This window comes from Natrix helvetica (genome assembly GCF_964273705.1).
Source record: "Natrix helvetica genome assembly, chromosome: 11".
In the NCBI taxonomy this organism is placed as follows: Eukaryota; Metazoa; Chordata; class Lepidosauria; order Squamata; family Natricidae; genus Natrix; species Natrix helvetica.
In genome coordinates this window covers 17,718,324-17,827,950 of record NC_138562.1, presented here as the reverse complement: position 1 = coordinate 17,827,950, position 109,627 = coordinate 17,718,324, and the positions used below count along the sequence as shown (strand labels likewise).

The following is a 109,627-nucleotide window of genomic DNA, read 5'->3' as shown; positions in this document are numbered from 1 at the left end:
GAAATTACCAATGGAGGGGGGGGAGGGAGGGGGGGAAACATCTGCTGTGAGTGTGTTGAGGACAAAGGCATGTTTGCAAGCTGCATTTATGACTTTCAGACTTTTGGGAGTGTTTGCTTTCCTGGGCTGAATGTATACCTTGGGGGGGGGGGATTTGTATCTTCCATTGGTGGAATAGAACCGAGAGTCGTAGGCGTAAAGGAAGGTGGTGGCTGCTTTGTATCCCTCCTTCAGGTTGACTTTGCCCGGGTTGGGTTGGGCCCCTTTTGGGCTGCCACAGCTTTTCCTGCCACTGCCCTTATTTCTTGATGCCAGAGATGGACTTGAAAACATCTCAGGTGGCAGTAAAGCTTAGATGGATCCTTTCTACAGTTCTTTTTATAATCTCTTTTGATGGGATGTAATGTAACCTAGGAGTAGAGTCCATGAAGTTATAATTAGTTGCAAATTCCAATGAGCAAAATTGCGGCCCATGATCTGTTGTTTATTTATTTTTATTTCATTACTTTATTGCTCTCCTATTTTATTTACAGAATAACAAGAGTTGGAAAGGACCTTTGAGGTCTTATAATCCAGCCTCCTGCTCAGACAGGAAACCCTATACCATTTCAGACAAATGCTTGTCCAATCTCTTCTTATACACTTTCAGTGATGGAGTACCTACAACTTCTGGAGCAAGTTGTACCACTGATTAATTGTTCTGTCGGGAAATTTCTCCTTAGTCCTAGACTGCTTCTCTCCTTGATTAGTTTCCATCTCTTGCTTCTTATCCTGTCTTCAGGGGCTTTGGAGAATAGCTTGACTCCCTCTTCTTTGGGGCAACCCTTGAGATATTGGAAGACTGCTACCATCTCACCCCTTCTTTTCCTTAGACTAGACATATTCAATTCCAATCGTTCTTTATATGTTTTAGCCTCCGGTCCCATAATCATCTTTGCTGCTCTTCTCTGCCCATCTTTTTAACACTGTGGCGACACGATGTAAAATTTATACAAAATGTATAATGTACAAAATTATACAATGTAATTATATAATGTAAAATTTATTTAATGTATAGGCTGCCCCATTCCAAACAAAACTGAGTGGCTGACAATGAAAAAAAAAAACAACTTATTAAAAGAAACACAATAGAAGAGCAAAATCCAAAAATATCACGATAAATAAAGCTAAGTAAAACAATATCTTCAGAGATTCCACAATTTATGAAAAGAGATAACGCAAAATTATTACTTGACTAAACAAAAATTATACGCAAACTTCACAAAATGTAGAAGAACCGCCAGTACAAAAAGTTTTTAAAATTCAAATATAGTCATTCCCAACTTCTGCTAGGATCTCATAAATTAATCCAATTTCTAATTTCTAAACTAATTTCTGTTGATGCTTTATATTTTTGAAAATCTGATATATCTTGTACATTATCTTTGGAGTATAGCCTCTGGAACATCTTTGCTTTTTGGGACGTGCTCATTTTGATTTTCATTTCATTTTCCTAAATAATTGTAACATTCTATCATTTAATGTAGCATCTTTAAATTCTTCCACTTTTCTATCTATAAAGAAGGCATCCTGTACATCTTTGTTTTGTAAAAGACCTCTGGATGGGCAAACCACATGCAATTATTGACTGTTTCCAGACTTAAAACATTGCTTGTGATCCCTACATTAATAGCCAACTTTGGATTCCTACCCATGAACAGTATAACAGTTCCTTAAAAATAGTTTGCAAAGATTTATGATCAGTCTCTATTGAAAGTTGTTTTCTGGAAATAGAGAGAATTCTTGCACATCCAAAAATGATAGCGAACATCTCTTTTTCGATCTGAGAATAATTTTGTTGTGCTTTACATATGGCTTTGGAGAGATGCCAGAGGAAATCCTCCTGGCAGCAATATTGCATCTAAATCAGATGCGCTGGCATCTTCTGATGACACCGTTTTTCACCTTATATAGTAATACAGGTGTCTTTGTTAGCAACTCTCTTAATTTATTAAATGTCTCTTCATCAATTGGCATCCATTGTAATTCTGAAAGATGTTTTGCGAAATAATTGGCCATACTTAAATATTGCTCGGTACATTAACAATAGTTTCAATCTTCATTTTGTCAGGTTTCACAGCACTGCAATTAACATATGCCCCAAATACTTTACCTCATTTTATCTAAGCATATATTTTCATTTTATTTTTTTTCTCCACCTTTTTGAAAGCTTGTTCATTCTTGTGTTCTTGTTTATCCTTAGCCTATGCCAGAATGTCATTATTAAATATCATAAAGAACAAGGCTGATTCTAAATCATCTAGAATCTGCTGCATTTTATAGACTTCGGGGGGGGGGGAGAAATACCAAATAAACTTTAAAATTTGTACTTATCAAATTTTAAAAATTCATATCTCCAAACTCCTGTAATCTAACTGCATTAAAAAAAACCTATTTGCATTGAAAACGATAAACAGTTGTGTTCTCACTAATTCTTTTTCTACAGTTAGTAATAATAGTGTTTTCTTAAAATAGCTTTATTTCAATTCCTAGAACCAAAACGTATCTTTGTTTCCATCCTGATTTCTCCATAATTAGTACTCAGTTTACTCATTCAATAGAATCATCCTCTTTTATTACAATTCCTCTGTTCCACTCTATTCCGTTCTTGTTCAATTTTTATGATTACAGGACTATTTCTTCCGCACAGGAAGTACTTGTTAATTCAATTTGATTCATTTCATTTAAATTCAATTCAATAATGTCCTGTTAGGCATCTTAATTTAAAAAAAATCATTTTTAAATGTGTATGCTGTATTTACACATGAATTTAAAATTCTACTTCTTGCAAAAACTCTCAGTAGAAGGTTTAAATGAATTACTGTGCTTAACCTAAAGTAGTCCTTCTTTTAAAATTCATAACTAGAACTTTAATATCAAACTCATAGACTTATACCTGCAATTTATTTCACTCTTCCCCCCCCCCCCCTGGAACTACTCAATAAGACCAAGCACTTACTTATGCTCCTGTAAATCTTAAAATTTCAGTTTTGTAACAATCTATAATTAAATAATGGGTTTATAATGAAACCTGTTCATCTTTCCCCCTCTATTTTAAAAACTCTGGTCAAAAGTTCTTCATTCAGAGGACATACAGTAGGATGTTTGCCATTAGTTCATTAGTTCTATACAGTTTTGCAAAATGAAGAAACTTTGCTGTCCATCATTCTGCCTTAACAGCCAGGGGGGTTGTTTCAGGAGGATAAACTCTAGGTAGGTGTTGTGTTTAACATTTTACTCCTCGGAATTTCAGTTTCCTTTTAACTGAGTTCCAGCCAGCTTCTCAGCACTACAGACATCAACAGCACCTTGCAACCTCTTGTTCCAACGGTTACATCTTCTGTAACTCTTTGAGCTTTCATTCCATACCTGATGCATCTTTAAACAGTTCCCCCAAAATGTGCTGCAAGATGTTAACTCCATTATAGAGGGGATAATATCTCCCCTTTGCTTCTTTGTAGACCTTTCATTATGTAACATTCTCGGTCAATACACAGTTATTTTCACATTTCTCAAACAATGTTTGCAGCTTTTATTTATCAGACTCCTGGTCAGACTCCAGTAAAGACTTTGGTTGCCTCATTTCCAGCAACATGCAGAAATCGACTGCCTGTAATTTCTTGTCCTTTGCATTAAGTCCACTAACCACACAATGCGGCTCAAGTCTTTGGGGCCATTTTCTCCGGTTTTCAGCACCTGTCCTGCAAGACCTAGCCTATCTGGGGTTGCAGCTGATCTGGCCTAGACATTCCAAATTTTCTCGGCCTTCTTTTGATATCCTGCTATATTTGTTCAACCCGTGGCAAACAGAAATAACCCAAATCCATAGCAAATACTCCTGTAAGTTTTACTGCTACTAGTTTACATTTGGTATAAAAAGTAATTATTTTGTTGTCATCTCCCCCAATTATAAGTTTCCTTCCAAGAGGTACAGCTTGTAACCACCCCGATTCCCGCAGTGGCCACCCTGATGCCCACATCTGAAAGGAGCCCAGGAGGCTCTCTGAAATTGGAAGGTCAGCTGCAGTTACAACCACCAGAAGTTAACATTGCTCCACTTTTCCCCTGGTTGTGGAGATCTGCACGGGAGATCACATAACTATGCCTGGAGGTCTCTATGAAGTAATTGTCAAAAATGATGACCCCCCCCCCCGCCCCCACAAGAATGTGTATGTCCACAGAATGTTAACTGATGAAGGAATTTTCTTATGTTCTCAATCTTGCAAATACACACATTTTCCTTCGCCAGTGCAGTTAAAATTGCTGAAAGTCTAGCTCTTTGACATAAATAATCTAGGAAAGTTTGTACTTCCAAACAAAAACAACAACAACCTGCCCTTGACCATGGAAAAGGGAGAGTAGTTGAGTTGCTGTGGCTTGTCACTATTTGGACAAAGATTTTGGCTACCCAAGGCCCTCATGTCTGTCCACCTCTACTGTCCCTACACCCAACCCAGCCTTTTAATAACTGCAGCCAGTTCTCATTTGATTCTTATCAAAATGGCTCAATTTCTGTTCACTAGTATGTCAGTCAAAAAAATGACTGACATCTACCTGACAGTTGTGGAGCAGCCAGGAGCTTCCTGGGCACATTCTTTCTATCTCGAGTCTCGTTGTGCTTGTTTTCTAGGTCACTCTTGATCAGCTTTTCAAAACATTTTTGTTCAATCTTCTTTGATGCATGCCAACAGTTGATATTTAATCTGCTTCTCTAGTACTGGAGACGTAACAACAGGAGGGAATAGGAGCAGAAAAGATCTTGATGAAAATGCTGGATCAGTCTGCTGATCATCCTGGACTAGTCAAAACTCAGGATGAAGTATTTCCATCACAATCCCTTTACGGGGAGAGAAGAGGAGAAAGAAAGAGAAAGAATAATAAATAACGTCAGAACTCTCAGGACAGCACAAAATATAGGCATGCTTTGTTTTCTTCTGCTGGCACAAAATAGGGCCGCCACCACTCAGGGACTTTTGTGAATTGTGGGTGCCATCCAATCAATCGCTCCATATTTCAATACCCCACTCCTTCCTCAGGAAGAAAACAAAACCATGTAGATGGATTAAACAGTAGACAAGAGGAAAGACCTGTGGACTGAAGTCAGAACAATGTTTTGGGGCCAGGCTTCATCTATCAATTTGCCTAATCAGATTGCTGAGCCACGGTTGGGGGTGATCCCAGCTCAGCAAATGTGATACAAGGACTTGCAGGAAGCTAAGCATCGTACAGGAATGGCTAATGGCCATCCAGAGTCCTGATAGATAACACATAGTTTTTGAGATTGGCGCTCGTTTACAAGAAAATGAATGGGGAAGGAAAACTTATAATTCAGTGATAAACAATTAAGGGCATGTCAGAGAGTCAAGGCTACAGAGAAATGCAGCTTAGCAGCCGTGGGTTAGTACCTTCAATGTCAGATGGGTCAGATGTACCATCCAGACCAACTGAGCCTTCTGATCGGGCTTGTGGGGCTGGTTCCAGAGGATGCCATCAGCATAGGAAGGGTGGGTGGGTTGGGAGGGGGGACCTGGAGGATCTCCGTTGTTGCTTTGCATGAAAAGGTCCCTGATTTGAATACTGCTGCTCAGTGCAGGCCAAACAGACCGACCTGGTTAGCCTTATGATTCAACGCAAGGGTGAATGCTGTGATCTTGTGTGACTCTCCTTGAGACAGTAAAGGGAGGAAAAGGTTTGTCAGAAAGGCAGCCTGCTCTGTGTGTGATTCTTGTTTTACAATTTTGTTGCTCGCAAGCAAATCAGATGCAGCAAGCCGGACGGCAGGAGAAGTGTAATTTTTCAGAAAGAGCCTTAATTTGGAAACATTAACAAGGAATGTTGTTCCTGCCGCTGGCATCCCTGTGTTTGGTTGCATTAAACAACAGGAAGTGGGGAAAGATGGAGTTTAGCACATGCCCCAATCTTGATTTAGCATCAGTTTCTCTTCTGTGTCCTCCCCACATGAAAAAAAAAGGTGTGGGAGGGGGAGTGTTGGGCCTGGAAAATTAAGGAAACACTGCAGTTATTTTTGCCCTTTGGCAAATAATAAGCAGCAGAAATCCAAGGGTTTCTGGAAAAACACTGTTTTCTGTTTCTCGTATTTCAGGAAAAAAAAGAATCGGAGCTCTAATCCCAATGCACAGTAATATCAGTGTGTGGGAATCCTCCACTAGAACCTATGACCAGAAATAAATTTCAGAGGGGATTGGAAAACAAAGTTTTTCGGCACGGCTGTGTCCCTGCCTAGTATTACCTAGGACAGTAGCTACGATCAATGTCTCAGCGTATGAAGCATCCAGTACAGTTGAAAAACAACCGTATTGTCTTCAACCTGAGAAAAACAATCCTACCTGTTGTCTGGTTGTTCTCTGCCTTGTGCGACGTGTGGATTGTTATCTCATGGATGTAGGACTATCCCAGGAGGAAGAGAAGTCTTCCCATGGATGTACAACAACTAGCGCCGTGACTCATCGCGTTCTCTCTTTTCCCTGACTAAAGTTTCATGCTGTCTGTCATTGGTCAATATTTGAACAATACTTCTGCCCCTCCCAAGAGGAACACATTAATTATACACCCCGACAGGCTGTATAAATCTCATTTTTTAATGCAGAAAATAAGGTGACAATGTTTTAAATGCAGAGGTAACCACGGGTAGAAAGGGTAAGGTAAACAAATTGTGCAGGTTGCAAGAGTACAAATTTAATGATAATAATAACAACGCCTGCCTATCTCAGATACCTTAGAAATGACTCAATAGGTGGATTGAAATGCCAAATTCAGTCTAAACATCTGATTGGCTGCGTCATGAATCATCATCATAATAACATAAGATGAGATGGTGGCACATAAATCTAATAAATAAAATAAACATGATGGCATTATAGGTTCTTGGGGGGGAAAATGGACACATATGAAGACCAACATCAGCTAAAGAATCAGCAGTTGTATTTTCATATGTTGTATATGCTGTGTAATAATACTAATTCCCGCTATAAATGATGGACAAGGGCTGGAAAAGAACAGTGCGGAGAACTAAAACGGGAACAGATGAGTTAACTAAATGATATTCATAAGATGACACGAACAAGCTTTTACGTCCCAGCATCAGGAAAAAATTTTAAATGAAATGCCAATTGTTAAATTAAGTAGGTAGCTGTCTAAAATACTAAGTAATTTAGGTCTGAAATGCTAATGTGCTACTGAATTTTTCTTGCTGTGGCCACATGTATGCAATCAACCACCTTTCAGGAGTGGGAGGACTCCCTGGCTCGATCCGGCCAAGGGGCTCCACAGCGGAAAGGGGTTCAACAGTGAAGTGGATGGTTCACTCACTCGCAGTGATGTTGAGACGTGGCACTCAATAAGTAGATTCAGTTCCCATGTAGCCATGGGGCAGGAAGTGTTCCTCTTCCTCTCATGGCTGGCGCTGGCTTATGCTGCTTCCTTGCCTACCTTTGAGGACAGAGAAAGGCGCTGCTTGGCCGGGCTGGGGATGATGGTGGGAAATTGCAGGAAGGAAGCCAAATGGACAGAGTCCTTGGCAAGATTGCCACCGAAGCCATTGAGAGACATCCAAGGTGGTATCTAATTCCCAAATTTGCCTACATGATGATCTTTTTTTTTTCTAATGAATTCTCCTATTTCTGTCCTGGGGCAAGCGACATATTACCGGTCGAATAGACTTCCTAAGTGCCATATAATTTATAATGACAGAATTAGTGTTTGTGCCAAGTGGGAATTCTAAGTTGCGCTGGATAGAGATGAAAGGAAGTAACTGCCGGGAGACTAGGCACCGTTTACACGGCGTTTCAGTGAAAAGATTCCAAAAGAGTTCCTGACAGGGAAAAGCCGACTTGGTCTTGCCTGCAACTGCCGGCAATTTATACTGTAGCGAACTTCTACCCAAACTGGAAAATGGTGCCAAGGAGAAAAGAGACCCTGCATTCCATCGGTACTTCCTACCTTCCCTATTTGGATGGAAAAAGGAAACTCAGTGAGTTTAGCAGGACTTGACTTCACTCTTCTTAGCATCCACTTTCTCTCAGGCTTTGTAAGGTTGCATTCCAAATTTTAGGCTTTCCAAACAAAGTCTCTTTAAAAGGAAGGAGTAGAAGCCTGTCAAATATCCCTCCCCCCTCTTTCTCTGCTGACTCAGGTCAGTCATCAGGCATATGAATCTGGACAGGAGACTGAAAATAGACAGCTCATCCGTCTATCACATAAACTTGTGGTACGTGAAGCCTTTTTAGAACTTGTTATCATCACTATGCTGCCGATGCTTAAGCTCTGGATCTGGCCGGGAACGCCAATTCCAGTCGAGAGTGCTGACAATCCTCTGTGGCCACGGAAGCCTTTCTCCGGCCAAAATCTGGCAGCGGAAGAGAGCCACAAGGGTCTTTGCACGGGCCACAGTCCAAATGAGGCAGTGACTAAAGAAAAAAGAGGACAGGGGCCCGGTCAACATTTGAATATTACCTGAGCGAATTCAGCTGAAAGTAGCCATTCATATAAAAACCCTGGTGCATTTCATCAAGTAATTCCCCTATCGTGTTAAAATTAAGTGGAACTGCCGTTCACTGGCAAGTTTTGAAATTGTTCTGGAGGTCAACAGAGTACTACCTGCTCAGGATATTTTCAGGGCTGTAATTACGCTAGGTGCTTTGGGTGTTGGTATTACTTTGTGTTTAGGAAACAGGAATTTCTGCTCAATTATTTAAATTTGAAACAAGCTTTAGACATGTACGATGGCCATTTATCCAAAACTGGCATAGTTTCGCACGGCAAACCAACACTGCAGTTGACCAGGAGGCGTAATTTAGCCCTGTGGTGCCAATGGCCATCTCTATAGAGATCAAGACAGAAGACTTTACCCCCATTGGAACATTCGCCAGAAGCCACGAGAGACGCCTCTTCTGTCTTGTAAGAGGCCATCTGACCGACTTTAAATAAAGCCAGAAGATTCCATGATCATGATCTGGGAGCAGATGTTGCAGTAGAAACTGTTCTGTCCAACCTATTCAATCTTAACAGGTTACTTTGCACCCCACACAGAGAAGAGAAAAGAAAAGAAAAGCAGCTTTTTAATTACATTTGATTTGCAATTTGTGCATGAAATATTGTTTTTTATATATATATATTTTCCTCATGAAAGCAAATTCTGCTTTACAAGTGTACAAAGCAGGAAAGGAAATAATCTTTCTAGCAAAGTGATTTAGCTGTAGATTTTTGTATAAAAAGGCAAGAAAACAAACAAAACAAAAAAGAAAGAAAATAAAAATAACTTAAAAGAGCCATCTTTGTCTACTCTAAGGTGTGAAAATGCGATTGGTGAGCAAATGCTTCCTTTTCACAAGCAGCCACTGCTTGTGAGTGGAGAGTTAGTTATCCAGAGCTTCTGCTCTGCGGAAGAGAGAAAGAGATTGGAAGTGCAAATTCACCAATTGCTTCATTAATAATGTGCTTTCAAAAACTGTCTCTTTTGTTACATAGGGCGGCTTTCCTGTTTGGTTCTGTTACTTTAACAGTGACAGTTTTTGAAAAAAAATGTCAAGGAACTAATGTTTAAAAAAGAAACTTGAACATAGTTTACAGTTTTGTATAAAATACGGTCAATGTTAACAGTGTTTTTTAACAATCATAAGAGTGCCAAACAATGTAAAGTGCATACGTTCATTGTTTTTTCTTTCCTTTTTTTGTTTTGTTTTGAAAAGTACTCAAACCCAGACACATACAGACCCCCCCCCATACATCCCTAACCTTAATCCTTTTTAAAGAAAAATCAAATGGCAATGTATATGGTCTAAAATGTATTTTAAAATTGTTAAATATTAATTGGTCAGGAATTTTTTTTTTTGGTTTTTTTTTAACCCAGAAAAGAAATAACACTTTCAAAATACAGCTTGATAGAAGATACGTTTATTTCTTTCCCTAGTTTGAATGTTGAAGTGTTTTGCTTCATTTTCGGTTTGGGGGAACACAACATGCCACAATAAAGGAACAGAAGGGGATGTCTCTCGGCAGTAACTGGGGGGGGGGGAACTAGGGGCCAGAATATAAGTTTTGGTCCTTGGAGTATTGGATGGGAATATATTCAGTAGAGAAACTTGCTCTGAATCATAAACCAGAACTAAACTTGAGGATTAGCCACAGGGCTGGAATTAAATATCTTCCTCTTGAGAAACAGAGCAGAAGTAGCTGTCTTGCCCTAGCAGTCCCTCTGCTGTGGAAAAGGTCTCCTCTTCTGATGGGATGCGACCCAGGATGTCTCCACCATCCTTTTCCAGAGCACCGGTGTGAAAGAAGCAAGTGTCAGAAACCCAGGGACACCTTCGTCCAGGGGTGTCCAAACTTTTTGCAAGGAGGGCCAGATTTGGTGAGGTGAAAACGTGTGGGGCCGACCATTCAGCTTGACATTCTTTGAACCATTAACAATTAATGTGCGGTGAAGGGAAAAAATGCCGGCCGGCGGGAATGAGTGACAGGCTGAGCCGGCGGGGAGAAGAGGCTGCGGGCTGCTCAAAATTTGAAAATGGGCCGCAATTGGGCTCCCGGGCCGGACTTTGGATATGCCTGCCTTAGTCGAAGAAAGAAAGCATCTCAGGGGCCCAGCCAAGAACAGTTTCAAGGGTTAGTTTCCAGAAATATGTCCTGCCAGGGATCAACAACAATGGGTGATCTGGTGGGCAACTGCCACGCCAAGCGCTCTCAGGACCTGCCCACTCAGTATCTTTGATGAGAAGAGGATAGCTCCTCCCCTGGCATTCTTTTTGGAGGAGCCAAGCAAATGAGAGGCATCAGTGGCCGGAGTGCGGGGGGCAGAAGTCATCATCCCAGGAATAAAGGGGTCTCCTAATATTGAATGATTATCGGCCCGCCTTGAACCTAGGCCAGGGGCAACATCTAGCCTGCCTAGGCCAATTTTGAAAGCGAACGTTCCTTTTTTGCTGTCTTGAGTGAGGTCCTTCTTCCTTGCTCAGTGCCCTTGTTCTCCTCAGGTGTCTAGGAAATTGATCTGAACTTAAAAGAGGTATTCCCCAAAGTCTACACCAGGACAACCTTTGACCTCCATGGGAGACAGAGTGCTGTAGATGACCAATCATCAAGAAAATGTAATTTCACTGACCATTCCAAGTCTTAAAAGGAAAAGGGTCCCCTAGGCATAAAGAGGCATTCATTATCCTTCATTTTAGGCATGCTTTATTTGTTTGTTTCTTCCAGATAATTTATGTTGTGTGATCTAAGACTTACTAAGCCATACCACATCACAGCAAAGTATTCTTGAAAGAGAAAGTTGTGGGATGAATGGTAACGTCTCAAATGCACCATTGTCGTAGCTTGATAGAAATGTGCCATTTCATTTTTTTGGTTTACTCATTTCACAAGGAAAAAAAAAAATTCAGCGACCGTTGTAGTTTATTCGGCTTGCGGTACAGCCCATTCTGGCCTTCCTTCCTTCCTTCCTTCAGCAAAAGCAGCAACAGAGAAGAGTTTGTGTCAGGCAAAATATCCAAGGCGATTTTGGTTCAGATTCTGCAGCCTTCTAGGCCACTCAATTGGGCTTGTAGGGAGCGCAGCAGAAACGCATGTTATATGAGGACTGGATGGAATTAGCTCTGGAAAGCCACCTTCTGAAGAAAAAAAAATGCTGGGGTAGCAATCACAGCCAACAATTGCTTCTTCTTTTGCCACCATATGTTAAGAACGAAAGATTTTCTTGTTTTCACCACTCAGGCATTTCTTTGCTCTTCTTCTAGCGTCCCATCTGAGACGGGAGGTTGGTTTTTGCAGGAGAGTGACAAATCAGATCCACATACAAGGATGTCAGCAAGAAGAAATAAAGGTTCAGCTTCTATAGCAATTGTAGTGTTGGATAAACGTCCTTCTGGGTTTGGCTCCAAGTGAGGAAAAAGACACTGGAGACATGGAGGCTGCTTGGAAAGATGGTTTAAGGGTGGACAGGATCACATGGCTTGAGTCCTGAACAGAAAAGGTGATCACATGCTTCAATGTTGGGTGAAGGAGAAAGAGGCAGAAGGGCTAAAAGTTCCTGGCTTTATACTCTCTGCTCCGCCCCACGTCTGTTTCCTGTTCCTGTGTAAGCAACATATTCTGATTGGTTGTCAGACTCCCATGGGGCCACGCAGGGGCAACTCTTTAGGTTGTGCTTTGAGTCCAAGTTTGAGTTTCCAGATGCCATGTGGTGAGTTTCAGTGGAAGGCTAATCCTTCCTTTATTATGTAAAGTAGAGTAGCTCAGGCTTTAATGGCTGGTTGACAAAGCGGAGGAGGCAGGAAGCTGCAGGGAGCTACTCTTGTCGTTAAAAACACGCTTCTCCCTTTTCACATCCAGGGAAATATAATATTCTGCCTTTTCAATATTTCCCAGGATATTTCATTTTCTAGACATTTTAGCCAATTGCCAAGCACCCAAATTTTTTAATCACGTGAACATGGGGATGCTGTAAGTCAATGTTTCTCAACCTTGGCAACTTGAAGATGTCTGGACTTCAACTCCCAGAATTCTGGCTGGGGAATTCTGGGAGTTGGCTGGGGAATTCTGGGAGTTGAAGTCCGGACATCTTCAAGTTGTCAAGGTTGAGAAACACTGCTGTAAGTCGTGCGAAAATCGGCTCTTTTTCCAGTGTGGTTATAACTTTGAATGATCACTGAAGAGGGAAGAAGTGTTGCGTAATAAGGCCAAGAAGCGAAGCCCCACAGTGCAAGAGCGGCAGCGAAAAACACCGCCACTCTATGCTCCTCTGAAAGGGAAGAGTTGCTTCCGTTGGCCTTCTTCGAACGGCTGACGGCTTCTTCCTCTCCGGCATGACGGACTTCCGACTTCCCCCCCCCTCCCCCAGTGCCTTCGGAAAGAATCTTCCTTCGGTGGCCGACTTCCGGTCCATTCTTCTTACTTTCTCCCTACTTCCTACTACCGCAGTAAAGTCCATCAATCTTAATCATCCCTCCAACTTCCTTGCGCAGCGACCTTCTCGGCACGGTGCACTTCCTGTCCGTTCAACGCGGCCGTCCCCCAGTGCCTTTGGGGGAAAAAAAATGACCTCTCCATGACGGCCGACTTTCCGTCCATCCTTCTTAGTCTTCCTCCCAACTTCCTTGCGCGGCGATTTTCTCGGGATTTTAATTATTAAGTATTATTAATAAGTATCGTTATTAAACGCCTCGCGATTGACATTAATACGGCAACAGGAGGCCCGGGGGCCACAACACGGAGAGAAGAAGGAATCCCACTTAAAAAGACTGAAACCGAGTTAAAAAGGCATACGATAACGCTAAGGGTACAGAAAACGGTGCCCTCTTGTGGTCCAGTACTGTATAGCAGGCACAAAAAAGACACCACCCACCCACCTGTTTAATGGCATTTAAATATGATCATTGTGTATCTTTATTATTGAACGCCTTAGTATTAATATTAATAGCGCAACGGGAGGCCCAGGAGCCAAACAACAGGGAGTGAAGAAAGAATCCTGGTTCAAAAACATTAAACTGAGTTTCTAAAAGTTCTACGATGGCTTCAACACTAACGCCAAGGGCGGGAAAACAGGGCGGCCCAAGCAGGTATAGCAGCCACCAAAAGAAACTTTATTCATGATATTTTAAGGTGGTTATTCATAATTATTAAAACTTTATTAATATTAATAGGCAGTCTTACGCCTTCGTAAGCTGGCTTGAAGCTTTTGAATTAGGATTTCTTTTCCCGTTCCTGTTACAGCAAATCGGCTTCCTGTCGCCCTATTAATATTTATAAAGAGTTAATAAATATACAGGATAATAACCTGAAAATATCATTGAAGACCTTTATTCCTTTTGACCATCGCAATACCTGCTTTGGCCAGAAGATGGCATTCCTCTTCAGGTTGCAAAAAAAAGCTTGGTTTTTTTAAAACAGCAAGAAATACCATTTTTAAGCATGCCTGCATGATTGGATAATTGGATCGATGGATGGATCGATGGCTGGCTGGCTGGCTGGCTGGTTGCCTAACTGCCAGCCTGCCATCCTACCTGCCTGCCTGATGTTTGGATGATTAGATGGATGTTTGGATGGGTGGTCGGGTAGGTGGCTTGCTGCCAGCCAAGATGCCTGGGCGATTGGATGAGTGGATGGATAATTGGATGGATGGATGGCTGCCTCTCTGCCTGCCAGCCAGCCTGCCTGCCTGATGTTTGGATGATTGGATGGATGTTTGCATGGGTGGGTTGGTGGGTGGTCGGGTGGTTGGCTGCCTGCCTGGCTGCCTGGATGATTGGATGGATGAATCTGTGACTGGATGCCTGCCTGCCTGCCTGCCTTCTTGCCTGCCTGCCTGGATGATTGGATGGATGATTGGATGCATTGATGGCTGGCTAGTTCGCTCCCACCCTATCTGCTGCCTCTCTGCCAGCAATCTCCCTGCCCAGATGTTTGGATAATTTTTGTTCTTTTCTGTCCAGAATCCCTGGTTGGGAAACTGCACTGTTTACTACTGAAATCCTTCCATGGGCCTCCACTCAGTGGTTAAGCTATTTTTTTTTAAGTATAAATAAGTATTTCTGTGGATCTCTCTCCCTCTCTCTCTCCCTTCCCCCTTCTTCTCCGACTGCAAAATACCACAAATAAAGCAAGGCAATTGCATTTTGCAATTTTTTTTACCCCATTGAATTAAAAAAAATCTCGAATCGTCCTTCATTAATTCCAGCACTCCCTCGTGTGGGGAAAGAACAGAACTAAAATTCCAGTTATAAAATCTGCGTAGCACAGAGTTTTACAGATTAACAGGGAAGGGACATTGTAGGTCACCTAGTCCAACCCCCCCCCCAACCCAAGCAGGAGACCCTACACCATTTCTGACCGATGGCAGTCCAGTCTCTTCTTGAAAGCCTCCAGTGATGAAGCTCCCACAACTTCCAAATGCAACTTCTGTTCCATGGGTTGATTGTTCTCACTGTCAGAAAGTCCCTCCTTATTTCTAGGTTGAATCTCTCCTTGTTCAGTTTCTATCCATTATCCCTTGTCCGGCCTTCGGGTTCTTTGGAGAATAGTTTGACCCCCTCCTTTCTGTGGCAGCCCCTAAAATATTGGAAGGCTGCTCTCATGTCTCCCCTGGTCCTTCTCTTCACTAGACTAGCCATGCCCGGTTCCTGCAACTGTTCATCGTATGTTTTCGTGTCCAATGAAGGCTGGATTATGTCAGGACCTTTACTCTACACTCATAGTTCAGTTTTGAGATGGTCAGTTGTAATGAAGTTAGGCAAGTGGCAAGAAAGTTTGTGCTCTTTTTCCCTTTGGGGGGGGGGGGCTTAAGTAAATAGATTCCTTGGATTGAGCAAGTACAGCAAGGACAAAGGTAAACAGGATGGCTAGATTGGCCATGCCCACCCAGTCACATGACCACCTAGCCACGCCCATCCAGCTGGTCTGCCCCCCCCCCCCAACAGTGTGAGAGACTGTGAATCAGCCCCCTGTTCAAAAAGTTTGAAGACTCCTGAGCTATATGCTAGTTTACTGTTCATTTTTTAAAAAATACGGTAAATGTTTCAAAACAGGACAAGGAATATGCGAACAGAGTCATTTGCTACGAGATACACTATATTGCCAAAAGTATTCGCTCACCCATCCACATAATCAGAAGCAGTTGTGAGCGAATACTTTTGGCAATATAGCATAGGTAGCAAATAAAGTCACACTGATTTGCATTGCATTTCTTTGAATTCATCTAAATAGATAAATACGGTGAGTGCCAAGGAACCTTTAAATATTTTATTGATTTATTAAACACATTTCTACGCTGCCACAATCACAGCAACTCACGTTTTGCAGCTTTCCCATGTCGTGAGGGGTCCAGAAAAGCCATATTTATATTTATAATGGTGGTTTTTTTTTTAACATCCATGATTGCAACTACTGGATAAACAGGTAACTGGGGAGGGGGGGATAATAAACTAGAAAAAGAAGATAGGTATGTGAAAATTGAGAAGTGCTGGAGAAGACTCCTGTGAGTCCCTTGGACTGCACGGCGATCCAACCATTCAGTCCTGGAGGAGATCAATCCTGACTGCTCTTTAGAAAGCCACATCCTGAAGAGGAAACTCAAGTACTTTGGCCACCTAATGAGAAGGAAGGACTCCCTGGAGAAGAGCCTCATGCTGGGAACGATGGAGGGTAGAAGAAGAAGGGGAAGACAGAGAAGGAGGTGGCTTGACAGAGTCCCTGAAGCAGTCCGCGTGAGCTTAAATGGACTCCGGGGGATGGTAGATGTCAGGAAGGCCTGGAGGAAGGTTGTCCGTGGGGTCGCGATGGGTCGGACATGACTTTGCAACTAAAATTGGAAGGGATCATTCAGGGCCCAGCATGAATGGAGCAGGTTAATAGGGTCACTCCCCTAAATTCTCATTGAAAGGCATTTTGCTTTTCCCCTTATTGAGGTCAACTTAGAAACAGCCTTGAGGTTACGGGATCGATATTGCAAAAGCCTTGAAGAGAATTGCATGTAGAGAGTATGCAGATGTTCACTCAGATAGTTCCAACGTTGCCAATCAGGTTTGATTGCAACAGGGCCGGCCACATCAAGCGGATGATGTGAGTTCGGAGTAAAAGAATTTATTCATTCATTTGCTTACAACACCGACTCAAAGAATAACTCTGAGCAGCGTCGTTGTGGATTAAACGTTTTACCCTGGTTTATTTAAAATTTTAATTCGAAGGAAGGGACTCGACTATCTTCAACGGCAATATGAAGATTTGGTGCCTTGCTAGCCCTGATGACGTTACCTAGTTGGGTCATGAGATGTCCGCAAGAAAACCACCAAGCTCAGAAAGCCCTCATCTCAGCCCTGAGCTAAGAATAGTCCCCATTATTGATAGTATTGCTTAACAAGGAAACATACTGTCCCCAACGTGTCTGAACAGAACCTGAGTATTAATCTTTTGAAAATATAAACCAGGTTTTTAAGAAGGGATTGGACAACCATTTGTCTGAAATGGTATAGGGTTTCCTGCCTGAGCAAGGGGTTGGACTAGAAGACCTCCAAGGTCCCTTCTAACTCTGATATTCTGTTTTGTTCTATTCTTATTGTTGTTAGTTGAGAAGTTGTGTCCAACCCATCACAACCCCATGGACAACGTTCCTCCAGGCCTTCCTGACATCTACCATCCTCTGGAATCCATTGAAGCTCACGCTGACTGCTTCGGTGACTCCATCCAGCCACCTCATTCTCTGCCATCCCCTCCTTCTTTTGCCCTCCATCTTTCCCAGCTCTTCTCCAGGGAGTCCTTCCTTCTCATTAGGTGGCCAAAGTCTTTGAGTTTCCTCTTCAGGATCTGGCCTTCTAAAGAGCAGTCAGGGTTGATCTCCTCTAGGAGTGACTGGTTGGATCGCCTCGCAGTCCAAGGGACTCAATGCAGGAGTCTTCTCCAGCACCAGAGTTCAAAGGCCTCCATTCTATTCTATTCTACTCTACTCTGTTCTTCTATTCTATTCTATTCTGTTCTGTTCTGTTCTTCTACTCTATTCTACTCTATTATTTCTATTTCATTCTATTTCTTTTCCTATCTATCTTTTCCTACCCCATCCCATCCTATCCCATCCCATCCCATCCTATCCTAAAGACCTCCGACTTCTGGTGGGGGCCCTAAAGAAACTCCAAGCAAGCTGCAAAACTGAATCCGAGGTTGCATCGCCCCTCCATCCGATCCCCTTTTCAATCTCGGCTGATAAACGGAGCCAAGGCCAGGCGGGTGGGTGGGTGGATCCTCTCCGGGCGATCTCCGGCCGCGCGCGCCGCCTCTCTCCACCTCTCCACCCAGCCGACCCGCCTCTCCTTGCGCACCGCCCCGGTTCCTCCTCCTCCGCCTCCTCCTCCGGGACTCCAGCTCGCTCAGCCTCCGTCCTCCATCCTGCAAGAGCAGCAGCAGCCGCAGCAGCAGCCTCCTCCTCCTCCTCCGCGATCCTAAGGAGCCGCATCGCGCGCAAAGCCCGGGCCATGGCGGTGGACGAGGCGGGCGCGGGCGGCGGGGCAGCGGCGGCGGAAGGCTCGGAGGCGCCCAGCCCCGGCTTGCTGATGGAGATCGTCAGCTCCCCGCTCAACCTGAGCCTGCTGGGCCTCTGCCTCTTCCTGCTCTACCAGATCGTGCGCGGGGACCGTCCGCGCGCCCAGCCCGAGGGCGAAGAGGAGCCGCCGCCGCCGCCCAAGCTCAAGCGCCGCGACTTCACCCTGGCCCAGCTGCGGCCCTTCGACGGCCTGGCCGACCCGCGCATCCTCATGGCCATCAACGGGAAGGTCTTCGACGTCAGCCGGGGCCGCAAGTTCTACGGGCCCGGTGAGCATCAGACCCCGCGGAGACCCACCCCACGCCCCCCTACCCCAGCCGCCTTCAGCCCCAAAGGGGAGCCGGGCGCGCACAGGAGCGCCGCCGAGAGCCCCGGGTGGGGGGAGAGGCTGACCTCCATGGGCCCCGGGAAGCCCCAGGGAGGATCCCCCAACTCGCAGTCAGCCAGAAAGGATCCCCCAACTTGCAATCAGCCAGAAAGGATCCCCCAACTTGCAATCAGCCAGAAAGGATCCCCCAACTTGCAATCAGCCAGGAAGGATCCCCCAACTTGCAATCAGCCAGGAAGGATCCCCCAACTTGCAATCAGCCAGAAAGGATCCCCCAACTTGCAATCAGCCAGAAAGGATCCCCCAACTTGCAATCAGCCAGAAAAGGCCCAGAGAGGATCTCCTAACTAGCAACCAGATTGCCAGGGGGGGGGGGATTTATGCTGAGGGAGAGTTTCAGAAGTAGATTCCTTTGGATTTGAGGATTTGCTGTGTTAAATTAGAAGTATTTAGTGGGGTGGATCTAGGATCCAATCTCTGGTTTCTTTTCATTATCAGATTTCTACACACCCTTCTTCCCAGCTAAGCAGCTCCGGGCATTTTAGCAATAAAAAAACCATGCTGCCAGAGAGAGAATTTTAAAATAGAATTTAAAAAACTGGAATTTAAGATGGTTGAAGGAGGCGGTGGGGGCTCCTTCAAGCCACCAATCCCCCCCCCCCCCATGTTTGCATAGCACTCTTTTACTTACACACACACACACACACCAGGTCAAAGGGCAGAGCCAGGCCTGGACACTGTTCTGGAAGGCCAGAATAGTGGGGGGGTCCAGCCTCCCTTTTGGGACAACAGCCGAGAATCCTCCTTTCCGAGATCCTGCCAGTCGAAATTCTTTTAGACGGGATCTGCAGCATACTTTCCCTGCCTAATCAGGTGGGAGAGGTCAATGGCACAAGCACGAGATGGTTGTCAGATTACACTTTAAGAACAAGATTAGACTTTCACCCACACAGACACACACTTGCACACACACACACATGCCTCTTTCTGCTCCCTGCTGTCTAAGGCCATTTTTTTTGTGTGTGTGAAATTTTCACGGGCCAGGTCACACACACACACACACGCACACACACACGCACATGCACGCACATTAGGCACATCCAGCCATGCAGAATGTACCTGCCTTTCCTGCAAAGGACGAGATAGCAAGATTGTCTGTTCTGGGAAGGTGCCCCTTGGAGGTTGAAACTCTTGTGTAAATGAATAGTCAATCATCATCACCATCATCATCCAGGCATAGTTTTTGCAGAGTCGCTTTGAAAATGTCACTTCCAAACACTGACCTGGTTGGAAAATGGACTCTGGCCCGACAAAGCATTTCCAAATTTGTTGTGCAAGAGGGGCAAAGATAATAACTCGGCCAGAGTCAGGCAAATTCTTTTGAGGTCTAAAATGTCCACAGAACTTAAAATTACCGTCAATAATCAGGAGCCCAATAGCATCTGCCTTTTAATAATGGGTGGGGGTTTATTATTTTATTTTTCTTCTTATTTCTTTTATATGGTGTTCTTACATCCTTGTAAGCCACCTTTGAAAGGGTGGCTCGGTGGCTAAGACGCTGAGCTTGCCAATCAGAAAGATCGGCAGTTTGGCGGTTCGAATCCCTAGCGCCGCGTAACGGAGTGAGCTCCCGTGACTTGTCCCAGCTTCTGCCAACCTAGCAGTTCGAAAGCACGTAAAACAAATGCAGGAGAGATAAGCGCGGATTGTTCCATGGGCAGCCATGGAAAGTGGAAATGGAGAGATAAGCGTGGATTGTTCCATGGGCAACCACGGAAAGTGGAAATGGAGAGATAAGCGTGGATTGTTCCATGGGCAACCACGGAAAGTGGAAATGGAGAGATAAGCGTGGATTGTTCCATGGGCAACCTCGGAAAGTGGAAATGGAGAGATAAGCGTGGATTGTTCCATGGGCAGCCATGGAAAGTGGAAATGGAGAGATAAGCGTGGATTGTTCCATGGGCAGCCATGGAAAGTGGAAATGGAGAGATAAGCGTGGATTGTTCCATGGGCAATCCAAGGAAGGCTCTTGGGGGGGGGGGGCGTGCATGTGATCCCAACCAGTGGCTCGTGTTTCCCCATAAAATATTTATGGCTGTGATCCGATCTGCCGTTGCTCGGGAACAAGCTGTAATATCGAAAAACCACGGGAGACAAAAGCTTCCCAGCCAGCTTGAAAACCATCAGGGAGCGTCTTCCTTCAGGTAGTGATCGCTGTTCTTGGCAAAACCACGTGGCGCCTTTGAGCCTTTGCGGTTGTGTGAATCAACCCAACGGGTTCCGGGTGGAGTAGCAGGGAGTGATCGCCTTTCCCTGGGAACGGGAAACCATGGAAGCGTGGATTGTTCCATGGGCAGCCACGGAAAGTGGAAATGGAGAGATAAGCGTGGATTGTTCCATGAAAAGTGGAAATGGAGAGATAAGGGTGGATTTTTCCATGAAAAGTGGAAATGGAGAGAGAAGCGTGGATTGTTCCATAGGCAACCACGGAAAGTGGAAATGGAGAGAAGCGTGGATTGTTCCATGGGCAACCACGGAAAGTGGAAATGGAGAGATAAGCGTGGATTGTTCCATGGGCAACCATGGAAAGTGGAAATTGGGGGAGATAAGCGTGGATTGTTCCATGGGCAACCACAGAAAGTGGAAATGGGCCTCCCCGTTGAAGAGTATTTCATACGGTTAAAATATATAATTTAGGACGGGTGCATGCAGGAAACATGCCGTTCTGGGCCAGGCGCTGTTGCCAAGCAAGCAAGCAAGCCCGCCTGCCTGCCTTCCCCCTCCAATTTCCATCTCAAATTCCACGTCGTCTAACCAGCAGGACTTGTTCTTGGAGGGGGATTATCCCCCAGGTTTTAAGAAGGCGATCGAAAGGCTGCAACGTTGTCCTTTGTGTGGTGCCAAAGAACTGCCTTTCGCCACTCCGCCTTCCCCGTGGGAGGAGGGAAGTTGTGCATTGCACAAGGCCAAACAGCTTTGCCTCGAAGGGCCCCCACCCCACCCTCCGCCCACCCCCTCCAGTTCTCCCTTTCAGAGATTAGGTAAGGAGCAAGAAAACCAGAACAGCTCCAGGCAAACCTCCTCACCTGGCATTGGCCAAACAGGTTTCTCCGTTCCTTCATCTTGAGATGTTTACCAAACCTTGCAAACTATTCGAAGTAAGCTTTTATCCCACCTGGGTTGCCTTGCTTCGCTATTACGAACCCTAATCACAAGGAAGGGCTCCAGAGCTGGATAAAAAAGGCCAGATGCAGTCTAAACATCTGGCTGATTGCACGGCCTTGTTGATAGACTAATCTTCACAAAGCTAAAGGTTTCCAACCCGAATTCTAGAAGTACGTCATTGGTGCTCTTTCTTGCAACCATGCCTTTTAAAGCTAAACTTTATAAATTTTACTATTGTTTGCAGTTGTTAGGGTTTAATAAACATCGCCTTGTCCGGATATTTAAGTTGCTTAACGCTGCATTTTGTAACGTTAAATGTTTAAATTTTGAGGATCCAAATGTAACAGGACTTTCAAAGTAGGGACAGGAAGGCCCCTGTTCTGGCGCAGTGGTTAGAGTGCAGGACTGCAGGCTACTTCTGCTGACTGCCGGCTGTCTGCAATTTGGCAGTTCGAATCTCACCAGGCTCAAGGTTGACTCAGCCTTCCATCCTTCCGAGAGGGATGTGAAGCATTGTGAAGTGGTATATAAGTCTAAGTGGTATTGCCCTTCCTTCCTCCCTCCATCCCTCCCTCCCTCCCAGTGATTAGAATGCAATATTGCAGACTAACTCGGCCCAGTGTCAGCAGTTCAATCCTGACTGGTTCAAGATTGACTCAGCCTTCCCTCCTTCCGAGGTGGATCAAATGAGGAGCCAGATTGTTGGGGGCGAGAGGCCGACTCTGTAAACCGCTTAGAGAGGGCTGGAAGTCCAAGTGCCATTGCTCTTGTTGTAACCCTGGGCTGTTCTCTGCAGAGGGACCTTACGGCATCTTTGCTGGAAGAGACGCTTCCCGTGGCCTCGCTACTTTCTGCCTCGATAAAGAAGCTCTGAAAGATGAGTACGACGATCTCTCGGATCTGGACGCTACGCAGAGAGAAACTCTGAGTGATTGGGAGCAGCAGTTTACGTGTGAGTATTTCGAACTTTGTCCAGCCTTAAGGGCCACTTCCCACCGGGCATTTGTTTTTTAAGAGGGAGCATAACTGTAAAGATGGATAGACAGAAGGAAAAGTTTCTAGGGATTTGGAAATGGGATGTGGAAAGTGGCCTTGGGAGAGGGAAGAAGAGATGCTCCCTAGGGCAATGTTGGCAAACCTTTTCGGCACAAAGTACCAAAACTGAAGCACACGCACATGTGGAGGGAGCACCAGAAACCAGACGAGCAGGTCCCCAGCACGCGCATGCGTCTTCCAGTTTCTGGCACGAATGCGCACACAAAGACTAGCTGGCCGTTGTGTATTCATGCTCCGGAAACCAGAAGCTCAACTTCCCAGCATGCGTGCCAGGGAGCTGCTCTTCCAGTTTCTGGAAGTGCGCAAACCCAGAACCCGGAATAGCAATGGGCGACGGCTGGTGTGCCTGGACAGATGGCTCCACGTGCCACTTCCGGCAAGCGTGCCATCAGAGTCTGGGCAACTGAGTGTTGACTGCCCGAATGCCCTTCCTGTCACCAGTGCGGAGTTTTCTTCAGCAGATATGTACTCATTGTGCCCAGAGAGAGAAATCTCTGCCTCTATCTAGGTAAATCTGTACATCTGTTTAGCATTGTAGCCAAAAGAGATTGACCAGTAGCACAAGAGTTCAATGGTCGTGGGAAATCAACAGGCAGTCCTTGACTTACAACCGTTTGTTCAATGACTGTTGGAAGTTACAACGGCACTGAAATTCGCTTAGCAACTGGCATGTACTTAAGACGGTTGCAGTGTCCCGGGGTCTTTTGAGACCCTCTGACAAAAAGTCAATGGGGAAGAAGCCAGATTCCGCTTTAACGACTGTGTGATCTATTTAAACAAATACAGTGATTCAGTTAACAACGGAGGCAAGGAAGGTCGCGAAACGGGGCAAAACTCACATAACAAAGGTCTCACTTAACAACAGAAATTTGAAGCGCAATTGTTCGTCGCAAGTCGAAGACTATTCTTTGTAGGCCATCCACCTTTTTGTGGAATCTAAACAAAACCGCTTCCTTTTGGCTTTGACGTTGGTAATACTGTGTTCCTTGGGGAGGGTGGAATTTGATACGAAGTACAAATATATTGACATAATAATTCTTTATTTTGTGTGGGGGGGGATTTGTCTTTATTCAGTTAAATATCACTACGTCGGCAAACTGCTGAAGGATGGGGAAGAACCGACCGTCTATTCCGACGAAGAAGAAACGAAAGATGCGAAACACCGCAAGGATGATTAGCGAACGGAGCAAGGAGCCTCCCAATGCTAGATGGTTTCTTTGCTTTTAATTTTTAAGGGACATTTTTATCTTATCAACCCCCCCCCCCCTCTTATTTTACTCCTTCTTATATCAGCCGTTTTTAGACATATTATTACTTGCAATGACATTGCTCTCAACGCTGCCCTTTTTAATCAACGTCCCTAAGTAACTTCAGTGCTAACTTTTTCCAGTCCGGGCCACGGGGCTCAGCGGGCAGTAGAACAATGGCCATAACTGGTTGGTGGTACGTAAAGGACCTCGCCAGCCAAGCAATGGCCGTAGGATTTCCCTTTCGCTTAATGGCACTTTGCAGGGTGTCACTCTTTGAGGACCTGTTGAACGGACGTTGCAATGTCTGAAGGTTGACCCTGGACCAGAAAATACCTCCTTGTAGGAGATACTGCCCTGTCCTTCAACCCCCTTTGGGTTGGTGGGCGTTCAGAAAGGGTCCCTGTATCTTCCCAGCCCTTTTCTCTATCTTTCTTCCTTTTATACAAACTTGTCTTCCTAAGATTGCCCATCGCTTGTGTATCCTTTGACTGAACTTCGTCCTTCACACGGATTCCTTTCCCGTGTGCATTTTCTGCCGGGAGGGAGAGGAGGGGGTTATCTCATATCCGATCCTTAGGAATGCAGAATGTAGTGGGTGGTTTTATTTTATCTTTTTTGTTTTAATTTTTAATCCTAGCTCATGTAGCTCATTGGAAGCGGTTGAAAAGTGGTTTTTATAGAGATACTTCACACCCAACTGACTAGCTTTGAAGCAAAACAACTTTCTATTTTTTTTTAAAAAAAGAAGGCAATACTTTTATTACAAAAGGGTAGAATAAAGATAAGAATTAGTATGGAATGTGACCTCACTGGGCGCAACGAGACGAGGCGCTGTTCTTGGGAAGGAGGCTCCTTGAGAATGTGGCCTTGGTTGTGTTTTGTTAACCTCCTGGGTCAGGCAGGCTTGATGGAAGGCATGCTGCTCAGCTTAATTCTCTGTAGAGAGAGGAGGCTCCATGTTTACTGCAAATATCAAAGTCTCCAGGCGCGGCTCCAAAAACAGGGAAATGCAGCTAAAATCGTTTTCTTTTGAGAAGGAAAGTTTTCATCTTTCGACTAGGCTCCTTGACTGCGGTGCATATCTAACGAGTTTGGTTTAGTTCAAGGGTCGGCAACCTGCAGCTCTGGAGCCGCAGTGTGGCTCTTTCATCCCTCTGCTGCAGTTCCCTTTCGCCGGCCGGCACCACAATGGATAGGGCTTTCGGTTAGGACAGGTAGAGGAAAAAGGACGCTGCACTAGGAGACTGGTGGGGGAACCGGATTTCCGGTTGGCTCCAGAATTGAACGGGGGAGAGGGGGGGCTTCTGGTTAGGACCTTTGTGGCTCTTTGAATGTTTAAAGTTGCCAACCCCCGGCTTAGCTGCAATGCGATCATCGTATAATTGGTTCATAATTAGTCAGCTTGAAGATCTTAGCAGGATCTTAATGACGTGCGCAAGCAGTCCCACTTTCTTGATTTCAGATATTAACTCCCAAGTTTCACTCTAGGATGATGGATCCACTGCCCAGATATTCTACTAACTCTTGGGTACATTTTGGGGTGCAGTTGAGGCTCGGTCATTTTGTGCAGTCGTTCGCAGCGGTGGAATGGGCGGGATTTAAGGAAGTAGGAAAGGACTATGGAACCCAGAAACATGTTTCAAGGAAGTTATTCCCAAGTTTGTTTCTTTTTCCACCCTCTTTATATACTCCCCATTTTGCTCTAAAACAAGAGAGACCTCTTCTCCTTTGCTTCTAAAAAAACACTACTTTTCACAACAAGCAATAAATACTGTGACTTCAGACTTCTTACCTTTGTAAATCGAAAGTACAGGATTTAGATTTTTGTTGCCTTTTCCCACTCCCCCCCCCCCCCCCCCAAATGTACAACCTTCTTCGAAGATCTTTGCCTGTTTTGCTTGTTGCCCTAAAGACAATTAACTGGCTGAAATGTTGTGACCTACCTCTGGGCTTTGTTAGGATAATTAACAAAAAGCTAATTTTTAAAAAAACGCTTCTTTCTAAAGTCACCATTCTTGCAGAGTTGATGCTGAACGATGCTTCGAATCCAAAGGCGGGATGGTCGTACTTGCTTTGTTTTTAAAGGCGAGGAAATAAAATTCTTCCTACCAATGTGGTTTTCTTGGATTTAATAAGAGGAGGTACGGAAGTCTGCGCTCCAAAATCACATGGGAAAGAAAGGTGCTTAGAATGGAATCTCTTTTTCAGGGATTTGAACTGCTGGGGATGTAAAGCTAATTGGTGCCCTTTTCAAATTCTTGGAAGACACAGCACGTTGCTCGGTGCCAAATGCAGCCTTAAAACCAGGAGTGAAATTCTACCGGTGCATCAGAACCAGTAGTAAAAAAATGCTTTTAAAAAGTAAAAAAAAAGTCCCGACGATCGCGCGGCGTAGCTGATTGTTGCACTTTTTAAAAACTTTTTTTTAAGCATTTGTTTTTACTACCGGTTCTCCCTCTTCTCTACGCTGCTTCAGTTTTCAATATTCCGAATGGCTTACACTCTTAACACAACCGCAAGTCGGCTCTTAAATGTGATGCCATGGAGACAGCAAGGTCTTCAAGCTTCTTCAAAGCCCTTTTAGATCATAAAGCGCTCTGTTTGGGGGAGGAGGGGGTGTCAAGTCTAAGTAATGGAGTAGGTGCCCCGTAGATTAGTCGCTTATTACACCCATGAGACGTGTGGCTCACCCCAACCCACCTTCGACTTGCAGACAGTTGGACCCCCTTCTAAATATAAACCTGGACGCCAGCTACTGGCTGTTTTCTCCTAGGCTGAGAGACGTTCTTGAAAAAATAAATAAAAGGTGCTACAATATTGGCCGGGGGGGGGGGGGTATCTCGAACCTTGGTGATTTGAAGACCTACGGACTTCAACTCCCAGAATTCCCCAGCCAGCAGAGGTGGCCGTTCGTCAACGCATAAAGCTCTTTCCCAACCTAGTAGCCCCCTCGAAATGGGTAGACCTCAACTCCCAGAATCCTCCACAATGATCGCCTTGGCCGGGGAGTTCTGAGAACTGAAGTCTGCATGCAGAGGAGATGGCTAGGTTGAAGAAAACTGAACTATCAGAAACGTCTCTGGATTCTAACTTTTAAAGGAACCACTTATCTAAGGAATTGGGGTGGGTGGGTGGGGGGGAAATCCACATTTTATTCCACCACTAGCTGATAACCCGGCGTTGCCCGGGTACTTATTAGACAGGAATGGTGATGTCAAGTGGCAAGGTAAGTGTGGAATGAGCTGTCCTCCCTCCCTCCATGAACATCGCCACAATTCCTAAAGGGCAAGAGCCCTGATTTCGGCAACAAATTAGTTTAAAGTGTTTTCCCTGTGCCCCCAGAAACGTAGTTGCTAATGTTGGATCTTCCCCCTTAACAGAGGGAGCCCCCTTGTGAAGTGCTATGAAGCCGTTACCATGGCAACTTCGCCACTGTACAGTAGAAGCCATTTGAAGGCAGTACAGTAGAAGCCATTTGAAGGCACAGCAGGCTGTATCTTAACACAGCACACACCCCGAGGGGCCTTAGGGGTATTTTTCCAATGTTTCAGTATTTGTCTCCAGAGAGTAAGGTATCTGTGTACCATGTTTGGTTGAAATTACTCGAGGTGTTCTAGAGTTATGCTGGAATACACACACAGGGCCATTAGATTGATAGATGATAGATAGATAGATAGATAGATAATAGATAGACAGATAGATGAGAGATAGATAGATGAGAGATAGATAGATGAGAGAGAGAGAGAGAGAGAGAGAGAGAGAAAGAGAGAGAGAGAGAGAGAGCGAGCTTGGACTGCCTATACTTTTGATTATGATGCTAACCCCAGTAAGTCCTTTCCCAGAAGCTGGAGAATACAGGCGTGTTGGGAAGCTGCATTCTTCCTTGGTCTTTTAGGCTTATAAAACAGGTTCGGTGATTTTCCAGTGAAGGAACCAAGCACTTTTGAAAAGTGAGCGCAAATGTTTTATTCAAAAGGAGTATGCACATCTGCAAATCAGTTCCAAACAAAGACGAAAGAGAGAAAGACTCAAAATGGGGGGCGGGGGGAAACCCGGAAATCGCGTCTGCAACGAAAACAAACATCACCGTAGTTCCCGGAAGGATGTTCCTAGAAAACAAATTTTATTCACAGCTAACTTTCCATTGGATCCAGAGGGCTAAGAAACAATGCAAGTACAAAAAAGTTCTTTTTATAGAGAAAAATACTTTTCACTCACCCGCTCGGGAAACGCATTTCTTTTCCCCTCACCAGAGCAAAGCAGAAAAGATTTAGCTTTAAGAGTTTTAAAGTTGGGACTTTCAAAAGCCGAAAGAAACCACCACCGATGACCAGCAGCAGGACACACACAAAAAAAACAGCCTTAAAGCACAGAAAAATCCCTGCGTACTTTTGGGGTTCTTTTACTACTTTTATCGGAGCCCAAGTTCAACAAACGTATGCTAGCTAAGTCATATCACTAAAAAGTACTATGACGTGGAATAAATAAATCACGTTAAAAGTGAAGCGAAAACTGGAACCAAAACGTCCTTGTCTCCCCGCCCCCTTTGCATGGAATTGTTCTCTAGGAAATTACGGTCCTGCGATCCAGAGCGAGACCATTTGGTAGGCACTCTCAAAGAAGGGCCAAATCATCAAATGTGGTGACAGCCATTTAAGAGGGGTGGGGGGGTCCTTTCAGTTTTCACCAGCCCTGTGTTTGTTTCAAGCAATTTAACACCGCCCCAGAGGTTTTGTCTTGCTAACGGGCATCCCAAACATCAACCAAGAAGTTTCCGTAACTCCGTTTTTACCGTTCAAACTAACTTTTGTGCCACGGATGCCAAGAAGGTCTCCGTTGAAAAAACCTACGCTGAGAGTCTCGGGGGGGGGGGGGGGTCTTCCTACAAAGAAACCTGCCCGAAACCCACTGTGTGGCTCTTGCAAAGTCACTAAATCGGCAACAGACCGACAAAGGAAGGGAAAGCCCCCACTGGAGGAGGCCCTCTGGAGAGCTTCCCTGGAGGGGAAAGCGATGTCCAAAGCTCTACCTATCTCAGATGGAGACTCTAGTTTCTGGGCACAGGACGTTAAATCGGGATCAAAGTGGATGCAATGAAGATTTGCAAGATGAGCTCAAAGGAAGCACGAAGGTGCTCATACGGGGAGCTGAAGGGGATTCAATGGACGGAAGCTGCAAGATGGAAACGTTAGGTCAGCGATGGCGAACCTTTTTGGCACTGTGCCCAAACCAGAACACGCGTGCATGCTTGCGTCCGCCGGAGTGCCGGAAATCCAAAGACCAACTGGCGGGAGCAAGCATGCCTGTTTTTGGCTGTTTTCAGGCCGTTTTCAGACCACTTTTCGTGTGGTTTTTAGGCCATGTTTTGGGGCTGTTTCCGGCCCCCCAAAATGGCCTGAAAACGGTCCAAAATACAGCCTGAAAACGGCCCGGTTTGGGGGCATTTTTCGGGCTGTTTTTGTGCCATTTTCTGATGCTCTAGCGCCCGTGAAGACCAGCATGCGCACCTGAAACGAGAAGAGCAGCTGATGACATTGCAGGAGCCCCCAGAGAGGGCTCACCGTGCCACCTCTGGCACGCGTGACCTCATCGGTTTGCCATCACGGCACTCGGTAGATTTCATGCTTTCCCAGTTTCTGCCCATTTAAGCCCCAGCATCCTCCAAAGATGCTGTCAGTCCAGTACATGGGAATGGCCGGTACCTTCATCCTATCAGCGTTTCTTCTGCCATCCGGGATCTGGTGGCCGTTTCAAGGGGATTTATTTAGATCAGCAATGCAGGGAGACTAGGGGGAGCCCTGCAATTCTGGAGATCATCTTCACTCCATGAAGATGAAAGAGTTTTTGTCTCAGATCAGGGGGGGGGGTTTAAGTGGACGGGTCAACGCAAAGCTTTGTTTGAGGGCAGAATAACAGTGAGGCAGCAACAGGTTGAAAAACTGAGTATCTTGGTTACCTGGTTTTCCAAAGGGGGGATCCCGTAAATGGCAGAGATTGGACAAAATTTCGCCCCGCGCTATCCTGGATAAAGCTTTTTCTAATCTCGGGGTGGGTTTTTTTGTCGTTAAAATTATAAAAAACATCTTCCTTCTCTGCCTGCTACAAATATGGTACTTTTTTCTCTCTCCTGCCCCGTTTTCTCTTTCTGGCCATATTGGGGAGACGCTCGGTCTTTGAATTGGGGGGGACAGGGACTTTTTTGAGCTGTTGGGGGACCATGCACGACTTCCCGAATTGTACGGTCGTTCAAAAGAAAAAAAAGGGGGTTCGTACAGACCTCAAGTCTGGTAAATCGACTCTCTGCCACCTGTTTTTAGGAAGCGAAGAGTGTCTCACCCGTGCTGCTCTTCCTTTTCCAGCATGCAGGAGATCCAGTACACCCAAAGCTAAACACAAACACACACACTCCAACCAGCCCCAAGGCAATATATTATCAAAGTTCAGGCTCTGCAGAGAAGCCCTTTTAGAGGGTTGGTATAAAATGACCTAATATGAACTCCTACTCGAATTGTTTCCAAGGTTCCCACCGTCCGTCGGAATCAACCAAACTAACCTCCTCCCCACTCCACCCCTCCTCCCCACAAGCCGCCCCCCCCCCCCCCGGTAGATGGAGTCCAGGCATGAGCTGAGCTGGATTATTTCAATGGGAAACCAGAGGACACCATTTCCAGCTTCTTCTCAATAGGAAAGGACCCTGCAAAGCAGGGGGAGAAAGGCAAGGAACCCCGAAGAGTTGAGGGGGACGTCTTGTTGGCCGTTCAACGTTGACTTGCTTTATCCGCCAAGTTCTTTGGGGGCCACCTTCCTCCGTCTACGCGTCCCGCCGTTTCTTACTCCACCCCTGAGCTGCCCTCTTTTATCACCTTTCCACCAGGCGCCTGGAAAGTCTCTGCCGCTCTTCGGCTCTGCGCCTTCTCTCGCCGACGTCCGCGTTCCCCTTGTCCGTCGTCACCTGGCGAGCTTCCTCCTGCAGTTGAGAGGCACCAAAACGGAAAAGGTCTTTTATGTTGACTGTCCCATCCAAGGCCCGGAGAGTCTTACATTTCACTTTGTGATGGATGAGCTTGCTGCATTTCCTCTGGATCTCGCTGAAGGACTCCAGCTCTCCGCGGTGGTTGGTTTCGGGGAACGGAGCCTCCTCATCCTGGAAGGAGCTGTCGGAGAACCGTTTCCTCTTCTTCTTCTTCTTCCAGCTGAGGTCTCGCTCCTCTTCGCTCGACAGCCACTGGAATTTCGGCTCTTCGTAGCAGAGTTGGCCGACGGGTCTCTCGAACCTTGCCTTGGGCTTCATTCCGGGGGAATCGCAGCATTCTGCACTGGAGCAGAAGCTGCGGGAGCTATGTCTCCCGCCGTGGCCCTCGCGGCCCACGTTCTGGACGCGTATCAAGAGCTCTTTGGCCTTCTGCTGGCGGCGGAGTGGCCACGTCTTGCCGCTGCCTTGGTAGCCGCCGTTTCTTTGCTCCGGCGTGTTCCGGGGTTCGTTAAACGCCTCGCTGAAATATTCCGAATCGCTGCTGATCTCTTCCAGCAGATCTTTCAGTTTGTACATCGTGGGAGATGACAAGGCCGTCATTGCAGTCGTTTGTTCTTGGGACGTCTTTGGGTGAGCCATGTTGTTGCTTCCTGCTGGGATGGGGCTACGCAAGATGTCCGGCGGGGAGCCGACACTGTCCTCCTCCAGGGAATCGTCCCATTCTCCCTGGTAACTTTCGCTAAACTCCTGAGGGCATGCCGGGTCTTCTACAGGCTCGGATCGTCCGTCGGTCATTTCCCAGGGGTCGCCCTCGTCATCCTCCCGAGGCTCGTTTTCAGGAAGATCCGATCCTAAACTCTCTTCTCTCCAACAGTCCTCGTCTCTATTCTTCAGTTTGACCCGGAAGCCATCTCCGGAACAGGACACCACCCTGTTCCACCAAGAGGTATCCGACGGGCTTTGCGCGCTGGGACAGATCCGTGCGTATCGGGGCGTTTGGTAGTAGTTGAGTAAATAATGTATGAATTCATCTGTTTCATAAACCTTTTGCTTCTTCTCCCGGGCTGCGTCGGGAGCATCCTTGAAGGAACCCAAGTGGGGTCTCAGGTAATCCCACCTTTCGGGAGACGAGTCTATCGCTTGGCAGTCCTGAGTGACCGTGACTTGCAGCAAACCCCCGGCATGAAAGGGGTGTATAACGTTCTCCGTGAAGTGGCTGGTGACGGCCCTGGCAGCGGGTTCGTTCGAAAGAGCTCTCCCGAAGGAAGGAGGGGAGGCAGGCAGGTCTTCAGCCAGGAATCGCTCTTCTTTCTCTTCTTCGATCGCCACGATTTCCAGCAGGGCATCGGGGCAGACAGGCTGAGTCTCATCCTCCACTTCTGGATGTTGAAGGGGAGGCACATCCGTCTCCTCCTCCTCGTGTGCCTCCTCTACGGGAGGGGTGGAAGAAATCTTCTCCTCTTCGGGTTGGGGCTCCGGAAGATGGGCCTCCGTTTGTCCAGAGGACAGCACAAAATTCTTGAGGAGAAACGGAAAGACAATCGGAATTACTGCACAACGAAGCCAAGGAAATTCTCACGCAGTCTTAACAATGAAAGCTCTTACATGCCATTTGACTTTCATCCACTCTATCTGCCTCTGCCTAGGAGTGAACTCACAGCCTCAGGATTGTGAGGCGAGAGCGCCAACCTCTTCTTAGACTGATCAGTTTAATTTGATTTAATTTGATCTGAGGCGATGCGATCTGATTTGTTTTATATAGCCTCCCAATTCAACCTTGTGATCCTGAGTGGTTTACAATTCTAAGATTATAAAACAATTAAAGCATTTTAAGAAACATATATGGGGCATATTGTTGAGGACCCAGATTGTTGGGGGCAAGGGGCTGACTCTGTAAACCGCTTAGAGAGGGCTGGAAAGCACTGTGAAGCGGTATATAAGTCTAAGTGCTATTGCTGAGAACCATGGTGGTGCAGTAGGTAAGAATGCAGTATTGCAGGTGAATTCTGCCCACTGCCAGCAGTTTGATCCTGACCGGCTCAAGGTTAACTCAGCCTTCCGCCCTTCTGAGGTCGGTAAAATGAGGATTCAGATTGTTGGAGGGTCAATAGGCTGACTATGTAAACCACTTAGGACTGCAAAGCACTATGAAGCCGTATATAAGTGCTATTGCTATTGCCCTTCCTTCCTTCCTCCTCCCCTCCCCTCCCAGTGGTTAGAATGTAGTATTGCAGGCAAACTCTGCCCACTGCCAGGAGTTCCAATCTCATCAGGCTCAAGCTTGACTCAGACTTCCATCCTTCTAAGGTCAGTAAAATGAGGACCCAGATTATTGGGGGCAATAGGCTGACTCTGTATACAGCTTAGAGGTGACTGGAAAGCACTGAAAAGCGGTATATAAGTCTAAGTGCAATACCTAATGGCTACGTACACCAAGCAACATTTTATGGCTCAATTGCTTGAACTTAAATCGGTTGATCGGAAAAGAACGGAAAAAATGAGTTCTTTAGAATATACGCTTGCAAATTCTCTTACTTGTATTTGGCTTAGCAGTACAGTGAGGAGTCGGATGGACTCCACCCTTCTCTGAGCCAAGAGGTATTTTCTTTCCTCCCACTCAGGCAGGTCCGGGGAGTTGAGTCCTTCTGGAGCTGTTGCTTTCAGATGCTTCCTGGGGCGTTTCTCCTCTCGGTCAATCCGCCTTTTTTCTCGCCTCTTGATCTTAGACCTCCTCCTTCCTTCGCCGCCTTTCTTGTCCTCCTCCTCCCGTCTTTTTCTAGGCGATAACGGAACCGTTTAGACTCTAAACTTTAGAGGAACATGCCTATCTGCGCACAGGTGTTGCAGGTTGTTAAAAAGAGTAAAACGAGCCTCCACGGGTGAAATCTAATTGCTACCGACTGTACAAAACCGCCAAGGAGATGTAAAATAAGCTGGAGAGAAATCTGAGCTGCTGGTGGAGAGATCTGACACTCCTACAATATTCAGATATTAGCAGCTGTACATCAAGGCCGTTCTGACACTCCCAATTAAAGCTTTAATCCTCTCCAAGGGCATTTGAAATTTGCCTCCTGTGTGGGTTTTTGTTTTTGTTTTCAAATCAGCATACATATAGTCCTATCTCTCCCGCTCAGAGGTCACGCTATTCCTTTCTCTGTTATCTTAACTGTCTCTAATCTAACTTCTTGTCCCCAAGACGACTGCCTCTCCGGCAACTGGCCTTGTAAGCAGCTGAACTTTTTAGAGCAGAAATTGGGAATGCAATGCACTCTGCTGGTGACACAGCTCCCATAAGCCTTGGCTGGCGTGAAGAGCCGCCGAAGAATCTGAGGGATGCCCTTGGAAGCTATCTACAGTAGAGGCCCGGAGGTTGCTTATTGTATGTTTTAGGGGGACAGCAGGGTGAAAACAAAGCTCCCAAGGCAATCGGCTTGCAGGGGAATAAGTCATGGGTCATCACAAATGTGGCAGCAAATTTTTACAAAAGAAATAAATCGGTGTGTTCGAAAGAAATTACTGGCTGCCTCTGGGTGTGATTCCTAGATCGATTTTTCTCTTTTAAGCAGTGGTTGCAGATATTCCTTCTACATCGACTGCATGGAGGAGGATCAGATTATTCTGCCCCCCCCCCGCCTCCAGCATCTCCTCTCAAAGGAGACCACCCGTGGTTTCCCACTGCTGTTCTGAGCCTTCTGCGATCAAGTGATACAGCAGACTAAAGAGATAGTCCTTGACTTATGTCCACAGTTGTAACTCAGGATGGTCCCTAATTGGCTCATCCGTTATGCTTGAGAAAAGAAGCATGTCCATGGCTAACTAAAGCAGTCTTTAAATGAGTCACGCCACAGTGGTGAAGCAAATACGTCCTATTGATATATTCATTTTTTAATTTATTCTCACATTTCTTAACCGACCATCTCCCTATAGTCATGATGGAGAACCTATGGCACGGATGCCCGAAGTGGCATGCGGAGCCATGTCAGCTGGCACCCGTTTCTCTTCCAGGTTTCTGGTGTGCGTGCGACGATCAGCTGACCTTCACGCGATCGTTGCACGCGCAGGTGTGACAGTAACCGGAAGACTAGCTGATTGGTGCGTATGCGTGCACCGGAAATCCGGAGTTCATTTTTCTGCGTGTGCATGCCCCTTGGGGCGCTCCTCTTCCGAGTTGCACCCCCAATGAGCGTGCTTGTGTGCACTAAGCGTGCCTACGCACGCACTCCCTTTTTTGCACTTGAAAAGCCGAAAAGCTTCGCCATCACTGCCCTGGAGTCTCATTGTGTTGCTTTTTTCCTATTTATTATTTTCCTTCTGTTCTGTTTTACACTCCTTTCGTTCTCTTCCTTTATAAATATTTTTAAGCCGCTTAGAGTGGCCCCAGGGGAGACAAGCGGCAGATAAATTTAACAAAGAATAATTTCCCCACACACACACACAGCTTCGGAGACGCTACCTAAATCTGTTGTAATTTTGTACAAAGGGGTAAACGCTAAGCAATTGCACCATATCATTCAGCCCCTAGAAACAAAAAGCCTGCGTTTGATATACAATTGCTGAGTGGTTTGAAGGATGGGAACGGAGAACCCTGCAAGCACTGCATTTGTTGAGAGAGTTGCAAAGCTATTTTGGTCTGTAGCATAACAACTTTTGTTCCAAACCCAACGGACTGCCTGGAACCCTCCCTGCAGAATTAAAAAAGAAAAGCTAACAGAGCTCAGGTGTACTTTTATGTCTGCAGAACCCACTGGGAGAAGCAAAGCAGACTGAGAAAACAACAGTACTATAAAGTTACAAGCAGATGTAACAGTCCACTCTGGATTTTAACAGATTAGCAGAGTTGGAAGAGACCTTGTAGGTCATCTAGTCCAAACCACCCACTCAAGCAGAAGACCCTACATCATTTCTGACCGAGGGCAGTCCAGTCTCTTCTTGAAAGCTTCCAGTGATGAAGCTCCCACAACTTCCGAAGGCAACTTCTGTTCCATGGGTTGATTGTTCTCCCTGTCAGAAAGTTCCTCCTTATTTCCAGGTTGAATCTCTCCTTGGTCAGTTTCCATCCATTATTCCTTGTCTGGCCTTCGGGGGCTTTGGAAAAAAGCTTGATCCCCTTCCTCTCTGTGGCAGCCCCTTAAATATTGGAAGGATGCTATCCTGTCTCCCCTGGTCCTTCTCTTCACTAGACTAGCCATGCCCCGTTCCTGCAACCGTTCATCGTAGGTTTTAGCCTCCAGTCCCCTAACCCTCTTGGTTGCTCTTCTCTACACTCTTTCTAGAGTCTTGATTAAATTATCTTTCCATTGATCTATAATTTTATGGTATTACTCAAAAAAAAAAAAAAGTGGTGTTATTAGCCGTCAAACCTCAAAAACACGGTATACTTTTCCCAAAAGGTTTCCACAATTTTGGCCACTACTAGTATTCAGCAGTGAGAGTACAAACTCACACGATAAATAATATATGTGGGATGTCGGGGAAAACATTCGCTGAAATCTCAGGAGGCGAGACAGTGTCCTGAGTAAGATTTCCAGGAATTAGCAGCCTGTTTTGAAGGAACGTGGTGGTGGAATTGATCCGCTTGTCTCTTTGCTAGCCAACCCAAAACAAATTATGGAAAAATAGGACATGTACCCTTGACTTAGAATCGTAATTGGGAGGGGGGGGCAGAATTTCTGTCGCTAAAGCAAGGAGGTTGCTGAATGAGCTCCATCTTATATTAACGATCCGTTGTTAAGTGAATCACAAGGTCGTTAAGCAAAGCTGGCTTCCCCCTGTTGACTTTGCTGGAGAGAAGCCAGCTGGGGAGGTGACAAACGGGTCAAAAGCTGCAACCCCTCATTGTAAACGCGCGTGAGGATTGGGGAAGACTCACGTTTTTCGTGGTCGTCGCAACTTGGTCACTAAACGAATCGTTATAAGTCAAGGACTACCCGCTTGTCCTCGGTCGAAAAAGACCATGACGAACTTCCTACCCACCCACCCAGAAAATGTCAATGCTCTTGGTCCACAGTTTGAAAGGCAGGGAGGTCCAACGTGATTTGGTCCTTTCAAGTCAAATTCCGCCCCACGCACTGACGTGCGTTTTCCCTCCCAATAAAAGAACGATTAACGCGAATGATTTGATCACGAAAGGCAATGATTTAAGGTCCTCACCTTTCCGTCCCTTTTCTCCCTCTGTTCTCCTCTCTCTTTCTCTCTCGCTCTAGGCCTTGGAGGGTTAATCTCTCTAGGGTTCTCTGTTTTATGGCATTCTCACTGAAATGATTAGTGGTGTCGGATGTCACCTGTTTCAAAACAGCAACAACAAAGCGCATGGCTAGTTCGGACCCACACATACACACACACACACACGTACACACACTTTCCCCCAAAATAAAACCTCCCCGGATAATAAGCCCCATTGAGCTTTTGAGCGCATGTGCTCAAATAAGCCCTCCCGCGAAAAAAAGCCCTCCCTGAAAACATTGCAACACAGCAGCAGCCTTGAGGTGACCACGGACTTCCTGCACCTCAAAAATAATAAGACCTCCCCCCAAAATAAGCCCAAGCGCTTATTTCAGGGGTCAAAAGAAAATAAGACCCTGTCTTATTTTTGAGGAAACACAGTATATACACGTACAGTTGCTTATTATTTGTAGGCCAAAGAGTTGTACTCTAGAACAGGGGTATCCAACTCAAGGACCGTGGGGTGCTTAGATCGGGCCTGCAGGGCTGAAAACGGAGCTGGGGAAAGGGGAAGGGAGGGGGGGCTAGCAAAACAAACTAAACACAAAAGAAAAAGCAGAAATGTTTCCCCTTTGGCATTTGAACATGCAAGAAGGGAACAGGAAAGGAGGGAGGGAAAGATAAAGAAGAAGAAGGGAAGATGGGAAGAGAGCAAGGAAGGAAAAAAGAAGGAAAGTGGGGAAGAAGAAAGGAGAATGAAGAGGGAGGGAAAAGGAAGAAAAAGAAAAGGAAGGAAGGAAGGAAGGAAGGAAGGAAGGAAGGAAAGTTCTACCTTAGCACTTGGCCACCAAACGTGTCCCCAACATGAGTGACGTCGACCTGGCTACGCCCCCACGGCCACGCCCCTCTGAGGTGAAATACAGCCCTGATGCGGCCCTCAATGAAATCGAGTTTGACACCCCTGCTCTCAGAACGAAATACAGAAGACATAGGGCGATATTGGCCCCTTATAAAAGTACCGTTAGTCATGCTCGAGTTATGACGGTTGTGGGACCTACCCGTCAATCAAAATCATTAACGGGACGGTCTTAAAATAGATCTTCCGTGCGACCAACCCAATGACCATTTTTGCAGTAGCCATGAAGCAGATGCCAAAGACTTAACGAAGCGAAGCCCCGCCTTTGCTTTGGCCGCTGTTTTGGCAAAAAATTGGAAGTCAATCCTAGTTTTTGCCAAAACAGTCATCAAAAGCACGACGTCGGAGAGGAAGCAGAGCCGATGAGCACTCTCCGATCGACCCATTCCAGACTCGATTGATCACTATTTCTGGCTAAGTTCGGGTTTCTTTCTTTTTTGCGATCCTGGCTTACCGAATGTCCCCACGGGCGCACGGCGCCTTACCTTAATGTTACAGGCGAGAGCTTTGCCGTCGTCGGCCTTGAACATCAGTTTCATGCCCTTCAGGGTCTCCATGGCCCTGGCGAACGATTCGGACTCTTGATACTGGACAAAGGCCTCGAAGGACCTCATCCCGCGGAAAACGAAGTGGTTCCTGCTCCTCCCCACCGTTTCGTCCCTGTAGGGGTCCAGCATGGGGATGTCCACGTTCCTGATTGTCCCGAAAGCGCCAAAGACCGTCCTCAAGACCTCCTCGCTGGGGGTCTCGCTCTCTGAACCTTTGGGGGCGAACCACTTGCAGGGCAGGCCTTCCAGATGGACGCAGTCGGGAACCGCCTGGCTTAGCGGCTCCTCCTCCGGCTGTTTTGGGGCCTTGTCCTGGGACTCGGATTCCTGAGTAGGCGGGACATCGGGAGGGGTTTCCGTAGCCACCACCTGCAGGTCTACCTTAAATCCGTTCAGCGTGATCCGCTGGCCGTGGAGCTTCTCCTTCAGGCTGGAGACCAAGCGCCTGGTTTCGGCCTCTCCTTCAAACCGGATGAAGGCCTTGGTGCTCTTGGACACCTTCACACTGGTGAACTGGTCCGGGGAGATCATGTTCTTCAGCTTGTCCATCACTTCCCACTTGGAGAAAGCCCGGGTCGATCCGGTGTGTTCCGGAGGAAGCACCACGCTGATGCTCAGTTTCGCAACCGGCTTCAGATAGAGCTGCTGGGAGGCGCACAGCTCCGTGGCTTCGGAGGGGTCGCAGACAAGGGTGACCGTCATGGCGTCCGGATGTCCTTCGGGAAAAACAATTCAAAGGCAACTTACGTGGGCCAAAAACGACACTCATTGACTTCTGGTTAAAGTGGCTTTGGGCCCGTCTACCCTTCAAACCCAAAGGTGCTTTTTCAAGAGGCGATTGGACTTTTTGGTGGGTTGGTTTTTCCTTTGAAGACATGTCACTTCTCATGCAAGACGCTTTTTCAGCTTCTCTCAGAGCTGGATGAGAAGCAAAACATCTTCAAAGAAAAATCAGAAAGTCCAGTTGCCTCTTGGGGGAAAAAAAGCACCTTTGGGACAACCATGGTCTGAATGACTGAGAATCTCCATAGACATCTGCCCTTCAAACCTTCAATCTCCTGTCAGTCCAAATGGGCCGCAGCCGGTAGTGAGCTGAGGCCCAGAGGTTGGGGACCCTTGATTTAAGAAATTGTAAACATACTTATATCTGATGGAGGAGAACATTGGTAGTTCAGAGTTTGAAAAGGGAGGTCCTTGGGGGCTCCCTGAGCTTGGTTGTTTTCTTTCAGATGCTTCATCACCAAGTTAGGTCACATCATTAGTGCTAGTACTTTAGTCTAGCACTGATGACGTTACCTAGTTTGGGAATGAAACGTCTGCAAGATATAACCAAGCTCAGAGAACACCAAGCACCTCACCGAGTTTGTTGTGGTAGCCTCATTGGTTTTTAGAAAGGGTTATTCAGGTGACCTCATTACAGTGGGATTTAATCCAATTTAAACTTGCATCTTTGTTCATTGCAATATCATAGCATCTACTTGTTTAAAACTCAGTGCAGTCGCATTGTTTTTACTGTGTTATAACAAGCATAACTAATATGATCTTTAACTGAATTGCATGAGGGCTTAAAATTATCAAACTAAACCTTCAGCAAAAAGCTGTTGATGGAAATTAAAAAAACGAAGATTCATTTGAATTGTTCTTCAGGAAGAGACGGGCCTTTAAAAACATCAAGGAAAAAAAATGCCAATCAGGAATTGATCTGACAGACTCTAAGCTGGAGAACATCTTTAGACAGAATTCTGTTTACTTAGAAATTTCATCCACTTCCAATTATTTCACTACTAATAAGGGACAATTAGGATTGTTAATATTAAGAACTTTAAAAAAAATATGCACCATTTAATAATTCTAGCAAGAGCATATGGGGAGGGGGGAAACCTTCTGCATATTGCACACTAGATCAAAGGGTCAAGTAAATTGCACACGTCAAACGTTGAAATTTTTAACAAACAAGATTGCCACTGATTAAAAGTGCTTATTATTCATATTAAAAAAAAACTACTTTAACTAATTTGCAAATAGCCCCCAAACCCACTTTTTCTGGGTAAGCTCAATTTTATCAATACTATCGGGTAGAGCCCTGAAATGCTTTTTGCCATTTTTCCACTGTTGTCTTACAGTTCTGAGACATGCAAATATATTTTTCAGTTTTTAACCAGTTCAAGTGCTAAATATATCTGCTCTATCTGTCTTTCTTTTAACTAGCCTAGAACCATCTATTCTGCCAAGCCCATGCAAGAATTAAACCAGTACAAACCTCGATTGCGCCCTTTGAGAAGTGATTAATAGGTGGTGGAGATTCCAGTTACTTTTTTGATCTTGGCGACAATGTTTGGCTCTTTGGAACGCATGTCCCTGTTCTCTGCCAGTCTTGTCTTCAGGCTCTGCATGGCAAATGGGAGTATTTTGGTTCGTATACTCGGAACCGTCTACCGAATGTTAAAAAGTTATTGAGAGACGTTCCTTTGTTCTCAAAAGCGTTCTCCACGCAACCTTGCCAGGGCGCAAATGTGCAGAGGAAGGTTGCTAGCGGATTCTACTCTCTTCGGAGATTTTTTTCAGACCCCAATTGCAGAACTCAAGGGAGGCTGAACAATCAAATGCACCCAGAGGCAAAGGCATCACCTGTGCCCTTCCTTTACAAAACATCTCCATCACAGCTGTACGTCCACAAAACGTGCTGCCGATGGAGAACAACAGAACTGGCTCTCTTTCCGATAAACAACCTCTTGAAATAAACACACCCGCCAACTCAGAGTCGGGGATACAAGAGTTCCCTGCAACACGAAGGGTGGCATTTCAAGGGGTCTTAAAATGAGTCAAACCAGCCCATTTTCAACATGGCAGCCAAACAGGTCTGCAACTTGTACACAGCCAACCTCTGGGACAAACAGGTCTCTCGTTCAGGAATCGGCAACCTTAAAACACTCCAAGAGCCATTTGGACCCATTTTCCCACAGAAAAGAAAATATCAGAGGCCACAAAACTCCTTCCAGTGCCTGACTTATTTTCTGAGTGGCCACAAAACTAGCATATGTCGTTGAATTAAATGCTCTTTTTTTCTTCTGAAACTTTTCTTTTCTTATATTTATCCAGGGTTGGCCTACCGGGGGTCAAAAAGCTCAATCCATCGCATGCTGATGGGTGTCGCGCATTGGCGGTTGTGACGCATATTTTAAGTGACAGGGAGACGCAGCAGAGGGATGGAAGAGCCACATACGGCTGCAAAGTTGCTGGCCCTGCTCTAGAGAACATTGGAAAACACCTAACTTAATCTGAATTTATTTCTGGGTTAATTGCAGGGGGTAAACAGGTCTCCTGGTTTTGAAAGCAATTTCTTCATGTGTTCTGAAACTCTGTATATTCTTCGTAACCACAGAAATCTTAGCGAGCAAACCAAACGGAAAATTTCCTTCGACTTAAAGGGCCTTTGCTACTCCTAGCTAAATTCAGTTTTTATAATGGTCTGACGCCGTGTTTGCCTTATTATATCTATATATTTTTATATATCGTATTTAGAAACCACCCACCTCCCTCAGCTCTGGTGTAATTGCTCTTTTCTTCTTTTTTTCCAGGCAAACGATGGGGTGGATTTTCTGCAAAATGGCTAAAATTACACTTTGCCTTGTTTTTCCTTACTTGGTAAAGTTATTTCTAGATGGTAGTTCCTTGTCTGTGTGAACTCTGCATGGTGCTGAGGCTCAAAAGTAAACTCACATAATGACCTCGTGCTCATCTAGGCCTCCGTTCCTTATTTGCGTATTTTTATTCTTAATTTTAAAGACAGCATTACGTGAGTCTCTATTTTCTAACGTCCGAAATCTTTTTCAAAGCTGTGTTGCTGTTCTAGGGATCAGTCGATTAATCAAGAGGCCCGGCTCCACGTAAGAGCCTGAACTCCAAATTCACCCAGCAGATAAAAACCCATCTGAACGCAGATAAAGGTTTAAGTGGGGAGGGGGGAGGGAGGAACAGGGGAAACAAACTAACCTCAACATCGTTTTATCTGCTTCAATTTCTGATCATATCCACCACGGGTCATGTGAAATGGGAGTCCATAACCTTGTCATTGCTGAATTTTTGATCTTGACTGGCTAGAAATGCAGAAAACTCATTAAATTAGAACGATTTTAAGAGCCTTCAATTGCTCATCCTCAACTGTCCAAACCCTGGAATACCCAACTCCAACTCTAAAAGATACAGGTAACCCTATACAACCCTAGCAGGGGAAAGAATTTCTGTGGTTAAGCAAAGCACTTGAGTGGCACCCAATTCCATAGCCTTCAAAATGCCAATGGTTGTTATGGGAATCAGTCGTTAAGTGAACCGGGCTGCTGGTAAATGAATCCTGCTTCCTCCAGTGATTTTACTTGTCGGAAGTTGAGGCAGATATTTTGTCTCTCTCTGGGCACAAGGAGCATGTATCTGCTGAACAAAACTCCGCATTGGTGACAGGAAGGGCATCCGGCCATTAAACACTCCGATTGCTCCATTCAGTTGCCCAGATGCCACCCCGAGAGGGATTATGGGATCGTTAAAAGAGGATGAGGATGGCTGTGAAGGTCACGGATGGTGGTCCAATGACTCAGGGACCGTTACGCAACCATCATAAATACACACGGATTGCCAAACCCCTGAATTTTGATCACGTGACTGCGGGGGATACTGTAATAGTCATAAGTGCGACGATTGGTCCAAAGTCATTATTTTTTCAGCGTTGTAACTTTGAATGGTCGCTAAGTGACTACCTAGAAAGGGACTCCTCGACTCACAACAGTGGATTTAGTGATTTAGTGACAACAGTGGATTTAGTTATGACATCACTGAAAAAAAAGGAACTTATGACCCAGAGGTGGATTACTCCAGGTTCGGTCCGGATCGGGCAAACCTGTAGTAGTGGTGGTGGGAGGCTCCGCCCACCCGCATGGACGCTTTTGCGCATGCGCAGAAATGTTGCGCGCACGCTAGCACGCACAGGAGCATACCTAAACCGGTAGTAAAAAAATTGGCAACCCGTCACTGATAGGACCATATTTCATAGTTACAACCTTTGTACCTTCCCCATCATCCTGTGATGAAAATTCAGTGCTTGGCACCTGGTTCATTCTTATGACGGTTGTTGTGTTCCCATGAGTCACGCGATCCCCTTTTGCGACCTTCTGACGAGCCAAGTCAATGGGGAAGCCAGATTCACTTAACAACCAGGTTGCTAGCTTAAGAACCGCAGTGATTTGCTTAACAACTGTGGCGAGAAAGGTCGTAAATCTTCACAAATGTCTCCCTTAACCTTAAAACGTTTGGGCTCAGTTGTCGTCGTAAGTCGAGGACTAGCTGTATAACACTAACCCCCCCACTACAGCCCAATCCATGGCACAGGGGATTTATCCCCCCCGTTCCCCTCCACAAAGCAATGCTCAAATCCAATCAAATCTTTATTACGGTCACAGAGCAGCATGGCAGTACAAAGCTACAAATGCCCCCATATCCCATCATCCCCTTCCATAGGGCAGGCTCCTTCTCCCACAAGTCTGCTTTTTGCAAAGAACTCCCAGCTTCCTTCTATTAGCACTCACTCCAGGTATGTGGGACTACCACATCCATCCTCATGTGGGCTAGAGAGGATGAGGGATTATCTTGACTTCCTATCTTTGACTCCTGTCCCATCCAGGCACTTGAGACCCAGGCGAATGGGAGTTGTAGTTCCAGGCACTTCTAGAGGCACTGGGCCCATGAACGATAGGAAGGTGGGAATTGGCATGGCGCTCGTTCTCCAAATGTTATCCCACCACTCCCAGTGCTCAGGACGATGGGAACTGGAGTCCCAGACAATCCCAGATGTGCTGCACTCACCCCAGTACCTGCAGGAGACAGGCAGATGGGAACCACCTAGTGAGACAGGCGGATGGGAACTGGAGTCCCAAACACATCCCTACGTACTGCACTCACCACAATGCCTGCAGGTGACAGACAGATGGGAACTGGAGTACTTTCAGATATTCAGCACCTACAAGAGCTAGGCAGATGGGAGCTGGAGTCCCAGGTGTATGGGGGCAGGAAGCCAAACAGAAAGGGTGGGAGCTGGAGTCCCAGGCAGGCCAGGCAGATGGGAGCTGGGATCACAGGCAAGCTGGGGGGGATGGGAGCTGGAGTCCCAGGCAAGCCTGGAAACTGGGCATCCCAGGTGAGGTGGATGGGAGCTGAAGTCCCAAGCAAGCTGGGTAGATGGGAGCTGGAGTCCCAAGTAAACCTAGCAACGGGGACCTAGAGTCCCAGGCTGGCCAGCCTGATGGGAGCTGGAGTCCCAGGTGTATGGGGCAGGAAGCCAAACAGAAAGGATGGGAGCTGGAATCCCAGGCAGGCCAGGCAGGCCAGGCAGATGGGAGCTGGAGTCCCAGGCAAACCTAGCAGCTGGGAGCCGTAGTCTGAGGGGGACGAGGCGTGTGGGAGCTGGAGTCCCAGGCGAGCCAAGGCTGATAGGACCTGCAGTCCCTCCCCTTAGAGCCCTCCGCGCGGTGAGGCCTAGAGGCCCTTCCGGAGCCCCCCAACCTCCCGCCGCCGCCGCCCCTCGGCCTCTCCTCCCGCGCCGCGGCCTACCGGGCCTGCCTCTCCCGTCGCTGCCGCCACCGCCGCTTCCTGGCCCGGCCTCCCCGGGGCGGAGCCGCCGCGCCCCCTCGCCCCCCGTCGCAGATGGCGGCCCTGCCCGGCCCCCTCGCCCGGACGGGCTTCGGCCTGTCTTGAGGGCCGCGGGTCGCCGGTGTCCTCCCCCCACGACCGGGGGGTCTCCGCTCCCCCCACCGGCCCAGGGTTCCCCCCACTCCTTTGGGTTCCCCCCACTCCGGAGGACTAAGTCGATCCACTCCCTTCCCTTCTCTCCCCTCCTCCGGGGGGGGGGGTATGGGGGAGACCCTTCCCCCGCCCTTGCTGGAGGGAAGCCCCCCCTCCCCTCGCTGGCTGGATTTGAACCCGGGGCCGAGGCAGGAGGGGCAGGACTCATCTCTTCTTGTGACCCCTAGAAAAGGGGTTCAGGGCAGCCACCCCCCACAACAAGACCCTCCAGGGGGCCAGTGACACCCCCCACCCCCGAATCAAAGCACTCCCCTTACTGGAGAGAAGATACCTCCGCCCCCATCCATCCCCTGGGCTGGATTTGAACCCGGGGCCGAGGCAGGAGAGGTAGGACTCATCCCTTCTTTTGCCCCATGGCAAAGGCGTCCAGCGCAGCACACACACACACACACACACACACACACTCAAGGAGCCTCCAAGACTGTCCTGGGGGGACCAAGACCCCCCCAGGGGATCAATGACAACCCCCCCAAACAAAAACTGATGATGATGTCTAGTTAGGCCATGAAACGTCTGCAAGAAAACCACCAAGCTCAGAGACCCCCAAGACCACCTTCCGGCACAGATGTGGGGTGATTTGGCAACCCCAATGATTCCCCCACCCCCAAAAAACACACCTTCTTTCCATCACCCCCTTATAGGATGAGGATGACTTCTGAATCCGATCTGCCACCTATCCTAATCTTTGCAAAAGGCCACTTCCCATCCAGATGTTGGAGTTCGGTTCTCCCCTGCAGACACGGAGCTGGAAGGAGCCTTGAATCCCCGCACATCTGGAGCAGGAAGGGGTCAGGGGAGACAGTCTTCCAAAACTGCCCCTCCCACACCAAGGGAAGAGGAGCCAAATCCCCGGGGTTCCTAAGCAATCCCTTTTTGGAAACAGCTGCCTCTCTGCATGCTAACTTTTAAAAAGTAATTCCATTTTCTCTGCATTTTCGGCGGGGCAGAAAGTTATAGGAAAGATTTTGGGGAAGGAAGGTGATATTTAGCAAACTGCCTTATTTTTCTCTGAATAAGAGGAAGGCAGGGTGGAGGACAATCCAGTGATACACCCTGTCTTCCAGAACGGGGGTTCAAGGAGAGGGAACCCTAATCCATCAGATCCATCAACAACATAACTTTGGGACCCCTCACCCCATTTCGGCCACTGTAAATGTGCTGCCTGCCAGGCTGGGCCCACTTGGAAGGGTTAGTAACAAGTGAGCCTTGGGACGACTAGCTTTTGAGTGCCCCTTCCCTCTTCCAGCAAAACCACCCCGAATTCTCTCCCTGGAACAATGACCTTGGCAGGTAGGCCGGGCCGAGAAGAAAAGGACGGACAGTCCCGTCCCACCCCCCCAAACCCGGGCAGGCTGGCATCATTGCCCCACTGCATCTCCACCAGCCAGCCTGGCGTTCTCCCCATTGAGGGGTTTCTTGGTGGTCTCTGAGCTTGGTGTTTTCTTGCAGACGTTTCATGGCCGAACTAGGTAACATCATCAGTATGATGAGCTAATTGGTTTGGCCATGAAACGTCTGCAAGAAAGCCACCCAGCTCAGAGAGCACAAAGGATCCCGTTATCTTCCTCCTCCTCCTCTCCACATCCGCAGTAATGATGTCACCTAGTTGGGTCATGAAATGTCTGCAAGAAAACCACCAAGCTGAGCTCCACAATTCTCCTCCTCCTCCACCCCGCTCCCTTCTGGCACTGATGGTGTTACCTAGTTGGGTCCTGAAATGTCTGCAAAGAAACCACCAAGCTCAGAAAGCATCAAGCACCCCACAGTGCTAATCCTCCTCCTCTTCCCTCTCCTTCCTCCCACACCCTCCTTTCTTTCCCCACTGATGATGTTACCTAGATGGGTCATGAAACGTCTGCAAAAAAGCAACCCAGCTCAGCGAGCACCAAAGACCCCACAGTCGTCATCATCATCATCTTCTTCCTCCTCCTCCCACCCCACTTTCTTCTAACCCTGATGTTGTTACTTAGCTGGGTCCCGAGACGTCCGCAAAAAAACCCCACCCAGCTCCGACAGCATCCTCTCAACCCCGAAAATACAAATCTTCTCCTCTGCTGACTCTCCCCCTTACCCGCACGGCGCATCTCCGCCTCTCCGCAGCCGGCGACGCCCCCGGGAACCGAAAGGCGGCCGGCCTAGAGACCCGCCGCCTTCCCGGGACGCCGGTTGCCCAGCCGGGCGAGCATTCCACACCGCGATCCGCTACCGCTGCGCCCCGATCCGGGTCCCCGGCGCGGCGGCAAGCTTCCCTGCGCTCCGCTGGCGCGCTCTTGCGCACCGGTGGCAGCTGGAGAGGGCGGCCCGCTTCCCGCGCCCTTCCCCTTCCTGTCTCCGGCCCGCCTGCCTGCTCGCCTGCTCGGTCGGCTGGCTGGCTGACGCCGCCCCCCGGACCGCCTGCCCTGCCCTGCCCGGCGGATCGCAGGAGCCCGGCGGCATCGCCTCCTCCTCCGTCCCGGGCGGCGGCTGGCATGGTGCGCCATGGCCACTTGGAAGCGCGACGGGCGGCTGACGGCGCTGCAGCGGCTGGGTTGCGCCGGGCTGGCCGGGGCGGCGAGCCACAGCGTGACGGCCCCGCTGGAAGTGCTCACCGTGCTGGGCCAGGTCGGGGCGCTGCCCGGGCGGAGAAGCGGCCTCTGGCGAGCCGGCCGCAGCCTGTGGCGGGCCGAGGGGCCGGGCGCGCTCTGGAAAGGCAACCTGACCGCCTGCTTGCGCCTCCTGCCTTACAGCGCCGTGCAGCTCGCCTCCTACCGCCGGTAAGCGGAGAGGGAGGGAAGGGGGACCAAGCGGCGATCTGGGCGCGTCTCCGGTACCCCACCGGGTCGTGATGGATGGATGGATGGATGGATGGATGGATGGATGGACACAGAGAGAGAGAGTTTCCCATACAACACCGTCCAACCGCCAGTAAGCCAGGATGGAGAGGGAGGGAAGGGGGACCAAGTGGTGATCTGGGCATGTCTCCGGAACCCCACCGGGTCAAGAAAGAAAGGAAGGAAGGAAGGAGGGGGAGAGGGAGAGAGAGGTTCACCTGGCACCTATGTGCTAGTCGTTCCTGACTCTAGGGGGCGGTGCTCATCTCCGTTTCAAAGCCAAAGAGCCAGCACTGTCCGAAGACATCTCCCTGGTCATGTGGCCGGCATGGCTCAACACCGAAGGTGCACGGAACCCTGTTTCCTTCCCATTAAAGGTGGTTCCTACACCCACACGGATGTTATGCAGGCACTTACACGGCAAGAAAAAAACCCCATTGAACCCTGTTCTACAGGTCGATCAGCAAAACAGTGTTGTCAGAGTGTCCTTTCCCCCACCCACAGGCCTCTTAAATCAAAGAAAGCTAAGGCAGACTATACTTAGGTATGCTAAAATATCCTACAGGTAGTCCTCGGCTTACAACAGCTCATTTGAGGACCCTTGGAAGTGACCACGGCACTGGGGAAAAAAAGTGACATGACCTTTTCCCATACTCCAGACCTTTGCTCCATCCCCATGGTCACGTGACCAAAATGCAACTGATTTGGCAACTGACTCATATTTACGACGGTTGCAGTGTCCCACGCGTGATTCCCCTTTTTTGCGACCTTCTGGCAAGCAATGGGGGAAAACAGATTCACTTAACGACCAGGTGACTAACTTAACTGTCCACTGATGCAATCCTAAATTGCATTAGCAGAGGGATGCAATCAAGATCAAGGGAGGTACTAATACCACTCTATGAAGCCTTAGTAAGACCACGCCTAGAGTCCTACGTCCAGTTTTGGTCACCACACTATAAAAAAGATGTTGAGATCTAGAAAGAGTGCAGAGAAGAGCAACCAAGAGGATGAGGGGGCTCAAATATACGATGAACAGTTGCAGGAACTGGGCATGGCTGGTCTAGTGAAGAGAAGGATCAGGGGAGACATGAGAGCAGTCTTCCAATATTTGAGGGGCTGCTGCCCCAGAGAGGAGGGGGTCAAGCTATTCTCCTAAACACCCGAAAGCCAGACAAGGAATAATGGATGGAAACTGACCAAGGAGAGATTCAACCTAGAAATTAGGAGGAATTTTCTGGCAGTGAGAACAATCAACCCATGGAACAGAAGTTGCATTTGGAAGTTGTGGGAGCTTCATCGCTGGAGGCTTTCAAGAAGAGACTGGACTGCCATTAGTCAGAAATGGTGATCGGTCTCCTGCTTGGGGGGGTGGGGTTGGACTAAATGACCTACAAGGTCCCTTCCAACTCTGTTAAATCTGTAAAGTGCTAGAGAAATAATTCTGAATCTCTGTCTTTGGCCTCCTTCCCAAATAAATGTGTTTTGATGTTTTTGAGGCCAAAACTTGCAAGTTAAGCTGTGAAGGGCTGACCTCATTTCCCCAAGGCCAGACAAGGAACAATGGATTCCCCTTTTACGACCTACTGACACCGAAAGTCAACGAGGAAGTTGGATTCGCTTAACAACCGCGTGACTCATTTAACAACTGCAGCGATTCGCTTAGCAACTATAACGGAAGGTCCTAAAATGAGGCAACACTCACTTAACAAATGCCGTATTTAGCATGGAAACTTTGGGCTCCCTTCTAGTTGTAAGTCTACCCTTCTCCAAGATCTTATCGATGGCTCTCTGCACCCCAAAATGAGACAGGGTGACTTCTATCTTGAGCTGGATCGGAGCTGATGAACAAAAAACTCCACCCCAAAAAATATTTGACTTTTTCCCCTCTGTTAATCTCGCCTTAGATGCGTGATGTTGCTGATGGATGATTTGGGTCACATTTCCCAGTGGAACGCCATCGTGGCTGGGAGTCTGGCGGGCATGATGGCGGCCATCGCAACCTACCCAACCGAGGTGGTCAAAACTCGCTTGATTGTGCAAAACCGACTGGACCCGCCCTACAAAGGGATTCTTCATGCTTTGTATATGATTTACCACCAGGAAGGAGCTTCTGCACTTTATCGGGGGGTCTCGTTGTCAGTATTAGGTATTTTAAAGATTCCTCTCTCCCATCGATTGATATTCCGTTACTGTCTTTCAAACGTCGCACTTTTTAAGGGGTCTGGACGTCAACTGTTCTGGCCCAGCCTCAGCAGAAACAAGAAACAGATTCCCTTGTTACGAAAAAAAAAAAAACCTCTTTATTTATCTCCTGTGAATTAATGGCCTTCACGCACCGAAAAGTCCAGGCAATAGTCCTTCAGAGAGTTAACTGCAGTAACAAACCTTATCAGTTCCTTGCGATAATTGCAGGCTGTGAGGTCCCAACCGCAAAGCTGCAAATTAAGTTCTGGCAAGCAGTCTCCGAGGCACGAAACACGATGAGTGTCAGACGTGCCTCCTTCAAAATTCAAGAAAGGAAACCCCCAACTCCATTGTTTTAGAGAAAAGGTACTTTTACTGAAATAAGAGACAATGAGCAAAATCTTCAGAAATACGAACTGTTGTCTCCTACGATAACCATTTCCCTTCCCTTCTATTTATTCCCCAGCCAGGGAGGGGCCATTCAGCGTCCACATGTGCCTTGCTTCCCAACTCGACTCCTTGTCCTCCGTTGTTCTCCTCTCCTAACAGTTCTGCATATAGGCGTATCTGGAACAGGCCCCAGCTGTTCTTCCTCCCCACTTATCTCAGCCTCCCAAGGCAGATGCTATCTCTTTCAAGGACATTCCAGTAGCCAATCAAGGGGGAATGTTTGTAGCTCAAAGCTGAACGGTGGCTGATGAGGAAGAGGAGGAACCGCTGGGTCCAGTGCCCGACATGCGGATGCATAGAAGGCAGAGGAGAGGAGAGCAGTGGAAATCTATGGTCCAGTCCTTGGGACAAAAGAGTCCTCCCCTTAGCTCTGGGGATAAAAGCCAGAGGCCACAGATGAATTATCGTGTTTGGGGAGCTGGGTCAGAAAAGCTAGGCCTTCAAAGATAGTTTCCTAGGAGATCAATATTGATATCTATGCCCCTGCCACCGGATCTTCCTTACCAAGTCTACCTCGTCTGTCTTCCCAAACAGGTGCAATCCCGTTTTCCGTTGGTTCCTTCCTTGTTTACACTCACCTGGATGAACTCTGGGGTCAACCCAACCTCCCTTTCACACCAATGCAAAACTTCTTCAACGGCTGCCTGGCTGCTGCGGTGGCCCAAACTTTCTCTTTCCCCTTTGAAACTGTCAAGAGGAAAATACAGGTGAGTCTTACCTTTTCACACCTGCCAAGATGTGCGGCTTGAGAGCTGGCTGAAAACGGCGAGATCTTTGCCTCTCAATTGATACTGTTTTTATTTAGTTAAGTGAATCACTGCTGTTGTTAAATTAGTCACATGGTTGTTAAGTGAATCTTGCTCCCCCATGGGACTTGGCTTGTCAAAAGGACACAGAAGGGGAATCACACAAGCCCGTGAACACTGCAGCCGTCATAAATATGAGTCAGTTGCCAAGCCTCCGAATGTAAATCACGCGGCCATGGAAATGCCCCAACGGTCATAAGGCTGAAAAATGGCCCTAAGTCGCTTTTTTTCAGTGCCGTTGTAACTTCGGTCACTAAGTGAACCGTTTTAAGTCGAGGACTCCCTGTATAGGGTTGAAGGAGAAGTCTTGTTTCTTTTGAGCCACTAGGGGGCACCCTGCTGCTACTTAAATCGATCCCTGACTTAGAACTTCCTTTCTTCCCCAGAATTTCCTTAACGGATGTCTCACTTAACAACAGAAACTTTGGTTCCGTTGTGGCCGTAAATTGAGGACTTGCATTTCAAGCCCTTCAAGGGCAGCGAATTCTCAGTAGGTGACCATAATGGAGCCTGCCCATTACAGTCATATATCATGATGATAATAAAATCACATGAGTGACCTCATTTTATGACCTTGCTGTGACAGTCATTAAACAAAACCCAGTTTTCAGCAAAACCATCATAAAACCCTGGACTGCAGAGAGAAAGTTGCATTGCCAATCTCCCATATTGCAATTGTGTAACTGCAATGGGGCGGAGCAGGCCCCCAACCACCACAATTTCGGAATCCAGTTGTAACTCCCTTTTTTCAAGTAGCTTATATCTTTGGACGGTCGCTAAACAAGGAGCAATGGTCGTAAGTCAAGGACCACTTGTAATACAGATATTTCTGGACTCACGACCTCAACGGAGCCCAAAATTCCTGTTGCTGAGTGAGACGCTTGTGAAGTGAGTTTCTTCCCCTTGTACCAGCTTTCGCGCCACGGTTGCTAAGTGAGTTGCGGCAGTTCGTATTTTCGTGACACCGTTAAGCGAATCGGACTTCGCGGTCATAAATATGAAACGGCTGCCAAGCATCTTGAGTTTCGATTTTATTTGTTTCCTCTTTACGTGCAATATGTGCTTAGTGAACAGAGTACTGTCTGGGTCAATACGTTTACATAATAATACTTATTAAGTTCCTAATTTCTGTCCCTTTTATCCAACTGATAAAACCCTAACCCTAAGGTCCTTGTATTCTTTTTTTAAAATGTTTTTATTTATAAATGTTTTCTTCTTCTTTAAAATACATCAGTGCTTATTAAACAGCGTATTGTCTGGATCAATTTGCTTATACAAAGTAGTAATGATATACTAGTAAATAATAACAACAACAACCATAATAGTAATAATAATGTTTGCTTATGTATAATAAATATAATATAATAAATATAATAAAAGGGACACGGTGGTTCAGTGGCAAAGATGCTGAGCTTGTCGATCAGAAAGGTCGACAGTTCAGCAGTTTGAATCCCTAGTGCCGCGTAACGGAGTGAGCTCCCGTGACTTGTCCCAGCTTCTGCCAACCTAGCAGTTCGAAAGCATGTAAAAAATGCAAGTAGAAAAATAGGAACCACCTTTGGTGGGAAGATAACAGCGTTCCGTGTGCCTTTGGCATTTAATCATGCCGGCCACATGACCACGGAGACGTCTTTGGACAGCGCTGGCTCTTCGGCTTTGAAACGGAGATGAGCACCGCCCCATAGAGTTGGGAACGACTAGCACATATGTGCGAGGGGAACCTTTACCTTTCCCTTATTATATATAATAAAACTCTTACGTCATTTATTTATACATTATCGGAAGTCTTTCATCCTCTAATTTCTCAGGTCCTTTTTCCCAATGTCGTCGTAGCTTGGAACAGTCACTAAATGAAATGTTTGGAAGTCCAACCTGTGGTTGAAAGGTCAGGTTGCATATCCTATAAACAGGGAATTTGTCTGCTTGGCTGGCACCATCCGTTGAAGCTCTGCCCAGCAGATCATCTTTCGGTGAACGAAACATGAACTGCCAAGTTTGCAAATCAGAGTTGATCCTCCATGACCAGAGAGGGGATCATTTAGGCTTATCACCTCTGGAATCTGTCTCTGAAGATTGATTTATCTAAGGTCAGAGTCACAAAGAGGAAGAAGGTTTTTTTTTTAAGTCTGCCACAAGGGCATGCTTAAATCTTCTTTCTCTGGGTCTTGGTCTGTTGGGGTGCCAGCCTACCACAGCAAGCACCAAAAGGGTTAGCATTGTGCTAGGAGGACTTCTAAATCATACATGCCTAAGAATGACAGAGTACATCCGAATGAATAAAGGAGAATATTTGTAGCTCAGGGTTGATAGGCGAAGAGGGTTATGGTGCTTTCTGAGCTTGGTGGTTTTCTTGCAGACGTTTCATGGCCCAAACTAGGTAACATCATCCAGACTGGAAGGGAATGAGGTTTGCGGAGAGGAGGAGGAGGAAGAGAAGGATTATGCTGGCCCGCCAGAGGCCAGCAGAACTGGCAGCAGATTCAGACAGTGAAGAGGTTGGGGAGGAACATGGCCAGTCCTGGAGTCTGGGGAAGGCTCTGATGAGGGCTCTGTGTTGGAGGCAGAGAGGGGGCCAGAGCCGTATGTCAGTTATCAGCTGCCTTCAGAGTCAGACATCAGTGAGGCAGATGAACAGCTGGAGCCTGTTCCCAGTGTGTGCATGCACAGAGTTGCTAGACGAAGGGAACAGCTAAAGGACAGGAGTCGACTTGGGACTAAGGCTACAGGTGGATGATGAACCCAGAGGAAATAAAAGAGGAGCCAAAGGGGAGTGGAGTTTGCAAGAGACCATTAGTTCGCTTAATTGGTTCGTGACTCTCTGAGACTCCTTGCCAAGTTTGCAGCTATCGGCCTGGCAGCTCTCCAAATCAGAGAAGGTCCGTGACTGTAAATCCTCCCTTGAAAGACTTTGCTGGATGTGAATGAGCAGAATTCACAGTCAATTAATAATAACGTGTGACCAAAAACTTTCAAGGAGTTTTTAAACACGAGGTGTTTTTTTTAAAAAAAATACGATCCTTTACATGTGGAGTGGATCAAGGTAGCAATTAATTTTTCCTTCCACATTGTTTCCTGAGCGTCTGGTTTGACTCTTCAGCTTCAGAAGGTATTGTTGGTATCTTCAAAGCTTCATGAATTGAAAAAAATATGGAAAGGAAATGAGGTCAGCCCTTCACAGCTTAACTTGCAAGTTTTGGCGTTCCACAGGGTGCCTCAAAAACATCAAAACACATTTATTTGGGAAGGAGGCCAAAGACAGAGATTCAGAATTATTTCTCTAGTACTATACACATTTAACAGAGTTGGAAGGGACCTTGTAGGTCATCTAGTCCAACCCCACCCCCCTAATGGTGAGCCTGCATCATTTCTGACAGATGGCAGTCCAATCTCTTCTTGAAAGCTTCCAGTGATGAAGCTCCCACAACTTCTGAAGGCAACTTCTGTTCCATTGGTTGATTGTTCTCACTGTCAGAAAATTCCTCCTTATTTCTAGGTTGAATCTCTCCTTGGTCAGTTTCCATTCATTATTCCTTGTCTGGCCTTCAGGTGTTTTGGAGAATAGCTTGATCCCCTCCTCTCTGTGGCAGCCCCTCAAATATTGGAAGGCTGCTCTCATGTCTCCCCTGGTCCTTCTCTTCACTAGACTAGCCATGCCCGGTTCCTGCAACCGTTCATTGTATGTTTTCATGTCCAATGAAGGCTGGATTATGTCAGGACCTTCACTCCACCCCCATAGTTCAGTTTTGAGATGGTCAGTTGTAATGAAGTTAGGCAAGTGGCAAGAAAGTTTGTGCTCTTTTTCCCTTTGGGGAGTGGGGGGGTCTTAAGTAAGTAGATTCCTTTGGATTGCCAAGCATCCAAATGTAATTCACGTGGTCATGGGACACTGCAACCATCATAAGTATGAGTCACTTGCCAAGCATCCCAAATATAAATCATGTGCTCATGGGGATGAAGTGTGAAAAACGGTCCTAGGTCACTTTTTTCAGTGTTGTTGTAACTTCGGTCATTAAATGAGGACTGTCTGTCAAGGACTCCCTGTACAAGTGACATTTGCAGTCCCAGCTGTGATGAAAAAGGCATTTTGCAACCAATCCTCACATTTATGACCTTCACCGGTCCGTAAAGCCAAGGATAGCTGAAGCAAGATGAGAAGCCCCATTGCAGTTCCACTTAGCGACCGAGTTACGTCATTAAACAAGGACTAGCAAAGTATGCGGGTTGTTTTTTTAAAAAAAAAATTCAGATGCCAGCTGCTCTTCTGAAAGCATCTCCAAAGCCCATCTATCCTTCGGTGGCATTTTGATGGCATAAGGGAGCCCGTGAACAATTAGGAATTGCAGAAAATGGATTTCTTGAGATTTGAAACGCGTCGGTTTCACCGTTTTAAACGCCTTTTCTGTTCTCTTCCCTCGCAGGCTCAGAGCTCTCACCTCCCTTGTTCTGGAGGGGTTGATGTCCGTTTTACCGGCGTGATAGATTGTTTTAAGCAGACGGTAAAGACTAAAGGAGTTCTGGCACTCTGGAACGGACTAACTGCCAATTTACTCAGGGTAAGTTCCCAAGTCTTTCCTGGTCGATTCCAACGGACGTCAATCTTGCAGTTCCTTCCCTCTTCATTTGCAGGTAGTCCTTGGCTTAGAACCATTCATTTAGTGACCGTTTGACTCATATTTATGACAGTTATCAGTGTCCTATGGGTGTTCTGACTTTGCAGAGGCCATGAAGCAAACTCCTCGTCCCGACAAAACCCCCTTTTATTAATTTATTGTGAATTCTGCTCATTCGCATCCAGCAAAGTCTTTCAAGGGAGGATTTACAGTCACAGACCTTATCTCAGCTTGGAGAGCTGCCAGGCCGATATCTGCAAAATTTGGCAAGGAGTCTTGGAGAGTCAGGAACCAATGAAGCGAACTAATTGCCTCCTGCAAACTCCACTCCCCTTTCGCTCCTCTTTTATTTCCTCTGGGAGGGGCCATTCATCGTCCACCTGTGGCCTTACTCCCAAGTCAACTCCTGTTCCTTAGCTGTTCCCTTCGTTTGGCAACTCTGCGCATGCGCACACTGGGAACAGGCTCCAGCTGTTTGTCTGCCTCACTGATGTCTGACTCTGAAGGTAGCTGATAACTGGCATACGGCTCTGGCCTCCTCTCTGCCTCCGACACAGAGCCCTCATCAGAGCCTTCCCCAGACTCCAGGACTGGCCCATCTTCCTCCCCAACCTTCTTGCTGACCGAATCTGCTGCCAGTTCTGCTGGCCCCTGTCGGGCCACAACACTGGGCTCACATGAGCTCCTTTTGACAGCTTTTGATAAGCGCTGGGGGGAAAAAAAGACTTATGACCAATTTTCACACTCAGAATAGTTGCAACATCCCTATGATCATGCAATCAGAATTCAGATGCTTGACAACTGACTCATATTTATGACGGTTGCTGGTGCTTCTGGGTCCCGTGATCCCCTTTTCTGACAAGCCAAGTCAAGGGAGAAGCCAGATTCGTTTAACGACGGGGTTACTAACTGATCAATTGCAGTGATTCACTTAACACCTCTGGCTGGAAAGGTCGTAAAACAAGACAGGACTCACTTAACTGTCTTGCTTAGCCAAGGGCTCTGTCATGATTTTAAGTCTAGGACTACCCATGCCGACTTATCAGTTGCTGTTTTTTTTTTAATGGAAATGCAAGATTGTGATACAGCTTAACCAAAGAGACTATTTTTGCAACAGTATCTATCTATCTATATATATACTTTTCTTTTTTTAATGTTTAAAGAGACACAGCCGAAACAAAATATATATATATTTTTAAAGTGTATAAAGTTCCACCAGTGAAAAATGTGTTGCGGCTAGTTAAAATTTGGTTACATCTGAGTAGGCACCTTTGTGTTTAATGCCACAAAAAAAGCTCTCCTCCAATTAACGAAAGTAAAAGTAAAGATTCCCCTTGCACATATGTACTAGTCGTTCCCGAGACTCTAGGGGGCAGTGTTCATCTCTGTTTCAAAGCCAAAGAGCCAGCGCTGTCCGAAGATGTCTCCGTGGTCATGTGGCCGGCATGACTCAATGCCGAAGGCGCAGAGAACGCTGTTACCTTCCCACCAAAGGTGGTTCCTATTTTTCCTACTTGCCTTTTTTACATGCTTTCGAACTGCTAGGTTGGCAGAAGCTGGGACAAGTCACGGGAGCTCACTCCGTTACGCGGCGCTAGGGATTCGAACTGCCGACCTTTCTGATCGACAAGCTCAGCGTCCTAGCCACCCTCCCCGGACTGCCCCCACTGAGCGTCCCTGAAATAAAATATTAACGGAGTAAAATATTAATTGCGGGATCTAAAAATCAAAGGCTGCAGTATTTTCCCACAGACTGGCTTCCTAGGGGTAAAACGGTCTCTTAAGTCAGAGAAACAGGAAGATTTGAGCTCGATTTTGACCCTTTTGTGTTTGTTTCTGCAGATCGTCCCTTATTTTGGGATCATGTTCAGCACTTTTGAATTTTGTAAACGGGTCTGCCTGTACTGGAATGGCTACACCGATTCCCCTTTACGCTACGCACTTACTCCTGGCGTCGACCAGAGTTTACGACCTCAGGAACTGCAAGACGTAAGGCTTGGACGAAGAAACGTCTAAGCTTCTGGATGCGTTTCTGAACGCAGCTTCCAAAAAAAGAGGCACTGAGATTCCCAGCCAGCTATCTTGTCTTCCGTTGAATTGCTGCCAAAGGGTCCTCAAACTCAAGGAACCGGGACTCATAATTTCCTCATTCAAGTCGGTCTGCGCAACCGGACAACCTCCAAGCTTACAAACATACATCCACTCTCATTGATTGCCAACTGTTGAACTGTGAGGCTCTCTAAGCTTGGTTGTTTTGTTGCAGACGTTTCATTACCAGACTAGGTAACATCATCAATGCTGCAGGGGAAGCAAGGTTTGCTTTCATATAGATGAGAACAAGCCTTACTCTTTTCTAGCACTGATGTTACCTGGGTCAGGGGTCACCAACCCTTTGGACCTCAGGGACCACTAAATTCATAATTTTAAATCCCCTGGATATTAATTAGTGACGGGATGGGGTCCTTCAGTTACTTAACTTGGCTGCCTGTTAGCGGAGAGAAACGCTCGGGGTCAACCCTGGGGTTGCTGTCCTTTGCAGCTAGGAATCTCAAAATACGGCCAAGAATGAATGAATGTCTTGTAGCCAGCCTGGGCGCTAGATCGGCCCCTCTGTCTCTTGAGGAGCCTGGCTGAAGTTTCACGCACCGCTCACTGAAGCGCTGGACTCCCAGGGAGGAAGGGGCTGGAGCTGATAAACAGGCAGCCAAGCTAAGTGCCTGAAGGACCCCATCCCATCAGCAAGCGGTATTAATTGCTTCGGCGGGCCGTATCCGGCCCAGGGGCCGTAGCTTGAGGATCCCTGATTTAGTGCAATACAACAATTGCAAAGATTTTTCTGCGAACCACCAAAGTTTTCTCGCTACAACCATCAATTGGTGACTTAGTTGGGTCATGAAATGTCTGCAAGAAAACCACCAAGGTCAGAGAGCAGCAAGGGCCTCGCACTTCAACTCTGAGTTACAAACGTTCTCTTCCAACGATTGAACTCTTCACTGAAATGCCATGGCCAGTTTTGCTTCCTGACCTGTCAATCTGGAGAACTCCCTTCCTTTTCCAGCACGGCCTGATCCGTTGCAGTATAATAACGAAGCTCAGATCAGCAATGTGAGAATCCGTCCTTGATCACACGATCATCGGAAAGGAGAAGAACAAGGGGCCAACGAGAGACAATCTCGTATCGGGAAAACGGGAATCTCAGGTTGATGTTTTGGGAGTATAGCTGGAGTGGAATTGTGTATGTGAGGAGGAGGAGGAAGAGGCTAAAGAGATATCCTTCTCAAAATCCCACCCACCCACTCACAGAAAGCTAGCTGATGGAGACCAGATTAGAAATGTCCCTGACAGGCTGAGCTTCCACAGGTAGGAATTTGAACAGGGTGGTTGAACTTTTAATTTATGCAGAACAGCAGCCACTCACCTACCTGTTCGTCCCCGCCTTAAGGTTCCCAAATGGGAAAGTCCGAGAAGGACTGTTATTACGTGCTGCTTGGATTCTGCTGGAATTTTCCAGTGAACTGTAGTCTTATCTCCTTGATTTTTAGATCTCTAAAAAAGCTTGCAAATGAGCATCCGTGACCAAATGTACAGCAAAGTTCCCTTTCTCCAAATCTTGAAATATAATACACCAGCATGGTTCTTTCTCTTCCTTGTCATTTTACGGTGGATATCAGCCAAAAGTTGTGATTCTGGTGTCATAGAGTCCCTAAAATGCTTGCAAAAGAAGAATAGTGACCAAATGTACCGCAAAATTCCCTCTCTCCAAATCTTGAAATAGAATACACCAGCATGGTTCTTTCCCTTCCTTGTCATTTTAAATATCTGCCTAAAATCGTGATTCTGTCGACAGTTGTTCTAAAATTCCTAGCAATAACAGGTTTGAATGTGTTTTCTTGACATGATCCTGAGCTTATTAAACAGGAGCACAAATGACTCTGGCTTAAAAGGTTTGACTTGTGGTTGGGTGGTATGTGCCTATTAAAAATTGTGCGATTGTCCCTCTGTCTCAATCTAGTGAAGTCAGAATGACAGAGTTGGAAGGGACCTCGGAGGTCTTCTAGTTCAACCCCCAGCCCAAGCAGGAGACCTTATACCATTTCAGGCAAATGGACGTCCAGTTTCTTTTTAAAAGCATCCAGTGATGGAGCACCTCAAAACGGATTGCGGATAGCTCCTGGATATTAAATGCATTATGGAAATGACCAGCCGGAAACAAATAGAAGGAATGAATATATGCAGGTAAATTATGCGGTTGCTTTGGGCTTAGTTTTTCAAAGTGGATGGATGAAGATCCTTGGGATCTGTAAGGAGATCCAGTAAGGGAAAAAGCGAAGAAAGTAATCACCCCAATTCAGAAAGGGGCATCCATGGCAATTTTTAAAAGGTACCAGAAACCTGAAGACCAGCTGACTGGCACACAGATGGCTGTTTTTGCCCATTTTCAGGGCAGTTTTCCGGCACCCCGGTGCCCACAAAGACCATCTGACAATGTCGCATGTGTCCACAGAGAGGGGTCTGCATGCCACCTCTGGTACATGTGCCACAGGTTTGCCATCATGGCTTTAGGAGATCCATTGTACCAGTGACAGTGCCATCAATCATAATAAAAACCAGAGGTTGGGCAAGATTTCTCCATTTTCCTCACCTTTTAGTTTAGTTTACTTTATTGTCACTGCACATCGTACAACGACATTTAGTGTACATTAAGTGTACCTTCAGTGTACATTATAACTATATAAGTAAAAACACAAACACACATCTCCTTAGAATTCAGTATAGTGATTGATCTGGGATAGAAGCTGTTTTTCAGCCTATTTGTCCTTGTTTTTGTTATCCTGTACCATCTGCCAGATGGTAATAGTTTTAAAAAAAGTGCCCAGGATGAGATGGATCTTTAAGGATGCTTTGAACTTTCTTAAGGCAGCGGGAGCTATAAAGCTCTTCCAAAGAAGGGAGAGGGCAACCTATGATCCTCTGGGCAATGACGTTGACCCTCTGGAGCGCTCTCCTATCTGCCATGATGCAATTGGCAAACCAGGTGCAGTAAGTTAAAAGTTTTCCAGGTCAGGATTTGGGGCACGAGGATAGACCTTGTCCCAGAGCATCCACATCCAGGGAAGCCTTCCAGCCTGCCCACCAGGAGAGAGACACAAATGAGATGTTGCTGAGCTCAACAGTGGCTTGTTTACGGATCACTAAAGATAAACAGTTGCAACCCAGAAAGAAAATGTTGAGATAGGTATAGGCGGAGCAATGCTAAAATCCTTTCCCCTGCTTTCCCCCCCACCCCACCCGTGCTTTTAAAGTCTAAACTCAGGGTTGCATTTGGAGCAGGGGGTACAAAGGGCAACCCCTGAGAAGCCAGGCTGGTCTACAACCTGGGATTAAGCCAACCCCACGAACCAGGATTAAGCCAATCGCCTTTTAGCAAAAAGAGGGAAATCACATCCTGGTTTTATTTTTATTTTTTTTTAAAAAAAAATTAAGATGGGGGAGTTGGTTCCCTCTGCAGGTTGAGATCAGCCCCCCCCCAAGTAGGACAGATCCCTTGGGGGGGGGGAGCAGGCAGTCCCAGGGCAGAAAAGCCAGGAGTGGCGGTCACGATCGGGTGGGTGGGTGAGATGCCCGTCCCCTCCTTGCGGCGGTCAGGCGGAGCGGGGCCATTTCAGGACACGCGAGGTTGTCGTGGGAACGCCCTGCCCGTGGGTCGCCGGACGTCACGCAGGTGGCAAGACGGCATCCTTTGCGGGGGCCCCGTCCGACTCCAAGGTTAAAGCCGGCCCTTCCTTCCTTCCTTCCTTCCTTCCTTCCTTCTTTCTTTTTTTCTTTCTTTCTCTCTTGCCCGGGTTTAATCCGGGCTCAGCACCCCAGGCCAGAAGAGATCCCCTCCCTCCCCCTCCCTCCTTCCACAGATCGCGGGGGGGGAGGAAGGAAAAGGAGGGGGGATCCCTCCCTCTCCCCCCCCCACCTTGGCACCTCTCCGCAGTCCTCCACGCGGTCCCTCCCTCCGGCCGGCAGCCAATCAGGGCGACGGGAAGCGGCCCTGCGTGGCTGCCCGCGTCCCGTCCTCCTCTCCCCCCCGTTCCCACGTTCAAGTCTGCGGGGCCGTATAAAAGCCGGCCATTTCAAGGACTCGCTCTCACTCCGCCGGCAGCCCTTTTGGCCTTGTTCTGCCCGCCTGCCCGCCTGCCATCCTTCCGCCTGCCGGCTCGCAGCCTCTCCCGCAGCATCATGACCGACGCGGCCATCTCCTTCCTCAAGGACTTCTTGGCGGGCGGCGTGGCGGCCGCGATCTCCAAGACCGCCGTGGCCCCCATCGAGAGGGTCAAGCTCCTGCTCCAGGTAAGGGGGGGGCTCTCTCTGAAAGGTCGAGGGGTGGGAGAGGGAGGGAGGGGTTTCTCTCCGGGGGGGGGCATCAGTCAAGCCAGCTGGAAGAGGAGGGGGCAGTCCGGGGAGGGGGGGTCAGAATGGAAGGGCATCCGAGGGGAGGGGGCGTCCTGCCGCGTGGGCAGAGGCTGCCTCGTGCGGGTGGGGGGGAGAGACGCGCCTTTCCCCCAAGGTCGCCCCAAGGAGATGTGTGGGGGGGGAGGATGAGCCCCTCCTCTTTGCTGCCCACCGCTTCTTCCCCCCCCTCCCTGAAGCTGGGTGCCCCCTCTCATTTATGAACCCATCCCTTTTCTGCCCCCCCCCACTGCAGAAACCAATGGCTGCTTCCTCTCCCCCCTCCCCTCTGAATCTGGGCTCCTCCATCTCGTTTATGAACCCTTCCCTTTGCTGCCTCCCCCCCCCACTGCAGAGACCCCACGGATGCTTTCTGAACCCCCCCCCATCCCACACCTGGGCTCCCCCCCCCGTTTATGAAATCTTCCCCTTTGCTTCCCCCCTGTCCAGAAACCTCACTGCCGCTTTCTGGGCTCTCCATGTCATTTATGAAGCCCTTCCCTTTGCTGTCCCCCTCCCACTGCAGAAACCCCACTGTCACTTCCTGAGCCCCCCACCCTCCTTTCTCCCTCCCTGGACTTGGCCATCCCAACTCATTTATGAATGGGAAGGGGGGGCTCAGGACCCTCGACAGTGTGCTTCCAGAATACCGACGAAGCCTCCTTCCAAAAAACCCCTGCATCTCCCACCCACAGGAAACCCCCCTCCCTTTCTTCCCTCCTCCCCCCCCCACCCCGGCTTGTGCCCCGCCACTCCCCGGCTGGTTGCCAAGAGAACCGGTTTGGTTGATGCCGATCCCGGCTGTTGGGAGAGATTGAATTGGAAGCAGCAGGAGAGCAGGGACGACGCAAGTCCTGTGGAAATTCCCTCCTCTGGCAGGGTCTCTTGCCAGCTGCAGACGTGCCCCGCCAGCTGCTTTTCCTTCTCCTCCTCCGGCCCGCTGAGCGGCTTTCCTGCCCTTTGCAAAGAAATTAATCCCGTCCTTCTGTCTGGGACTCCACCGTTTGTGCCATCCTGTGACCTTGAAGGGTGGGAGAAGGGCAGCTAGGTCAAAATCAGGGATGGATGAAACCTGTCTTGCCCTGCTCGTTCTTTGGGGGGGGGGGGGTTTCCCGGTCAACAGCCAGACTCACAAGGAGCTGCTTTTCTTGAAATAATTCCAAATACCCTTCCAGTCCCCCTTTTTTCCCCATCTGCTTTCCAGGCCGTGAGTAAAAGGCCTAGCAAGGTCACCGTAGATTTAAACCGGCATCCTAACGTCTGGCAAAGTTAACAACAGGAAGCCTCGCAGGCCACATGTTTGAGCCTGTGGCAAGAAAGAAGCCGTTGCCAATTTAGGGTGAATGGGGAGAGGAGAAAAACAAAAAAAAATGCAGCAGTTTGGAGACCTAGTTGCTTAGCAGGCAGCTAAGGATGTCTTAAAGGGACGCCGTGGCTCAGTGCCTAAGGTGCTCAGCTTGTGGATCAGAAAGGTCGGCCATTCGCTGGTTCGAATCCCTAGCACTGCATAACGGAGTGAGCTCCCGTGACTTGTCCCAGCTTCTGCCAACTTAGCAGTTCGAAAGTATGTAAAAATGTAGAAAAATAGGGACCACCTTTGGTAGGAAGGTAACAGCGTTCTGTGCGCCTTCGGCGTTTAGTCCTCCTGGCCACATGACCACGGAGAAAGTCTTCGGACAGCGGTGGCTCTTCGCTTTGAAATGGAGATGAGCACCGCCCCTTAGAGTCGGGAACGACTAGTAACATATGTGCCAGGGGAACCTTTACCTTAAGGACGTCTTGATCCCAGGATGGCGCCAAGCCACAATCTCTCTCAGGAAAGAGGTCACCTTGCAAAGAAGCTCTTATCACTGGGTGGATTACAACCATTGTCTAACTAAGCTTTAACCAGAGGCAAATTGATTCAAATCAGCATGTGCCTTCTGGCTGGCCTTGTTAAATTTCTACCTGAAGGAATTCTGACCTCTTTCTCGGCCTGAGAACTCCGCTTTCCCGACCATGCTCTACATTTTCATGCTTTCAAAACGGACGGGATTTAAAATGGGGACCCAAATGCCGGTTGTTTTGTAGGCCTAGGACCAACCACCAATTACTAAGAGACTTCGGGTTTTTTTTTAAAAAAGAGTGTTTCAACTGCAGTTTCCTCCTTCCGTCTCAGGGTGGAGAATGAAAAACGTACTTCCGGGAACTTCCCACATAGTATTTGACAAGATACAGCATGATTTTTTTTTTACTGTGCAGGACTTGTCATGATTTTGATGTTTCAAAACCGATTTGCCAAGGCCCTTCCATGCTTGCCTTCCTTTTGTGATTTGGGGCCACCTCTTGTGCCCTTGGACTGTGAACCCCGCACTGAGTTGTGTAACTCTAAAGTTTCACTTTCTGTTTTGAATCATTTGAGCCATTTAACTTTGAAGGTTGCAAGGGTGGGGCATGGGCCCAGATTGCCCCCAAATGCTTTAACAATGTGGATGTTTACTCAGGCCTGGGGCTCAGAATGTGGCAAAGGCCCTGTTATTTGGTGTGATGATTAGTTCATTAACCATCTGCTGTTTATGCTGATTGATTGGTTGAATGTTTTTATTGTTTTAATGCCTTTTAAAGAGTTTTCCCTGTTTTAGAATGTTAGAATTGTAAGCCACCCAGAGTCATTTGTCTGCGTTGGGATGGTATAGATATTGAGTGCGTGAAGGAGAAAGAAAGAGAGGGGGAAGGGGGAAGAGAAAGAAAAAAGAGAAAGAGAGAGAAAGAGAGGGAGAGAGAAAAAGAAAGAAAAAGAAAAGGAGAGAGAAAGAAAGAAAAAAGAAAGGGGGAGAAAGAAAAGAGGATGTGAAGGAAAGAGAGAGAAAGAAAAAGAGGGATAAAGGGAAAAGGAGAGAGAGAAAGAAAAAGAGGGAGAAAGGGAAAAGGAGAGAGAGAAAGAAAAAGAGGGAGAAAGAGAAAAAAGAAAGAAAGGGAGAAAGAAAGAAAGGAAAAGAAAAAGGAAGAGAGAGAGAAAGGGAAAGAAAAAAGAGGGAGAGGGAAAGGAAAAGAGAGGAAGAATTAGAAAGAGGGGGAGAAGGAGAGAGAGAAAGAAAAAGAGGAAGAAAAAAAGAAAAAAGGAGAAGAAGAGAGTAAGAAAAAGAGAGAAAGAAAGAAAGGGAGAGAGGAAGAAAGTAGAAGAAAAGAAAGAGGAAGAGAGGGAGGGAAAGAAAAGAGAAAGAGGAGAAGGAGAGAGAGAACAAAAGAAAGAAAAAGAGAGATTGAGAGAGAAATAAAGTCAGAACGTAGCCGGTGCTGCTCTTTTTAACTTCCCTCTCCTTCCCTCTTGCCAGGTCCAACATGCCAGCATGCAGATCACAGCCGAGAAGCAGTACAAGGGCATCATCGATTGCGTGGTGCGAATCCCCAAAGAGCAAGGGTTCCTCTCCTTCTGGCGGGGCAACCTCGCCAACGTCATCCGCTACTTCCCCACGCAAGCCCTAAACTTCGCCTTCAAAGACAAGTACAAGCAAGTCTTCTTGGGCGGCGTTGACAAAAGAACCCAGTTCTGGCGTTACTTTGCGGGCAACCTGGCGTCAGGGGGCGCTGCTGGAGCCACATCGCTCTGCTTTGTCTACCCTCTCGATTTCGCCCGAACCCGTCTGGCGGCAGACGTGGGCAAAGCCGGGGCTGGACGAGAGTTCAACGGTCTCGGTGACTGCTTGGTGAAGATCTTCAAGTCCGACGGCCTTCGGGGCCTTTACCAAGGCTTCAACGTCTCTGTCCAAGGAATCATCATCTACAGAGCAGCGTATTTTGGCGTTTATGACACCGCCAAAGGTAATGGGAGTGGGGGGGGATGGGGTTTGTAGTCCTTTGCCCTGCCCCTCCCCATTGGATCTCTTAAGGCAGGGATCTCAAACCTTGGCGACTTTAAGATAGGTGGACTTCCATTCCCAGAACTTCTCAACCAACTTTGCTGTCTGGGGAATTCTGGGAATGGAAGTCCACCAGTCTTAAAAGTCGCCAAGGTTGAAGGCTCCTGCTCTTAAGGCAATTTCCCCCACCCACCCACTTTAGCAACTTTAAGGTAGGTGGACTTCAACTCCCACAATTCCCCAGGCCAAAAGAAGTTGGCTGAGAAGTTTATTTATTTATTTATTTATTATTCGAGAAAATGTATATTGCCGCCAACCCGCGCATGGCGACTCAAGGCGGCTTACGCGGCTATAAAAACCACATTTAAAAAATTTAAAAAGAAACGTAAAATTCTGGGAATTTGAAGTCCACAAGTGTTAAAAGTTGCCAAGGTGGAAGAGACCCGCTCTAAAGCATTTTTAGCAACTTTAATAGGTGGACTTCAACTCCCAGAATTCCCCAGACAGGAAAATTGGCTGAGAAGTTTATTTAATTTAATTTTTTTATTTTAGAAAATTTATCTTGCCGCCGACTCACGGATCTAAAAACCGTATAAAAGAAATAAACAGAATAAAAAGAAATATAAAGCTCTGGGAATGGAAGTCCTCAAGTCTTAAAAGATGCCAAGGTGGGAGATCCCTGCTCTTAAGGCATTTCCCCCCCCTCCAATTTTAACAAGATTGAAGGTAGGTAGACTTCAACTCCCAGAATTCCATAGCCAGCCACACCGACTAAGGAATTCTGGGAATTGAAGCCCACCTGTCTTAAAAGTTGGCATGGTTAGGAAATGCCACTCATGGACCGTAATTAAGCAGAGGTTTTTGGTTTCTTTTTCCAGGAATGCTTCCTGACCCAAAGAACGCTCACATCTTAATCAGCTGGATGATCGCACAGTCGGTAACGGCGGTGGCAGGCCTGACTTCATATCCCTTCGACACCGTCCGGCGGAGAATGATGATGCAATCTGGTCGGAAAGGAGGTGTGTATCACATTGGGGTTGCATGTGGAATCCTTGATGCTCTCTGAGCTTGATGGTTTGCTGATTTGGACTTTTTATAACCCAACTAGCTGGTAAGACTGATGACGTTACCTAGTTGGGTCATGAAACGTCTGTAAACCAGCAAGCAAAGAGCGCACCAAAGACTCCATCTAGCTTTTCTTCCGAATATCCCTTTGTAGCTGTGCTTAGCAGCTTGCTTCTCCCTTAGGCACAGATAGTCGAGGGGAAAAATGTAACTAAGAGATAAAATTGTGTTTTCTGAACAACATGATTGTCTTCAGCAGGTCAGTTTTAACTCGGATAAATGGGGCTGTTGATTTAGCTTTTGGAGGTGATCTCAGATCTGGTTGCTTTCTAACCAGAGATCTGGAGTGATCTTGGCAAAAGCCAAGGGGCTTGGATGTCCAATTCTATAGATGTTAAAGTACTACAATTCTCATACTCTTTTTTGCCTTGTCTGGCATTTCAAAAGTTTTAGAGGGCCACTGGTAGGTTATCTCCACAGGAAAAATAATCTTCTATGGGACACTGATATTTGCTTTATTTGCACCACTCCATCAATAACACCGATTGTAACCATGGTTCAAGGATAAGCCACCTGTGTTTAAGCAGATAAAAACATTGTAATCCTTTAGCTTCATAAAAAAAATTTAAATGCATATGAAAACTCCTGTTGAAGAACTGTAGAGCTGAAATGTTCTTGAAAATCCTCCACATTGCCCACATCAAGAACTGGTCCATTATTCTGAATTACTTTTTGGCAGAAAAGCTATATTTGAAACAAACTTCTTCCATTAAAATGGAAGACTAAATAAGCTAAATATTCCCCTTTTGGAATATCTTCTCTCCTCTATTAATTATGACTTATATTGAGCTGAATTGCTGCCTGGAGAAGCCCCAAGTCAAAAGGGGGAAAATACATTTTCAGCTGAAGCATTTTTTCCTGAATTTGTTGTTAAAGGATAAAAAAGATCCTAATACTTTATCATTAGGAGTAAAGCACACTCTCATGGAATTTATGAATGGCCCTTTCTCTATAAAGGGTGACCCATGCCTTCGGATTCTTACTTCCGATTGGTTGTATTTGGCAGGCGCATGCTGTGAATGGCTGCGACATTAGCCAATCAGAAGCAGCCTCTTCATCTGGTTATCCTCTTTAGATTCAAGTAGCCGATAACCCGGTGTTGCCCGGGTATTTATTTATAGAGGGAAAATGTCTGGACCAAACATAATTGCTAATGTTGGATTTTCCCCCTTACCAGAGGGAGCCCCCTTGTGGAGGACTGTGAAGCCATTACCATGGCAACTCCACTCCACTGCATTGTACGCTAGAAAACAGTTTAAGGCACAACAAGCTGTATCTTAACAGAATACACACCCCAAGGGGTTTTAGGGGTGCCTTACCCCCACAGTATTTGTTTCCAGAGAGTAAGTCATCTGTGTACCAAGTTTGGTTGAAATTGCTGAAGGCGTTCCAGAGTTATGCTGGGACATACAACACATATACACATAGAGAGAGATATTCCCAGAACTGCGTTGGTGATGCTTAAAATATTACAACAATGCATCCCATTTTCCATTCATCTCAAATAATCATTTAGTCCAATGTTTCTTGACCTAAGCAAATTTGAGGTGCATGGACTTCAACTCCCAGAACTCTCCTGCCAGCAGGCTCTTCTGGGAGTTAAAAGTCCACGCATCTTCAAACGATGAAGTTTGAGAGAGGAAAAAACCCCAACTTAAGCCTTATTTCTTTCCCTTTCCACTGTTTCTCCCTTGCTCCGTTTCAAATTGTGTTTCAGGACAGAAACCCCTCTGGTCTAAAAGCAATTTATTAGGACCCCTCTCCCCCCAAGGTGCTTTTTTCTGTAGGCAACTGGACTTTCTTGTTGTTTTTTTCTTTTGAAGACGTTTCGCTTCTCCTCCAAGAAGCTCCTTCAGCTCTGGGGAATGGAAGCTTCTTCCAGAGCTGAAGAAGCTCCTTGGTGGAGAAGCAAAATGTCTTCAAAAGAAAACAAACAAACAAGGAAGTCTAGTTGCCTCCTGAAAAAAAAGCACCTTGGGGACAAACATGACCAAGAATCTCTACAGACAATTTATTAGGATTTCTCCAGCACTAGCAACTAGGGACACGGTGGCTCAGTGGCTAAGACGGTGAGCTTGTCGATCAGAAAGGTTGGCAGTTTAGCAGTTCGAAACCCTAGTGCCGCATAACGGAGTGAGCTCCCGTTACTTGCCCAGCTTCGGCCAACCTAGCAGTTCAAAAGCATGGTAAAAATGCAAGTAGAAAAATAGGAACCACCTTTAATGGGAAGGAAACAGCTCTCCGTGTGCCTTCGACATTTAGTCATGCCGGCCACATGACCACGGAGACGTCTTTGGACAGCGCTGGCTCTTTGGCTTTGAAACGGAGATGAGCACCGCCCCCTAGAGTCAGGAACACATATGTGCCAGGGGAACCATTACCTTTACCTTAGCACTAGCAAAGTAGAGGAACGGCACCTGTATTATGACCAACATCGGATGAATATAGTTGCTAATTTGGTTTTTTGTTTTTTGTTTTTCTCCTTTTATTTTCCAGCTGACATCATGTACTCTGGAACCATTGATTGCTGGCGGAAGATTGCCCGGGATGAAGGCGGGAAAGCGTTTTTCAAGGGCGCGTGGTCCAACGTCCTCAGAGGAATGGGAGGTGCTTTCGTCTTAGTCTTGTACGACGAAATCAAGAAATTCACATAAGCTGAAACATCCCCTCCACTCCTTAGACCACCCTTCCCACGTAATATTCCATGGACTTGCATCAAAACTATTTATCGTTTCCCGTCCCCGTCCCCATCCCCCCCCCCCGGGTGGGTATCTCGTAGTTGACGGAGAGGCCATGATTTTGCTTGCCTGATCCCCGTTCTCAAGTCATTCCTTTGACGATGGGACTCAAACTTTATTTTTACTCAGTCACTCCTGTTAAAATAAGTTTGAGAAATAAAACGGAAACAAAAAACAGCAACTGGTACCAACGCTTTGTTGTGTCGATTTTTCCTTCTCTCGGCTAAAACACGGGTTTGCCTGGAACTGCGCAATAGGTAATACGGTCGATCCGTGATGGCGAACCAATGGCATGCGTGCCCAAAGTGGGACACAAGAGCCATGTTGCCTAGCATGTGCGGCGTGCCAGGATTCTGGCACGCATGTGCAGGACGATCAGCTGGCTTTTGTGCGTGTGGCAGTGCCAGATAGTGGAAGATCTGGGCTTCCATTTTTCAGCGTGAACATATGCGCCAGCCAGCTGATCGTCGCATACGCATGCGTCCCGGTAACCGGAAGACTAGCTGGCCAGAAACCAGAAGTCTGTTTTCCAGCACACGCATGCCACCTGCGGCCTCAACGAGCGTGCACAAGCTCCCTTTTTGGCACTCAGTGCCAAAAAGATTCGCCATCATTGCAGTAGATAATAAAACATCTCCAGCTGTTATTAAAACGGCAATTCCCAGATGTTCAGTTCATCCTGAATAATACAGGTAATCCTCTATTTAGGACCATTCACTTAGTGACTGTTCAGAGTTAGAACGGCGCTGAAGAAAGTGACTTATGACTGGTCCTCGCATTTACAACTCACAGCGACGCCTGCGGTTACACAACCATTGGTAAAGAGCCAGTTGGGCTAATGGTTAAGGTACAAGGCTAGAAACCAAGAGGTTGTGAATTCTAGTTCTGCCTTAGCCAGCTGGGTGACTTTGAACCAATCGCTGGGAGATGGTGATTTCTAGTCCCGCCTCAGGCATGAAAGCCAGCTGGGTGACTTTGGATCAATTATAGGGAGACGGTGAGTTCTAGTCCTGCCTTAGGTAGGAAAGTTACTTGGGCAATTGGGCCAATCACCAGGAGACAGTAAGTTCCAGTCCCGCCTTAGGTGTGACAAACCATCTTTGGGCCAGTCTGTCTTTCTGAGCCCAACCCACCTCACAAGGTTGTTGTCGGGAAAATAGGAGGAAGAAGTATTAGGCATGTTCGTTCAAGAATTCTACGGAATAATAATGTCTGGAGATTATCATCCAGGTCACTTGTCCCAAAGATGGCTTTTTTCCCCCAAGAGGTATCTGGACTTTCTTGTTTTTTTCTACTGAAGACGTTTCGCTTCTCCTCCAAGACGCTTCTTCAGTTCTGACTGGATGGTGGGGAAAGGAAAGGACTTGCAGGCAACCTTGGTCTGCAAGGATGCAAATGACCAGCTGTCTGCAAGGAGTATCAATCCTTCCATTCCCCACTATCCTGTCAGAGCTGAAGAAACGTCTTGGATGAGAAGTGAAATGTCTTCAAAAGAAAAACCAGAAAGTCCAGTTGCCTCTGGAAAAATATCACCTTTGGGATTGTTTTTGTTAGTTGCAAAGTCGTGTCTGACCCATCGCAACCCCACGGACAACCTTCCTCCAGGCCTTTCTGTCTTCTACCATCCTCTGGAGTCCATTGAAGCTTATGCCGACTGCTTCGGTGACTCCATCCAGCCACCTCATTCTCTGTTGTCCCCTTCTTCTTTTGCCCTCAATCGTTCCCAGCATGAGGCTCTTCTCCAGGGAGTCCTTCCTTCTCATTAGGTGGCCAAAGTGTTTGAGTTTCCTCTTCAGGATCTGGCCTTCTAAAGAGCAGTCAGGGTTGATCTCCTCTAGGACTGACCAGTTGGATCACCTTATAGTCCAAGGGACTCGCAGAAGTCTTCTCCAGCACCAAAGGCGTCAATTCTTTGACACTCAGCCTTCCTTCTGTTCCAACTTTCACAGCCATACATTGCAACTGGGAAAACCACAGCCTTGGCTATGCGTGCTTTTGTTGGCAGGGTTTGGGATACTTGAGAATAAAGGACTCTTCCATATTCCAGAGGGCAGGAGATTGCTCTCTGCAAAAGCCAGCTTCCTTTCATCTTCCATGCATCCTGTCTGAAATGTCAGGATTAGCTCCAAGCCCATCAACCTATGGCAGTCATTTCAATTTCGTCAACACTCCTAATTTTCCTGGGAGTTGAAATCCACGCATCTTAAAAGTTGCTGACACTAACAAACACTGCGCGGTGCAACTCAGCTACAAACGGATTTCGTGGAATTTAAAGAAAAACCACTAATTGGGACAGTACAGTTTCAGCAAGGTGCACAGAGTAATATCCAATTTCTAGCTGTTGTGGTTGTCTGCTCCCCCTGCCCAACTATTACAAGCATACCTGTATGTCTACATTTTTTAAAAAAAGAAATTGATGGTTGGTAGGAGCACGGAACAAGTCCGTCTGCGTCATTTTTGCAACAGCGTTTGCTCGCTAGCCATAAAGTATTTTTAATTAAATAGGCTTGTTTGTTTATTTTTTTTAGACAGAATGCTATTGCATGTTCAGTAGGTTACAGCATAGTGTACATATAACTTCTAGACTAGTGTTTCTCAACCTTGGCAACTTTAAGTCCTGTGGACTTCAACTCCCAGAATTCCCTAGCCAGCTGGGGGATTCTGGGAGTTGAAGTCAAGTCACCAAGGTTGAGAAACACTGTTCTAGACACTGGGAATGCAAACAGTTGGTGCAACTCACTTTCATTTATTTTTTAAAATTTTATTTTTCACATTTTTGAAATGTTCCTCTCCCTCAAAAAGGGACTTTATTGTGACACCTTGTTTTTTTCTTTTTAAATTTTTTAAAAATTTAAAAATTCCATTTTTACATAAACGGTGTCGTCTTGAGTACAATTAATTTTGAGAAATAGTCATCATAATCATAATAATATTCATAGCATTAATGTTGGTCACATAATAGTAATATTTGTTGATCCATTTTAATAAACCTTCCATATAAAATTAATGCTTCTCTTGTATTTCCATTTTTCTATGTTTTTATTGGCTAGCCATTGATAAAAAGTATCCCATGTTAAAAAGTATTCCGTTTCTTCCTTCTCCTTAATTTTAAGCCTTAATCTATCCATTTCTGCACATTCTAATATTTTTTGATTATATTTTCCTCTCTAGGGAATCTTTTCACTTTTCCATTGTTGTGCAAATACAATTCTAGCTGCAGTTAGCATGTGTAAAATTACCTTACTGTGGTCTGGAAACCAACCCACAAATTTCCGAGATATATGCATGTTTATGCTTCACATAACTTGCCTCAGAGTTTTGCAAGTCTCGGGGTGCCTTCCCCCACAAACCTCCCTTCAAACGACCTTCGTATTCTGCCATGTGTTATCGTGGCCATTTGGAAAGGAAGTTGTTCAGGTTGGAAATTCCGGTTAGACAAGTTCCTTTCCTCATAGTTCCAACTTTGTGATAGTGAGTGTCATTCATTAAAGAGGGCGGCAAATGGAAAGCCATTAATATGAATCTGAATGCAATGCTGAGAATTGTTTTTGGAGTTGAAGCTCCACTCAAATCTGAGCAAAAGCAGCAGAGCATCTTAGGGCCCCTCGAAAACAAGCAATTAATTGATTCTTGCACAATGTTTTGATCCATTAAAAGAGCTGTGCTCAACATTAAGAAATCCCTGGTGGATTTCAAGAGGGGGCTAGGTGAAAAACGTAATCAAGGGCCCTGGGTCATGCTGAGGGGGCCATAGCAAAGCAGAATAGCAGTTGGAAGGGACCTTGGAGGTCCTCTAGTCCAACCCCTTGCTCAAGCAGGAGACCCTATTTCAGACAAGTGGCTGTGCAGTCTTTTCTTAAAAACTTCCAGCGTTGGAGCACCCACAATTTCTGGTGGCAAGTTGTTCCACTGGTTAATTGTTCTCACCATCAGGAAATTTCTCCTTAGTTCTAGGTTGCTTGTCTCCTTGATGAGTTTCCATGCGTTGCTTTATACGGCAAATACAGGCAGTCTTTGACAAACAACAAGTTACAATATCACTGAAAAAAGTGATTTACCCCAGTCCTCGCACTTACAACCATTGCAAAGTCACATGATCAAAATTAAGGAGCGTGGCAACTGGGCTTGTATTTATGACGGTTGTAGCATCCTGGTGCCATGTGATTTTCCATTTGCAACCTTCCCAACTACAGTAGCTTTAACAAGCAAAGCCAAGGGTTTACCAGTTCTGGTTTTTTTATTATTATTATTATATACTTTATTCATTAAACATGAAACTCAGCCAACTGAACATTCAAAAATGCATTACAAATACCAGTGACGGGTGCCAATGGTTGATACAGTTTGCTGCCAGCATCCTAGGTATCAACCAAGTACCTTCTTAAAATATAAGATGTTCCGAGTAGCACAGTTTTTTTGCAGTTCCACTGGTGTTATTGCAGGAAGCTGCAATTTGTGGATGTATCTTGTAAAATTCTTGGACATGTGCCCCGATGACAATGGGTATCACTGTTACATGCTTCATCCATAGCCGTGTAGTTTTGATGGCCAGGTCGCGATATTTCATTATTTTTTTCTAGTTCTTTTTCTTCAACTCTGGCATATCCAGGAACAGCGATTATTATTATGTGGTTAATCTTTGGTGAGAATCACAGCCTTTGGGGCTGGTTGGTAGCTCAACAGCTCGGGTCCTAACCAAGGACCTAGGAACTGTTAAGGTAACGTCGGAGGATATAAGCTGTTCCAAGTAGGGTGGTTTTTTGTAGAGTCAGAATGTTCAAGTCAGGTAAATTTAGAATTTCCAAATAGCAAGGTAGCCCGTTAGGTATTGCTCCAAGAGCTCCAATTACAATTGGGACAACACATGATTTCTTTTTCCACAGTCGCTCAACCTCAATTTGCAAGTCCCGATATTTTGTGATTTTTTTCCTGCTGTTTATCTTCAATTCGTGCATCACCAGGTATTGCAATGTCAATGAACCATACTTTTTTCTTTTCAATTATTGTTATGTCAGGTGTGTTGTAGGCCAAGTGCCTGTCAGTCTGGATTCTGAAGTCCCACAAGATCTTGACTTTCCCATTCTCTAAAACCTTCTCAACCTGATGGTCCCAGTGGTTTTTGCTGTACTCAAATCCAAACTTTTGGCTCCTCTTCTTCTTCTTCTTCTTCTTCTTCTTCTTCTTCTTCTTCTTCTTCTTCTTCTTCTTCTTCTTCTTCTTCTTCTTCTTCTTCTTCTTCTTCTTCTTCTTCTTCTTCAAATATTTATTTACAAGCGAAGCGTGACAGGGGCAAACTTCTTCATGGTTCATGGAGACGGGCAATTGGAGCACAGAATGGTACCAAGGTTGGAAGGAGCCCACAGGTGAATAAAACATTAAGAAGCATGACATCATAGCCCAGGGATGGCAAACCTTTTCAGCACCGAGTGCCCAAACTGGAACATGTGTGCATGCCGGAGTGCTGAAAACCTAAAGACCAGCTGGCCGGTGTGCGGGTATGCCCGGTTTGGGGGCATTTTCGGCCTTTTTCAGAGTGTTTTTGGGCTGATTACAGGCTGTTTTTCATGCTGTTTTCAGGCCATTTTGGGGCTGTTTTCAGGCCATTTTTTGGGCCATTTGGGGGGCATTTTCAGGCAGCCCGAAAAACAGCTCCCCAAAAGCCCCAAAACAGCCCGAAAAAGGTCTGTTTTTTTAAACCAGAAGAGCAGCTGGCAACAGCATGCAGTTATCGCCAGTTATATTTGATATTTTTATGTCTGTGTTAAACTCTGTGAGTGACTGGAATCTATTCATAAGGACGTAACGCCATGTTTCTCGATCTCTGCTACTTTAAGACGTGGGGGATCCGAGTCCCAGAATTCCCCAGCCAGCAGTTGAAATCCAGACGTTTTTAAAAGGATTGAGACCGCCTGGGGCCGTGACGGCAAACCTATGGCGTGCGTGCCAGAGGTGGCACGCAATGCCCTCTTTGTGGGCATGTGAATTGTCTCCCCAGTTCAGTTCCACTTCCCGCTGTCCAGCTGGTCTTTGGGTCTCTTCTGCGCATACACAGGGGGTGGGGCGCACGCACAGGGACCCCGCATGCGTTGCATTTGGGGGGCTCAGGCGCGTGCACACGATTTGGGCACCCGGCCTGGAAAAGGTTAGTCATCACTGGCCTAGGATATCCTCAAAACTGTCAGCAGCTTACAAAATAGACGATTGTGAAACCGATTGTGAGTCTTCGGAGAAACTAGTAGCAGTTCATCGGAAGCACAACGTCACAGCCAAGTGGAAATCTTAGCTGGAGAACATTTTGCTCTCTGCATTTTCTGCTGATTGCCACAAAGCCTGTGTGTTGCGACATCTTTCCAAGGGGCCACTCTTAAGGCTGCCAGGTTTAATCAGTAAAAAAGCTGGAATTTGAAGCATGCCGTTGATTTAAAAAAGTACTCGGACTAATTAAGCAGCAGGAGCCGTATCTAATCAATCAAGGAACTGACTTAGCATCCATGCTAAGGACTGTTAGACAGATTAAACAGAGAGATTAACACAGTTGGAAGGGACATCTAGTCCAACCCCGCCACCCAAACAGGAGAACCCTATCCCATTTCAGACAAGTGTTTGTCCAGCCTCTTCTTTAAAACCTCCAGTGATGGAGCAATCACAACTTCTGGTGGCAAGCTGTTCCACGGGTTAATTGTCCTCACTATCAGGAAGTTCTAGATTGCTTCTCTCCTTGATTAGTTTCCATCCGTCGTTTCTTATCTTGCCTTCTGGTGTTTTGGAAAATAAATGGACTCATTCTTCTTTGTGGCAGCCACTAAACTGGGAACAAGTCCCCATGAGAACTGCCTAGCTTAGCAAGGAAAATTATAATTTCAGTTCAGGTTGTAAATCGAGGATTACAATAGCTGTATTCCTGGGCTCTCGGGGGTTAAAATTAAAACACTCCACTTTAATCAATGGTCAAAGTTCATTAACCAAATTAAGGCTGTTCGCAAACTTGAGGGCAGGGTCCAACATGACCCTTCCAATCTGAGTGCAGATCGAGCAGTTGTAAACTTAGGACATGGGAAGCACTTTGACCAAAGAGTCACCAAAGGCTGCTGAATGCGCGCGCACATGTTTCAATCACCGTCACACCTGTGACAAAACCACTAGCACTACTTGGGCGGTTTCTACAGGTTCAATAGCGGAGAAAGTCACATTACTTAGGGCTGATGTCACCGCGATCTAGTGATTGATAACGCGGCAGGGAGGGGGAGAAAAAGGCAGGCTGTTTTCGAAACGGCTGCTGTAGGACGTTCTGTGTTAAAATCCCTCTCCCAATCTAGTTTTTCTCGAACTCTGGCTGGGCTGGACATTTTGGTGTAAACCCGATCAAACGAGACGGAGAATTCCTTTTCTGGGGCAGAAGTGATATAGCAGTTGAACAATGAGCCAAGCCTTTTCCAGATCCTTCCGAAACCTCTCTCTCTTTTTTTTGTCCAAATATTAGAATAGAATAGAACAACATTGGAAGGGACCTTGGAGGTCTTCTAGTCCAACCCCCTGCCTAAGCAGGAAACCCTATACCATTTCAGACAAATGGTTATCCAACATCTTCAAAACTTCTAATGTTGGAACATTTACAACTTCTGGAGGCAAGTTGTTCCACTAATTAATTGTTCTCACTGTCAGGAAATTTCTCCTTAGTTCTAGGTTGTTTCTCCTTGATTAGTTTCCACCCATTGCTTCTTGTGCTTTGGATAATAGTTTGATTCCCTCTTCGTTGGGGCAACCCCTGAGATATTGGAACACTGCTATCATGTCTCCCCTAGTCCTTCTTTTCATTAAACTGGACATACCCAGTTCCTGCAACCGTTTTTCACATGTTTTAGCCTCCAGTCCCCTAATCATCTTTGTTGCTCTTCTCTGCACTCTTTCCAGAGTCTCCACATCTTTTTTACATCATGGCGACCAAAACTGCATGCAGGATTCCAAGTGTGGCCTTACTAAGGCATTATAAAGTGGTAGTAACACTTCACGTGATCTTGATTCTATCCCTCTTAGTTGTTCAAATATTTCTAGCTTGGATGGCTTTTGAAATATGAAGTTGTCCCAGCTCCTGCCAACCTAGCAGTTCAAAAGCATGTAAAAAATGCAAGTAGGAAAAATAGGAACCACCTTTGGTGGGAAAGTAACAGCATTCCGTGTGCCTTCGGTGTTTAGTCATGCCGGCCACATGACCACGGAGACGTCTTCGGACAGCGCTGGCTCTTTGGCTTTGAAACGGAGATGAGCACTGCCCCCTAGAGTTGGGAACGACTAGCACATATGTGCAAGGGGAATCTTTACCTTTACCTTAGTTCAGTGCGTTTTTGTCCCATTTTACGAACTTTCTTGCCACAGTTGTTAAGTGAATCACAGCCCTCGTTAAGTTTGTCACACAGTCAGTAAATGAATCTGGCTTCCCCCGTTGACTTTGCTGGTCGGGAAGCTCGCAAAAGGGGATCACGTGACCCCAGGGACACCGCGACCGTCATAAATACGAGCCAGTTGCCCAGCGTCTGAATTTGGATCACGTCACCGTACGGAATGCTGCAACGGTCGTAACTGTGAGAAATGGTCATGTCACTTGTTTTCAGTACCGTTGTAACTTTGAACGGTCACTAAAACGAACTATGGTAAGTCAAGGAATCTCTGTACCTAATCTCAGAGGCATGCTTTAATCCAAATCAGCCCTACTGACTTTGGAATATAATTAGGAAATATAATTGAATTATTCAATGACGATTGTTATTTAAAAGAAAATAGATGCAGAATAATCCCTGGTCAGATATGGGGCAAAGCATCCCACTCCTTGCTGTAAGTGGGAAGGACAAAGCAGCCCATTCTCTTTCCAGTTTCTTTTTTTAAAAAACCATTTTATAATACAAAATGCAAAAATGCAAAAATGCAAAAGAAAACAGAAAGAAAACAGGGGAGGAAGAAGGGAATGGAAAAGTATTAGAAAAAAGAAAAAGGACTTTCGGCTCTCTTTGGTGCAATAGAATAAGATAACAGCACCAAACCTCAACTTTTTACTTGTACATAATAGTATAAATTAGCCATTTTTCTATAACAACAGTTCTATCTCTAACGGGTAAAAAACCAAAATGAAAGTTTCGATTTTCTCCCACCTCAAGCACAAAGTCCAGGAATGGTTTCCGAGTAGAAATAAAAAAATATTTATATTCGTTTCCCCCTTTGAGCAAAACAGTCCATTTAACCATCTCTGCTAACTCCATCCACGTCTGCAGCCCTTCGCTTCTTGTTGGGGGATCAAAGCGTCCTTCCATTTTTGTGCATAATGTAACCTTGCTGCGCACCACATATATAGTTCCTTCCCTTCTTCTAATAACAAGGACCTTGAAACCAAAAAAGGTGTTTCTCTTATTTATTTTTTCCTTCCTTTTCACCGTCACCTGATTGAAGGTCACTTGCTGGTGGCAAAGGCAGCTTCTCTCTGGCTCCTGGATTTCCTTTTAAGGAGATTTGTGAAGGCAGGAAGTATCCCCCCCCTCCCCACCTCAAAGCTTGCTTGTGTCATCCACGCCCAGGAAAGCTCTGCTTGAACAAGCCGAGTCTTGCAATGACTTGTGAAGCCGAGCAAAAGAGGAGATAAGTCCAGCTTTTTAGTCTATGGAGATTCTCCGTCATCCATACTCAGGGTTGTCCCAAAGGTGCTTTTTTTTTCCCCCCAAGAGGCAACTGGTCTTTCTGGTTTTTTTCTTTGAAGACACTTCGCTTCTCATCCAAGAAGATGAGTCCTCCACTCCTCTGCTCACAATAGAATCCCTTATGCCACCAGGCTTGAAATTTTGGGCTTGGACGATTAAGGTCTGACTTAAGCGTAGTATTGTCTGCTACAACGTCTTACCTGTCAATAACTATTTCAGCTTCAACGGCAAAAATACACGGGCAAACAATAGATACAACAGACTCACTTTATGACTGTATTACTAAACAACTGCAGGGATTCACTTAACAAGTTGCTTTATTGAGATATTCAAAATATCTCATCCTTGATATTCTAAGGCAGGGGTGTCCAAACTTGGGAACTTTTAAGACTTGTGGACTTCAACTCCCAGAATTCCCCAGCCAACTGGGGAATTCTGGGAGTTGAAGTCCACAAGTCTTAAAGTTCCCAAGTTTGGACACCCCTGTTCTAAGGGTATAATTGATTATGATTTTTAAAGGGTATCAAGCGTGATTGATTTATAATTGCTTTAAGTATTAGACAACCCCCCCCCCACTTAGTTTATGTCATGAATACCCTTAGAATAACAAGGAGGAGATTTTTTGGGGGTGGGGGGGGAAGGTGTTTAAACATGCATCCTGTTTCTTGTTATGATCTGCTGTAGGGAGCAACTGAGGTCTTCTTTTTCAGCAGAACTAGAGACTTGACTGGTTGGGTTTGATTGAGCCACGTGTCACTTGTAGACCTCTGCTGGCCAAACTCTGCTATTGCAAGACATCTGGATGAAAATGGCGTATTTTTAAAAAAAATCGATACCAAATAGGGGGCCACTTCCGCAGCTAACCATTTGAAAAAGAGAGAAAGAGAGGGAGGGAGGGAGAGAGAAGGATGGAGGGAGGGAGGGGGGAGAGAAACAAGGAGGGAGAGGGAGAAGGGGGGAGGGAGGGAGAAAAGGGGAGAGAGAGGAGGGAGAGAGAGAAAGAAGGAGGGAGAGAGAGGGAGAAGGGGGGACGGAGAGAGAAAAGGGGGGAGAGAGGAGGGAGAGAGAAAGAAGGAGGGAGGGAGAGAGAAAAGGGGGGAGAGAGGAGGGAGAGAGAGATGGAGGGAAAGAGAGAAGGAGAGAGGGAGAGAGAGAAGGAGGGAGAGAGGGAGAGAGAAAGATGGAGAGAGAGGAGGAGAGAGAGAGAGAGAGAGAGAGAGAGAAGGAGGGAGGGAGAGAGGAGTCGGCTTTGTGCTTTTAGGAAGCCTAGGTCACAACAACTGTTTTGCTACTCCAAGAGACCACCCATTCAGATTGTATCCAGGCCTGACCCTGCTTAGCTTTCAGGTTAGAGTTAGACAATCATACGATAGATCTGAGCCTATATAACGAATTCCAGTGGACAAAGAAATGACAGTCACATGAAACTAATTGTTTTCCAAATGTTTATTAGTTTTACTGGTTTCTGCCTCACCAGAATTCTATGTACATCTGAAAATATACAAATAACTAAAAACAATAAAAACTCTGCAGTTCTCCTAGCAGGCTTCACAACATTTTGCAAAAGGGAATATACAGCAGATTACAGAAAGAGACTTCACAGAACCTCTGTGAAGAAAGAAAGCCTCAAATGAAATTAAAATTGCCCAGGCAACACATTAGACATAAACCAGAATAGAAACAGACTGTTTGCCAGATTGCCAGGTTGCAGCCATTCACTGCCATTTTCATGAATGTGGCCAAATTACTTGGGACAAACCAGAAAGGAAACCAAAAAAATGTGTCGGGTTGCTTCTCTTCTTTTGGAGAAAGGTCTTACTTGAACTGATTGTCGATGAGTGTCCCTTTCATTTTGGCCTTCTTGGCTTCCAGCTCCGCCTGGTCAAATTAAAAAACAAAACGGAAAAGGAAGCATTAAAGAAATAGTCCTATTAACACTTCTCTCTCGACAGAGGGTGAGGGATACGACATCATCTATCTCCAGTCTATAACACAATTCTTTCAACTGTTCCAAGAAGGTTCCACACCCTTTTGCACTACTCAGGTGACCCTGAGGACACAGACAAACCTTCAAGTGGCCCCAACGACCCTCTAAAAGGACGCAAAAGACCAGATGTCTGCAAGGAGGATCAATCCTTCCATTCCTCACCCTCCATTCAGAGCTGAAGAAGTGAAATGTCTTCAAAGGAAAAAAACCAAGAAAATCCAGTTGCCTCTTGAAAAAAAAAGCACCTTTGGGACAACCAAGACCTGGATGGTTGAGAATTTCCATAAACTCTTTTATTAACTACTAGCTCATAACCCGGTGTTGCCCGGGTATTTATTTATAGGGAGAAAATGTATGGACCAAACGTAATTTCTAATGTTGGATTTTCCCCCTTACCAGAGGGAGCCCCCTTGTGGAGTACTGAGAAAGCCGTGACCATGGCAACTCCACTGCGCTGTACAGTAGAAGCCATTTTACGGTAGCACAGTAGAAGCCATTTTAAGGCACAACAGGCTGTACCTTAGCAGAATACACACCCGGGGGGGGGGGTGTCTTAGCCCCACAGTGTTTTTTTTTTCAGGGAGTAAGTCATCTGTGTACCAAGTTTGGTTGAAATTGCTCGAGGCGCTCCAGAGTTATGCTGAAACATACACACACATACACAGCCATTTTTATACAAACAGAAGAACAAGCCAGGTCACCCAGCTGCAACACGTTGGTTCTTTCTGATCAATGGCTACTGCTTTGCTACACACAAACTTTTCATAGCATACGGCAAGACCAATGTCCTCAGATCTACAAGTATTTTAAGGCATGTTATTTAGAGAGAACGTCTGTCTGTTCCCACCAGAATCTCTGTTTGCCTCAAACCTGTACAGGAAGTGCAGAAACGAGAAGGATGAAAATTAGACACTCACCAGTTCTTGCAATCTTCTCTTGCTCATGCCTTTCCTTTCCAGCTGCTTCTCGATCACTTTGGCGTTTTGGGCATATGAATCAGCAATCTCTCGCTGAAAAATATTCCATATTAAGAAGGGATTAAGACTACATGATGGTAGGGCCAGCAGAAAAGAAACACGTCAAAACCAGGCTAGAATGAAAAATAAATAGCTCGATTTTATACGCCACATGGGAGTAAGTCTCTTACAGCCAATGTCTGTTAAATCCAACGGTCCCTAAAATCCAACGGTCCCTAAAATCCAACGGTCCATTAAATCCAAATGATGCAATTAAATGTCATTTGTGTCAATTGACACCAGTTGGCATAATTGGTGTAATCATGTAACTGGTGTCATCATCGTAAATCTAACCACCGTGATGTGTGAACTAGGGTTTATGGCTTAGGTTTTCATATGAACTCAGACGGTTGTTGGTTGTTGAATGGCCCCTCCCAGAAGAAATAAAAGAGGAGCGAAAGGGGAGTGGAGTTTGCAGGAGGCAATTAGTTCATTCCTGCATTCTTGCCAAGTATTGTAGCGTCTGAAAGATATCGGCCTGGCCACTCTCTGAGTCTGATAAAGGTCGGTAATTGAGAACTATCTTAAAAGACTGTGGGAGAGGAAAGGCTTTGCTGGAGAGGAATTCACTGTAAATTAAATAAAAGGAGTTTATCGGGACGAGGACTTGGGCTTCGTGCTGCTGGGGAAGCCTAGGTCAGAACATATATGGAAGACCTTACCGCTTCAATCTCTTCTTCTTCTTCATCAATAGTGGAGACGGTCACTGAGCTGAACTTGCCCATGTCCTTGGTCCGTTTGGTCATCATCACCTTGGAAGGAGAGAAGGATTTTTTTTTTGTTTTTAAAAAAAGAATGTTAGGTGTGGTTGACGCTTGGGGATTAGCAAATGTAAAAGATGACTAAGGTATCCTTCACACATCTGGAAAAAAGGCTGTTCTGAAATTTAATACTAAGAAAATGAAAAGCAGATTTGCCCTAGACCTCAAGTTTTGGGAGTCTAAGAACAGGGACCATGACTTGCAGATCAACAGCTGTGTAGAGATGTCCAAACCCCCCCCCCTTTTTTTTTTTACAACTTGTAGACTTCCTTAAGAGTTGCGTCACTAAACAAGCTGGGCAGCTGTGTCCCAGATTCCTTTAGGAAGCTAAAGATATTTAGCAGATTTAAAATGGATTCCAGCCATGCAAAACCCAGAAAGCAGAGTGGGTGGGGGTAGGGGGGGAGAAATACCCATTTACTTCCAAGACCTCAAGATTTATCATTCTGCTAATTTGTGGCCTTCAACCCCCAAAACTAGTGTTTTGTGTTTTTTTTAAGTTTGGCTGATGACTAAGATGAATTAAGTCAGGGGGCAGCAACCTTAAACACTGAAAGACTCACAAAGGTCATAACCGGAAGCCTCCCTCCGCCCCCCGCCCCCCCAGTTCAACTGGAATAACAAATTTACAAATGAAGAGATTCCACCCCACCTCTTGCTCTCCCAATCAAAGACTTCCTGGAATAAGAATAGCCTTGTGAGTTCCGGTTAAGCAGATGCCACCAGGGAGCTGAGAAGTCCAGTCAGAAGACCTGTTGGAACTCCACAGCGGTTGGCAGCTCAAGGCATCCTGCCTACCTGATCTCCTCTCACACTACACACCACAAGAGAAGCCTCTGTCTTTCTCTACCTTCTTAGGAGGTTCTTGCTTCTGTGTGTAGATGTTGGTCTTCCCAAAGCCTTGTCCAAATTTGACCACAGCACCATCCACAATGAAAGTCACTGGAGCATTCTTCTGCTGGTGTTGGTAGAAAAGAAGTAGGCCGCATCTGGAAAGGAAGTGACCGCTTGTTTTATTCCCTACCTCTAATAAACAAACAAACAGTCTCCCTGAATTTGATATAGCAATAGCACTTAGACTTATATACCACTTTGCAGTGCTTTACAGCCCTCTCTAAGCGGTTTACAGAGTCAGAATCTTACCCCCAACAATCTGGGTCCTCATTTTACCCACCTCGGAAGGATGGGAGGCTGAATCAACCTTGAGCCTGGTGGGCTCTGAACTGCCAAATGGCAGGCAGATGGCAGTCAGCAGAAGTAGCCTGCAGTATTGCATTCTAACCACTGCGCCACCAAAGCTCATATCTTAGCTCACTTCACCTGCTAGGTTAAGCCTCAGGAGTTCATCTATAAGTTTATAGATAAATTGCAATCATTTCACCCTTCACTAATCTGGGCCTACGCTGGAGCCCAAGTTCCCCCCGCAGTCAGGAGTTCAGTTAGTAGAGAAGACACTCATCTGGGGATGCAGAGAGGTTTGCATTAGGGTGTTCTGGATGCCAGCTTAACCACTACATCACACTAGATTTAGATCCCCTTATTTACTTATTTTTTTACTTTGGAGAAATAGTTGGCTGCATTAATGGACCACATCACAATCTGGTGCATTAATCCCCACGGGCTATATATTCTTTTATCACTGGAAATAAGATTTGTGGGCTGTTTGGTCTTCTGAACACTTCTTCTCAAATCACTTACTTTCCACATTTTTTCCTGTATTGCCGTTCAATGCCTTCAGGCCTAGGTAGGGAAGAAAAATAGGTAAGTTAGCGTTACTTTGCTTAATCTTAGTTTGTTGCAAAAAAGTGCTTGGGATTTCATAGTCTAAGAAGCCATAAACCCTGGATGATAAACATATCGTTTAAACTAAAATATTTTCCCATGCTAACTTATTTTTTCACGAGTGGCTCCTTTTAAAATGCAATTTAAATTATATTTTAACAAAGAAAGTAACCAGCAGTTAATATCTAACGAATAACAACAAATGCTTCAGCCATTTTAATATTACATCTTTCTCTACAATAACAGACAATGAAGATGGGGACACCCTCTTCCAATATTTCAGATAAAAGATGAGAGTAGAATAGAATAGAATAGAATAGAATAGAATAGAATAGAATAGAATAGAATTCTTTATTGGCCAAGTGTGATTGGACACACAAGGAATCTGTTTTGGTGCATATGCTCTCAGTGTACATAAGGAGAATAAAATACATTCATCAAGAATAAAAAGATACAACACTTAGTGATAGTCAAGGTTACTAATAAGCTATCAAATCGTACTAGTAAAGAAATAAAACAATATAAATTGAAAGATACAAACAACATGGTTATAGTCATTAGTGGGAAGAGATAGATACTAGGAAGGAAGGGAAGAATAATAGTAATACAGTCTTAGTAAATTATTTGACAGTGTTGTGGGAATTAGTTGTTAATTAAGTGAAGTTGAAGAACTCCATCAAAAGCCAATAGTTGTTTCTGAAATTATACAACTATGATTTTGGCCATGGCTGTCTGGCTTCAGGCTGACTACCCCTGGCAATGGGGCTTTGTGAGGTCTTCCTACCTGCGCAGGTAAACATTTTCCTCTTCTTCCGTGTTACAGAATTTGTGGGCATGTTTGACCGCATCGATAACTCTGGCCCGATCCCGGGGTCTCATGGGCAGCTTCTCAAGTTGGCAATCTAGGAAAAAAACATAATAAGGCTCATTTCCAAATCAGCTCAAGGAGGCTGGTTGTTATTTGCCGGTCTTGGGGGAAAAACAGGACACCCACCCACCCTATCCAGGGGACTGCAATTCCCATCATCCCCCATCAGACACCTGGCAGGTAAGCTTCAGAACCAACCTGAAGCGTTTGGATTTCAACTCCCATCAGCCTCACCCTCGCGCCCCAACGGCGCGGAACTCGGGAACCGGCTCGGTTCTAACATCTGGTGCGTAATGTCCAAAGTTTGGAGAGGGGCGAGGGGGGAAACCCCTTTGCGCCCTGGCCGAGGGGAAGGGAGGAGAGGCGGGGGTGGGGATGGGGCCGCCGGGGGGGGTGTCCCTTGCTTGGCTCACCCAAGACCAGCACCATCTGCCCGCAGAGGCAGTAATAGACGTGCAGGGGCTTCTCGCCATCGTCGTATTCCTCCCGGTCGCGCGTGTCGGAGCAGACCACGGAACGGGAGACCACTTTGGGCATGGCGGCGCCGGGCGATCGGGAGCGCTCCGCCTCTCCAACCGGCTTCCTCGCCTGCTTGCAGCGTAGTCGGCTTCGCCTTGGATCCGCCCCGGGGCTGGAACAGCAAGAGAGCCAACCCCTCGCCCTCCTTTCCCCGGCTCCGCCCGCTCGCCTCGGCCGGCTGGTCCTTGCGCGCAAAGGGGAGGGAGGGGGGGCGCAGGAGGGGCATGAGAACCGAGGTTTCTGGACCCCCAAATGTCCCATTCCCACGACCGGGATGCGCCCTTCCCCAACCTTGATTGATGTCGTGATTTCCCACTATTGTTGACTAATCTCGTTACTTGCTTCAAGAAGATTAAAAGGGTTCTGGCTGGGAACCATGGGGGTGGATGTCCCAAAGGTGGTTCCCCCACCACCACCAAAAGGCAACTTCAAAAAAAAATCCAGTCGCCTTTTGGAAAAAGCACCTTTGGGATAACCGTGACCTGGAATCTTCTGTAGACCTGGGAGTTAAGGTCATGAGCATCTGAGCAGCCTGTAGTCCTTCTGAAGGGAGAATGCTCACCGGAGATGGAAACCAACGTGAGCATCCCCTTGGAGGGGCTTGTGTGTTTTAAGACAGCAAGGGATTTTGACTCCCCTGGTATTGAATAAAGCTACCCACGGTTTTACAAATGAAAATGTTTGATGGTAATTCAGGAGTCCTGTTGATTTTTCTTTTTTAAGTCTACAGGAAAAATCGGCTTGGTTTTTTGGATGATAGGTTTCCACTCCTTGTGGTGGCCAGGCTGCAGCACTGAACATACCTTGAATCGTTAACACGGCCTGACATGCATGTCTCATCTATGCTCAAAATAATCATTAAGAGCGACAGTGTGAATTGTTTCTTATAGCCCAGCAACATCTTGACTGTTTTTAGATACTGTATTGCTTTAATCCAGTGTTTTTCAACTATGTGTGGACTTCAACTCCCATAATTCTGCAGTCAGATTGCTTATTTAGTATCCCATGACTATCACTAAGTGTTGTATCTTATAATTCTTGATGAATGTATTTTTTATGTACACTGAGAGCATCTGCACCAAACACAAATTCCTTGTATGTCCAATCACACTTGGCCAATAAAGAATTCTATTCTATTCTATTCTATTCTATTCTATTCTATTCTATTCTATTCTATTCTATGGAATTCTGGGATTGGAAGCCCACAGTTGCCAAGGTTGACTTAACCCTGCTTTCATCAAGGGATGGCAAACTGCATTGACTGAAACCAGTGGTGTGACGTGTGAGCCCAATTTCAATCATTGTTTCGAGTCACTGAGCCCGGGGGGGGGGGGGGGGGGCTTATTTTGGTGTAACACCAACAGGCTGACCGCATAGCTTTCAAATTAACGCTCCGCCCACAAGCGGGGGCAGCTGATTCTACCAACCAATAGAAAAGACGAGGGGAATGTAACCGAACGGGAGAAAAATGGTTTCTCCCAGTAATCTCCCCCTCGCATTTTTTTTCCTCCCCGCATTAGTCTCGCCCAGAAATGCTCCGACTCAAGCGTCATCCTGAATGGTATCGCCCTGCCTTTTTGAAGCGCCGCCCCTTTCTTTCCCCCTCCTCGCGCGGGCGCGAGTGGTACGTCCCCGGCGTGACTCGGCGGCTGCGCGCGTAGCGCCGCCCCTTTCTGTTTTCTCAATTCACCCCCCCCTCCGCAAGGACAGTGGTGCGGTCCGGCATTGCCCAGCAGCCTCGGCCGGGCGCGTCGTCAAGGGCCTCCTTCCTCGCACCCCCCCCATTGTTGAGGCACAAGTGGAAGAGGCCGCCTCCGCTCGGAACCCAGCCGCCGCCTCTGCTGCCGCCGCCGCCGCGAGTGCCCCCCGCCCCTCTTCCCGCTGGTGTATGAGGGATTCATAACCGTGAGCCGTCCCCCACGCCATGTCCACGCCGGCCCGGAGGCGCCTCATGCGGGACTTCAAGAGGTAAAGACCGCCCGGGAAGAGCCGCTGAGCCGGAGGGGAAGGGAGTGGGGGGAGCAGCGCAGCGGAGGGAAAGAGGTGAGGCGATTCAACATGGCGGCGGAGGATGGGAGCGCTACGCTACTGGCGTAGCGGCCGTGGAGATTAGGGCGAGGTACGCCGTTGGCGCAAGCGGAGCGAAATTGCCCCCCCTCGCCCGTTCCTGCCTCCCATCTGGGCTTTTTTTAACCCTTTCCTTGCCTGGTTCCCCCCCACCCCAAAACAGGCTTCAGGAGGATCCCCCGGCCGGAGTGAGCGGAGCCCCCTCGGAGAACAACATCATGGTGTGGAATGCCGTCATCTTTGGGTGAGTCTCCCCCCCCCCCCCCATCCTCCTCCTCTTCCTCATCCCCCACCCGGGAAGGTTTTTTGCACCCTGCATCTCTGCTCCCCATCTCCAGGAGGAACGGAAGCGTTTCCTGGATGATTCCCCCCTCCTGCGCAAACACACACACACACACACACACCTTGGTTTTCCAAAATTGCAAATGGGCTGTTTAAACGGGGGGGGGGGCATTGGCAGATTTGCTGGGAATGGCTGGCCCTAGGTTTAATTCTGCTTTCCTCCCCCCCCCCAAAAAAGGTTGCAAGACCTCCTCCCCCCCTTTTTTTTTGCACCCAGCATCTCTGCTCCCCATTTCCAGGAAGAACGAAGAAGCGTTTCCTGGAAGATCCCCCCCCCCCTGCACACATGCACAAACACACACCTACCTTGCGTTTTCAAGATTGCAAATGGGCTGTTTTTTTTAAAGGAACAAAGAAAGCATTGGCTGGGAATGGCTGACCAGTTTAATTCTGCTCCACCCAGCCCAGTTCTGCAGTGGAAGTGGAAATTGTGGGGGTTTAGCCTTGCAGAAGGCATTTCTGCTGCCCCCCCCAAAAGGATGGATAGGCTGAAGGAGGCTAGAAAACCCACCCACCCCCACTTCTGTTCTGCCAGGGGAAAAGGAAGGAGGAGGACTGGTTTTAATTTACAGGAAAGGTGGCTTTTCCATGGTTTTTTAAAAAGGGGTGCTTGGTGCTCTGTGAGCTTGCTGGTTTTCTTGCAGATGTTTCATGACCCAGCTAGGCAATGTCATTGGTGCTTAGAAAGGAAGGGGTGTGGAGAGAGGAGGAGAAAAAGGACTAAGAGGCCCTTGCTGGTCTTTGAGCTTGACTGTTTTCTTGCAGACGTTTCATGATCCAAACTATGTAACATCATCAGTGCTACATCATCAGTTATCTAGTTTAATGAACCGTCTGCTTGAAAACAAGCAAGCTCAGAGAGCACCAAGGACCTCACAGTCCTTCTCCCCTCTGCACACTCCTCTCCCTTCTAGCACTGATGATGTTGCCCAGTTGGGTCATGAGACACCTGCAAGAAAAGAAGCAAGCTCAGAGAGCACCAAGGGCCCTTCCTTTCAACCCTGAGCTACAAATATTCCCCTTCATTGGCTTTTGTTAAGCTAAAACACCACTCCCCTCAAACTAAGTGCAGTTGATCTGCAGAAATTTCTTAGGTAAAGAATGCCCCCCCCCCTTTTCAAGTGGGAAGCCAGGCAGCCATTTGTGAGGGTTGCTGCAGGATTCTACAATCATCCGTCTCTCCCCCTATGTTAGCAGGAGAAAATCGAGTGGCCTGTTATTCCAAGGGCTGTGGTGGGTGAAAAATAGTTCAGAGGGTCCTAGATTCCTTTTCACAAAGGAGGGGGGGTCCTATTGTATTGCTATTCTAGCCAGTATGCCATGGCTGTTTGGTCTTGCATGAAGGGAGGGCAAGGGCTTCAGTTCATTACCATGTTGGGGAAGGTTAAGAACATAAGATGATTAGGATCTACACGGCTAAGCATGTTGGTTCTCTTTCCTAGCTTCTTGCTGATAGACTTGGAGAATCTAGGACATTCAGAGGAACCCAGTTTTCCTTCCCTACATTCAGATCATCAACATTCTAATTACTGTCCTCATCACTTACCAGACGTTTTAACTCTCTGCTTTCATCAATGGGAACATCGTTCTCGTGGCCCAGTTTTTACTTCTCTGTGATGATGATAGTCTAGTCATTCCACTGGCTGTTGTTTTTTTCCCTTTCTTCCCCCCAGAAATCTCAAATTATATTTTCCTTCATTCAAATTGTTTGATAGACGCCCACTTTGGGTCCATAATGTATTGCTCACTTCCAGGAGAGAGATTTGCAAAGGCAGAAATAATTGTAATTGATGATAACATAATAGGACACATCCAGATAGTGGCTGGCAGTTGCTCTGTTTTTTTTTTGTTTTTTTTTTGTTTAAAAGAAATAATAGCATATTCTGGTCAGGTAGAATAGCAGGGTGTGTGTGTGTTCAGAAACTGTCATTAGTGGTGGCTGGAGTTATTTTAATTAAAAATAATCATTATTATTGTTATTCTGACAACCAGTTCCTTGGTCCCTTGAAAGAATATCAGGCCATTGGAATGAATAAAGACTGTCTTGGAAAGCTTTCCTGCATATTTATAAATACTTTGTAAAATAGGCCAAAAAAAAAAAAAAGATAGCCATGGCATCTCAGTGGCTTTCTGAAAAAAATCCTCCAAATTCATTTGCTTGCTTATCTAATCCAAGACTGATGGGCAGGGAAGAGCGATCCCTGCCTCAAATCTTCAGCATGGATTCCTTTTCTCTCCAGCCCCAAATGGTCCCACGAGTGTAATTTCCTTGTGTGCATTTATCACACCTGCTCCAAAAAATTTCCAAAGCGGATATTGCACACCGCATCCCCGCCTCTTGAAACTGCAAATGGCCATGAGGAAACCAAGATTGATAGGCAGGGAAGAGTGATTCTTGCCTCAAATCTTCAGCCTAACCCTAACCAAGCTTCATGGTTGGGATCCTTGCCCTAACTGGAATTCCAAGCGGAAAAAATCTTAATCAATAAATGGATTTTAGTTCATCCTTTTACAGTAATTGTTACCCTGGCTGGTGTGACCTGTTTTGGATACAGTGTGGGTGACGTTTCCTTTTTCAAATTGTCTCGGGATCGGAGCCGGTTCGCTTTCCTCCTTGGCTATGTTGTGTTTGACTTCAAGCGAGCTCCAAGAAATCTGGGACGGAAAGGGCAGTTTTTTTGCCTTTCTCCTTCTTTGACCTCTTGCCTCAAGGTTGGTATTCCAAGGCTCTCTGTTCAATGCAGTTGAAGATTTCTCAGGATTGATGATTGGCAGCCTGTCCAGAGAAGTCCCAGTGTTTGAACGGGCAAATGCTGTTTTAGGATGGTCCGTTGCAGTTCGTGCTTTTCTAGGGTACCTGAGAATGGAGCAATTGCTTTTGTGTACGTTCTTCCTTTCTTCCCTCTGCGTCTGCCTCCTCTTCTACCAGCATTATAGGACGAGCCTCCTCCGGACATGGGTCACTGCACCGTAGCTCTGACATACTTTATGCTCGGTATCGACACAGCTTTGAGGTTGGCTCACATCTTGCAAAGACTCGGGATTCTCACAAGCATTTGTGTGGGCTTCTTTGGAGGAAGTTGTTCAAATCCCATTGGGGGGGGGGGGATGTCAATTGCTCCAGCTGAGTGGTGAACAGTATGATCTCTTCATCTCTTTCCATGACTCCTAGCAGCCTGCTGGCATATGGAAGGGAAGACAGGCAAGCTGTGATGGTTGCTACTCGGTTATGAATTTCTAAAAATTTCTAAGAGCTCGTGCCATGGAAGCCACATGCTTGGGGCTTCATCTCCAGCATCAAGATCAGGGGTGACTGGGGTGAGAGATAGCAGGAAATAAAGAGAAAGAAAGAGTTGGCTCTCTACTGGTTGCAACTCAACAATATCGCTTAGGTATCGCTGAAGCCTTTTGAGTTGAGCTCAGTTGGAATCCTGTTTTTGGGAAAGGAGGGGATGCAACGTGTCCTTTTTTTAAAAGCTGACTCCTCTAAGCGTAATCTATGACCTGCAAGATCTTGACAATCCTTTTCTTTTCCAGGCCAGAGGGAACCCCATTTGAGGATGGTAAGTTTTCTTGAAACTACCTTAAAAGACTCTTTATGTAATCGTTGATGTGGATGTCACACCCATCTTGATCAGTCCTAGAATCCCACATCGGAATTTTGGGGGGCAGGAAAGCATTCCGGTGCTTACTAGATATGGAGATACCTCAATCAGAGTTCTCTCTCTCAGAAGCTTTGCCTCGTGAGACACTGTTCTCCATCTATGGGTTGATCCCATGAGTGTGAACTCCCTCTTTGCTCTTTCCCTTTTGACCCTGTGTATTTGAAATTATTCTCCATTCTGATAAGATTCCATTCAGTCCTTAATAGCTTTGGCCTTCCCTCCCAAGACTTGGCTACTGAGGTTGCTTTGGTTCTTTCATTATCAGCGTGATAATGGTTCGAAGGCTGTCTGCGTCCTTTTGGTTATTTTATTTAATTGCATTTATTTAATTGTATTCCACCGTTATTATTTTTACAAGTAAGGCCAGGGGGTGAACCTATGCACCACACCTTTCTCCTATTTTCCTCGCCATAACCCTGTGAGTTAGGCTAGGAGAGAGAGAGAGTGACTGACCCCCAAGGTCACCCAGTTGGCTTTCATGATTAGGCGAGACTCAAACTCAACGGTCTCTTGGTGATTGGCCCAAAATGATACAGCCAGCTTTCATGGCTAAGGCGGGACTTGAACTCACCGCCTCCTGGTTTCTAGCCTGGTAGCCTTACCTGATAACCAAACTCGACTCTCTACTGAAAATGATTCTACTGTGGTGGTTGCTTATGCTTACAGTGGCTTTTTAGAACTTACTTGAAGGCATTCATAATTGTGTTGTTTAATTTTATGGCTCTTTTTCTCAGGTCTTTCAAAAACCACCTTTACTGCACCACCTATAACCTTGCCTTGCTGTATTTAGAGTCATGTGCATGTTTTGAAAAAAAAAATCATGCTTGTTTTCCCTTTTGGCCTTATCCCTACTTCCTTTGCCACCTCCCGGGTTCAGTTATAAAAGCTGCAGTTTGTTCCATTCTTTGTGTAAAAGAGTTGTGCAACAATTTCACAGCCAGTTTCAACAGCTTGTGTCTCTATCGGTCCGGTTTGAGATTCTCTTCCTTGCAAGGGAACGGTTGGAGTTTTCTGATTTATTATGGACCGATAAGAAAGGCAGGGGCAATTTAAACCCACCTGTGAATATGATGTCATTAAACTGTCCCCCCCTCCCCTTTCTCAATTATAGGAACATTCAAGCTTACCATAGAATTCACGGAAGAATATCCAAACAAGCCACCCACTGTCAGATTTGTGTCTAAGATGTTTCATCCGAATGGTACGTAGCTTTCTTTAACAGACAACAGTTTGTATAAAAGAGCTGGGACTGTGGAAGAAATGGGAGCCTAGATTTGCAGTTTGAGAGAAGGTAGCTTATAAAATCTAGCATTCCTGCAGGGGTGAAGAAAGGCTGCAACGCCTTTAGAGGTATCTGTAATGCTGCAGCATAGTGACCTGAAGGTGTTAATATAGAGATTCATCTCAATCATATTATTAAGTAGATAAGAGATTCTGGTTAAACAACATCCAGTACAGAAGAGAGTATTGTTTCTTCATGGAGCACATGAAGTCAACAATGACTGACTTTGCTGGAAAATGTTTTTGAGGCCCTAAGTTAATCCACTTTCGTAAAAGGGAAGTTGAATAAGGTGTTCCTCTCGGTGATAGAACAAGCGTGAATTTGAGGGATCCTCCCACATTTTAAAAAACCAAACACGTTTATTGTTTACATTTTGAAGTCTGACCTTTTCACAAAATAGATTTGTGGACAAGGAATCTAGGAGTTCTCTCTGGATCTCCGTTGTCCGTGTCGACGAGGTTGGTATGGGCTATAGAATCATTGCCTCAAATCTTGGCCCCCCATCGTTTTAGGGACAGGTAGATCGTCAACTCCTTGTAATTATATGATTTCAGCGGTGGGATTCCCGGGTGTTTGATACACCGCTGAAAATCAAAAAGAGCCAAAAGAATCCTATAATAAAGAGATAAGTGAATATTTACAAGAGGTAGCCTGATGGCTATAATTATGTGCTATTAGATTTCCATAGATCTTTGAAAGGATACGCGGGCCTTAATACTCTCTTCCCATTGTAAAAACCCACGCATTCTCCTTTTAGTCTATGCAGATGGTAGTATATGTCTGGATATCCTTCAAAACCGTTGGAGCCCTACTTACGATGTGTCATCCATCTTAACATCCATACAGGTAACGTGGGTTGTTTGCTCGTACTTCTCGAAGCTCCGTAGACTGGTACTCGCAGGCGCCGTGCAATTCAGTTAATTGGGTGCAACCTTCCAGTGACATTTGGAATTCAAAGTAATTGGCTGAGATAACTGGCCCCCCATTGTGCTGGTTTCTAAGCCAATTTAAATTGGGAAAAAAAAATGATAGTCAAAAAGTTTGGTTGGGAGGAGGCTAAAATTTGGTAGCTTTGGAATCAATAGGCCTATGGGTGTATGGCAGGGGTGTCCAAACTTGGCAACTTTAAGACTTGTGGACTTCAACTCCCAGAATTCCCCAGCCAGCTCTGCTGGCTGGGGAATTCTGGGAGTTGAAGTCTACAAGTCTTAAAGTTGCCAAGTTTGGACACCCCTGGTGTATGGCGATATGCGTTCAGTGCTTCAAGGAGCTTAGTGCATTGTTTTGACTCTCCGAAAAGGAGCTATTGTATAAAACGTCCCAGAGGTGCTTTTTTTGAGAGGCAACCGGACTTTGTTTTTTCTTTGAAGACATTTCGCTTCTTGCCCAAGAAGCTTCTTCAGCTCTGACTGGATGGTGGGGAAGGGAAGGGTTTAATACTCCTTGCAGACAACTGGTCATTTGTGAAGGTCCCTGACCCCGAAGACACAGAAAAACCTCCAAGTGCTTCACCGACCCTTCTCAAAAAGCATGCAAATGACCAGCTGCCTGCAAAGGAGTATCAATCCTTCCATCCAGTCCGAGCTGAAGAAGCTTCTTGGATGAGAAGTTAAAACGTCTTCAAAGCAAAAAGCAAGAAAGTCCCGTTTCCTCTTGGGGAAAAAAAAAGCACCTTTGGGACAACCATGTCTTGGAGGACTGAGAATTGCTACAGACCTATTGCATAAAATCTTACTTCAAATCAATAGGTGAGCTGGTGAAATGTGGCTTTGCAAATTCTATTTAGCCTGGTTTTTGTTTCCTGCAAATTTCTGCCGTGAACATAACGCGAGCACAGCTAGTCCTCAAGTTTAGTGACCGTTCAGTTACACTGGCGCTGAAAAAAGTGACTTATGACCGTTTTTCACACTTGCCACCGTTGTAGCCTCCCCATAGTCATGCGATCAAAATTTAGATGTTTGGCAACTGGTTCATATTTATGCCCTGCGTATTTATGCGATCCACTTCTGCTACCTTCTGAACAAGCAGAGTCAGTGGAGAATTCAGATTCACTTAACAACCATGTGACTAACTCAAGCAGTGCCATGATTCCCTTAACAACTGTGCCAAGAATGGGGCAAAACTCCCTTCACAAATGTTTCACTTTAGCGGCCTACATTTGGGGGTTCCATGTATGGCCGTAACTCGAAGAACTGCCTGCACTTGATCGCAATAGCAAATCTTTTGGTGCCCAGAGAGAGGGAGAGCTTAGCCTTAAAACATTTGTTTTATGCCAATCTGGCTGCGTTAAAAGTGGTGGCATAGGTGCAAGATTTAAAAAGAGGGTATTAAAAGCATCCCGGGGGTATTCTTAACACACCTCCAGCACTCAAAAACATTTTGGATTTTTAACCATGGCCGCACTCGGTATTGCCGTGAATCGTGATGAAGTCTGACCATCTTTTTCCCTTTTTTTCTCCTCCTCCCCCCTTTTCTTCCAAAAACAGTCTTTACTGGATGAGCCTAACCCAAACAGCCCGGCAAACAGCCAAGCGGCTCAGCTATACCAGGAGAATAAGCGGGAATACGAAAAGCGAGTTTCTGCCATAGTAGAACAGAGCTGGCGTGACTGTTGACCTTGGCTGATGCAAATGAACTCTCTGATGAGGAAAATATATGTATGAAGTGTCTGAGTCCACCTCCTCCTCCACCACCACCACCACCACCACCTCCTCCTCCTCCTTGCATCACTGCATTTACTCGGAAAGCAAAACTTAGCTGCCTGTGCCGTTGCCAACTTCCCTCGCTGGATCTTTCTTTTTTTCTCTTTGGACATCAGAAAAAAAAAAACAACCACCACCCACCCCATCCTTTCCCCCCCCCTCCGTCTTCCCCCTTGAGGTCAAATGTACTGTACTTGGGTTACTTGTTAAAAGAATGACTGGGGCTGAATTTCCACTTCCTGGGGTTGGGGATGGGTGTCTACCATTGCCAGCCTTAGGGACAGTATTGTGCTTTTTTCTTTCCCCCTCCCCCTGTAGTGTACACTTAAGCTTTTAATTGTACTTGTGTTATACACAGTGACGCTTACGTGTAGCTTGATTCAAAAGAGAAAGAGTGAGCAAAAAGAAAAAAAAAAGGATGTTTATATACAATATACATTTTTAACTATGACTTGAGTTGCTAATCTGTCCGAAGCTGATCATTTAACCGGTGGTTTCAACGTCACTACATCTGTGAGTATTTTATGGAAGAAATGGGGGGGACGGGACACTTATTTTTTTTTCCCCCTTCCACGGTGTGCTGCTTTTCCATTTTGCCCTCCCGGGCTTCCTTTTCAGCTGCGTGGGGTTTGCAAAAACCGATTTCCAAGTCAAGCTAAGGGGGTGGGGGTGGGGGCGGAGGACCGATCCCTGCTTTTATGGGTCCGGGTGCAAGGCGATTGATCAGCGTTACACGTGGACGTAAACATGGTAACAGGCTTTCCGTAGCACTTTCAAAAGGTGCTCAAAACGGCTTTTTAAGTCACGCTTTGAGTAGCGTGGGCGAGTACAGGAGTCGAGAGTTGATGGTTAAACGGGTGTGTAAGGGCAAACTTCAAATGCTTCAAAGAAAAACACCCCATTCCCCCCCCTTCTATGATTTTTAATTTCTACCTCTTAACCTAGGGAAGGGGAGGGAAGGAAATGAGATTGTTAGGGCTTTGCTTACTGTTTGGGAGAAAAGGAAGTGGGGGGGGGGGGAAGATTGCAAATGCTACTGCAGCTGGTGTCCATTCTCTGTTGCCTTCTTCCTTGCCTTCCCTCTGCCTGATTTACAGGGTTGTTTCACATTTGGGGTTTTGTGCGTGCGCGTGTGTGTGTGTGAAGCCGAATTTGTACTTTAATCAGCCGTGTGGGAGGAGACCAGTCGGTGGGATTTTGTCCGCTCTACCAGTGTCTTCTATGTATACATGAACTCTGGAGTACAACTTTGAACAAGTAACCCGTGTAAGAAAACTGTACATTTTTCAATTACTTGTAAATAAATGTGTAACCGAAAATGCTCAATGGTTGAAAGAAGACAACGTGCATCCCTTTTCCGTTACATTTCGATCTTGCAAATCGAGGGACCGTTTCGTAAGGCCGATGGCCTCATTAGACCAAATGTTTCCCTCTCTCTAGATTCTGCTTATAGATGAAAAGAACACACACTACACTTCCAGACAGCTAATTACATCAAGAAGGGTGGTTTATAGTTAATTTCTGGAGCATCCCACAAACTCTTAGCTGAGCTAAAGCAGGAGAAATAGTCAATGGTCTTAAGCACATTTTGCTTTTGTTATGTCCCTTACTGCAACAGGTAAATCCGGGTCAGCAAACTGCGGCTCTGGATGTGGCTCTTTCATCCTTCCGCTGTGGCTGTCGGCACCACAATTGATAGGGCAGGTAGAGGAAAAAGGATGCCGCGCTAGGAGGAGACTACGATGGGGGAACTGGACTTCCGGTCGGCTCCAGAATTGAATGGGGGCCTTCCGTTGAAGTCCTTTGCGGCTCTTTTGAGTGCTTAAGGTTGCTGACCCCTGGGCTAGCATGTCTTTGCCTTCCATAGCAAGCGGGAACATCCTTTAAATGTCTTGTTTCTTGGGTGGTGGTTTTTTTTTAAGGGAAATTGAGTGTCTTTACTACCTCCACAACCTGCCTTGTGTTTTCCAGCCACCTGTCTTTTAAACACTGCAGATGCTTATAAGTTACAAAGGAAAGAGCGGACCACGCACACCAGTGGCAAGACCCAAAGAGTTTTAAACAGGCGAAATAATATTGTAAGTAAGATGAATTCGCTTCACCCAACCTCTGCCAGGCCTGGATGTTCTAGCTGAATGAGAAGTTCATTTACAAGCCAATTACACCTGGAGATCAAGGAAGATTGAGCAAGAGTTAAGGTCTTGTGTTCCAAGCCTTTGTGTGAAATAAACACACACACACGGGCTGTGTAGTCTTTTTGGGAGTCAACAGCTAGTCTGCAGCTCCTGTCTGAAATAACACAATTTTTATCTTTTGCTGGAAATGCAGGCGTACCCTAAAACACTGCAAAGTCCTAATCCATTTTTTATATATACGTTCTTGCTTTCCCTCATGTTAAAGATTGTTTTTCTCCTTTAGAATACAAAACGATGCGGAATTATTTATTCCCTAAAATAATTCTCCCATTGGGGGGTATATTGTTCCCAGCCAAATGAGACTCTACGCGACGGTAAAACAAGGGAAGGATTGAATGAAATGGGAAAACAAAAATCTTTTGATGCCCTTCAACAGCCCCTTGTAGCTGGAAAGAAAGCCTGTAAAGAGGATTTTTTAAAAAAACCGCACAAAACCACGTCAGCGAGAGAACCTTTTTACTTGCTGATCTCCCTGTGAAATATACAAGCACATTTACACAAAGGGGTAATACGTAGAGGCTTCCGAGAGAAATAAATGAAACTCCATCCTGTCCGTTCCGGTTAAAATAAGCTTGACAGGTACAAGAAATGCTCCCATCTAAAGCTGATGGAAAACACAAATGTATTTGCCTTGTTTTGAAATGTAGAAGCCCCCCCCCCCCCGTCTCGCATCACAAATGATGCATCTGCTGGGAATTGCACAAACCAGGCAACCAGCCTTTGCTAATTTGTTAAACTCTGATGCTACACAGCCAAGAGATAAACCCAACATCCATATACCCCCCAACAACGTGGCATTCGCAATCTGATCCCTGAGCTTCCGCTTCTTGGTTTTAATACGGAGGGCTAGAAATCTGCAAGAGAGATCTTGGCCAGGTGCAATTTTTCAACATGCCAAAGTCAACGAAACTAGAGTTTTAGACTAGTTTGTTGTGAAAAATCACACACTGTCCAATCAAACTGAGTCAGGACTAGGTTAGATGTCGGATAGTAAGAAAAAGCATTGTTAGGATTTGCTAATTTTGCAACCTGTTCTGGTCTGCAATGGTTCAAGTCAACCAAGAGGTCAAATACTGTAGTGATACCATTTCTGAATATGCTGAAAATAGTTTTGGGACCTCTACGCCCGCCCTTTTTAAATATAAAACATGCCCTCCCATGCATGGCCAGCCATAAAAAAAATCTATTTATTAAGATCCACTTTACATATAGTTCTCTTTTATACGGCCGTCTTTCTATGTCCCCTCTTTTTTTTCTTCTTTTTTCTTTAAAAAAGGACAAAATAAAAACATCCTTTTAAAAATTGTGCCAGGATCTCTTCCCCTCCTTTGCCAAGTAGCTATTCCTGCTGTTGCCAAATTAGTAAAACACGAAGGGGAGGGGAAATGTCATATTTCATTCTTAAAAATAGGCACAGATGCTATCCCGATTGCACGACATGAAACTGGACAGACGATTTGTCAAGTAGTATAAGAAATTAAAATAAGCAGGGGAAACATTTGACTTGGGTTTTTTTCTCCCCACAACAATATACAGTGTCTGTTTTTTTTTCCTCCCCTTTTAATGCAAACCCGTTTCCTGTCCAGACACCCCCCCCCCCAAATGGGAATTTTTTTAAGGTTCGCTCCCTATTTCTCCTGCGGCATGATGAGTTCGTAATGGCCAACTTGACCATCCTGCTTCAGCTGGTCGAGCAAATCTTCTTTACGCCTCTTTCGGCTGACCACCAGGTACCTATCCCTGCCCTGACCGTGGGACTTGCTTTTCAGCCCGTATTTTTGGGCTATCTGGTGGATCTGCTTCCGCTCGTCATTGGTGAGTTCCGTGGAAAAAGTCAGATCAATCTTCCTGTCCGAGAAAGCGTAATTTTGGATGATCTGCTCGATATCTTTTTTGGTGATCTGGGAGCCTCTTTCGACATCCAGTCCCAGCCCTTCCCTTTTGAACTGCTCCTTCACCGCGATGGGCTCCCGGATCCCCTCCCCGCTTTTGCCCAAACCGCCCCCCGTCCAGCCCATCTTCCTTAAGATCTGATTCCCGATGTTATCTTCCTTAATCTGCTGCTTCAAGGCCTCTTCGGCTGAGCGGCCGCAAATCTCGTTCCGGGAAATGACGTCTTCTATGGTGCCTTTTTTCAAGTTATTGACCACGGTCGGCTGGGTCTTCTTGAGGACCTTCACGGCCTCCTCGGCAGCCACATGCTTGACGGTCTTCTTGACGCCGACGGCTTCGGCGATCATTTCGTTCTCCAGCATCACTTTGCACTTCCATCGCATTCCCGTCATCCTTTCGAAGACATATTCCACCGTCATCTTGTTGAACTGAGCGGTGTCGTTCAGAGTGCAGACCGGATTCATGGAGTTTTCGTACACCACCAAGTCCTTCAGGCTCTTCTTCTTCGCCGGGTTGCGGGCAGCCCCGCTGACTTTCTGAACCTGGACGGCTTTGGTGGCGCTGACGTTGGACTGCGTCTTCTGCAAGATTTTGACGGCTTCGTCCGCCGCGGCGTGCTTGCTGGTTTTCTTGGTGCCCGAGCCTTCCGCTAAGAATTGGCCTTGCAAATAGACGCTGCAACGCCAGAGACGGTTGGGCATCAGTACGTATTTGTACTCCACGGTCATTTTGTTAAAGGAAGCAGAATTGTTCAAAATGCCAATGGCGTCGCTGGCGTTTTCGGTGAGGACAAAGTTAGTCCAGTGTTTGGCTGAGCTGGGCCCTTGTTGTGGGTCCGAACCTGGCTGTCCCAATACACTGTCCTTTGCAGGAAGGTTCGTGTCATCCGGCGGCTTGAGCGCTGGCGGGAATTCGAGAAGAGACGCCCCACTTTCACATACCACCAAATCTTCCCGCGTGGCGTTTTTGAACTTCCGCTGAACTACTTTGACTTCGACGGGTTTCTGCAGTAGTATCACCGCCAGCTCAGTGGCCCGGTCTCGGGAACCGTTTTTGCTACCCGCGTAGCCCGTGGTCAGATAGACGTTCTGGCACCTCACCTCACAGGCAAAACCTTCTTTGAGGAGCTGCTTCTTCTTGGGAAGATCAGTGGGAGAAATGTCCTTTAGGGGAGAATAAATATACTCCGGGTTGGTCTTACAAGCCTGAATCGACCGCGTCAAAAGATACGTGTAGTTAATTTTGTCCGGCCCACCGCTACAATTGGGATTGGCAAGATTGTTGCGGATTGCCGTTACTAGCTTGTTAATGAAACACTGCTTGGCTGTTACCACCGATTTGGGGAACGTTTCGGAAGAGGTCTGGAGAAGAGGAGAGCCCACCAAAGTCGTCTTGACCCCAGCAGTAGAAGTCTCCATACTTATGGCAGCCACTTTAGCGTCAGGTGGTTTGACCTGGCTACTTCCATAGCCAAGGCCTACTGAACTTGAGAACTGGAGGTCCCCGTCTTGGGTGCTGAAGCTGCTGAATACCCGATCAGCATAGGTTTGGATCTGCTGGGCCGTGATGTTCTCCGAAGGGTCTTGGACTTGGTTTTCCGAAGACTCTTCTTTTGCCTGCGGTTGAGTGTTGCTGGCGACAAAGTGGATTGGCTCAAAGCGCGGCCGGACGCGGAATTTGGGAGCTTGCTTCCTTGGATTCTTGCAGTCTAGGGGGACAGAAGTCCACAGGAAGTTACTTTCAGCGATGGTGGAAAAAGTGATTAACTCTTCAAGATTAAAAGTCATGCATAATGGCAAGTCAAAATGAAAAGGAGATATTGAGGACTTGAGATCCCATGTTTTTATGGCAAATTTACAAGGATACCCACCTCTCTCCAATATTTATTCAGATGTATTTGGCGAACTTACAAAGGATACCCACCTCTGTCCAATATTTATTCAGATGTATTAAATTTAAATTTACCGACAAAACAATAAAGGGAGACTAGTATAGCTATTTTAAGCTTTTTACCTCTCATCAGCTAGCCATACTCTTGTGGGATTTGAACCCGGGCCACTGGCATATTAGGAAGATGTATTAACTTCTAGGCCACAGGCTCTCCACTGTACCAGGGAGATTTAGTGTTTTTCCGGTGAGACCATTCTATCAGGACAACTGGTCTACCCAAATATGGGGCGGAATATACTGTGTTAAATGTACATTATATAGACAAAATAGTTTGTTGCAGAAGCAACAACGGGGGCTGAAAGACCGAAGCGGAAGCAGTATGCACCGCCCCATAATTGGGTAGATCAGTTGCCCTGATAGATCGGTCCCACCGGAAAAACATTCATTCAGATGCATCTCATGCCTAAGGTGAGACTAGAATTCATTGCCTCCTGACGAATGGACCAAAGTCACCCAGCTGGGTTTCACACCTAAGGCAGGACTAGAATTCATCGTCTCCGGACTATAGGTTTTTAGTTAAAAAGATTTATTGCTGATGCCTATACACAAGAATCTAGTCAATTAACAGTCAGCATTAAAGTAGTGCCAGATAAGAACAAGAGTTAACAGAATTTGGGAGGGGTGTGTGTTTTGGAGCATTTGTGGGCACGTAAAGATTCTAGGCTATGTCCTCTTTTGACTCCGCCCCCAGCTTCTACACACCATACACTTGTTGGGAGTTCTGGTATATACTATTGTTAACCATGACAAGCTGAATTACCTACACAACTGTGCCATCAGAATCCCTACAACTAGAAGACCTCCAAGGCCCCCTTCTCTGTTATTCTGCTTCAAAAAAGAAATTGCAGAAAGAGGAAACTATGTTTAAAAAGAAATGAAGATACTCACTTTGGGGAGAGTCATCGCGTGGGGATCGTGGTCTTTTGGCTGCCTTCGTGCCTGGCACCAGCTCAAAGGATGGCATCTCACCAATATCGATGCCTTCCCCCATCTGCAGGATTTTCTCCATAATTTGGGAGCCATACCTGCGGTTAAGCAAAGGAAGGGTCAACCCGTAACTCACTTAACGGAAGACTTTTGAACTGAAAAGATCCTCCCAATCTTTCAGGAATGGTTCCACTCTGGACCTCTTTGCAATCTGAACAGCAAATTCTTAGGAGAAACCATTGAAATAAACTTATTATTTTCAGAAGCCTCCTACAATGTTTAACGCAGCTTAAGATGAAAGAGGAGCGTATTTGAAATAACAGCTAAAGGTAAAGGTTCCCCTCGCACATATATGCTAGGCGTTCCTGACTCTAGGGGGCGGTGCTCATCTCCGTTTCAAAGCCGAAGAGCCAGCACTGTCCGAAGATGTCTCTGTGGTCATGTAGCCGGCATGACTCAACGCCGAAGGCGCACGGAACGCTCTTCCCTTCCCACCAAAGGTGGTTCCTATTTTTCTACTTGCATTTTTACATGTTTTCCGTAAAATGGCAATTGAACATTAAGGCTATTAGTGGATGGAATGAATCGATCAGTTAAAAACAGACACCGAATGAGCAGAGAGAAAAGTCATTCTCTTTTGGAGCAAGTTGCAAGGTGAAGTTTTCTCTCCTTGAGCTCTTTTCTCCAATCTGGGCTACTCTGGCACTTTCGTCCAGTCCTTCTGCCAAATATACTTATAACGCAGTCAACAATATAGCTGCCATCTTTTTGCCATGACTAGTAAATTGAATACCAGCCTATTTATGTCTTTGGGATACGGTGGCTCAGTGGCTAAGATGCTGAGCTTGTTAATCAGAAGGTCGGCAGTTCGGTGGTTTGAATCCCTAGCGCTGCATTAACAGAGTGAGCTCCCATTACTTGTCCCAGCTTCTGCCAACCTAGCAGTTCGAAAGCATGTAAAAATGCAAGTAGAAAAATAGGAACCACCTTTGGTGGGAAGGTAACAGTGTTCTGTGCGCCTTCGGGGTTTAGTCATGCTGGCCACATGACCATGGAGTCATCTTCAACAGCGCTGGCTCTTCGGCTTAGAAAACGGAGATGAGCACCGCCCCCTAGAGTCGGGAACGACTAGCACATATGTGCGAGAGGAACCTTTACCTTTACCTTACTATGTATGTCTTCAGGATAGCAGAGACATTTCCGCTTCGGCAGAATTTTGGTTCCTTGGATATATATATTTAAAAATGAAACTACTGAGTTACTGCTGTATTTGTGTTTGTACTGCACTTGACTGCTCAATGATTATAAATAAAATTTATGATGGGTATTTCAAAATCTTGCACTGAAATGTTCAAAGCAAATTTTAGCTTTAAAAGGTCTTTGAAAAGGGGTGAAGGGATAAGAAAGTGCCTACACATTTAACTACAGCCTGGATCTAATTTGCCCCAAAATATGAATTTTGGAGGTCTGAGAGATGCACACACCTCTAGAAAGCACAGCCAATAATGGGAACCAAATCTGGGAGTCGATGTTTTATCAATCTCTGGATAATCACAATTTGTCACCCATAACAAAAAATCTTTTGTTTTTAAATCCAATCACCCTGACATTTCATAATAGGTTAACTTAACTTATATGTAGGATCCGAAATATAATCTGATCCTCCCTCCTTTTGTGGCTAAAGCGGCAAAGTTAATTTATCTCTTGGCTTAGCATCTGGCGCGAATTCACACCACTGTGGTTTAACCAGAGTTTGGCAAAACACGGCTCCACGTAACCCTGGCATTAGACGTAGAGAAGGCATCAGGCAACAGCCCACGATGAACCAATGAAGGAAAAAGCACAGGGTCAAAAACGTCTGCCTGAAATATTCTGTGGTTTGAGTGCCCAGGTTTCCTCCCCTCCCCATATTCTGCCTTCTATCACAGCTGTTCAGATGCCCAAAGGATCTGGATCTCCCTCTCTCTCTTCCTCCACAAGTGGGATCGACTCATCCTTCTGAGGTCAGTAAAATGAGGAGCCAGATTGTCGGGAGCCATAGGCTGACTCTACAAACCGCTTAGAGATGGCCGTAAAGCACTGTGAAGCGGCATATAAGTCTAAGTGCTATAGCTATGGCAGGCTAACACTGCCCACTGCCAGGAGTTCGATCCTCACCGGCTCAAGGTTGACTTCCGTCCTTCCAAGGTCACTAAAATGAGGGCCAAGATTGTTGGGGAGGCAAGATGGCGACTCTCTAAACTGCTTAGAGAAGGGCTGTCAAGCACTGTGAAGCGGTATATAAGTCTAAGTGCTACAGCTTCCTTCCCTCCCTCCCTCCCTCTGGATAGAATGCAGTATTGCAGGCTCACTCTGCCCACTGTCAGCAGTTTGATCCTGACCAGCCCAAGCTTGATTCGGCCTTCTGAGGTCAGTAAAATGAGGACCCAGATTGTTGGGGCAAAGATGGTGAACTTTAAACTGCTTGGAGAGGGCTGTAAAAGCATTGTGAAGCGGTATATAAGTCTAAGTGCTGTTGCTATCTAAGCCCTAGTGGTGCAGTGGTTAGAGTGTCAGTATCGCAGGCTAACTGTGCCCACTGTCAGCAGTTCGATCCTGACCGGCTCAAGGTTGACTCAGCCTTCCGTCCTTCCGAGGTGGATAAAATGAGGACTCGGATTGTTGGGGAAAAGAGGCTGACTCTGTCAACCGCTTAGAGGCGGCTGTCAAGCCCTGGGAAGCGGCCTATAAGTCTAAGGGCTAGGAAGAGGAGGAGGAGGCTCTCACCTGCAGCCCATGAAGACGTGGTTGCTCCAGACGTGCGAGAGGGCCAGCAGCTTCTGGAAGGCGTCGGAGCCCGGGTAGCCCGGCAGGTTGCGGAGCAGGAACTGCCGGCGGAGAGCCCAGTGCCGGTCGCTCTCTTGAGCCTCCCGCCACGGCTCCAAGGCCGGCTTCCTCGCCTCGGAGGCGGCGGCATCCGGAGGAGGAGGAGGCGGCTGTTGCTCCTGCTGGGAAGCCGGCGGCTGAGGGGAGAGGAAATCCCCGCCGGGCAGCGTCCAGCCTCCGCCGGCCATGAAGGCCAGGGGTGGGGTGGGGAACGGGGACCGCGAGGTTAGGGTTTCTTCCCCACCCCCGAAGCCGATGGGTCCTGGCCGGGGAAGAAGAAGAACCCGCCGCCGGCGCCGCCGTGGGCCGACCCGACACGGGTCCCGCCGCGCGTTCACACGTGCAGGAGGCCGCGCTTCTCCTGGGGAGGGCTTTTCTGCGCCTGCGCGCGAGCGCGCGACAGAAAGACGGCTACAATGTAACCTTTTTTCCTCGCCGCCTCTGCCGTTCCTTGTTACACGCGGGTCACGTGGGAGGATGGAACTCTCCGAGAGCTTCCGAGAAGGCGGCCCGAGCGACGTTTCTCTTCGGGAGCTCGGCGGCACAGCGCCATCCAGCGGCCGGGAGGATTCCCAGGCTATAAAGCTAATAAAGTTCTGTAGCTATTCTCAGTCTTCCAGGTTATGGTTAGTGGCTGTTCCAAGTTAGAACGGCGCTGAAGAAAGTGACGACTGGTCCTCACATTTACGACTGTCACAGTGACCTCCCCCCCTGCAGTTATGCAACCATTGGTAAAGAGCCAGTTGGGCTAATGCAGGGGTGTCCAAACTTGGGAACTTTAAGACTTGTGGACTTCAACTCCCAGAATTCCCCAGCCAGCTGGCTGGGGAATTCTGGGAGTTGAAGTCCACAAGTCTTAAAGTTCCCAAGTTTGGACACCCCTGGGCTAATGGTTAAGGTACAAGGCTATAAACCAGGAGAATTAATTCTAGTTCCACCCTAGACAGGAAAGCCAGTTTGGTGACTTTGGGCCAATCACTAGGAGACAGTGAGTTCTACTCCCACTTTAGACAGGAAAGTCAGTTTGGTGACTTTGGGCCAATCATTGGGAAATGGTGAATTCTAGTCCTGTCTTAGGTAGGGAAAGTTAGCTTGGCGGACAGACTCAGATAAGAGGGAGCCCTCCACTTACAGCGGTTCTTTATGTGACCGAAGTTACGACTGAAAAAAAGCAACTTGCGGCCGTTTTTCACACTTAATGACCATTGCAGCATCCCCAGAATTCAGAGTTTGGCAACCGGCTCCTGACATTGTAGATGATCTCTGAAGAATCTGAGAATGGATCTTGATCTCCTCCGGATGGTTGGACACCTTGCAGAAGATCCCTGGGGAGTCCAAGTCTTCATTACTTGGAAGGAGGTTGTTTTTAAAAGTGGTTCCTCCATATTTTAAAGAACTGGGAGAGCATTCGATACCTGAAAGATCCGTTCTTCCAAATCCGTATCACTTCACCTGGTGCTTGCCAACCGCACAGTTTACGCGAATGTGATTTTTATTGTTCTATCCCGGGGGTCTTCAGCAACCTTAAACATTCAAAGAGCCAAATCAAAGGTCCTAACCGGAAGCCCCCCCCCCCTCCCTCCCTTCAATTCTGGAGCCGACCGGAAGTTCAGTTCCCCCATCATAGAGTCTCCTCCTAGTGTGGCATCCTTTTTCCTCCACCTGTCGTAACCGAAAGCCTTACCAATTGTGCAGCCAACTGGCAACAGGGAGCCGCAGCAGAGGGATCAAAGAGCCACATGTGGCTCCAGAGCCACAAGTGGCAGACCCCCGTTCTATCCAAACGAGACCATTGGAGAAACCGCGGAAGGAAATAATGACCAGGAACTGCTTTTATTTCGGGAGGGTAAGTTTTTATTGAAAATCGACAACATTAGAAAGGTATTAAGTTCAACAGTGCTGGTTCGCTCACGTGTATCGTGTAAATATATATATGTATATGTATACATATATGTGTGTATGTGTGTATGTATATATATACATACATACATACATACACACATACTATATATATACACATACTGTATGTATATATACATATTGTGTATGTATATATACATATTGTGTATGTATATATACATATTGTGTGTGTGTATGTGTATATATATATATAACAAAAGGTCTTCCAGAAAAAAAAGAACAGGAAAAACGAATAGTTGGGAACCAGGCCATGCAGTGAATGGTTCCAAATACAACCCCAAAAGTTCTGAGTTAGGTACATTTTTTAAGGGCAGTTACACGCGACTTGTAAATGATAACTTTGGAAAAAAAAACAAGAGAGGATGCATTTATAATTTATTTTCCTTCACCACCTTAACATAGAAGCCTCTGTTTTTCCTCCTTTCCCAAAGGTTTAAAGGGGGTTAGAACTTCGGGGATTACTTCTACAACGATAATACTACTTAGGTCTTTATACGTCTCTCTCTCTTTCTTTCTCCCCTCAAATGCTTAAGGCTCTTTGTGCATTTTAAGAATTCTGGCAAAGACAGCAGGCATGAATCATTTCTACAGAAAGCTGAATCCAGGAGGAGAGATTTAAACCATGAACTTTCCATCTCAACGCAAGATGCTGAATAGAAACAAATGTAGTGAATTCATTTATTTTAATTAGGAAAGGTCCGTTACTTTTTTAAAACTGAAATGGCAGGTTATCTAAGGCTGCTTCTCCCCAATGAAAAATAGAATTTCCCTTCTCTAAAGTCCCCGACTGTCCTTTTACTCAGCGTTCCAAGCAAATCTTTCTCAGAGGTAGCAAAGTCATTATTTTTTTTCTGTGTGTTGTTCGTTGCATAAT

At 46.4% G+C, this 109,627-nt stretch overlaps 7 protein-coding genes across 14 annotated transcripts; 4 read left to right on the top strand and 3 right to left on the bottom strand.

Annotated features, from left to right (window-relative positions):
- The first annotated feature begins 17,895 nt into the window (after positions 1-17,895).
- Positions 17,896-25,990, top strand: PGRMC1 (progesterone receptor membrane component 1). The gene is made up of 3 exons (XM_081964297.1): positions 17,896-18,348; positions 22,369-22,524; positions 23,703-25,990. Exons 1-3 carry the CDS (start codon positions 18,012-18,014, stop codon positions 23,804-23,806), a joined length of 597 nt encoding a protein of 198 aa, XP_081820423.1. The 5' UTR covers positions 17,896-18,011; the 3' UTR covers positions 23,807-25,990.
- A 1,994-nt stretch (positions 25,991-27,984) lies between these two features.
- LOC309397837 (A-kinase anchor protein 17B-like) lies at positions 27,985-47,975 on the bottom strand. Of its 8 annotated transcripts, none has more exons than XM_081964212.1 (7): positions 47,398-47,593; positions 42,471-42,574; positions 40,738-40,864; positions 38,415-39,193; positions 37,002-37,132; positions 33,387-33,627; positions 27,985-32,369 (listed from the first exon to the last, which is right to left on the bottom strand). In XM_081964212.1, the coding sequence occupies exons 4-7, from the start codon at positions 39,177-39,179 to the stop codon at positions 30,738-30,740; spliced, it is 2,769 nt and encodes a 922-aa protein (XP_081820338.1). In that variant the 5' UTR covers positions 39,180-39,193; positions 40,738-40,864; positions 42,471-42,574; positions 47,398-47,593; the 3' UTR covers positions 27,985-30,737. The 8 variants fall into 8 exon arrangements, with proteins under 8 accessions (XP_081820338.1, XP_081820337.1, XP_081820339.1 ...); XM_081964211.1 differs by lacking the exon at positions 47,398-47,593 and adding an exon at positions 45,075-45,124; XM_081964213.1 differs by lacking the exon at positions 47,398-47,593 and adding an exon at positions 44,427-44,534.
- On the top strand, positions 47,708-60,119 carry SLC25A43 (solute carrier family 25 member 43). The gene is made up of 5 exons (XM_081964269.1): positions 47,708-48,079; positions 50,044-50,285; positions 51,308-51,480; positions 55,998-56,132; positions 58,032-60,119. The coding sequence occupies exons 1-5, from the start codon at positions 47,805-47,807 to the stop codon at positions 58,203-58,205; spliced, it is 999 nt and encodes a 332-aa protein (XP_081820395.1). The 5' UTR covers positions 47,708-47,804; the 3' UTR covers positions 58,206-60,119.
- Positions 60,120-62,304: 2,185 nt separating this feature from the next.
- SLC25A5 (solute carrier family 25 member 5) lies at positions 62,305-70,516 on the top strand. Its single transcript, XM_081964272.1, has 4 exons — positions 62,305-62,528; positions 65,942-66,428; positions 67,345-67,485; positions 70,088-70,516. Exons 1-4 carry the CDS (start codon positions 62,418-62,420, stop codon positions 70,243-70,245), a joined length of 897 nt encoding a protein of 298 aa, XP_081820398.1. The 5' UTR covers positions 62,305-62,417; the 3' UTR covers positions 70,246-70,516.
- Positions 70,517-81,443: 10,927 nt separating this feature from the next.
- On the bottom strand, positions 81,444-87,043 carry STEEP1 (STING1 ER exit protein 1). Its single transcript, XM_081964293.1, has 8 exons — positions 86,840-87,043; positions 86,343-86,460; positions 85,475-85,516; positions 84,627-84,765; positions 83,678-83,767; positions 82,917-83,009; positions 81,825-81,890; positions 81,444-81,760 (listed from the first exon to the last, which is right to left on the bottom strand). Exons 1-7 carry the CDS (start codon positions 86,961-86,963, stop codon positions 81,828-81,830), a joined length of 669 nt encoding a protein of 222 aa, XP_081820419.1. The 5' UTR covers positions 86,964-87,043; the 3' UTR covers positions 81,444-81,760; positions 81,825-81,827.
- Positions 87,044-88,627: 1,584 nt separating this feature from the next.
- UBE2A (ubiquitin conjugating enzyme E2 A) lies at positions 88,628-98,329 on the top strand. Its single transcript, XM_081964303.1, has 6 exons — positions 88,628-88,913; positions 89,176-89,256; positions 92,892-92,917; positions 94,131-94,220; positions 95,059-95,147; positions 96,788-98,329. The coding sequence occupies exons 1-6, from the start codon at positions 88,870-88,872 to the stop codon at positions 96,914-96,916; spliced, it is 459 nt and encodes a 152-aa protein (XP_081820429.1). The 5' UTR covers positions 88,628-88,869; the 3' UTR covers positions 96,917-98,329.
- A 2,042-nt stretch (positions 98,330-100,371) lies between these two features.
- NKRF (NFKB repressing factor) lies at positions 100,372-107,312 on the bottom strand. The gene is made up of 3 exons (XM_081964228.1): positions 106,735-107,312; positions 103,930-104,066; positions 100,372-102,799 (listed from the first exon to the last, which is right to left on the bottom strand). The coding sequence occupies exons 1-3, from the start codon at positions 107,019-107,021 to the stop codon at positions 100,827-100,829; spliced, it is 2,397 nt and encodes a 798-aa protein (XP_081820354.1). The 5' UTR covers positions 107,022-107,312; the 3' UTR covers positions 100,372-100,826.
- Positions 107,313-109,627: the final 2,315 nt, after the last annotated feature.

Coding starts and splice junctions, on each gene's coding strand:
- PGRMC1 (XM_081964297.1), top strand. CDS start 18,012: ATGGCGGTGGACGAGGCGGGCGCGGGCGGCGGGGCAGCGGCGGCGGAA. Junction 18,349..22,368: donor CCGCAAGTTCTACGGGCCCG/GTGAGCATCAGA, acceptor TGTTCTCTGCAG/AGGGACCTTACGGCATCTTT. Junction 22,525..23,702: donor TTGGGAGCAGCAGTTTACGT/GTGAGTATTTCG, acceptor GTCTTTATTCAG/TTAAATATCACTACGTCGGC.
- LOC309397837 (XM_081964210.1), bottom strand. Junction 37,133..38,414: donor CTCTCGCCTGTAACATTAAG/GTAAGGCGCCGT, acceptor GTTTTGAAACAG/GTGACATCCGACACCACTAA. Junction 33,628..37,001: donor GGGAGAAAAGGGACGGAAAG/GTGAGGACCTTA, acceptor GTTATCGCCTAG/AAAAAGACGGGAGGAGGAGG.
- SLC25A43 (XM_081964269.1), top strand. CDS start 47,805: ATGGCCACTTGGAAGCGCGACGGGCGGCTGACGGCGCTGCAGCGGCTG. Junction 48,080..50,043: donor CAGCTCGCCTCCTACCGCCG/GTAAGCGGAGAG, acceptor ATCTCGCCTTAG/ATGCGTGATGTTGCTGATGG. Junction 51,481..55,997: donor CTGTCAAGAGGAAAATACAG/GTGAGTCTTACC, acceptor CTTCCCTCGCAG/GCTCAGAGCTCTCACCTCCC.
- SLC25A5 (XM_081964272.1), top strand. CDS start 62,418: ATGACCGACGCGGCCATCTCCTTCCTCAAGGACTTCTTGGCGGGCGGC. Junction 66,429..67,344: donor CGTTTATGACACCGCCAAAG/GTAATGGGAGTG, acceptor TTCTTTTTCCAG/GAATGCTTCCTGACCCAAAG. Junction 67,486..70,087: donor GCAATCTGGTCGGAAAGGAG/GTGTGTATCACA, acceptor TTTATTTTCCAG/CTGACATCATGTACTCTGGA.
- STEEP1 (XM_081964293.1), bottom strand. CDS start 86,963: ATGCCCAAAGTGGTCTCCCGTTCCGTGGTCTGCTCCGACACGCGCGAC. Junction 86,461..86,839: donor GCAGATGGTGCTGGTCTTGG/GTGAGCCAAGCA, acceptor TTTTTTTCCTAG/ATTGCCAACTTGAGAAGCTG. Junction 85,517..86,342: donor GAAAATGTTTACCTGCGCAG/GTAGGAAGACCT, acceptor TTCCCTACCTAG/GCCTGAAGGCATTGAACGGC.
- UBE2A (XM_081964303.1), top strand. CDS start 88,870: ATGTCCACGCCGGCCCGGAGGCGCCTCATGCGGGACTTCAAGAG. Junction 92,918..94,130: donor GGGAACCCCATTTGAGGATG/GTAAGTTTTCTT, acceptor TCTCAATTATAG/GAACATTCAAGCTTACCATA. Junction 95,148..96,787: donor CCATCTTAACATCCATACAG/GTAACGTGGGTT, acceptor TTCCAAAAACAG/TCTTTACTGGATGAGCCTAA.
- NKRF (XM_081964228.1), bottom strand. CDS start 107,021: ATGGCCGGCGGAGGCTGGACGCTGCCCGGCGGGGATTTCCTCTCCCCT. Junction 104,067..106,734: donor CACGTCTTCATGGGCTGCAG/GTGAGAGCCTCC, acceptor GCTTAACCGCAG/GTATGGCTCCCAAATTATGG. Junction 102,800..103,929: donor ACGCGATGACTCTCCCCAAA/GTGAGTATCTTC, acceptor CTGTCCCCCTAG/ACTGCAAGAATCCAAGGAAG.